Genomic DNA, 144,179 nt, shown 5'->3' with positions numbered 1-144,179 from the left:
TGTGAGAAAGAAGAGGCGCGATAGGTCAGTGATATAATAGAGCAGTGGTCTCGAAACTGGGAGGTCCCGGGTTTAAAATCAACTAAATGTGCTCGTGCTCTTAACGAAGTCCCTCGGAGAGGACTTAAAGCCGGCACTCCTCTGGTTCTTTCCTTAAAAGCATATACATGCTTCCGTAGCAGTCAAGTTAAACAGTCATCATCAAACAAATAACATAAACGTTTTTGTACATGTTCCTTCTCCCTTCTCGTTATTCTCGTAAGTCTTGTAGTTGTTTTTTCTTCTTTCTATCTGTTTTCCATCTCCCTGTGTCTTTCCTTTTCTCCTTTCGTTTTCCTTTTTTCTTTTACTCTACTCGTGATAAAAACAGATGTATTCATCGAATTTCATTTTAGGATTTGAATACATTATAACTTACAATTACTAAATATTAGTAATTATGAACCAAATATTGCATGAGCTTCGTTAAAATTATCTTTATTTCAGTTTGTTAATTTGTTTTATTTATCATGAATAAAAAAAACTTAACAAAATGAAATATAGAAAAATCTAAATTTAAATTTAAGCAACCTGCTTACAATGATAGTCCTTCTTCCACAAATAAATTTAGTTTTTGTGACAGTTTATAATTTCGTTTTTGAAAATAACAATTGTTATATATTATTATTATTATTATATAAATATATATATATATATATATATATATATATATATATATGCTCATTTATGGTTCATTGTTAGGAAAATACTTATTGTACTTTATATCATTATTGTTATCAAAATACTGTGTACTTACATGAATGCAGAAGAAAAAAAAAGGGAAAACAAATCAAATCAGTGGTTTTCGAAGATTCATGATAATCATGAGGTACATGATTTTTCATAACATGATTTGTTTTAAAGAGATATATTCAGATTATATTTACATGATCTTCCATATCAACATCTATTGAAAATTTGATGTTCGTAGAAATATTTGCCCTAGCCAGAGGAACCAGGGAGCCTTAGGGAGGGGGTGGGGGTGGGGGGTTCGAGGAAAGAAACATCCATAAATTATTGGAATATGTTAGTAAAACCAGTTTATCGTGTCCGACCAAGTTTTTGCCAATTTTATTCCTAATTTGAGTCTTGTTTTGTCAAAAGATTACTCTCTCTCTCTCTCTCTCTCTCTCTCTCTCTCTCTCTCTCTCTCTCTCTCTCTCTCTCTCTCTCTCTTCCTCTCTCTTCCCTCTCTCTTTCTCTCTTTCTTGCTCTCTCTCTTCATCCCGTCCCCTTTCTTTTCTCTATTAAAGTCCTTTATAATTCTTTGCAAATCTTTTTACAATCCCCTTTCGATCTTTCCCCTTGTTTGCATCTTGCTCGTTCTCTTTTTGTTTTTTTCGCCTCATTCTGTTTCTTTGTTATTCGTTCCCTTTTAACTTCACCTCGTGTTTTTATCGATCGGGCATTCTAGTTTTGTACAAATTTAATCTGCTCCTTTTAAAGTATTGCACGCATCTTATCTCATAATATACCGGTAATTCTAATATAATAGTATATCTGTAAAGCGCTTAGAGACATCATAGATGTATTAAGCGCTATATAAAAGCGGAATTATTATTAATATTATTATAAAAATCTAGCTTTAGGTCGGGATTTCTTTGACAATTTGATTGATTTGCTGTCAGCGATGAGATTCTGCTGGCGTGGTTACAATGTAAAAAGATATTTTTGCGACCTTTTACATTTATTTCATATTCATTTCATTGTTTATCATCGGATGATGAAGGTGAAATAAAACGGGCCGTTAAGAAAAATCAGAATTAAGATAAAGAAGTTTTAATTTTCTTGAACTTATAAAGCAACTACAAGTATGAACCAATATTTCTTAGTCATTACATGAGTAATTGAGAAAAACCTTAACGCCCACAAAAATGATACGATTGACAATTTTGAAAGAAACAAATACCTAACAATGCAAAACGTAAAATCGAGTAGAGCCTAGATTTAGAAATGTCACATTTTTAACATTAGCAATTTAGCAATAAAAAAAATAATTGTAACATTTTGTCCACACTATTTTGTTTTGTTTCCTTAAATTTCTATTGGAAACGTCATGATTCCGGATGAGGGTTAAATACCAATACCTTGGAATCAATGATCGATCGTGAGGCTCACAATTTGCCATTACTATAGGTCAATGAGGCAAATAACCATTTTGTCTTCTTCAATATTCGCAGATCTGTACACATTCTGTCATAAGTTTTACATAATAATGAACGGAAATATCGCAATCCTCCATATCTTCTTTTTCTTTCTTTTTCTTCTTTTTTCTTCTTTTTCTTCTTCTTCTTCTCCTTCTTATTTGACTTTTTCTCTGCTTCTTCTTCTTTGTCTTCTCCTTCTTCCTCTCTTTCTCCTCGTTTTTGCTAACCAGTTTTATAGTCTGAGTTTATCCCGTTGAACTATCTTCCTTTATTTTTTTCTTTCAAAGCAAGCACAGCAAAGACTTTACACTTTTCCTTTACTCTCGAATGATTATCATTTTCATCGTGTTTTACCGAATATTCGATTCTAATGGAAGGAATAGGAGGGGGAAATGTTTAGATGACTAGAAATAAAGAAGAAATTTACCACGTCACACAAACGATGCCGATGATTTCGCACATGACCGGTTTGTCATCGAAGAAGTGGACGTTGACCAGGCTAAAGGTTCCGAAACCGTTGATGACAACGGACACGATGAGGTCAGCCACCGCCAAGTTCACCAAGAAGATACTGCTGAGAAGGTGGAGCTTCTCATGGCAGAACACGGCTCCGATGACCAGGACATTACCGATCAACCCCGTCAATGTTAAGACTATCATGACGAGAAGGAACGGGATGTTGGCTGAAGTTCCGATGACATCGTCCAATTCGTCTTCGCTTCCATCGCTGGTCAATGATGTCGTGTTTCCAAAATTCATCTTATTTTGCGTTCCACGCGACTCCTTATCAAAGCGATTCCTCTTTATTCTAATCAAATAAAACCTGTAGATATCAAGTGTCAAACTCTTCGGTTTTGAGGGTCCATTTCACTCTCTTCTTCTTTAAAGAGCAATATCTTTTCACTTTGTCTCTTGTATCAACTCTTATTAAAATCACAACCAACAAAATGCTCAGTCTTGCGATATCATCGAAATACAAAACTAAGAAAACATCCACTGGCTGTGTCTATTCATCTGCTTGCCTGTGGATGTGACTAAACTGATACCAAAATGTATTTCATAGTTACCAAGGTATATGATCGAGTTTCAACTTGAACGACATTTACCAACATGCTAAGCCGTGCTCAAATACAAATTGTGCTTCAATGTTTGCCATTTCTATCATTCAGTGACAGGAGAGTACCATTACCATGGCAACAAAGTAGTCAAATGATCAGCGATGAATCGTGAGTGATGGGACGGAGTATGGGTAATAAGAATTTTCAATGATGGGAATGTAATATTTGCACTATAACAATATCGAAATAATCAACCCATATGAGATGGTTGCTGATAATATAGTTGGTTAACTGATACAGGCAACGACAAAAATCACTAAACAACGGTAGATGGCCATGCAATTGTTCTGAAAATATCAAATATGAATTTAATTAACCTAGTTTCACATCCCCAGTGATCAATGATGAATTAAAATAAAAAATGATAGACCGCGAGTCGTCAAATATTTGCCTAAACTGTTTATAATTCATAAACACTAATTAATTCATATCCTAGCTATATGTAACAAACCTATATTACATTTTTGACTAAATTAAAAAGAATTTGGCTTGGGCAAGCTTTTGATGGTTTATATCCCGCTTTCCATTCTGTGCAATTTTCATTTCCTTTTTATAATTATCGTTATCGTCAATTTTTGAGAGGAAGTTTGTCTGATTCGCATGGAAATATCATCAATAAATTTTTTGCCCCTGAAGAAAAATCTCTATTTGCTTGTATAAATATTTTCACTGGCGCATACCGTGTATCACAGTTAAATATCACATAATTCATTATGATAACAAAAATATTTCCACCTTAGAATATTTCATATTAAAAAGCAGCTCAATGATTCAATGAATGTCCAAGGATTGAAAATAACGTAATCATACTCGCTCTTTAGACATTCTTTAAAGGTAACACAAAGTTTTGTGAAATTTTGAAAATTGGGTGGATAGTGATTCTTTACAACTTTGATATATTTGAATGCCCCTGTGGAATAAGCACTAGAAAATTTAGCCCCTAAAACACTTCTGCTTTCGAGAAAAATAGAATATAAAAATGTACCGGTGTTCCAATTTCAAATAGCATCTACGGCCGTACAATAGTAGCTGCGACCATGAAAATCTCAGAATATGTAGTTGTATTATTATAATTTCCAAACGGAAATAGCTAAATGGTCGATTTTAGTCAAGAAACATTGTTTTATAGCTCAAATAATATATTTACAGTTTCAAAACTTTAGACTCGATTTCAACCGTGACAACTATTACTGAATATTATAGAATCGCATATGCTTCCAATAATTATGTTCATAGCAACCATATTCATGACCCCATACCAAAACTTTGTATTACCTTTAACAAACACGCTGTCATAAATCAACCAAGGAAATGGTTGGGGCATCCGTTTTGTAAGATTTAAAATACAGGCTACGTAATACTGACAATTTTAAATACACTCATTCCTTCACTCTTTCTTTATCACATGTCCTTCTCACGTCTTTCATCTTGATAAAGCTACTCGAACAGTGAGGAAACCAATATGTTTAATAAGCTAATCAAGATTTTGCGATACAGAGTAGATTTGTTAATTGCGTACGGTAAACCAAATGAGGCCAATGCAAATACAGGAACCATTACTCCAAGAAGAGCCTACCCGAACAAACAAAAAAATTGGGAATAGACAAACACTTTAACAAAAAGCTTTTATGCATCGCATAGGCGTGTGATTTCCTCTGATTTATATCTCATTTGCATAGATGTAAGATGTGGGTGATGATGATGGCAAGTTCAAATCGAGGAGATGGAGATCTCTGTACCGATGACACCGGCGCCAATTACCGAAAATGCATGGCGTTTGACTGGTGCAAATCATACACACTGTATTGTTAATGAGTGTTTACTTTGAGATATGCATAAATTACTGTATGGGCCCGGGCAATCGTTTTGACCAAATTCCAAGTATCTCATCGCATTATATGAATACAGACGTCATTGATGTGAAATGCTAATCGATTATAATATATATATATATATATATATATATATATATATATATATATATATATATATATCAATTAGGCGTCACTAAAATATGTGGCCTATTTCCCTTGAAAATTACATCAATGAAAACACAATAAAAGGTAGAAAAGCATTACTTACTTTATTGACACTGTCTTAAAATAATCGATTACATAATACAAACTGAATCAAGGCAGAATAATAGTTTTGTAAGAAATATAATCACCCACAATATGCATGAAACCCTTTCAAATTAAAAGGAGTATTTTGCGAAAGTTCCATACATAAAGAATATTCAAGGTAAAATTGCCTGCTGAACATGAAACCGAAACGATGATAGATACAGCCCACGCTATGGTAAAGAATAGCATCACATCAAAGAGATACTACATTTTGATTACATTCATGAGCGCATTCATCAGTGTATTACCAAAGAGTACCTCTTTGGTATTACCCACTGATAGGCAGTCGTAAACAACGAAGAAGAAATAGAGTGAGAAAAACTGAGAGAAAAGGGATTTAATAACACTGAAAGTGGATCACCGCGATAAAAAGGCGATAGATTCATTGCCATTTGGTATAATGCTACTTAGCCTGTTATTAAGCCTATCTCGTCTCACATGAGCCATTCAATAACCGGTTTATCCACTAACCTTTATGTCAATGCATATTTGCATACTTGTTGCTAAGCATTTTCACGTAATTTTTTATTTAAATTCGGCCATTCATACTCATGATTTGTAAAACAAATACATGAATGTACCACGTTAATTAAGTTTCACAATGAATACAATAGAAATACAATCGATACTTCGTCCAATCACCAATTTCCTTCGGATAACCGTGGAGCCAGAAGTAATTTGTTTTACTGGTCGTATGGGCATTGGACGAAGTGGCGATTTACTGCGTGCTACCCTTCATGATCAATTAATGTGTAACCCTACCGTGGTAGATTCAAATTACGAAAGATCGGGAAATCGAAGTCTTGACGTGCTTTTATCGTAGAGAGCGCTTGACCTAATTGGCGTTTTTGTCTAAAACCTCGATTCAGTTACAGGAGTCGAATATCGAGCTTTAGGTCCAAAGAAAGGTGTCGGCTGGAGCATAATGATTGGACAAACGTGAGAGAGATAAATATATAGGAGAGAGGGGGGATGGAGGGAGACAGAGAGAGGGAGAGAGAGAGAGAGAGAGAGAGAGAGAGAGGGGGGGGGGCAGACAAACGAACAGTAAGTTACAGACATGTAGACGTACATCACCGTTATTCATTAGAGACTGTGCCTAGTTATCAACCGAGGGATGGGAAAGAGAAAGGTTTTATTTGTACCTATCGGGTTAATCATTAAGAAGCTGCTATAATTTGATTATAAAGTCAGAACAATATTTTGCTTCAGCTCCATTGCTGACATAGAGTGAGAGAGAGAGAGAGAGAGAGAGAGAGAGGGAGAGAGCGAGAGAAGGAAGGAGGATGGGAGGGTGGGATGGAGGGAGAGAGGGAGGGAGACAGGGGGTGGGGTAAGAGTGAAACTTGGCGACTTAAGAGCAAGTGAGTGCGCGTGCGCATTAGCAAAAGAAAATAAATCTCATGCACTTATCCTACTTATGAAAGTCTCTCTCTCTCTCTCTCTCTCTCTCTCTCTCTCTCACTATTGGTTTCAGGGAGATGGTTCTCCCTGGTTTCATGCCCATACAGACGAAAAGGACAAGACACCAGAAAGAAAAAAAAAATCGAAAGTAATGGAACCTAACCAAGATGGGTGGTGTTCTATCAAGTGTTTGGCTCTATATGTTAAGGTCTTGTGACATTTCATCTCTGAGTGTCTCATTACAACCACACTGCCCTACCAGCTTTTGCAAAGGTCAGTACCCAACTACAATAATTATACGTGAAAAGCCAAGAAAACAGAAAGTGGACAAGAACTTGGCACTCTAGATATTCCGCTTCTTGTTCTTGTAACTGTATTTTGTTTCCCCCTAACGACGCTGATTCGATATGAAGTATGGGTCGTGAACCCGTTCAAAGTTTGATCTCAGAAGGCAGCTAACTTTCTACTGTGCTCGCACCTTTCATGATGCTGTTCGATAACAGATTGAAAAAAAGAGTCCTAAAGATGGATTGAAAATCATGAAGAAATTATAAATTATATCTGAATTGTAACTTCTCAATATATTTCTTTGAAATCAATCCACTGGTTATTTCGCCTACAATAAATTTTGAACTTTCTCGTACTGCAATACAAAAAGAAAGACAAAATTTTCAACAAAAGTCAGCAATGCCCCCGATTTTTTATACTAAATGTTGAGTGTCTTTTGAATACTAAGAGAGATTAATGCTCTACATATTATCACAACTGCTTGTAGTATGCAAAGTGATTACATTTTTTTTTTAATACTTTAAACTTGTGTCACGACAAATTGAGCTATGGGTTATATAGCGAAAGTTGGCATATCCCGATAACTTTTAATGCCATCAACGATTATTTTTCTTTAAAAATCCAATTTATAGGAAAATTTGACATTTCCCCTCAAGAACGTTTACGTATCGACAAACCGCAGTTGTTTAATCTTTAACTTGTTCAGAAACTCAGCTTTACTCTTGGAAAGAGGGGGAGGGGGAGACGGAAAGGAGTGATTGTGATCCGAGGTATGGGGGAGGGGAGGGGGTAGGAGGTGGAAGGATGGAGGTTTTATCATACTTTTCCTTTCATCAATTATATACAGCCATCGCTTTACCCTCCCTTATCATGCTTAATGTCTGTCAAATATTACATGCATGTGCGTTTAGATTCTCAAGAATTTTTTTATCTGTGATTTGTTATGATCTTTGTTATCTATCCAGAGGAAGGCTCTTTTGGAATAAAGGAATAAAATATTCCTACACAATAATGAAAAAAAGAACGAAAACAAAAAGAGACTAACAAACATAACGGTTTACTCAGAGAACACCTTTTCACTAAGTTTTTAGGAAACATTTTTTTTAAAGTGTAAAAGGAAGACAAATAAAAATTGCTCCATTACTATGATATGATGGAAAGTAGAAGCAACAGACGTACTCGCTCACGAGGCTAACAGCACATATAGGTTACATGCTTAATGCACCATGTTCAAGCTCTGAGGAAACTTGAACTTCCATTAAGGGGGCTATCTTGTCAAGTTAGCTCCGGGTCGAGGATGTTATCCGAATTAAACTTCGACGGAAGGAGAGGCAAGAAAAGGACAGTCATGAAAATGTGACGATAGCTGTGTACCATTATCATGATACATACAGTGAAGAGAAGGTTGAGGTATTGTAAGGGTGTGAACTAAATTGCGAGCTTTCTTGTTCGCTTTAAGTAGATCATCACGAAAGAAATGTCCCCCTGAAAAGGAGTGCTCTTCGAATGGCCTCATATTCGATTCGTGACGAGAACTTAGCTATAAAAAGTTGGGACCATATACCCATGTCGGTATGTAGGGAATTATGTGATATTTTTGAGCCGCTATTCTCTAGTACTACATAATAATTCGTTCACTTTCTCAAATATATGTATTTACATTTTACTTATATTTATCTCTAAAAAAACACGCACATTGTTTGCCATGTTGGTATGTTCTCCTTTGCATTTCAAGATGATCTATTTTTTTCTTCACATGATCACAAGCTTTCGCTTTGGACAGCTTTCCATCTCTCAGATGGTTCGACCAGGTGTGTAGAATTCAATAAAACTACATGTATAATAATTGTTTTGATAATTAGTTACTACATGCATCGTTTTATATGAGCGCCCTTTAGAAAGTACGTATCCAACATCTATTTTGATCGACGCACAAGAAAGGTGAATGTTAAACCATGGAGTAGGTCCATGGTTAAACATCATTAACGAATGTGAAGGACGAAAGTTGAGAGTTTGACCTTATACAAAATGTAAGCCTGCTGACCACACCCACTTACTTGAAACTGTCAGCTCCTTTAAGAAGTGCTCTTCCCCCACTCTGCCCTGAATTTCTGCAAAGTTCATTTTGGATGAAATTCGAAAATCCCCGATCAGTACCAATACGCTTGAAGGAAAACGAGATTCATTTTTGAAATTACTCCCCACTTATTATTCTCTATATCGTGTATGGGGGGGGGGGGGGTCCATATTTTTGAAAGGGGGTTTGCATAATTCTTAAAATCTCTAGCAAGCAAAATAAATAATAAAGATAATTTATCACAACCTTCTTGTGTCTTTTGGGGTATGAAGGGGGCACAAAAATACAAATTAACGGGCACATATTACTATGTATACTGAAAGTATGCATGATTAGGTTTTAAGAGGCAGTAGGGGGGGGGGTAATATTACATCCGTCAGTATTATATTAATTTATATTTCATAGATCAAATTTCTACCTTTTCCTGAAGTAAACTTTTAAAGAACTTAATTTCAGATTTATTTCTTAACAAAAAGTAATTTCACTAACTGAATTTCAAATTAAATCTAAAAAGAATATGTACGCTACAAAATTGACATGTACAATCAAGTTACAATGATTTATATTCCTTTCACTCATTTGATGATGAATGGCAGCTCACTTGGAACAATCAATAGTTAGTATTGTGGTGATTGCATGCTCTCCTGAGAGAATCAAATTGATCAGGAGGATAGCACGCGTAAAGATTCTATAAAAGAGAAATTAACCAACGTAAACTAGTCACAAAGAAAGGAATGAAAAAGGGAGAAAGGAAAAAAAAAATATCTTAGATCATCACCTGATCCTCAACACCCAAACAATTATTATGAAGGCACATTTTCTTTAGAATATTTAGTACCTGATTATGGCTCCTGATCTTATCATTATCTCTCCCAATGGCATATTTATTACTGAGATCGAAATCATTACAAGTACACATACATTACCCATGGCATCGAACGGCCCTCGTATAATTACATTGGATGGATGAGGGCTTTACACTTGATCTTGGTTTGATGTTTTCGTGGCCTTAAACTTGAAGCACATCCTCCTATCATAACAGTGTTGACAACATACAGATGGCAGTCATTACAGTGAGAGGAGAGAGAGGAGGCGGAGATCGATGGATAGAAAAAGACGGAGGGGCAGAGAGAAAAGGGAGAGAAAGAGAGAGAGGGAGGGAGATAGAGAGATAGAGAGAGAGAGAAATAGGGAAAGATTTAGAAGAGGGAGAGAGAGAGAGAGAGAGAGAGAGAGAGAGAGAGAGAGAGGGGGGGGGGGGGGCGAAGAGAAAATAGAGTGGAGATGAGGTGAAGAGAATAAGATGAATCAAGGTCTATGAGTCCAAAACAAGACGTTTAATATAATTACCATCATTTTTTTAAAAATTATGATATATAGTATTACTTAAAAAAAATAGTTGAATGGCCTCATATTTTGACGTGTCAAGTCCTATTAAAGATATTCCTTTTATCGCCCTTGTTCCCACCGTGAACTCTATGCAAAAAAAGGACATCCACAGAAGCGTAGATTTTATTACATGCAATCTTTATTGGAATGATGCAAAACATTTTGAACGTGATTTGCAAGGGGTTTCCGTTTGCTCTGCCTCTTGTCAGAGAAGTTCCCGATTATGCATGTCCCATTGTAACTTTTAAGTCTACTCAAATGACATTAATTATTGTTTCGATATCTTACTACCTTTATATTATCAAGCATATTGGCCCAAATTCACAAAGGAGGTTTGTCGACAAACCGAGGTTTATGTGCGTCATACGACGCGTTTCGACGCGTTTTTACAAACCTTGGTTTGTAAAAAACAAAAGAAGGTTGTCGAAACAAAAGGAGGTTTGTCGACAAACCGAAGTTTGTTGACAAACCTCCTTTGTAAATTCGGGCCATTATGTTCACTTTGTTCGTGACCAACATTTCTCTCCTAGATTGGGAAATATAAATTTGGATTCGAATTCAATCCAAAGCGTTGGCAAGATATGTCCGATCAAGATCTGCTATTATTATTATCATAATATGATCATTGTTGTTGCATTTAAGTTTTAAAATTAATACTTATACCATGTACAATATAATGAGCTGCCTAATTTTCATTCGAATTCGATCCAAAGCGTTATTTGCATAATGCAGCTGAATTATTAATGTTGTTTTTCATCATTTGGAACATTTTAAATCATCAATGTGCAATTATCAGTGGGATCAAGCGTTCAGCCAACCTCTGAGGGGACACCGGTCGGGGCGGCGCCGGAATTTCTTGTTAGATGAATCGGCAGAGAAGGAGGCCATCGAATAATGGCATGATATGGGATTGAGTAGTATCATCTTCCTTCATTAATGTTCATGTTGCCTTTCCCCTCTCACTTTATATCTCTTTCTGTCATCCCTGCCCCAAGGCCCTTTATAGCTGTTCATTTATATCATTTAATGGGATCTCGAGTTCTTGCAATTACTTGCAAATATTTCTATTCGGACCAGTTGAGAAAAACATAATACAGAAAACTCTCTGAAAGCATACACGCTAAAAACAATAAAGTACACTCACACAAAAAAGAAGCTTGTCCGACCACATCGATTCGATTACCTTATCTAAAACAATTTTTTTTTTCAATCTGTTTGATGATACTCATTACATGATTATATGCTGTTTTCGATCTGAAGTCTGTTGGAATTTACGAGAGCTGTTTTATGGTACTTCCCGGACTCACGACGACTCAACAAGAGTTGGCACATCGCGGAACTCAAAAGACTTTGGAAAAGTTTGCATCCCGGTTCCTCTAGCGACAAGAGACTTACTATTTTGATCTGTAATTCAAATTGATGCAACTATTCAGTAACCATGACAACCAAGAGTGTTTCACTACGCATTGTTAAAATCAATTTATTCATTTATTGTTCCTTAAAGGTATATAGGGTAGATCGAGGCGCTCCTACTTTGATCCGATGATGTGTTAATCCTGGAAAGTATCCACCATGGTATTCTTTGCAGCTATTACCAGTCCTGGCTAAGTGCGGATGGAATCTACATTGGACATTATATAGGGGAGGGAAGGAGAGAGAGTGAAAGGGGAGGGAGGGAGGGAGGGAGAGGGGGGGGGGGAGGGAGGTAATGGAGAGATCTTTGTGTGCGTGTGTGTTGTGTGTGGGTATGTTTGTCCGCGGATAAAGAGAGAGAGAGTGAGCGAGAGAGAGAGAGAGAGAGAGAGAGAGAGAGAGAGAGAGAGAGAGAGAGAGAGGGAGAGGGGGGGGGGGGGGAGGGGGTATATCGAGCTGTAGCAAGGGGCAGATGGATAGTTAATGGGTGGGGGGACACAATTATAGATGAAGAAGGCTTCATGTCGAGCTGTAGCAAGGGGCGGCATCTGAGGTTGAGGGATGGCTAGTCAATGGATGGGGGGGGGGGGCATACATGAAATATGCTTCATGTTTACCCCTCCCCCTTCATCATGTTTCTTCATCATGTTTATGTCTGTACCTCTCGGACACTGATCTCCTGTATGTGAAAGAGTTTCACTCGTGCATGTGGAGAGACGCATGGATCCTGGAAAGCTGCCAGAAAGAATTCCTCTTCAATAACACTCTTGCGAAAGAGAGGGGAAGTTCTTAAAAGATCAAACATCATACTGGATGCTGCTCAGATAGAGGCGTTAGCTCAAACAGTGAAGAAGACAAAGTGAGGACCATCCAGAAAGTTTTTTTACTTGGAAAATTACAGAATTAGAAAGCTACCTTCAGAGCACTTTCTCCCAATACTTTCACCACTTGCATCCATTTATATACTCCCAACATGAAGGAGGAAGAAAGAAGGGAGAGGGGTCTCCATGGTAACGGGAATCAGCATATTTTTTTGCTCATCCTGACGTTGGTGGTAGTTTTTTTCGCTGCCGTTACTTCCGCCCAAGAAGGTACGTAAAACGAACATGCTCATACCTCTGTAGGGTTAATGAAATTACTTTTGTGTGATCCAAAATTGTAATTTGGAACTTTATTCGCAAAGGTCCCATGATCAGATGATTATTAATGAGTACTGCTAGAATTACTAGTAAGATTTTTCTATATAGCTTCATAAATTCATCAATGGCCGTTGATAGAAGGCTGGCTCTATTACATGTGATGCGGGAGCGTGCGTGAGGATAACCGATATATCAGCCATGATATAGTGACTCTCGATTGTTTTTTTTTTTTATTTTTTATAAAAGTCCAGTTACATGTAAGACTAGAGACAAGAAATATTAACAACTACAAAATAACATGTTGTAGATTTTAGAATTCTGTATAGACCATCATCCAGATATTGGAACTATTTTTTGCTTCAATTTCTAAAGTCCCCAAACCTTGCCAAGCGCAGATTTGATAAGTTTTAGAAAAACAGCCACACCTCAGACATGTATGATCATACTCCGTAAGTTGCCTTTTATTTTTCCTGCTTATCATACCATCTTTATTAGTCTTGAAAATTGACTTGATTATTGAAATTTTAGTGCCCGTTAAAGCCGGTTTTTTTCATTTGGGTAAAATGTGAATGTGGCCTTGTTGGCAATAGATTTAGAAAAATGAATACAACAAAAATATGGTAGTGAACCAAACATACAATGATAGTCCATCATAATTCCAAGCTATTCAATATAGTTACACTGAAATGCATTAGATTTTGCATCTTAATTTTGCATCACAGGCATTGATATTAGAATATACAACTTTCATGGAGAGAGGAAGAGAGGGACCAAGTAATATTGATGTAATGGGAGAGACATAGCCAAGGGGAGCGGGAGACTAAACGATATACAGATGAAGTGCGGGAGAAAGAATAATAATGTATATAAATGCGATGGAGAGAGAAAGAGAGAGAGAGAGAGAGAGAGAAGGAGAGAGAGAGAGAGAGAGAGAGAGAGAGAGAAAGAGAAAGAGAAAGAGATAGGCTTAAATATATATATATATATATATTATATTATACCTATAAACATGCTAAAGAGGAAGCCCACCCTGATAATTAATTTGGGTTAAATAGAAGCAGAAAAATTATAGAAAGTTTGAGCAAAAACCGATTAAAAATATCAAAGTAATGAACTTTTGAAGGTGCGATCAATTAAATAGAAATTGGCATCTCTGACGTATTTTGCAAGCTTCACTTTCCTTCACCCTGTACTATAAAACTTCCTAATTGTATATTTCCCTTAAGAAAATTATTAATCATACATTCGCCCTAAATATGGTTTTATACATCCTCTGTGCGAAACAAATATATTCCGTCATCAATAACTAAGAAATTAAAGATCATGACATATTTTGTAACGAGGAAATTGGAGAGAGCTGCTCGCAAGAAACGTCACCGTGTTTCCAATTGGTGTTCCACGAATGCCAACTCCAAAAATTCACAATTTCTTATTTTTGATAGGATATTGCTCAATTTCGCCAATTTGTTTCTCTAATTTTATTTGCTTTTATTAAAACCAATTAATAATCAGGTTGGACCTGCCCTTTAATACTTAAATAGGTTTACTAATCATACTGAATGCAAACCGAGTATATTCGATAACCACATTTCTGATTATAGTTGATTCTGATGTGCCAAGGCCGTATAGGAAGTGGGTAATATATCGTAATAGGATTATTTTTTTATTACGCACTCGTTAGTAAATTTGTAAAACGAATATGATTCAGACAAACTTGTTACGTGAAAATAACTTTTTCTGAGGTGCATTAAGACGAGCTTTATTCTTGATACCGTATTAATACTTTTTAAGATTATCAAATCGTAAATTATTTTATTTTACGACATGTGTTGTAGTAATGAGTTATGGTTTATATGTATGTGATTTATTACGACTTAGTTATCCTCCGCCTTTGAAAGAATATCCATGGAAAATATAATATTCTCATGCATGTAGTAGTTAAATTATCAAAGCGAAATGGTTTTTATGTCTTCTCATTTCTCAAAATGACTTTAGAAAAAAAGAATGCAAGATTATCAAAACGATATCTAAAGTAAATAAAAATGAAAATCTCTCTAGAGGACTATAGCGAACGTATTTTTATCACACCGAGACAGGATTTAATGAAAGAGAGTGATGGTAGCCCCCAGTACCTCGTTACCATGGGAATCGAAATCGAACTATTTTTGTCCATCGAAAATAATTTTGAAATTGGTCTAATTCAAGAGATGACCGCGTTTCATGTCAAGATTACACACTCTTCACGGTTTTGAAGACGGAAATGTAATGACGTCGCAAAATACCTAGTGAGCTATAATACAGTGTACCAAATCATTTTGGTATTTCTATTCCCTGGTATGTTTTCTTGTATACAATGTGGACAGTCTAGCTCTGACATCGCATAAAATTGATACAGATAGAGGAAACATTCCCATTGATTAATTTACCACCATTTTGGAAGGAAAATAAAAATTACCTATAGGCCTCAAACGATAAGGAAATTATGGAGTGTAAGATTATGATTGATAATAATTATATAAGAATTGTTTCAAAATTCATGGTGTGAGTGATGAAATATATTCCCCCCATATTTTATTGTTCGTGATGTTAAGTAGCTTTAACTTATAATATCATGTATATTATACTGTACATTTATTACTGCTTAACTTGAAATCTGTTATGCGTCGGATATGCATTCGGTATCAACATCTGGTTCACATTAAAGTGACAATGTTTCAATTTGACCGTTTCCTGCAACTGAAATATAATGATGTCATTAATCTTTCAATTACACTTCAGTCAGTCCACTTTCTTGCTCCTCAGTCTTTAAGCATCTATTAACTATTAAGACGCATAAAGTATGATACATACTCCATGGAGTGGCGATAATTTCGTCTCAGATATGATTTTTTTTTCTGATGATAAATCAGGTTTCAATTACATGTCCTCATAACCTATACAGCCGGTAAGAATTTTTTGGAAAATTCCCAATGGACACAGTTATCAAATTTGTGAATCAATAAATTATTTCATCACATCCTTCCCGTAGCCAACTAGAGAAAGTGAGCAAAATGTGAAAGTTGTTTTCTTTATAATCATGATATGAGATCAAAGTCATAGCATTTTAAATACGTCTAGACCTAGACATCTTCAAAGAATCTTATTCAAAAGCGTTTGATGATAACTTTTTTAATTCAAAGATTCTTGGGTATTGATTTTTTATCTTGGGGATATTTGTACTTAGCCTGCAATAGTCAAGAAAATGATCTATTGTATTTTAACTATCGCGTGAATAGAACATATACCATCAGCATCGAAGCCCTCTTAGCAATCATTGCTTTCATTCTAACTCCTTCATGGATTTTGAATAATTTTGAATTCAAATTAGAATTCAATAATGCAAAAGGCAATCCAACAAGAAGACCTTTCCTATTCACCAACTCTATCGCATTGGTCTTTTCATCTTTAGACTAATCAAATTCTCCTTTAGTGGTGGTTATTTTACCTGACTGCTAAGAAAACATAAATGCTTGTTAAAGGGACTTGGTAACATTGTTCAGATGAGAGAAAGTGGTTAGGTAGTGACTTCAATGATAGATGTATCAGTAAAGATAATCTGAAAGTTTGAGTGAAAACAGACCATTATTAATGATAAAAATTGGGGGGAAATGATCTGATCGATGCCTTAAATCTCTCAGCTATATTATTACAATTTAATTAAATTTTAGGTGAGTGTAAATCGTCACAAAGCAATAAGTTTGCTCTATATACCAATCCAGACATTTGAGTGCTGAAATACTTTTAAAAGCCTGTCTGATTGTCATGGAAAAACGGTTGGGAATATTCGAAAATGGTTGGGAAAATTTACTGTTAGAGGGTGTCGCACAGTGACGCCTTCAAAGAAAACCATAAATATCTTTGTGGTTTGAGATTGTTTTCAGGATTTTGTGCATGTTAGAGGGTTAGTATACAGTAGGAAGAATTTAATAAGTAACATTTCATACAAAAATTACGCATTTTTTCATCGAACTTCAACAATGTTGCCGAGTCACTTTAATACGCAACCATAGGACCGACGGCTTCACTTAAATATATTTTGTCCAGGCTACTGATTTGTATGTGTGATTTTAATCTTTCTTTGCACAATGTACATCATAATTACGCCATCTTTAACTTTAACTCTACATCTAACGATGCTATATTCGTATTTTTTTAGCAATATTGTTACCATGGTTACGTTCTCTATTCATCATCTTATGCTCCTAAAATCTTCATCAAAATTAATATTATTAATTTCATGCGTAGAGTATGATCATTTTCGCAATTGTATACTGGCATTGCTCGTGAATGAAATTAATCTTCATGTAACACTGCAACAAAATAATGATATTTTTTAACTTTTCATTTTGTCCTTTGTGCATTCCATCTGCGTCATACCATCTCTCCATCGCCCGTCCCCCTCTCTCTCTCTCCCTCTCTCACTCACTCCTCTCCCTCTGCTCATCTCTCTCTACCTCTCTCTCTCTCTCTCTCTCTCTCCTTCTCTCTCCCTCCCTCTCTCTCCCCTTCTCCCTCCCTCCCTCTCTCTCTCCTTCTCCTTTCCTCCCTGCCTTTCCACTCTCGTCATAACTTGAATGTTCTCTGTCATTCCTGTATCTTTATTTATTTCATTATAATCTCTCGTCTTCTCTTCTCGCACTTCTAACAACATTTCCTACAATATATCTTCATTTTCTCTTTCATCCCCCATCTCATCTTTCTATTATTCGAATTCTTCTTATCTTGTCTTCTTTTTATCTTCCTCCTTCTTCTCTTCTCCTCTATCAACATCAACACCGATTTCTCGTTCTTTATTTTCGGCTTCCTCTCCCCTTTTCTCCATTCTTCCTTTTCTTCTTCTTTGTCTTCTTCTTCTTCATCTCCTCATTTTCCTCCTTCTCCTCCTATTCTTTCTACTCCCTCTCCTTCTTCTTCTCCCTCTCCTTTCTCCTTTTCCTCTCCTTCTTGTTGTTGTCGTTCTTGATGTTGTTGTTTTTCGTTTTACTTTTTTCTACTTCTTCGCCTTCCACTACCTCTTCTCCTTCTTCTATCTCTTCTTTTTTTCTTCTTCTTCCTTTTTTTTTCTTCTTTTTTTCTTTTTCTTCTTCTTCTTCTTCTTCTTCTTCTTCTTCTTCTTCTTCTTCTTTTCTTCTTCTTCTTCTTCTTCTTCTTCTTCTTCTTCTTCTTCTTCTTCTTCTTCTTCTTCTTCTTCTTCTTCCTCTATATTCCCCTTTTCCCCTTGTCACTTTCTCTCTTTTACCTTTTTGCTTCTCTCGCCACTGTCCTTATACCGTTCATCTCATCCGCTTATATATCCAGACGAATATTCCAGTGTAAGTTTCATCAGCTCGGATAACATGTACCTCCTACCCTGCGTCTACCGGGGAATCCCCTACTCTCACGGAGAGAGTTGGGTGGTGAACGAATGTAGCACCTGTACCTGTGCCAACGCTACTATAGAATGTGTGATCCTGGGCTGCCCACCCACCACCTGTGACAATGAGATACACCCTCCGGGCGAATGCTGCCCGATGTGTCCCTACAGTAAGTTTCATGATTATGACAACAACACAAATAACAACAATAATAATAATGATAGGCCTAATATTGATAAGAAGAATATTAATAATGATAATAATAATAATAATAATAATAATATCAATACAAATATTGGTAGATAAATTGATTGGGTAGCAACTATTCCGTACTTAGAGAGCTCAGGAAGGGAGGGAGGAATAGAGATATATATATATATATATATATATATATAGAGAGAGAGAGAGAGAGAGAGAGAGAGAGAGAGAGAGAGAGATAGGAGAGGAGGTGGGGAAATAAAAAGGGAAGGTGAAGCAGAAAAAATACAGAGATAGCGATGGCAGAGAGAAAGTGAGAGTGAGGAATAGAAAGAGGTGAGGAGAGAACGAGTGCGTATGAGTGAGGGAGGGAGAGACAGGGATAGAGAGAGGGTGAGAGAGAGAAAGAGAAAGAGAGTAAGAGAGAGAGAGAGTGAGAAAGAGAGAGTGAGAGAGAGAGTGAGAAAGAGAGTGAGAAAGAAAGAGAGAGAGAGAGAGAGAGTGAGAAGGGGTGAGGGATAGAGGGCAGTGTGTGTGTGTGTGTGTGTGTGTGCCATATCTAGGCTCTCACCCCTTTAAAAAAAAAATTGCCTGCATAATCATGTTAATGGGGGGGGGGGATATCCCAGTACTATTCTTTACAAAGACACATTGAGAACCGGAAATGTTCACGTTTAATATAGTCACCTATGGAACTCCAGTCCGGACACCTCTTTATCACCCCCCCCCCCCCCATCTCCCCATCCTATCCCACCCGAACCTCTCTAATATACATGTTCATCTTTTGTATGACTAACAAGGCTAGCATGGTTAACAAAATACAGAAAATCCGACATCGCACGCAACGAGGCTCTCCAACGCGGTGGCCACCCCTTCAAGCGTTGTTCCAAGGAAACGATTTTGACCTATAAAAACGGAATATGATCTTATCATTCATATAGAGTTAGACCGTCTCAAAGACCGTGGTTAAGTCGGGAAAATTCGATTAAGTTCATCAGGATTTACCTTGATAAAACAATAAAATTAAACAAATATCTAATGATTTCAAAACACATTTTTAATATGTTCTCCCCGGGACAATCACTCATTTCATTAATTCTGCTAATATTAATATGTACATGTTAAAACGAGGATGAGCATGCCAATTCTCTATCATGCATGTCTTTAATAAAGTTTTAATTATTTTATTTTTCGTTCTTGATGGACAACATCTTGTATCCTGCGCTTGGTCAGCCCCCAAGTTATCATTATTCTTAAATTAAGAGTGTCTCTAAATGCGCGGGAAACGCCTGTTTTTGATGGGTTGATAACGCCCTTGATCTTCATATGACATACAGATGGTCGCTTTACTTCCTTTTATGTTCTCTGATATGTACAGGGGTAATCTTTTTTGTCAGATTTTTGGATACCACGATTCGATTTCTTTGCCTTTCCAACAAAATGACAGATCTTTCCTCTTCTCTCTTAAAGATGAAGTAGAGTTCTGGCCAAGCGATTTCACCGTGTAACAGTGTAGAAACAACTGGAATTCAGTAGGCTGATCACGTAGTACATAACAATTGGTGTTAACTAAAAGATTTAGGGATCATCAAAATTCTAATAGATTAATTCAGTCTTGATGTAAGTCACATACATTATGCACAGAGATGTGTATATGAGACTACGTAGACATGCGGCATTAAAGTTTGGTCCAAAACCCAAACATTGCAGCTTTTTCTTGTCAGATTTTAAATGTAAGGGAATTTGAAGAGCTGCCCTATTTAGAGGAAAATTCATTCATGATATTCTTCCACACTTACATACAAACAGTGAAAAACTGGAGTTTTTCTCCCCCTCTTTCCCAGAACAGGATCCACTTTCTCTTTAACATGCAGACAAGTTTGGTGTCACGGATGGCTAGAACCTCCAACCATCTTGACATGCAAACGGAAACGTCCAACCTGAGATAAGCATCAGCTATTTTGCTGACATTTTGGCAGCAACGAAAAATTGCCAAAATGCCAAGAAAACCAGCAATGAACATAACAAAGTTTTGGCAAAAGAAAAAAAAAAAAATCGTTAAACTTTTAGCTAAAAGATGATTCATATTTCCCTTCGAGTTTCCTGACTGTCTCGGGATCTCAAAGAAAGTCAGCTGGAATCCGAAAATGATGTGACATTTATCTCATAGATTACAAATATAATCAAACAAATATAATTCTTCAAGGTAAATTTGAGGATTTCCCGCTGACGCACTTTTTGTTGCTGCATTGACAGAAAATGTTGTTTTGGAGTAATATACATGAAAGAAATAGTTGAAATTTAGAAGATTGTTATTGATACTAGGAAATTTATGTCGACCGTGTAGTTCCCCTGTTTCAAATACGTTGCCTGGATATCTTTATTAATGTCAAAATGTACATCGTGTCTTTCGGTCAGTTTACGTTGTATCTTCTGGTATTTCTGAAACTTCACTCTATAAATAGAGTTGGGTAAAGTTTAATCCACATTTGGTAAAAAGTAACCTGTATGTTTGCTGAGTAAACTTTAACCCTTTGACTACTGAATTATCTAATTCACACAGACTTAACACAGGGACCACCACGTTCCATTCAGTAATGGGTTAACTTAGCATTGAGTAAACTTTTACCCACGCCACATGCATGTTCTAGTTTAACCTTTCAGTAAAACATTTTGCTAAAGTGTGTCGTCAGACTGTTAGACTATACTTTTATTTGAGTTACTAAATACTACACATTTCTTTTGAACACTGCATTAATATATCGTAGAATGAAATGTAAATACAAATGATAAAAATATATATCAAAGGCTTAAAGTTACAATTTTGCGTAGGGTTAATATTTTGGCTAAAACATGTATCAGCCACATTGTCTGCAAATCTGAGGATGCACACACTACCTTGAAATTAAAATAGCATAACTTTGCGTTCGACTCTCCCAGGTAATCCTACATTTCCTTCTACGCTATAATTCGCATTGCATTTTCCTAAAGACTTTCATTAATGACTTAATACATGTCACTTATCTAGCTGACAACGACAATTAAGAACAGACGTTATTTCAATCACAATATTCGAATAATTTGGGCGTAAAGCATGATGTTATTGTAAGCATGGCTAAAGTATAACCCAACAGGGGTTATTATATTGTCCTGAGTCATGACTCGTGTATGTCTTCGTCCCTGGATCCTTCAATGAAAAAAAATTGAGAAAGAAATAACATTTAATAATATTATTTTATATATTAGATCATCATAGCACTTTCTTCGACCTATGGGCCGTGTTATGCTATTTACTTTTAACAAGGGAAGGTCTTTTGAGCATGTATTAATGTCAGCACGCATTCAGAAGTGAGGATTTTACAATGTTAAACTATTGTGAAATTCAACCTCAGGTAAACATTCCGTTTCATTAATAACAATTTTGATGAAATTTCTTTTGGATAAAAGGTATTTTTTTTAAATACTTTTTTTCTTTTTTTTTTCCATCGACTTTTGACCACCCCCCCCCCCCGCATGATAAAAACAGTATATATTAATTTTTAGAGCATTGTAATTATATCGGGCATCTTCTTTATTATACTTCAGTTGCTGTCATACAAAGTCTTGTCAAGATAATAGAATCCTCGCATAATTTTCAACTGGAAGAATAAAAACTATACCTCCTGCTTCTTTGCAACAAATTACTCATAACCATTAAGGAGATCGAAAACAGTGCGCTCATAATTTTTTCCCTAGAAGACTTTACTTTCGTAGAACTATTCAATTAATTTACCCATGTAAATTCTTATCAACAAAATATTTGTAGGATCTTGATCTTTGCGAAATATAGGCATAGGTATTTTAAGCGACTAGATATACCCTTAAGAAATTATTACTGAATCCGTTCTATATAGCGATCAAGGGTTTGAGGAAATGAGGACTTTGGCGTAATCTAATTTAAAAAAGGGGAAATCTTACAATAAAAGGTATTGTGCGAATGGTTTTTCCAAACAGTGAAAGTCATTACAGAAATCTTCGGAAACAAACCAACAACAAATAAGAAGAAAATAAACCTAATTCTAACTCTCCTTCGAAAGTTAGGCCTAGTTTAAAATATAAGTCACGTGATGTGCACGTAACAGTGGATTCCTTACGTCACACTTCGCCGGCCCTGGGGCATACCTCTTGTTGAAATGGAAGGCGTGGTTGCAATACAATCATCCTGCTTTTTTAGATGTGTTGAGAGTTGGTGACTTTATAATTTAGAATGTGCAGCCCTGTATACGCCATCAATATGACATTTTGAGCCATTTTTATAGTGCAGGTTAGCTGAAATGAGCTCAAGCCTCCTCAATATATAAGTCAATAAAAAGAAATAAAAGCATCAAGAACTTTTCTAAAACTTGATTCTATCCCGAGATTCTATCATGTCAAGCCAAAGTAATAATTTCTTTAGTGCGCTGCGGATAATCAATATTAATTGCAGTGCGATCGGGGGAAAAGTGAGGGGATATGGAATTCATAGAAATTGATATGAAAAATATGTTAAAGGACATACAATATTTATGATACACTATTTAAGATAGACTACAGAAATCGTGGTAATTCAGAATTCATGGGAATAAGAAAAATATAATACTGGTAAGAAGGACAGCTATAGCGGTGCTTTCACGTTGCCCATTATTACCACCGCCTCTTAGTCTCTCTCTCTCTCTCTCTCTCTCTCTCGCTCTGTCCCTTGCGTTCAAAAATAAACCTGATTACTTTCCTTTGATGTGATTTATGAGTCGAAATGACGAAGGCAAAAAAAAAAAAATAAGAATCAAAGAAAAGAATCTAAATAGGAGAAATCCCTTCTTCTCGTCTTTATACGTGTCTATAGATTTTAAGTAGCAAAGATTTTAAGGAAAATATTTTTTAAAGCAAAAGTGGATGGGCCTTTTCATGTCGTTGACTATACCATTTTTTCTCTACCCCCCACCACTTTCTTTCTTTATTTCTCTCTATCTTCTTTCCTTCTTTCTCCTTCTTTCGCTTGTCTCTTGCCCTTCTACATTTCTTCCTCACTCTTTGCAGTCGTGAATGTCGGCGAGGTCCTTCCCGTTGCCAGGGTGACATCGACTCCCAAGCTCATGTCCGGTAAGAAAAACCGCATGCTGCTCAATGTCACCGTCAACTTCCACGAGACTGACTTAACAACGGGTGTCCAGGGCGAGGACCTCTGGAACATGACCATCTGGACAAGCCGGAACCCCAACGGGGAAGGGTTCGCCTACAGCGTCGCCAAGAACGTCCTCACCGCTGAACAGAGGTCGCAGAGACACCGCAAGGGCAAGAAGTTCCCCAAGCTGAGGAATATCCCGTACAACCTGGACGCGCGCAGGATGTCATGCAACGAGATGAGATTCATCTGTGTCCGCTTCGAGCAGGCTACCAACCCTGGGCACTCCAACAGAGCTTACGTGCCCTTCTACTTCACTGGATATCCAGATGACAATGTCCTCACGGGATGCACACCAGCACCTAGATGCAAACGTAAGCATTTGAATCAGATGAAGGAAATGCAATCCATTATTTTGCAGAGAATTGAAGTTTAATCTATTTCAAATGAGCACGGAGGAATATAATTGCATAGCCAATTCCATAAATTGAAAACGGCAAAAAAATTATGTGTGATTTTCTCATTATCTTAATCATGAGGATGTCGTATTACATGTTTAACAGGTCTATTTCTATTCCCAAATCTAATTACGCTGTACAAGGAAGATGTGGGAGGGGTTTGGGGAAGTCAGATGAATATGACATTTCCTCGAGGGAGGGGGCGGTGGGGTGGGGAGAGGGGGGGGGGGGGGGGGGTAATAGACGCAGGATGACGTTTATGGCAAGCTGTCACTGCACCGGAGGCTGACATGCATGTTTGGCGATATACTTATCTTCCGCTCAGTTCAAGGTTAGTTATCAAAATGAGACAGCTTTATCATTTTTTCAAGGGTGACTTAGCTAGGATTGCTATATTACACAATATCGCAGGGGCAAAGTGTAATTGCGTGTTTACAATAATTGCTTGTTATCATATGACAATTAAGGTTGTAAATCAGCTTTTTATAATTTGTATTTATATCATTGAAACATATAGAAACCCCTCCTCCTCCTATCCCTAGTATGTCTTTATGACGTCATACTGGACTGTGATTGTGTATTCAGTGATTTAGCTTTATGATACATTGTTAAGGGAGAGTAGAGAATGGCCACAGAAAGTGAAAATGTCGTATACTTATATTGGTCACTGAATATTTTTTGTTGTTAGAGATCTAGGCCTTTACACAAATGAATTCCGGAAGATGTATTTTTTTGTTTTTTTTTGTTTACAGAGACAACAAATAATGAGATGTCTATAACATAGCATTCAGTCAACAATATGAAAGAGACACAGACTAAAGGAAGTCATAGCATACATGATTTCAATGTCTACATGATAATGTTGTTAAGTTAGTTTCATTTTTTTAAATTAGGTTATCTATTTTGTGTGTGATATGGTTGCGACTGTATACCTGCTTACCTGGCACTTACTTGACTGTGTTGTTATGGGTATAGAGACACGTTTCCATCTTTAAACGTCTTCTTTTGTTAGGCTTAATTTTTTGGGATGTTCTTCTAACCTTTGGAGTTTGGCATTCAATTCCTACCTTGGCTCAAGGCACACCCACATCAAGAGAGTTTAAAATCATTCTTTTCTAACTTAAACGACCGGACTCCTGGTTATGGTTAGGAGGTCAGACAGCTGCACCTGTTTATCGCTGCTTCCTGTTCAATGCCCCCGACGAAACATAGAAAAGGGCAAAGCAACGCAAAAGACGAGTGACGCAGCGAACTAATTTAACTTCAAACTCCCGAAAATTGAATATTCCCTTGTCCTTCACTTACTTTCGATATTTAGGCACTTCCGTCTTGGAATAAGCGACATGTTACTTCTTTGTTCTATATTCGATTTTAAATGATTTATTGTGAAATATCACATGTTCACAGCAATTGGAACCGTTTGTCGGCATGCCGATATATTGTCTGATATATGAGTAGTCGGGCAAGCAACTCAATGTCTAGAATCAAAGGACCTCCAGAGCGGTAGTTTTTAATTTCCTCTACACCTACAGCGTCGGCGTACTACTTTAGCTAAGATCTAGCAGGGTAAGGGTTTATATCGATTGCCGAGAATAATTTATTCCTTCTATTACAAACACTTCCTTTCAGCAGGAAACAACTTGATATAAGTCTCAAAGAAAAACAGATAACATGTTAATACATTGATATAAATCAGATTTACAAGTTTGATAGAGAAACGAAGCACAGCCATTCTATTTAATAATTGAGAAGAGAGAATGATAAATCATTTTCTCCCTTCCCCCATGGGTTTTTTAGATTTTTTTTCTTTGCCTTTCTACATGTCAAGGTTGAGTGGAACATTAAACGTTTCTTAAAAAACTTAAAGCAGAAAGGGTATCTTATCTTAATTTTTTTGGAAATATTAGTAATTAAAGAATTTTTTATTATTAAGTGTCAGCGTTTTATTGATGGTATTAATAATCAGATCTGCATTAATATCATATTCTCTTTATATCGGTTCTTTCTCCATGTAATCTCTCTTCCCGTAATTTCGACCTCCATTATAATGTGTATTTTGAATGTGTGTCTCTTGATTATTTACAATCGTGATGATGGGATATGTTTCTTTGGTTTATTTCTTGATAGTTACGAAACCGAAGCCGGTGCCAACGACGGCTATGCCCACCACCACCCGCCGAATGACAGCAGCTCCGACGACGATCCAAACGACCTGGCCTCCGCCTACTCAACCACCTACCCGTCCTCCTACCCGTCCTCGTACCTTCCCACCTACCTTCCCACCAACTCTGCCACCAAGGACAACTCGAAGACCCAAGTTAAAAAAGACGAAAGAGCCGAAGCGCATCCCCGTGACTCTTCCGCCAACGCTTGCGCCATTGACTACGTCGATGTTGAATGAGGCGTTCGTGGTTGGTTCGACGAGATACGCTACGATGCCACCGACAATGCCACCGACAATGCCTCCGACAATGCGTCCGACTATGCGTCCGACTATGCGTCCGACTATGAGGCTTCCTACTATACAGAGATTTGTGCAAGATGATTCGGAATCGAACGAAGCTGATGAAGACGCACCGAGGTATCCTTTAGGTAAGATAATATTCCCCTTGTCTTTTTATATCATACAATTCGTTATATAATCACCGATATTCACTATCTTCACCACCACCACCACCACCACCACCCCACTACCACCCCAAAGACCATCACTACAACAGCATTACAACAACCACCATCCCCACCTCCACTACCACCATCATCAATACTGAAACAAAAACCACAGCTGCAATCACAACTTAATAATAAAACATCCTCTAATTACTAATGTTTATTAAAAAATTATGAAATAAGATACCCTTTCTGCTTTTACGTTTTTAAGGAACGTTTAATGACTTCGTCGTCATCACTGATCAAAATGCATATCATTCTAGTAGCATTTATTAATCATTTTAATGAGCACTTAAAGTTAGACTATGGATGTTTTGATAATTTGAGTTTTAAAGCACAAAACAATGAACAAAAGTGAGTACAAAAACTACCATTGTAAATTGGATATATAGCAACACAAGGTGCATGACTTAATTTTAGTTTTCGCCTTTAAATAATGCTAGTAAAGGACATTTTTAGTTTGAATCAAATCCATAAAAAACTGCAAAGCCGGCTAATGTAATGACTCACTATCGCTACATTTGGTGTATCTAACGTTTGCGCTTAATTATTTATCTTGTTGGAGGTCGTCTAAGAAATTCCAATATACCAAGGAATAGGGGAAAAAGATAGTGTTAAAAACTCTGTGTATGTGTTATAATTGATTCATGCAATAAATTATCCATTTTCTTTTGAAGCTCCTCAAAGAAATTCTAATAAACGAAGAAATCGAAACAGACGTCCCGGTTGGCGAGCGGATCGATTAAGAAATGTAGCTGAGGCCGCTGGGCTGTCTTCAAACGAGGTGACACAAGTAAAACAAATGAAAAAGTTTCGACGTCGACAACAGGCTAATCAACGTCAACAACAACCATTACCATTCTCAGAACAACAACAGGAGTATAGACAACAGCAGCAACGTCAACAGCAGCAACAAGTATATCAGCAACAACAGCAGCAGCAATATGAGCAGCAGCAACAGCACTATCGACAGCAGCAGCAGCAACAACAACAACAATACTATCAGCAACATCAGCAGCAAAATCGCCCTTACGCCAAAGTGCAAGAAGGGCAAATGAACCCTTTGTTTCAACGGGAACAAAATAAAGCAATTGCTGAAGGAACATTACTAAAACCACACCAAGGTAATCTAGAAAGAAGTCATGTTTATGAAGACTAGTGAATAGGGAAAGATCAAGGGCATATTTTGTTTACACATTTCAATGGGTAATGGAGAAAACTTCTAAAATTGCATTGGGTTGATTTGTCTTCTTATAACGATCAAATTTACAGATGAGCGATGTTTTTCATTACATGAAAATAAATAATTCATGCACGTATTTCTGCTGATGATTTACTTAGCTACATGTGAGTTGGGGGGGGGGGGGGTAGTGGGCACTAATTTTTGTTTTGCTCAACGGGGGGGGGGGGGCAATGGAGCAGCACTTTTTTTAAATCAACACCCCTCTATTACAGATATACTACTATAACCCCTCCTTCTCTCATACTACCAGTAGTCCTACTAAAATTGTAGAACTTTTGAATGTTTGTTTTCTTTAATTTCTTTTAGAACTACCTTAACTTTTCAATGGATAAATAATTATATAGAAATGTACTAATCACATTCCGTTATAGGCACATAGAAATACTCGAGTCTATAGCTTTTTCCCGGAAATTACCCCCCCCCCCCAAAAAAAAAAAGAAGAAGGTTTTCTATATTACATTTTCGACATGTATTAAACGCACATTTCTCTGAAAGGCCCCGAATTGTATCTAACATATCAGTCAGGGGGGAATAGACCTTGACCGAGGCATTTAAGAATGATTTTTCTTGGCATCGGGGGAAAATATAATTTTGTTGACAAATCTATCGATTTCCTGTTATCTAAATCGAGTTTATGTGTCTGCGGCTGAAACGATCATTTCCTAATATAGGTTTTAGGTTATGTGTAGTTTGTCAAGATGTAAAAAAACAGGGTTTGAGTGAATGAATGGTTTCTAATCGTTGATCGTCAAAGCTAGCGCTAAAATCGAGGTGCGTCAGCTGAGGCAAATTAGAGATTAAAAAGACTTAATAATCACCGGTTTTTCTCATTTTTATGCGAATGCTTGTTTAGCGAGGCCTTAACTTACTTTGTTTTTGTTTTGCTTGTTACTTAATTTTGCCCCCCCCCGAGAATATAAATACATATATATATATATATATATATATATATATATATATATATATATATATATATATATATGTATCTCCCCTCTCTCTCTCTCTCTCTCTCTCTCTCCCTTTCTCTCTCTCTCTCTCTCTCTCTCTTCCTCTCTCTCTTCCTCTCTACGTTCTATTTCCACAATCATATCGCCCTTTTAACATGGGAATTTGTTCTTTTCTATTGAACAGCTTGGCCGGCTGCCTACAACGAGGGATACACATGGCAACAGTATATGAACAATCAACCTGACAGCAATCCAGCTTATAACTCACAAGGAGGTTGAATCTGGAAGACAAAACTACCAAGAAAGGAAGTTGCAAGATAAAATAAGATAATGATCGTATTTGGCATAATGATTAAGAGATACTTTGGCCATTATCTGTTAAAAGATGGACTGCATAAAAAGTAAATGTCCTCCGATCACAAAGATACCGTGATGGAAAAGTAAAATGATGTAAAACTGAGACTTCTCATAAAGACATGTTGTGAAGGAGAGTAACAGAATCCCTTTGCATATACCACCTATATCTACAATGTTGCCAATAAAGTTTGAATATATTATTGTTCTTGCCTCTTTTCATAAAGTGATCGTGAATTTTAAAAATAAATCTTGATGACCCTTTACTGCCTACATCTATTTGGTCCAGAACCAACTAGATGCACTTAGAAAAACAATTTTTAACCTGTTCCATTATCTTTACCAACAATGTATTGCGTGCTTTATAACTTAAATCAGGTATTTAAAAAAAAACAAATACATTTCAGAAAACCAGAAGATTGACCAAACCGAAAAAGGGAGCGGGAGACAAAAAAGATCCACACCACAAATCAGACAATCTGTTGAATCAAGGCGCGTACGCAGGATTTTTCAAGGGGAGGGGGGGGGGGGGGGGGGGGTTTAACATTTATAAATCGGGCCGAAAATTTCGCAACGGCTCAGTCAGCCGCTGAATAAGCGGGGGGGGGGGGGGGGGGGGGGTAAGAGGACACTTTTTTTTTTTGGTCTCGAAATTTGAAAATTTGACATTTTGCTCCGTTGGGGGGGGGGGGGGGGTAAGGTCAGCTTTTTTAGGTCTGCCATGGGAATTTTTTTATTTTCTTTTTTTAATAAAAAAAAAAAAAAAAAAAAAACCAAAAGGGGGGGGGGGGTTCGGGGGGTTATGGGGGGGGGGGGGGGGTTAACACACAGAAAAATACCAAAGGGGGAAGTTTAACCCCCAAACCCCCCCCCCCCCCCTGTGTACGCGCCTGGTTGGATCAAAACTACGATGAAGGGTCGTCAAATTGTGTTTTGTCTCAATGGCATAATGGGTTTAAATTGAAAAAGTTTTGAAACAATATGCCTCATGAGATTCATGTATTAAATAAAAAATAGTCAACTCGTTTGGATAAACATAATTTTCATGTAAATAAAAACATATATCATCATCCATGTTGTGATCATGGTGACGGTGTTTTGAATGGTGGGCTTTACTAAACCTGCAGTTATATCCCCCAAATCAACTTATATATGTGAAAGATAAATGAAGATCTTTTTGTTGCTTTGGGCACACATACCATGTTCTTACTGTCATACTTGAAACTACATATACAAATTCGTCTGTCCTCATATTCGTCTCAATTTGGAATTATTATTAGAGAGTCGCACACTGACTTGTCATCGAGATGAAATACTATGTATATATTATGTATATAAAACATAAAGTGAAATTACTAATGTTGTGATTTACGGAAAATACACGAGATGAAAATGAATTGGTGTGTATTTTGTTTTGTTTTGTATTGTCTGTAACAGAGTGGAAGAAATTGTCTGAACTGCTTCCATACATATTTAACATCGCACAATATCCACCAAAGGCAAAATGTGAAATGGCAAAGTAATGTCCTCATGAATAAATGCAACAGTTTTACTAAAGCCAAATGTATGCATTATAGGCAATACTGCTTGTAAGATAATGCACCACATAATCTGATACAAAATAAGGACGTTTCCAATGATGGAATTGAAACAAGTTTAGTCATAAAAACGCCCTCCTATAGCAAACTGATTCATCAATAATATGACAAATGATGTATATTTTTCTTAAAATACTGGCGTCTTTAGACAATTTAAAAAACAACTACAAACAAACATACAAGTGGATACACATTATAATAAACTATATGAGCTACAACTATAATGCGAATTATGTTCATTGACTTTGAACTTTGACCTTTCGGGCCCAAAATTTAGCAGGTAGGTCTTCCTGTGATGCAAACTTGAGCTGTATTTTGAAGTTAACCCTCTCAAAGTTTATTATGAATGGAATACCAAGATTATTATTAATATTTATAACAACAACAATAATATAAATAATAATAATACAAATAACTGATATTCTATAGCACTCATTTCCACCATGAGATGTATTCAAGGTACTCTAATAGACAATATTGAATAGAAGAAAGAAAGAAACAAAAAATTATTGTCAGTATTCTTAATGTATTTCACCAGAAAAAAGAATCATTCTACAATGGATAGGAATATCCATGAAATTACATTCATACGCATAGAGGCTACACATATCTCAATCGAAGATAACATAAGATCTATTTGTTCATCGACACAAATGATATCATAGACAAGATTCTGACATGATTATTTGCTGCAGTTTCACAAAGATTAGAAAAAGAGTACATTTATTGTTTAAAAGCAACATGGTAAATGGCCAAATTCCAAATTTCTTAGCCCCTAAATTGTATGAAAACAGTACATTTATTGTTTAAAAGCAACATGGTAAATAGCGAAATTCCAAATTTCTTAGCCCCTAAATTGTATGAAAACTGCTATTGGAAATCAGCTTACCAAGTTTCCCAAGCAGTATCTCCAATTTCTCCATGTAACTTAAATGTATATCTTCTGTCCAGAGCCAGAATGGTCTTAAGTCTGTGTTAAAGTATGTGAGATAATGCCCTTCTGGCTCCAAACAGTAATTTGCAGTGAGTAGATAGTGAAATGATCTACTATTCATCTAATACATTTTTGTCTACATCATTTTCTCCTATAACGCAAGCATGCAATGTGAAAGGCTGTATGATCTTTAATTGCAAATATGTTATCAATACAGATTTTGTGAAGTGAAAGATGTAGAATGGGCAAGTGTGTTTCTCTAAACTAAACGATGGAATGCCCAGGTGCAAAGTGATAATTTGTCATGACTGTGAATGTTGCTGCACTTATAGGCCTATAATTATCTCAGAAATCTACCTCAATTTAGTCCATCTCTGGGATATGATCATAGGATTGTTTTTATATTCAATATAGCAGAAGCATAATAAAGAGATGTAACAAATTACTACTCAATAATAGGTTGCACATACCTTTTTATCAACTTGTTATAGAGTTATAATTCTATAAATTAATCACATCATCTAAGACAGCTTTAATACAAAAATCAGTGTATTTCCTGGCAATTGGTTGACATATAAAGAACAGCCAGAAATTTGTTTCCAAACATTAAACTTCACTAATAATCAAACAAACACACACATTTCAAAAAGATATACAAGAGTTTTTGTTTTCCTTTTGTAATTAAATGATTCATCAGAAATTTAACAAAAGAAGAACAAATCTCTCCTATTATTTCCTGTTACAAGACATGACCTCATACAGGCCTGTTCTTAATACATTCATATGTAAAATGAAACACAGATATCATAAATTTTATAATAAATACAACGTTACAGACACTCTATCAAAATTCTTCTATAAATTCTCAAACAGGTATCCAAATACCAAAATTGTTTGCAAGGAACTCTGTAACATAATTAAACAAAATGCTTGGCATACATTTCTAAAATGCTACCATAATTTAAAAAATGGAATGATCAAATAATGTATGAACAGGTTGTTCAACAATGCTTTCATAGATAAACTACATTATTTTGTGTTTACGAAATATTAATTATTTGTTAGCATATGACCCAAGAAACTTATCCTAATATAAGCTTCTTTATAATTACAATAGTCCTATGTATGGAGGATGGTTCTATCAAATATACTTAAATAAAATGTCTTGTATTCTTCTCAATCAATCAAAAAGCATTTCACAGTGTAAATTGCAATGAATTTTCTGGAGACTGGCTCTAAATCCTGTGGCAGACCTTACAAAATTTGGAAGGAGACATTAGAAGGAGACATTAGAAGAAGATGTAAGAGTATCTGGCCTCACACAGATGGATGCTGAGACCGGATGGCTTGGAGAAGGGCCAAGAAGGAAATGAAACTTCCAACCTCACAGTGTGGGAAAGACAGATGCTCAACGATGGTGATAGTGATCATGATGATGAACATGATGACAAATTGAATGGTGGTGGTGGTGACTGAATTCCTAGAGTCTTTGAATGACATCTGAGAGCAATGGACCGAATGCTCCACCAGACTCTAACAGTAATCTACATTATAATCAATAAGCTGCAAACTTATGGAGTATTTTTATTAACATGTCTTGAAAAGATGGATCTTAATCATTGTTTTCCCCATGAAACTTCCAACACTGTCCATTCAAAAGGAACAAATATGATGATATAAACATTGTGACACAAATATAAGTATGAACTTCTAATGCAACTTTCAGGACAGTGGATCGTCCAAATGTCTCTCTTATCTATATTGCATAATGATGATAATAATAATAATAACAAGCATAATCTTATACAAATGGCTTAACATATAGATGTTGGATTTCTAATAAGCTTTATATCTATCTACAGAACATCCAATGAAAAATTGTGTAAAGCAGGGAACTAGAACAGAGGGAACTAAAGAGGGCAGTATAGGTGCTAAAAGGCTATTTCATGGATGGTGATGATGTTCATGTTCATATTCTGCAAGTGAGCAATTAATCATAATTTCTTAAATTGCAATAGGCACACATAGGCTTAAAACAGATATCTGCAATCATTTGTCTTTTCAATTTCAATATTTAAAAAACCAAAGTACTTTATATCGAGCAAGTGGTGTAAATGACCTATAATATTATTTTAGAACTTTCACTTTATTTGCTATAAAAATGCTAGATATACATGTACCTAATATATGTTTCAATATATTCTTATATCCAACACTAGCCATTATTTATATAGATTAAACACTATCACATAAACAACAACACATTACAAGTTATGTCATTTTTGTAAATCACATCGAAATGCACACTCAAACTTTCTTACAATTTTTTTTTTTAAATGTGTAATTTTTTTTCTTGTTGTTTTCCGAATTTTTTCAGTTTGTCTTTTTATATCAAATAAGAAATCAGTTCTGTGCACAGCTGTATAGTCGAGAAGACTAATTCATTCTCAGAAATCCATCATATATAAATTACCGAACACCTCATTGGCAAGCGGAAGAAAATATTGTACTCTGTATGTTTTTTAATTAGACCTCAGTAGAAAAAATAATCAAGTATGTCAGATATACTTCACTATACAATACATTGATACATAGTACTATCCTATAATAACATTTGTTTGGTATTGATTTGTAAAAATAGTAACAATTAATTGAATTTCTAACACAACATGGATTAACAAATTCTGAAGTTGAAAGAACATTAGAAAGGCTACACAGAGACGTACATTAAATATTCATCTATTTATAAACTTACTATGAAAACACACTGTTGTTGTTTTTCGGAAGGGGGGGGGGGGGGAGGTGAGTAAGAGTTTACATTTTGGTGGTTCATTCATTCATTCATTTGTGTTGCAAATATATCAAAAGAGCTTATCAGCATTAGAGAACAAAATTATTAGATACCGGTTGCTTCTTTTGATACGTATATTGCTATTGCAATGATATGTGCTAAAACGCAGAAAAGTTACCAGAACTTATACGCTTGAAACTATACATTGACATACAAAGTTAACGTGGCGGCTGTTGTCCATAAGGGTTGTATTGGGGCTGTTGTGGATACCCTTGAGGCTGTGTTGGATAGCCTTGCTGGGGTGGAGCCTGTCCGGGGTAACCCTGTGCTGGGGGCTGCTGGTAACCATAAGGGGGCTGCTGCCCGTACCCCTGCTGCGGGTAACCTTGCTGGGGGTAGGTGTTCTGATTATAGGCCGCCATTGGGGCGGGCATGGACATGGGGGCACCACCATAGCCGGGTGCGTAGGATGGCATGGGTTGGTACTGGGGTGCTGAGCCGGGCTGCACAGGGTAACCACCGGGTACCGCCTGGGGTGGTAGTGCTGCTGCTGCTGCTGGTGGTGGTGGTTGCTGAGGTGCTGATGCTGCCTGCTGGGGTGGGGCCTGGGGTGGGGGTGCTGTAGATTGAGGTGCACGGCTGACATTAGGAGGGGGTGGTCTCGCAGGAGGTACTCTTTGACCTGTGGAGGCGGGTGATTGAGACAAAAACAAAAGGATGTTTAACGCACAATGAAGGACAAACATAATCAATATAGTGGAGTGTTACAGTAAACTGGATACACATCTTTGTTGATATGGGCACCAAATTAAAAAAAATATCTGCAGTCACAAAAAAAATATCGAAAACTGGTATATATATATATATATATATACATATATATATTTGACCAACAAATTACCCTGTTCAAAGGAGTGTACAGCTTATAGGGAAATAAATAGTGATATGCACTATAGAAGTATGTTATATTATTATTATTAATCCATTGCCTGCTGGAACCTGGTGGCCCCTGTATTAAACCTATGAGAATAAGAGAATTCAGTCGTAAACGGGTTAATAGTACTTGAAAGACTACCAAAAACTCTGATGCAATTCTGGTATCGGTATTCTTTGATGTTGGAATTTCACTTGAAATAACAGTTTGAAATTAATTGGAAGGTCAATAGCAGTCAAAGCCATAAATAATTTACAACTAGAAAAAAATGCAATTCCTTAAAATATAAAATTGTGGATATGTAACCCAGATATATGTTCAGATTTTTGTTATCTTCCTAGGTTTATTTAGCTTGATAACAAGGCATGTCCAGTGGGAGTCATCTTCCTAAGCTAAAATTGTTTGTGTAAGTATACTCTTAGTGCTTTCACAAAGTTAAAAGTAAAGGAAATATTAAATGTAAATTCAGGTAGGTGTGCTGTTCAATGTGACATACTTCCTTAATATTATTCTATAAAGTATGCTACATCTAGAATAGATGTTTGAAATGAAGAACAAACAAATAAACACCATGCATGCAAACAAACATCTGACTGCATTATATATTTTTACAGATATACATGGAAAATATAACAAGAGCATAAGATTGTTATGTATACATCAAACATGTATTGCGAAATGGAGTTGCACATTCTGATATTAATAGATATCTCTGTGATGAGGAGACTTATAAATGTAATGTCCAATCTCATTCAAGTAGTACCGGGTAGTTGTAATCCCCCAAAATAATAATATTAATAATAATGTATTTGCATAGAGCATTTTCCATATACATGTTTATGTTAAAATGCGCTTTACAAATAAGGTACTATGTCCCTTTTGCAGCCAACCTCAAATTCTGTAGAACTTTGCAGGAATTATGAATATGTCATGTATGTCCTATCTGTGAAATTTAAACGTTAGCAGTGTCCTCATAATCAAATTATGCAAGGAAACCCGTTTTCTTGCTAAACTTCACTGTCAGACACTATTGAGTGACTGACTGGCTTTTTTTTCTTCATTGGTAATAACATACTGGTACATGAAAAGAGTTGTAAAGGGTTCATGAGCATTTGTCTACATCAATAACCCACTTCTTGTGATGGCCAAGATTAAACTGATTGAATCTTTGCGCAGCATAAAACGTATGACCATTCGGTACAATTGTCTGAAAATCAAGACTATTACTTTTGGGCTCTATAGCCCTAAAGTCGATTTGACAACTAATAGTCGTTATTTTTCCACCTGAAGACATTTTCAAGCCCCACCTTCTTTAGGGAAGTTCTAAATTAGTATTATCTTTCAAATGCAGTTGGAATTGAACTTTTTCATTTTTTTGGCCTGCAAATGGGACATAGTACCTTTAACAGAAGAAGTGAGTTTTGAGGGGAGGTGATCACGAACAAATGGGCACTTATGGGGTCTATCATAATCACCGTAATTCAACTTCAATGTTCCATGTACACAGGGTGACAAAAAGAATCCTGCTCATACTTGGACTATGTAGGAAGTTTTTGACAGGTTATAATATATATGACTCCCTCCACCAGTGAAAAAAAAAACTTCTTAGTGACACCAGTGATTTATCCCATTAGCCAGGGCTCGAAACTTACAGGTGCCTTAAATCTATGACGGACCCCCCCCCCCCTCCCCCAATTTAAAAAAAAAAAAAAAATCAAGATTTTTACATACTGTAGGGTTCATGCACACAGACTTTACACAATTTAATCCAAACCCCCTTCCAAAAAGTTAGTGTGAAGCCAGGTGTAACGTCATAAAAAGTGCAACCATAAAAGAAGTTTGAAATGGTAGAAATTCGACCCCCCCCCCTCAAAAAAATAAATTAATTGCTCTTAAAGTAGCCCTTCACCCAACTTCACCCATACCATTAGCATCATCTAATCCCAGATAATACATGCATCACACCCTAAAAACATGTTTGGATTTGTTGGTTTGTTTCACCTGACTGCTAAGAAAGCATGTGTATGCTTGTAGGTAAGCAATCAGGGGATCAATGGCTTAAAGTCCTCTCCGAGGGACTTGATAATGAGGATTAATGCATTATGAAAGGGCACTAGTGCATTGACTTGGTTTCGAACCTAGGACCTCCCGGTTACGAGATCACTGCTCTACCACTGAGGTGATCATGAAGGTGACTGAGCTGCGCAATTCATGCAGTATTTCAGTTCTCTTTCTATTTAAAAAAAAAAACACTTTGCTAAGGTTGTATATATGTATGTATATCATTGAAGAATAAACCCCTCATGATTAATATTATACATGTATTTCAAAGATAATGATAAACTGAAATTTACTGAAATGAAATAATCTAAGGTAACTAAATTAGTCTAGTGGCATTATACATGTACAACCTAAAGCAGATACCGGTAGTGATATGAAATATATGTGTTAGTGCTCTCTAGAATACATGAAGCATTAAAAAAGTTTCTTTTCTCTCTGCTGGAAACTGTTCAAACTGACCTCTCTGTTTCTTATCCAATGGATTTGCATGTACATGATTGTATGGAGATACATTTAGGACCCAAACATAACCAACTTGATCTGGATAAATGCTACAGTGCACAACTTTAAAAACTGCTGAGAGGGTATATTAAATTGTATATTATGTGGGTGAGCAAAACAAAAAAGAAATCCCCATGCTAGAAATTTGAAGTAAAAGAAAGAGATTCCAAAATCAATAAAATTATCTGAACAATATTTATCTTTAGAGTGGTGATAAAAGATTCATGGAATAGACATCTGTTGTCCTCAAGATTACCTAAAGGCCTATCTGACCACTTGAAGAGCATTTACAGAGAAGCAAAAGAAAAGATTTCAGCAGTTAGAATGAACCATATGTACAGCCCACCGCACATTATACAATCCTACTGTGATCCAATTACAAATAAATTACAATCATATTTGATATGGAATTCTAAACAAACATTATGTTCTTGGTTTATATTTTACATAATAATACTAATAACCCCAATTTTAGTGCATTTTTAGTGCAATTTTATTGCACTTCAACTGGTCTGACACAACAATTCTGAGCTGGTTTCAATGCCCTGAAAATTAGACTTAATTAATATTTTGACTATTTAGTTAATTGCTCATTACAATTTTACATATCAAATACTATTGCAAATTTTTCGAAAATGGATCATAGTTAGGTCGTGTAATGTACAGTGGACTTAAAAGAGAGAGAAGTCCACAGAGGAATAACTCTACCTTATCTTATTACTACTTCATTTCATTGCAAGCCATAGACACCTAAATGGAGAATGATATGAGAGTGTATGTGTCAAGAAAAATATGTTAAAGAATCTTCAGTTATGAAAGGTATTAAAATCAAGAGTTAAAGTGTACCGATCACTTAAATAATCTGTGTTAAGCTAGAATGTATCAAATCAACGTCAAAATGTCTATGTGTTATTAAACTTTTAAGGAGTATGAAAGAAAATAAAGAATAACATAAAAACATGTGCATGTAACCCAAGTCGGACTTCGGTTGAATGCGGGCCCTATTCTACGCAAGTACTTACGGGTGCGTCGTTTAGTCTACTCACCAAGATATTTTTATGTTAATTGAGAGTGTATTTAAAGTTACAAAATAAACCTTTATAGAAGCAAGATTACCTGAGCTGTGGTGTGTAGGAGCTGATGGTGCAGCTGCAGGAGGTTGGTGGGCCAGGGATTGGGTAAGATCCTTTAACAGCTCCTCTTTCTCAGTCTTGCGAGCAAAGCACAGGTCAACCACCTTGCTTTGGAATTTGACAAGGATCTGGGTCAGGTCGTTGTAGAACTAAGGAAATGAAGGAAATGAGAAAATATGCCAGATCATATACAGTGACACCTATTATAAAGACTGCTTTTAGGGAGAAAAAAGAAGCAGGGGTCTTTATGTATCAGAACAGATTTCAATGAGAATTGATTTTAAAGGGGGAAAATATGGTCTTTACGGACAGATGGTCTTTCTATGCAGGTGGTCGCCTGGTTGCGTACTTACAAGCATAACATGCTTTCTTAGCAGTCAGGTAAAATCGACAAACGAACCAAATTCTGGTTAAACCATCATCAATGTGACATCAGTTAATGCTCACCTTGGTGCCTTCCTGTAGGTTTGATGTAAGCTCCATGTAGCTGTCATAAGCAGTGGCTAGATTCCTCAGCATCTCTTCTCTTTGTTGACCACCTGCATTGGTCTGCTTGGCTGAACAGAACCTTGTGTTGGCATCCTAATACATAGAATAGAAGAAACAAATGAAGTAAGAGACAGCGTTTGTTCAGATGCTCTTTGCTTTTCTACAAAAATCCACAATCTGAAATAAGTGAACAAAAAAAAATATAAAAAAATCAACAAAAAATAAAAAAATAAGAGATTTGTAGCAATGATGTACTAGCTTGGAATAGCTTGGAAAGATAGAAAAGCTTCCTGTTTATACACTCTCTTTTCTACCTTCACACTGCAATTATGTTTACTTTTTGATTTCAATTCCTAAGTTCAATAAGTGTATACAACACAAAGATGAGTACAAGTCCTTTAAAAGTTATACAATGCTAGTAATGTCAGTAACAGGTGAGATAAATAACATTGTGGTAGACAATAACCTTTGAGAAGAGAACAAGATAGTAATGTTTTTTTATTTGTTTTTCTTCTCCAAAATCCATTAATAGCAAGGACTTACTACATCAAATATACATATATATATATCTTTTTCATTTTCTTCTTCTATTTTTTTTCAGGGGGGGGGGGGGGAGGAGGGGGTTTTATACCTGAACATTGTTGAGGACTGTCTCCTGTTTGCGAACACTCTCCTGAACCTGCTGAATGAGGGAGCTATACATGTCGTCAATGCTGTCGTTGGAAATGGTGTCTTCGTTGATTGCACCATCTGCTGTTAGGGCCCGCATGAACTTTGATTCTGGAAGGACAGATAGGAAAATTTATAGGTTTTGTTTTCCCATTTACCACTGAGAAATGGATTGCCATATTACATGGACAATGAAGTATAGATTTAGAAACACATATTTCATAAATATCAATTAAAAATACTTGGAAGTCTTTCTAGTCCCTGATTCAGGTTCATCTAAACAGTTACTATATACTATGCTCTGTTTGAGTATTATACTCAAACTGAACCTCATTACAACATACTACATGGGACTATAAGGACATTACCTTGTTATATCCCAACCATATGATATCGGGGATAGAATATGGTTACCTTGCTGTAATCAGATTTTCTTTAAGTGTACTATCACCTGAAAATTAATTTGAAACTTTGATTCAATTTGATTTTGATGAAGCTTTTAATGTTTTGTTCGTTTAGAGCAAGTTTCCACTGATGCTATTCCAGAAGTTTAAGCTTGTCTTTCATACCAAAATCGCATTGACAAACCATATATGTAAGAGAGTGAAGACTCCAAACAGAACTTACTTATATCTACAGTGGCACTCTTAATCTCATTCTCCAGGACTTCTCTGACCGTCTTGATTTCATCAACGTCCTTCATGAGTTGTCTTAACTCCTGGACTACAGGGGACCCCTGTAACGCTGAAGCTCCACTGGCCGATGGTAGTGAAGCTGCTATCTCCACCTGATGAATTTAAAATACAATCATATTAATCATGTACATCCAGTAAGGTTAGTCATGGTCAACCACTTGACCATGACACTCCCTCAGGCTAACCTTAACCTTAAAGGCATCGTTTAACGATGTTAAATCTGAGATGCATGGTCTTACGTGTTATCAGTAACTTTGAGTCATATTATCCATGTTTCCAGTCTTCCTGGATTAAGATTAGCAACATTATTAGTATTGCACATACAGTGTATATGATAATTAGGCTAATTATACTACATCTACATGGAATATCTTCTCATGAATTAATGTGTAGTCTTTTAAAGGGTGATTTACAATGTTGCATTGCACCATTTTTAGGCTTTATAGATACACAATGACAATGAAGTCCATACATTGTACATATGCTTATTATTATTAAGACAATTGCATTACTTGGAATAAAAAACTTGTGTCATAAATTAATTCCTTGTCATAGAAAACCCTTGGAAAGTCGTATTATCCATGTTTTCAGGCTTCCTGGATTGAGATTAGCAACATTATTACATATTGCACATATGCTAATATGGCTATTAAAAAAGTTGCTCAAGGTTGCCAAGCTGGCAACCAAGCTGAATTTACTTCAATACCCATCTAGAACACAAATCAACAAAAAAACCTTGTACTTATCAACTTTTCCAGGTCATGTACATGGTATATGGTACCATCTACTGGACTAATACTCATTTTACCTAATAGACTGTAGTGTTATGAAAATCGTTAGGAAAACAAAAAAAATGAAAAATTATCTCGATAATAAGACTTGTAAAAGTCATGGAATTCCTGACTGACCTAAATTTTTATAATTATGATTGCAGCATGAGCTAAATCCATAATTTTGTATCAGAATCTGAGACAAAGAGACAATGAGACCGAGTCACTTAAATATATCTTTGACAAAATAAAGGTTGGACCAAATGCTACATGAAGAAATGTTGTACCACCATTCCCTTGCCTGGTCTTTTGATAGAATCATGATGAATGGTCTGCTCTGCTTGTACTTGTCCTTAACAGTGTGGTCAGCCTGCACAGCATTGTTTAGAATGGTCCTATACTTGCTAGATTCTGCCCTCAGTGCTGTGGTCAGCTGGTCAGAGGGAACACGGGTCCATTTCTCCTTGAACTTCTCCTTCATCTGGACATCAGTTTCTCTCTCTTCATCAAGTTGACGGACGGCCTACAATTATAATCAGTCAAAAACGTAAATGCATGTATCAGGCAGCAGTGTAAATTCAGTTAACATAACATTTTTGGTAATAATCTGTGTTTGGTCAAAGTGGTATGTAGAAAATAATTTTTTGCATTGTTCCTGTGCATAAGCTTTTAGGTTGGAGGGTTTTATGCATGGCATGTAAAATGTTAGGATATTATACCCATCCTAATTTACTTCTTTAATAGTAACACATAATCCCAAGCATTAATATATCTATTGAAAAGTACTGAGCATGTTGTCATTATGATTTCAAATATCTTCTTTCGTGTTTCGTTACTGCCGTCACGAATTAGAGACACGTAATAATAGCTTTCAGACAAAGCGTATACAGACATGCACTAATAAATGCCACATTGGCCATAGCAAGAGTATGTGATGGCAATTAATACATTCATGCATTAAATACTGTAAAGGGATAGAACTCTGACTGCTTAGCAAATTTGCTGACAAGTCACTGCAAGATTGCTTGCAATGCTAATGAATGAACTACACATACATTTTAAAGACCCTATCCAATGAAAATTCAACTTTATATCAATAGAAAGCTGAATGAACGTAGAATACAAATATAAAGGAATTCAAAATATTTTCCCTTTCAGTATTGCACAAAACCGAATTAAAACCTTATTTTCCGCACCTCTCTTAATTACAGGTCAACAGGGGTCAAATTTTCTGCAGTTACAGTGACGACATAATGTGTACGTACATCTGAACGGCTCGCCTATATTGCTGAGACAATGAGCCAAGCTTAATTAATGTAAAGTCATTGTGAATATGCATACTCCACATACGATGATGTCATCAATTCAATAGCTAGTTTTTAGGTCAACAACTCCCACTTTTCAAAGTTTTAGAGTTTGATTCAGAGAGCGGTTTCTCGTCTGACAGGCAGTAAAGTAGCATATAATTGGTATTATTGTAATCTATGGCTTGTAAGCTTTCCTTTGATATATCATTCACCTATTTCATTTTTCACCTCCGACAGGGTCTTTAAATGGCAAAACTCATTTGTGCCCAGGGTTATTACCTCTTCTAAAATCTCTCTATTTCTCTGGAGGAGTTCTGGTAGTTCATGGAACAACTTGTCGATGTGCTCTAGTCCTCCTTTCTGTTTAATTCCTTGGGACTTCTCTAAGACCGACTGAGGAACGCTGTCTCCTTTCAGGTCCTCTATAGATGCAGGCAAGTTGAGAGATGCTAGGACACTGGGAAAGGAAGAATAGTATATTGTATACAAGTTAGGGTAATTACCATAACACTCATGAGTTATACGTGACAGTAGAAACCAGAATATTTAAGTCAACCAGCTTTCTTTATATACTGTACCTCACTTTAGAGATCTAGCCATCTGATAGGTCAAAATTGGAGTCGTGTTTTTAACCATGCCCCGCCTACCAGTCAATAGTCTTTTGAAAGCACTTTTCAAAAGACTATTGACTGGTAGGCGGTATGAGTACTGCGAATCCCCTTTGGTTTACGTGTTAATTAACTTAGTTTGTGCGGAGTGCGACTACCATATATTTTGTGTGCGATTAATTTGGTTGCTACAAACACAGCGCAGATGACCGTTGGTCTCGATTGTAGCTAGGCCTAGATCTACATGTAATAACAAGATGATGCCCCTTTGGAAATATGGAGATAAACCTGTTCTTTCATATGACATCTCATTTTTTGAGTACCACCTTCAAGTTCAGGATCACAAGCAATAAAGGTTTACATCTCGATTTGGAAATAATTTTGTTAATGCACGTAGATCTAGATTGCATAGGGATAGATGCGTGCAATCTCAATGGGAAGGATTTTAGCACACAAACTTGAGTGGTGCACATGTATTCTATGACCCTTTTCGGTATATAAAAGTTATGACTGCTTTAATATTCGAGGCATAGTTGTTTTCATACGCTCTTTGGGAGGTTACATCGTGCTATCACCCTTCGGCACGCCTAGGGGCGATAGCACGATGTAACCTCACCTTGAGCATATAAAAATAACTATGTCTCTCATAGCAGTCATTATCACTATTATTTGCATGTACTGAAGAGCACACAAAAAATTACAAATTTTACTGGATAATGTATGTCCAGTTGCATTGTTTGTAACTTGTCAGCATTTCATAACCGAGATGATTGAGAATATTCATAAACAAATACTGTATAATACATGTTGTTTAATTCATGTGAGCTTCAATATTCATATCACATGTAACAGAAATCATAGATTGCATTGGCTTCCATACCTATTCATGAATTGAGTTCCCTCTCGTAGCTTTCCAACTTCTCTGTTGACAACCTCCGCCTTACGGTTGTCATAGGCAACAGTTGCATTGTGAACACTTAGGGGAACCAGAGATGCAAACAGATCTGAAGAAAGTAACAAATAAGGGAACATATTTATAAAACCAATGCAACTGACTATGCAATATGTTATGTAACTGCATGTCAAGACTAGGCCGAAGTAACAAAGAATTTCTCTCCTCCTCAAATGAGAATTTATTCCATATTGAGATTGATAGATTGAATGCACAACCTGCATATGAATGACAAAACATGGCAGAAAGAGAAACTTGTAATACAGCAAATTATAAGGATGGAAGAGTAATCTCATTTGTCCTACATGCAAAAATAATAGAGGACTTATAATACTACGCTATGAATAATACTTTATGAAAAAACTGAAATTAATGACCTTTTTGTACATGATGAAAGGGATGTCTACAATTCACTGACCAAAATGCCAATTTGAGTTTCGCATGCTGGATTTAGTGATCTCATATTCAACTTTCACCAATCTTTTTCTTATTTTTCTGCTTTCATACAAATGACCTTGTCAAAGAAGGTTGGATTGCCCTTTGAAGTCTACCAATCTTCTGAAAAAATCATTATCATCAATCAAGTAGCATAGAAATCAAAAAATAAAAAAGGAAAGAAAAAACCAAACATGAGCATCTTGACATGCTTGTGTACTTCTATCCTAATCTACTATCTTACCATTTGATTCAGTAGATAACGGTGTTGAGAAATCCACAAGTTTGGCAATCTGGGCGGTGCCAGGCCTGCTGAGTTGATCTACCGAGGGCACAATATCATGATAGATGAAGTCATTGTCCTTCTTCACAGCTTTGAGCTCTTGACTAACTCTAGCAGCGAAGTCCTTGGTGTCGATGTACTGGCCCCCTTTTCGTTCGACTTCACTCAAGAGATCACTTGCATGCTAAAAACAAGAAGAGAATAACTGCCTACTACAATCTGTGATCCCATCATCAAATTAAAGTAGAAGCAAGTTTTTCTGACTAAACACACACCTTGCTGCATCTATGTAACTTGTACTGTACTGTACCTCAGCCTAGAGACAAATTTGCATTTGCCCAACAGTTTGTAAGAGTATGGAACTTGTAGTAGATGTTAAAATGCAGGTTTACTAACATGCTCATAATTTGTACATACTTTTTTAAACAAAGGTTGTTCCTGATACCCTGAAAGCTTACATGGCGCTTGCCCGACATAGCAATAGGTAATGAATGCAGACTGGGTTCCAAGTATTGTATTTCATTCATTAATAACAGGTTAATGGAATAAAAAAATTGTCACTAGGACCCCGTTTACAGTGAGCAAAAAGGCCGGCCTAGCACTGTAAACGCGCAAAAGGCCAAATGCGAGGCCAAACTGGCCGCGCATTTGGCCCTGCTCTGGAGGTAGTCTCGGCCGCGGCCCGGGCTTTTCTCACTGTAAATGCACGCAGGGCCAAATGCGCGGCCAACTGTTACCCCGGAAGTGAAAGTTCGCAGTGTATAGGAAATTGGGGAAAAGATTCACTCCAAATCGTGCGAGACCGGATCTGCACTGTGACCCCCGGCGCGCCCCCCAAATAATCGTTTGTTTAAATGCAGAGCACCACTACGATAAAATATTGAAAGGTTACAATTTAGGCCGCGGCCGAGCCTGCCACTCTAAACGCACCAAATTTGCGGAGCCGAGTAGGCCTGGCTCGGCCCGGCCCTGGCCCTTTTCTCACTGTAAACGGGGTCTAGGTCCCCAGGAAAGACACCTCCATAACTTTGCATATATAAGTAAACTGGTCTATTGGGTAGAAAAACTGTAGGTGGCACCACGTACACATCTCAGGTTTTCAAAGATAAAAGCGAAGCAACATCTGGTTACAACTCATTTTAAACTCACCTTTAGCCTTCCAACTTCTGGACCATAGGACTTGCTAGCTCGGCACACCAGGGCCTGGTGGTATTCTGATATGGCATGCATGTAGTATTGCTTCCCAAGCACTGTAGGAATCCAATCCTTGGGAATAATATCCTTGACCTGTGGCTGGCTGAGAGCTTTGGCTGCTTCTTGATAGAGCTCACTAGCAGACAGTGCTACCTTAGATATAATCCCATCCTTCATCTTGTCTACGGATCAAGAGTGGAGAGAAAACACTATGATAATAACATTCTGGGTGTACTGTATTTAACACTTAATACTTCAATAACATCTTTAAGCACTTTACAGCTATATTATTACACCAGTCATCAAATTCAGGATTGTCCGCACATGATGTATGCACATTTTTGACTCCCTGGGGAGCATTCATGCCCGGTGCCATTTTCAGATGCTTACAATACTGAGCAACTGCAATGAATTTAGTATGCTACCAGATGGAAAGCGTAAATGTGGATATATTTCTTGCCAAAGGATTTTAATGTCATTCTGGGAAACGAACTCTCAACCCTAACTTTTACCCATACCCTAAACCTTACTTATCCCCTTGCACCTTTTACTCTTACACTTAAAAATCTCTGAGAAAGAAAAGCCTGGAAAACATGCCAAGAACTTATACAAGGTCACTGTAAATCTGACTTTATACTACCAAGACTTCACAGGCCTTAAATTTCAATATTTTTAGGGCAAGGCCACTTTTCTGTAGGGCACATTCCTATATTACAGCACAAATAGGAAGAATTGGAAAGGGCACAAAAAATCTCCAAGGCCAATGAGAGGGGCATTGAGGCCAATCAAAAGGGCATCCACGGCCATGGCCTTGGTGGCCTTGGATTAATTTAAGCCCTGCTTAATTGCTCTGTGGGAATTACATCTCTATCTTCAACTCTGGAAAAAAAATATACCTTACCTTTGCCCTTACCATAAATCTTACTAATCCCCTTGCAACTTTAACCCTTACACTAAAAAATCTCTCAGAAAAAAGAGCCTGGAGAAAATATGTCAAGAACTTATACAAGGTCACTGTAAATCTGACTTTATACTACCAAGACTTCATAAGCATGTTTGCTTCAACACTTATGTTGATATTCTTTTCTAAATGAGGTTCTTACCTTTCCTGGCCTTCCTTAGAAAGCTCTCCTGAGCTTGAGCCAGCATGAGTGAGCTGAGGGCAGTGAGGCATTCTAGCTGCATGTCACATGTCCGCACCGTTTGAACAGCCGAGTACACGCTACCCTTGATGTGGTTGAAAAAACCAGCTGCAGTCTGGCGATGAAATGATAATTTATAGATTACAATGGTGGGTCTAATATCAAAATATTCAAAAACTCAAATATCAGACCCTAGCAAGAAACCCCCTGTTTTATAAAGATGTAGGGGTAGGCAGATATTGTCTATAATATCAAATACTCTACTATGAAAAGCTTGTTATATGTCTGTGATGGAATCACTTCCTCTGACAACTGAAGATAACGCTCGCTATCGTTACAAACGTGCGACGCTGCCAAATCACCATGAAAATCACGCTCAGTCCAGTGCACACAAATCGTTCATGAAAGAGTTGCTGAATAAATCTTCACTGTAAGCCTTATTAGCATACGCACTGCAGTATATCTCGCTTCCATTTCGGTGGGCGAGACACAAATCAAGTAAAAACATACATACCACAAATTGTTTTGCAGCACTTTTAAGACCATCATCATCATCCATGCTCTGCAGAGCAGCGACCTGGCTGTTCATTGCAGCAATATTGAAAAGGACACAAACCTTCTCAAAGGCAGCAGTAGGTGCAGCTACAATGGCAAGAAATGAAGGAAAGTGTATATTTTTCGTATATTTAAACACCAGAAAAATAGTTGTCATTAAATCAAATCAACTCATTTTTAAATAAACCCATCTCTAAAAGGTCCATGCTCCTTAGTAAATACACTAAAAATAGGAAAAGTATACAAGAACATGGACACAAGGATAAAAACTTAACCAAACGTGAAAATTACATTAACCTTTATATAGGGAGAAATGCGGTCAAAACTGATGATAAAAAAAAGTGGTATTAGATTCACGGTATTAGATGAAATGATGGCCCCATGCAAAAAATTACACAATTTTATTTTTGAGACATCTAATTGACACTAGAAACACTACAGTGTATATTTCCATGCACTTCAGAGGTTCCCAGTCAATTCCAATGTTATATCTTTAGGAAAAGATTACTAACTTTAATAAAGAAAGAATGAATCACCGCTTTCAAAAAAGAAAAAGAAGAGAAACGACAAAGAAATCTTACATTGTTTCCTCGCTCCACCCAAGAAAGATCCTTTGTCAAAAGCATCTTGCCATCCAAAGTTTACAGCAATCTAAATCAATGAAGAAAGAATTAAGACACTTTCACGTTTAATACATCAAGAAAATAAAACTGCTTCAAACTATTACTGCTTACACTATCTTCCTCTACAGGAACAAATAGTATATACATGTATCTTATTTGTGCTGATAAGAACACATTGTTTGGGATGAACAGGATATTGTGAATAGCTTTCAGGATATACAGGGTCCACAACTACATGTATTAATTTACACCCCCCCCCCCACCAACAAAAAAGAAGAAAAGAATGATAATGAAATACTTCAGAACTACTGTAAGAATTAATCTTTTCAAATTGTATGCCGGAAAAACAAATTCCAGTTTCCATCAACATAATTGTACCTGGAATGGATTTAAAAGATTAAATGAAATCTAAGCATGTTTTTTAAGTACACTGTTTACAAGATACCGAATTAGAAACGCTGATATCTCTTTTTAAAATATACACTTTACCTGTCCTTCCATGATAGGGAGTTTGCCATCGATTGCTTCAAGCTGGTCATAATATCTGAAAAGAAAAGGTCAATATATTGGAATTAGTATAAATTTGGGTATATCTTAGGAACAAAGCTCACACAATGAACAGGAAGCAGTACTTCACTAGGATGGACAATAGATTTCTAATTTCAATTTTTTTTCTCCAACTTGATGATTTGAATCATTCTTCATTTAATTTATTTTCATATTTCTCATGTTACATATACATTTCAAAATATAGTATTTTTTGGGGGGTGAAAAAATAACAATCAATGATACATAATAAATAACATTAAGATAAGTGGTCAATTATAGAGTACTGAGAAAACTATGATGGGACCTACATTGATTGTATGTCGCTGCTTTTTAGGTGTCATCAATTGTCTGGTGTCTGAGAGTTTTTGAGAATCGATATTAGAGGGTGTCTTACATTTTGTTATTACACAGCAATGCTGTTTTGAGAAAAATCTTACTAGAGTACCTGAGCCATGAATCATTTTATAACTCTATATGACAAATGAAAAATAATTCAACATTTATTTGCAACTGCATGTATCAATTATTACTATATCATCAATTAAAATACATGTACAACACAGTACATGTAAATTTATAACAGTATAAATACATTAAAGATTATCTGTATTAGTTCATACACCTGTAGGAAGGATTAGACCACCCTGCAAGGTCACTGGACAGGTGGTTATCTCATCAACTCAGCTCCCAATTAACAATTAGAAAAAGAGGACCATGGGGGACCACTGGCCACTGATTAGGCATTGTTATCTATATCGAGGGATCAAGTAGCTACAAGTAGGACAGTGTGGCTTTAAAACTGAATATTTTGTGGTGAAAAATCGCTATTTTGCAACACCTACATGTACCACATTACTTTTAGAATTGATGTTGGGGCGTGAAACCAATCAGCCAGCAGAGCTAGTTTTTCCCCTTCCCCCATCCGTCCCTGACCGCTCGCTTGATGAATATTCAGCAAAGCTCGTAGAAAGTATTCATAACACACATAACGCTGCGAGAGCTACCCTCAGGTTGACGCAGCGACGGATGAAGCGGGATTATGACGTAAAGGTATATGTACGTCAGTTTAAGGAGGGTGATAGGGTGTACCTTTTGGATTTGGCGACCCCCAAGGGAAAATGCAGGAAACTGCAACCTCCCTGGAGAGGTCCAGCTTTCATCGTACAGAGAAACACACCCTATATATACCGAGTTGTTTACCGTAACAAGGCCCTGACCTTAAACCATGATCAGTTGAAGAAGTGCTCTGATCTTAGTGAACTTCCCAATCCAAACTGGAGAAAGGAAAAATACTGCTATTGCAGGACGCCTGATGACGGTTCCCTTATGATTCAGTGCGATGGGTGCGATGAATGGTGAGTGTGTTGGTGTTACCCCTGCAGAGAGAATGAGCATTGATAAGTACTTCTGTCCTTTCTGCAAGTGTAGGTAACCCATTTCCTTTCTTCTTTGCAGGTATGGACCCTGATGTAATGGAAGTCCATGCCGGCGAGGCCTTCGAAGGCGAGGAAGGAGACCCTTTAAGGGTAAGAATGGGGCCACCCCCACCCCCAGGGTCCGCCTTAGACGTCTGAGGGGCAAGGGATTCACCTCAGTCGGCTTCAGCCGCTGGAGGAGTTCCCCTTGCCCCAGCCGGAGCCCGGAGTACGCATACTCGAACTAAGAGGGGAGGGGGCGTGGGGCTCTTATGAATTGCCCACCCACTCCAGTAGGTAGGGGGAGGGGGCTTGGTGCTCTTCTTTTGAGGAGCCCACCTCCTCCAGGGGGTATGGGGAGGGGGCTTGGTGCTCTTCCTTTGAGGAGCCCACCTCCTCCAGGGGGTATGGGGAGGGGGCTTGGTGCTCTTCCTTTGAGGAGCCCACCTCCTCCAGGGGCTATGGGAGGATTTGAAGCTCTAGAGAGCCCACCCATGCCGGGGGGTAGGGAGAGAGGAATGCTCAATTATATGAGCAGAGTTATGGCTTCCAGCGTCTACCCTTCGAATGCCATCCCACTATCCGGGTTTGATACCCATTTTCACCCGGATAGGTGTGGAGCAGGCATCAACAAGCCAACATCTTGCCTGAGCACCCTATCATGTTGGTTGGGGGGGGGGGGGTCATGAATTTTTGTGACCCCACCTTTTACAGGGACCCCAAATTCCTTAGTCGGGTGCTGGCCTTGAGGTCATCAATTGGGGGTAGTGGCTGGAAGCTGGCCATCGGGATTCATCCCAAACATGCCACGGCATACTCAGATGAAGATTGGGGACGGTTTGTCGCCCTGTTGCAGAACCCACTCGTGGTTGGGATGAGTGAGGTCGGTTTCGACTTTTCGGTCCCTTCCCAGCGGTGGACAGACCAAGAGGTGTTGTTCCTTTGCCTCCTAGGTCAGGGCACCCAGGGGAGGGTAATCATCTTACCTACGAGGGGGGGGGGGGCACACGCAGATACTAGCTATGCGATGCACAGGTTGAGCCGGAGGCTTCTCATACGACACTGCTCCCCACTTCAGGGGATCCATCTTCACTGTTTCAATTCTGATGAAGTTCAGGTGAAAGCCTGGGCCATAGCCTTCCCCCATTGCTATTTTGGCTTTTCGGGGTTGGCCCGGCATTTCACCTCATCACAGGTCAGGGGATTACGGGCGGTGGCCGCAGATCGCGTGGTCCTGGAGATCGATTCTCCCCATCTCCCCCCTCATCCAGGAATGGATGATAATTCACCAGACTTCCTGGGTGATGTGGGGGCGATAGTCGCAGATCTGCGGGGACTGCCCCTAGCCGACCTGATGAGACAGACAGTGAGAAATGGCCAAGCGCTTTATAAGATGTTTGGTTAGGTATTTAAGCTCATTTATTTCCCTTTTTTCCAAAGTTTTACCCTTCCCACTAGGGGGGATTAGGTTTGAGTCTCTCGGATCCCTCTCTAGATTTGGGATTGGGATATCTGCCGATAAATGATTCGGGGTATAAATGAATAATATAAGTTAGTTAAGTTAGCAAGTCAGTCAGTCCTGAAAAGAGCTATATAAGAACTAGCTATTATTGCTTTATTATTGATTAATATATTAAGTTAGTTAAGTTAAGTAAGTAAGTAAGTCAGTAAGTTCTGACGCACTATATAAGAATTAGCTATTATTAAATAGTGTGTGTTATTATTTAATTAATATATTAATACATTATACATAGGTACATAATACAATAGTATTCATTAATATTGATACATTAGACATTATACATATAGATAATGACAAAGGTATAATACAAATTAGTGTAGTATTAATTAGTTTATGGATCTGAGATGCATGGCCCTACGTGCTATCAAGATCTGGGATATATACCGGTACTCCTTTTTCCTAATAGACTGTAGTGTTACAAAATAAGTTAGGATAACGAAAAGTGAAATTTTGATTTCCAATTATAAATGTCTGGATCATTAAATGCAGACAGGCGATCTGTTTATAAAGGTTATGGGATTTTTGAGGGCCGTAAGGTTTATAATTACGTTTATGGCATGAGTTAAATCCAGGATTTTTGCTTCAGGATCGGAGGTAAATGTTACTGGGACACTTTAATCTAGATCATGATAAATATATAGTATAATTTAGTCTATTTAGTTGGGAGGAATATGGGAAATTAGCAATACGGACCACACGCATGTGCGTGCGTCGGATGGCTTTCCAAGCTCGATCGCACGTACATGTACATGCGTGCGCCCTATATAAGCAGGTTTTATCCCGCTGCCCATCAGAACAGAACAGAACCCGAACACAGAAGTAAACCATCTACAGCGAAGATTCCGAAGCATCGGAGCATCACAGCAACACAGCAAGGACGACAACGGACATCTTGGATCTATCGGTGAGTTCTCTGTTAGAGGTCTACTTTAGCTGAGACCATGATCTGTACAGTGTGCAAAAAACAGTCCACATAATCGCAACGATATACAAATGCGATAAACAATTGAAGAAATGTCATAAAATTAGAAAATGGCAAAATATAACTGAAGACGGTTGGCCTAGTCGGTAAAAGTGGCTCAGATATCTGGAAAACCAAGGAAATTTTCACCAATGTCAATGAAACTTGCAAGTTCCATTCGTTACTTATTTTGTCATCAACATTGATTCATTAAATTGTTTATCAAAATTCATATCATACATTTATAGATCTATCTAGATCTAGATCTAGTCTAGGTCTACAGCAGGTTTTCGACAAAATATTGAGTGAATGTACTGCAGTACAGTGTTGCCCTTCTTAATCATGTAAATACACAGCCATGATAGTAATGCTACTAAAACTAAAAGTGCTATGTCAGTGACACTCACTGACTCAGCACTGCATGCAGCTCAGAAAAGAGACATCCGGTTACCTACACAAAATGCAACATATGGGACAACATTATAGAATTGCTTACTTTGCCAGCATATCCAGAGAATTGGCATGTTTATCCAGTTTCCTGCACACAGCGTTGGTCCTTTGTTTCGAAAATTCCTTGACTTGTTGGGAAAAGTCATCTCCTTCTCCAGAATCAGAGTAAGTATTCTTGATAAAGTTTTGTAAAGGTCTTTGAAGCTCCACTTCGGAGCTACTTTTAGGTGGTACTGCAAGAAAATTCGCCATTTTGGTATTCTAGCTTTTCAGAACCTTTAACAAAATATCTGGAAAAGCTGTGCCAACGAATGTGCACAGCGTTGGTAGAATTGGCTCTGTTCGTCATAAATAAAGTCTTCGAACTAGACTACATACACTTCATATTTTGTTTCATATGCTCAAGTTAGGTATGACGTTATGCTAGCTTGTTATCACGAGAGCTTTACTCAGATGTTTTCACACATACTAGGATGGAATAAACAAACAAAATATGATTTTTACTAGTAGTCCATTGGATTATTAGCAGTGGTGTATTATCATATGCATACCAGCTATGTGCTCATGATAAAGAGATTCTACAGGCGGTGTATATATATATATATATATATATATATATATATATATATATATATATATATACATATTGGACATTTCTGCAGGGGGAGGGGGGGGGGGGGGTTTGCCCCATAATATGCTGGGATCCTCTAGCTTAAAAGAACGATAGCAATGTTGAATTGCACATCTAACATTAATCACACCTAAAGAGATGTTCTAGATTTTTGAATAATATATATTTTGAATTTTGAAAACAATTGGACTGGCTATATGATAAGAACAACGGCCCAATTAACTGGCTAACCCCATTCTATTTTACTTTAAACAGATCTGTAAGATTAAGTAGATAATCATTTTGAAATGTTGAAATAAATGTATTTTAATTTGACCTGCTGGTACGTACAGAAACAGATCTAATTGTAGAACCACCACTTCCCATTTCTAGCTATTAATAAATCAATCATCAAATCCATCAATTAATCACCTATCGTATAGGAATTCAAAAACATAAGCACATGCATGACCCAAAAATAAAAATTGTATATTTTATTTCTAAAAATTTGTTGTTATAATCAATACAAATGTTATAACTCTTCATGTTTATCATTTCATCATATTTTATATCAAGCTTGATGTTCTCAAATAGGCAGCATCTGATGAAAAGAGTAAAAATGGGATAATATTGCTTCTTTTCTCAATTTCTCAATTTCTTATTCATTTTCCGAAGGAGCATAAAAAATAGGCCTACTCAACATAATATATTCAATTGGTTTTCGACATTTGGACGTTATGTCCTTTCATCCGCGTCTTTACGTAAATTTTGAAAATGTTTTTTAGTGCCTTCAAAATGTGATCTTCACACCATACAAAGAATGATGTCTAAACTTTCCAAAAATATAAAGATTGATGAGGTTCCTACTCGTTTTATACGTTTTTTATGCATTCACTTTCATCATAAACTCGATGAAAATTCTGAAAAGGTAAGCTTGTACTTGACAGGAAATATTTCATAAGGTAATGGAGTCCAGTTTATTTCTAATTCAGATTAATGAAAGAGCAGTTTCTTGTCTTCAATTTGACATATCGTTCATGCTAAATCATTAGCAAGATACCATTTTGTGTAGGTGGAAACAAGTCGATGTTTTTAAGCTCGTGTGCTCATTACGTATTCATATTGACCGCTGGGCTTGCACACGACTACGATAAATACGGGCGGTTTTCGTGCAGCGGCGTACTGACTGCATGCAGGGGCGTCGCTAGACCTTTTTCAGTGGGGGGGGGGGGGGGGGGGGGGTAGACAGTGGCGGATCCAGGGGGGGGGCCCGGGCCCCCCATGAGAAAAAAATCATGTAAAATCACGTGATTTTTACCTTTTTTGGGGGTTGGGCCCCCCCCTGGCGCTCAAGGGGGGGGGGGGGGGGGGGTGCAAATTGAATTTTTTTTGAGGATCAAAAAAAAAAAAAGTGCTCACTACCCCGCCCCCCCCCCCCCCCCCCCCCCCCCCCCCCCCCCCCCCCCCCCCCCCCCCCCCCCCCCCCCCCCCCCACTGAGCGAATTTTTGGCCGGCGCGTTTTTCAAATTTTCGGGAGCAAAAAAAAAAAAAAAAAAAAAAAAAAAAAAATTGTGCTCTGTACCTTCCCCCCCCCCCCCCCCCCCCCCCCACTGAGCGACTTTTCGGCCGGCGCGATTTTCAAATTTTCTGGAGCAAAAAAAAAAAAAAGTTGGGCCCCCTCCCCTAAGAAATCCTGGACCCGCGCCTGGGTGTAGAGGCCAACGATTACCGACAAAACTAGCCACCAATTACCGACAAAATTAAATGTCCAATATCTACAAATTCAACCCTATAAACCTGGGGCCGAAGGTTAAATTGTTTTGCTATGGACTATCTATAGTACTTGCATATGCGCAAAATGGTCATTTTCCTCGACGACATAAATATACGAATTATTTCTTCAATTTAGTCAGCATCATACAGGGGCGTATACGCAGGATTTTTTCAAGGGGGGGGGGGGGTTTTAAAATATTTTGCTCCCGAAAATTTGAAAATCGCGCCGGCCGAAAAGTTGCTCAGTGGGGGGGGGGGGGGGGGGGGGGGGGGGGGGAGGGGGGTAAGCGGACACTTTTTTTTTTTTTTTTTGGTCTCGAAATGTCAAAATTTGACATTTTTCTTCGTTGGGGGGGGGGGGGGGGGTAAGGTCACCAAAAAAAAAAAAAAAACCAAAGGGGGGGGGGGGGTTAAACCCCCAACCCCCCCCCCCCTGCGTACGCCTCTGGCATCATAGCTATGTATTTTAATGCAGGCGCGGAGCTAGGATCTTATTTTAGGGAGGGGCGGTAGTGAGCAAGAGAATCACTTAAAAGCGCGCTCATTAGAGGGGGGGGGGGTGGTGGGTGATGGGCCTCTTGCGCGAAGCGCGGAAGCTTAGAGGTTTCCTTAAATTATTAGGAAAAAAAGACGATTAATTGTACCGTTTTCGACTGGTAATCCTTGGCTGAATGAAGTTCCTCCCCCCCTCCCGCGCGAAGCGCGAAAGCTTTGACGTTTCATTAAATTATTATAAAAAAAGAAGACGATTTCCTGTATCGTTCTCGACTGTTTATCCTTGTCTGAATTCAGTTTTTCCCCCTCCCGCGCAAAGCGCAGAAGCTTTGACGTTTCATTAAATTATGAGAAAAAGCAGACGACTCGGTGTACTGTTCTCTGCTCTTTATCCTTGTCTGAATTCAGTTTTTCCCCCTCCCGCGCGAAGCGCGGAAGCTTTGACGTTTCATTAAATTATGACAAAAAGCAGACGATTCGGTGTACTGTTCTCGACTCTTAATCCTTATCTGAATGAAGCTACCCCCTCCTACGTGAAGTGCGGAAGTTTTGACGTTTCATTAAATTATTAGAGAAAGAAGACGATTCGTCGTACCGTTTTCGACTCTTAATAAGCCCTATTCATCTGAATTCAGTTCCCCCCTCTCGCGCGAAGCGCGAAAGCTTTGACGTTTCCTCAAATTATTAGAGAAAAACACTATTCGTTGTACCGTTTTCGACTCTAAATAAGCCCTATTAATTTTGTTTGAATTCATGCAGTTTCCCCCTATCGCGCGAAGCGCGGAAGCTTTGACCTTTTTCTTAAATTATTAGAGAAAGAAGACGATTCGTCGTACTGTTCTCGACTCGTCTAAATGAAGTTTTCCCCTTCCGCGCGAAGCGCGGAATTTTGGCGTTTCATCACAATATAGAGAAAGGAAGACGATTTCTCGTACCGTTTTCGAATCTTATTAAGCCCTATTCATCTGAATTCAGTTCCCCCCTCTCGCGCGAAAGCTTTGACGTTTCCTCAAATTATTAGAGAAAGAACACGATTCGTTGTACCGTTTTCAACTTTTAATAAGCTCTATTTGTCTGAATCAGTTCTCCACTCTCGCGCGAAGCGCGGAAGCTTTGACGTTTCCTTAAATTATTAGAGAAAGAAGACGATTCGTTGTACCGTTCTCGACTCGTCTAAATGAAGTTTCCCCTTCCGCGCGAAGCGCGGAATTTTTGGCGTTTCATCACAATATATAGAAAGGAAGACGATTTCTCGTACCGTTTTCGAATCTTATTAAGCCCTATTCATCTGAATTCAGTTTCCCCTCTCGCGCGAAGCGCGAAAGCTTTGACGTTTCCTCAAATTATTAGAGAAAGAACACGATTCGTTGTACCGTTTTCGACTTTCAATAAGCCCTATTCATCTGAATTCAGTTTTCCACTCTCGCGCGAAGCGCGGAAGCTTTGACGTTTCCTTAAATTATTAGAGAAAGAAGACGATTCGTTGTACCGTTCTCGACTCGTCTAAATGAAGTTTCCCCTTCCGCGCGAAGCTCGGAATTTTTGGCGTTTCATCACAATAGAAAGACGGTTCGTCGTACCGTTGTTGACTCTTAAAGGGATCGTTTAACAATGTTAAATCTGAGATGCACGGCCCTATACGTGTTATCAGTGTCTGTGAAATGGTGTAATAATAAAGCTCTAAAAAAATTGCACTTAAAAATGATCAAGAAGTGCCTCAAAAAAGTAAAAATCTTTGAGTGACCGGTTTTACTATACTCGTTTTCCCCAATAGACTGTAGTGTTATGAAAACCGTCAGGCGAACGTTTTTCAAAATGTTTAATTCCAATCATAAATATCTTGATAATCAGACAGGCGATCGGCTTGTAAAAGTCATGGGGTTCGTGACTGACCTAAAGGTTTATAATTATCATTGCATCATGAGCTAAATCCAGAATTTTGTTTCAGAATCTGAGACAAAGTTACCGGATCCCTTTAAACCTTGTTTGAATTTAGTTTCCCCGAAAATTTTTCTTTAGCTGATATTATAGGAAAGTGAAACTTCGAGAAAATACAAGTATTGTAGTTGTAGTCACTCTTAAACTCGTCACAGTGGATAAGAAGTCACAGTTCGTAGGGAAAAAAACTTGTCGGCCGACCGACAATATACATCTCACCGACTTCAAACTTCTGCATTGATATAGTACACGAGGATCGAGCAAGAATACCGACACAGCTGACCCGACACAGCAACATATTTACCCGTGTCTTTCTTGCTACCTCGACGAGACGACTCCACCCAACAACCCCCTTCTCTCTTTTACTCCCACTCCTCCTCTCTCAGACTCTTACCTCCCATCTCTCTCCTCTCTTTCATCTCCCGTTTCTTTTGTTTCCCTTTCACTCTTATTTCTTCTTTTTTGTCTTCTTTTTTTCCCCCTTTCTTTCCTCTCCTCCATCTTTTTCTCTTTCTTTCTTCTCTTTTCTTTCCTTTCTTTCCTTTCTTTTCCTTTCTTTCTTTTCTTTTCCTTTTCCTTTTCTTTTTTCTTTTCTTTCCCTTTCCCTCTTTCCCCCCCCTCTCTTTTTTCCCTCCCCCTTTTCTCTTTTCCCCGACGGCAGCGCAATTTTACCGACAATGTCCTGACAGGTGGGGCGGGGGGGGGGGGGGGGGGGGTGTCGCACCCCCACACCCCCCCCCCTTTGGCGACGTCCCTGACTGCATGGTGGCGATGAAACCGCAGTGGGTTTCGTTCAACCGAGAGAGGGCGTTAGACCGTTATCACATTCAAACAAGACGGTTTTCTCGCGAAAAGGGTATCAGACGAGGGTTGTTTTAACACCGAAATTCTTCAAAATGTGTCAAGAGAATAAAAAACTATTGATTACATTTGATATTTTAGTATCCATCACACATTTTATGACCATAAATTATCAGTTTTGTTGTTAATACGTTTTTACTACCAGTACTAAAGTTATTATTAAATCATTCATTTGTTGCAACCATGAGTTGGATTCATACAGTAAAAAAGGTAGGCATATAAATGGTTCACAATATAGTTATATGTATATATACTTTGTACAATAAAACCGTATAAATTGACACTTTAAATACATAGATATGAAAAGAAGAAAAAAAAAACACTCAAGAGCAATCGCATTTAAACATAATTATAAGGTACATAGAACTTCACAGGACCAATAATCATATATCAACTGACATCAACGTATTGTTCAACAATTAAAATTGAGAAAGATAATGAAAGAAAGAGAGAGACAGTAAACCCAAATTGAGTGATGGTAATAATGCATTATTCCTAAAAATATATCCTTTAAAAAAGTTTATTTTTAAGTTACTTAGATCTACTATTACTATATGAAGTTATACTCATTTCATAGATCAGTTATTTTAAATATAAATAAATACTCTACACACATCTAGTAGAAGAGAGAGCAAGATGCCCTTTCACACCAAGCCTGGCGGAAATCATCGAAATCGATGGATAGCACCAACAAACAATTAAGGAACTAAACCCAAGGCCCAACAACAAGAGAAGAGGGTCTACTAACAATAACATATCAATAAGAGCTACGTTCATGATGACTAGCTCAAGCTCAAGAAGTCACATACTTTGTCTAAGATGAGCAAATAAGCTATTATTTCATGTTCAAGAAATACTAATTATTTGTAAGCGTATGACCAAGAAACTTATCCTAATATAAGCTTCCTTATAATTACAATAGTCCTATGTATGGAGGATGGTTCTACCAAATCAACTCAAATAAAATATCTTGTATTCTTCTCAATCGATCAAAAAGCATTTCAGTCTAAATTGCGATGAATTTTCAGGAGACTGGCTCTAAATCCTGTGGCAGACCTTACAAAATTTGGAAGGAGACATTAGAAGGAGACATTAGAAGGAGATATGCGAGTATCTGGCCTGACCAGGCGCGTACGCAGGATTTTGTCACGGGGGGTTTTAACATTTTTTTAAATCGGGCCGAAAATTTCGCAACGACTCAGCCAGCCGCTGAATGAGCTGGGGGGGGGGGGGGGGGGGGGGGTAAGAGGTAAGAGGACATTTTTTTTTTTTTTTAAAGTCCCCCAAAAATCGCAACGACTCAACCGGCCGCTGAAAAAGCGGGGGGGGGGGGGGGGGGTAAAAGGATACTTTTTTTTTTTTTTTTGGTCTCGAAATTTGAAAATTTGACATTTTGCTCCGTTGGGGGGGGGGGGGAGGGGGGGGGGTAAGGTCTACTTTTTTAGGTCAGCCATGGGTATAATTTTTTTTTTTTTTTACAATTAAAAAAAAAAAAAAAAAAAAAAAAAGGGGGGGGTTTTAGTTTTGTTTTAGGGGGGTTTACACACATAAAAATACCAAAGGGGGGGGGGGGGGGTTCAACCCCCCCCCCCTGCGTACGCGCCTGGGCCTGACACAGATGGACCAAGAAGGAAATGAAACGTCCAACCTCACAGCGTCCTATTCCTAACGTCTCTCTTATCTATATTGCATAATGATAATAATAATAATAACATACATAATATTCTACAAAAAAATGCTAGCATTTAGATGTTTGATTTCTTATAAGTTTTATATCTATCTACAGAACATCCAATGATAATTGTGTAAAGCAGGGAACTACAACAGAGGGAACTAAAGAGGGCAGTATAGGTGCTAAAGGCTATTTCATGGAGGTACCTAAACCGTTCATGGTGATGATGTTCATTTTCTGTGAGTGAGCAATTAATCATAATTTGTTAAATTGCAATAGGCACACATAGGCTTACAACAGATATCTGCAATCATTGTCTTTTCAATTTCAATATTTAAAAAAAAGTATTTTATATCGAGCATGACCTATAATGTTTTTGTAGAATTTTCACTTACTTTGCTATAAAAATGCTAGATATACATGTACACCTGTACCTAATATATGTTTCAATATATTTCTTATAGTTAAGATTAGCCATTATGTATATAGATTAAACACTATCAAATAAGCAACAACACATTGCATGTAATGTCATATTTGTAAATCACATCGAAATGCACACTCAAACTTCCAATTTTTTTCTTGTTGTTTTTCGAAAAACACCTCATTGGCAAGCGGAAGAAAATATTGGACTATATGTATGTGTTTTAAACAGACCTCAGTAGAAAAAATAAACAAGTATGTCAGATATACTTTACTATACAATACATTGGTACATAGTACTATCCTATAATAACATTTGTTTGGTATTGATTTGTAAAAATAGTAACAATTAATTGAATTTCTAACATAACATGGATTAACAATTTATGAAGTTGACAGAACATTAGAAAGGCTACACAGAGATGTACATTTAATATTCATCTATTTGTAAACTTACTATTTTTTTTGTTTTTTGTTTTTTATATTTTATTTATTTATTCGTACGGGGTAGCCCATTCAACATCAGTTGGTCTCCCATGGGGCCCCAAAAAACATACATACAGGAATGCACCACAATATGTTAAAATAAAATCATTAAAAATACATACACAATAATGTCAAGTAAATAGTTTAAAAAGAGAATGTAAAAACATTGAAATATATCAAGGTGAATGTTTGCAATATAGAATAATCAAATATTTAAAGTACAATACCGAGTAACAGAAAATAATGATATTTAAACAAATATGAAACAGACTATTGGTGAGTAACTAGGTGCCATAGAATCCCTTATATGTCCAATGACTTGAGATACTGTTTAAGATTAAATTTGAAGGATACCAAAGAGGGCAACTCCCGTATAATAACTGGCAAATTATTCCACAAATTTGGACATAGGTAATATAAAGTAGGTAGTTTCATTTGATACGTAAATTGCTATTGCAATGATATGTGCTAAAACGCAAAAAAGTTACCAGAACTTATACGCTTGACACTATACAATGACATACAAAGTTAACGTGGTGGCTGTTGTCCATAAGGGTTGTATTGGGGCTGTTGTGGATACCCTTGTGGCGGTGTTGGATAGCCTTGCTGGGGTGGAGCCTGTCCGGGGTAACCCTGTGCTGGGGGCTGCTGGTAACCGTAAGGGGGCTGCTGCCCGTACCCCTGCTGTGGGTAACCTTGCTGGGGGTAGGTGTTCTGATTATAGGCCGGCATCGGGGCGGGCATGGCCATGGGGGCACCACCATAGCCGGGTGCGTAGGATGGCATGGGTTGGTACTGGGGTGCTGAGCCTGGCTGTACGGGGTAACCACCGGGTACCGCCTGGGGTGGTAGTGCTGCTGCTGTTGGTGGTGGTGGTTGCTGAGGTGCCGATGCTGCCTGCTGGGGTGGGGCCTGGGGTGGGGGTGGTCTTGCTGGAGGAACTCTTTGACCTGTGGAGGCGGCTGGTTGAGACAAAAACAAAAGGATGTTTAACGTACAATGAAGGACAAACATAATCAAAATAGTGGAGTGTTACAGTAAACTGGATACACATCTTTGTTGATATGGGCACCAAATAAACACAAATATCTGCAGTCACAAAAAAAATTTGAAAACTGGTATATATATACATATTTGACCAACAAATTACCCTGTTCAAAGGAGTGTACAGCTTATAGGGAAATAAATAGTGATATGCACTATAGAAGTATGGTATACTATTATTATTTATAGTACTTGAAAGACTACCAAAAACTCTGATGCAATTCTGGTATCGGTATTCTTTGATGTTGGAATTTCACTTGAAATAACAGTTTGAAAGTAATTGGAAGGTCAATAGCAGTCAATGCCATAAAAAATTTACAACTAGAAAAAATGCAATTCCTTAAAATATAAAATTGTGGATATGTAACCCAGATATATGTTCAGATGTTTGTTATCTTCCTAGGTTTATTTAGCTTGATAACAAGGCATGTCCAGTGGGAGTCATCTTCCTATTAAAGCTAAAATTGTTTGTGTAAGTATACTATTAGTGCTTTCACAAAGTTAAAAGTAAAGGAAATATTAAATGTAAATTCAGGTAGGTGTGCTGTTCAATATGACATACTTCCTAAATATTATTCTATAAAGTATGCTACATCTAGAATAGATGTTTGAAATGAAGAACAAACAAATAAACACCATGCATGCAAACAGAAACATCTGACTGCATTATATATTTGTACAGATATACATGGAAAATATAACCAGAGCGTAAGATTGTTACATGTATACAACTAACAAGTATTGCGAAATGGAGTTGCACATTCTGATATTAATAGATATCTCTGTGATGAGGAGACTTATAAATGTAATGTCCAATCTCATTCAAGTAGTACTGGGTAGTCGTAATCCCCCCAAATAATAATAATAATAATAATGTATTTACATAGAGCATTTTCCATATTACATGTTTATGTTCAAATGCGCGTTACAAATATGTTATTAACAGAAGAAGTGAGTCTTGAGGGGAGGTGATCACGGACAAATGGGCACTTATGGGGTCTATCATAATCACCATGATTCAACTTCAATGTTCCATGTACACATGGTGACAAGAAAACTATTTGTCTGCGGTACGATTGTATAGCAGACAAATGTTGTTTGTATCGTTAATGAATGCATACTTATGTTGGGTCCGGGGCTGTGCCCCAATGGAATGTAATTTGCATAGGCAGCTCGTACAGGTGTGCGAGCTAATTCTGCCACGGAGACCAGGGCGTGGCATGAATTAGTGTGGCATGAATTAGTGTGTAATTGAATCATTCTAACTTGAACTTTCAACGAGACAACTTTTCTTTACAATAAAAGTGCGTTGTGTCATGTAGTGTTACGACATGACTGTGTTTGAATAAGGTTTTCCAGAGTTTTTATGCTCGTTGAGTTTTACCTCTGGTCTTTTATCCTGGACCATGATCGGTCCGGTTTCCAGTGAAGGAAACAAAAAGAAATGTTTGTTAAACATTCATACTGAATAAACGGCCGGCTCTCAGTAGTCGTTGTCAGGCTATTCCACAATAATTGAAGTGTATTATTGTGTTATTTGTGTGTATTGGGAGTCAAGAGGGATGACAGACAAAATAATATGTGAGATTATAGGACAGACAAATCCTGCTCATACTTGGACTCTTCCCAAGAGCATGATCAAGATTGAAAAGTTTCATGTAGGAACTTTTTGACAGGTTGTGTGACTCCCTCCAACAGTGAAAAAAAGAAGAATTATATACTGGATTTTGCATGTACATACTTGTATGGAGATGTACTAATGAGCTTGGCTCCCAATCCACATAATTCACATGGTTGCAGTAGCAAAAAGTGGAATTCTTTTTCAAACGTGTTACCGGTAGTCAGTTATTATGATTTTTCAAAGTGAATGTTTGAAACATTCAGATGTTAAAAAGAGAAAGAAATACCCATGCAAAGAATCAACAGTAAAAGACAGAGATTCTAAAATCAATAAGCAGATTATCTGAAAAATATGAAGCATTAGAGTGGTGATAAAAGATTCATGGAATAGACATCTGCTGTCCTCGAGATTACCTTAAGACCTAGGTATCTGACCACTTTAAGACCATTTACAGAGCAAAAGAAAGATTTCAGCCGTTAGAATGACCCATATGTACATCCCACCGCACATTATACGATCCTACTGTGATAACTCTTCAAAGAAATTACAATCGTAGTTGATATGGAATTCTAAACAAACATTATATTCCTGATTTATGTTCTATATAACGATGATACTTAATAACCCAAGTTTTAGTGCATTTCTCCTAGTCAGAATAAAGGTCAAATCAGCTTCTACTGGTCTGACATCACAATGATACTGAGCTGATTTCAACGTCTTGAAATTTAGACTTAATTAATCACTTGACTATTCAGTCAATCTGTCATTACGATTTTACATATCAAATGCTATTGCAAATTCTTTCAAAATTCGATCAAAGTTAGGCCGTATAGTGCGCGGTGGACTTAGAAGAAAGAGAAGTGCACAGAGGAATAACTCTACCTTACAAGCGCGTAGCCAGGATTTCATTTTAGGGGGGGCGGTAGTGAGCACGCAAAGCGTGCGAATCACTTAAAGAGCGCGCTCCCTAGGGGGGTGGGTGCAGGGAGGAGGGAGTTTCCCCCCTCCCCCGCGAAGCGCGGAAGCTTTGAAAGAAGACGATTCGTTGTACGTTTCTCGACTCATAATCTTTGTCTGAATTCAGTCTGCCCCTCCTGCGCATAGCGAGGAAGCTTTGATGTATTATTAGACAAAGAAGACGATTCGTTGTACCTTTCTCGACCCTTAATCCTTATCTGTATTCAGTCCCCCTCCGCGCGGAAGTTTTGACGTTTCATTAATTTATTAGAGAAAGAAGACGGTTCGATTACCGTTCTCGACTCTTAATCCTTATCTGAATTCAGTTTCCTCCCCTCCCGCGGGAAGCGCGGAAACTTTGAAGTTTCATTAAATTATTAGAGAAAGAAGACGACTCGAAGTACTGTTCTCGACTCTTAATCCTTGTCTGAATTCAGTCCCCCACCCTCCTCCTGCGTGAAGCGCGGAAGCTTTGACGTATTATGAGACAAAGAAGACGATTCGTTGTACCTTTCCCGAGCCTTAATCCCTATCTGTATTCAGTCCCCCTCTTTCGAAGCGCGGAAGCTTTGACGTTTCATTAAATTATTAGAGAAAGAAGACGACTCTTAATCCTTAAATTGAACTCAATTTCCCCTTTCCGCGCAAAGCGCTGAAGTTTTGAGGTTTCATTAAATTATTAGAGAAAAAAGACGATTCGTTGTACTGTTCTCGACTCCTTTTCCCTTTTTCTTCCTACGTCCTCTTACTTTTTTTTTCACTTTCTCTCTCTTTTTTGGGGGGAGGCCGGCGTTTTTTGGGGGGCGACTGCCCCCACCGCCCCCCCCCCCCTGGCTATGCTCCTGCTACCTTATCTTATTAGGGACTTTTAGAGAACACGACGAACGCCGACTGATCATGCGTGTCAACGTACTCAACTGCCCATGTTGACTACAATTAGAAATCTTTTAGATTTCACTCAACGATATACATGCATGCAGGAAGTAACACTATGAACATGACGGACAAAGAAAGAGGACAAAATATACAGTTCCTCATTCTACCCTCAACAATTGCTTTGGTAGACAAAAGAACATCCCTTCACTGCTATTATGTAAAAATGTGTAGAACAGGTGAATATGCATGTGACACCTGTTCTATACATTTTTACATAACAGCAGGGAAGGGATGGTCCTCTGTCTACCTGAGGAACTGTATATTTTTTGCGCACGCGGCATACTAGTACCGTACTAGATTTAGGAAAATCACACATTCTCGATCGCCGACTGAGACGACGTGACGCATGCGCAGTGCCTTAAAATGACGTCACACGTTGCAGTCAAAGCTGTCGATGTGCATATCTAAAAGTCCCTTATAATACTTCATTTTCATTGCCCGCCATAGACACCTAAATGAAGAATGATATGAGAGTGTATGTGTCAAGAAAAATATGTTAAAGAGTCTTCAGTTTATATGAAAGGTATTAAAATCAAGAGTTAAAGTGTACCAATCACTAAAATAATCGGTGTTAAGCTAGAATGTATAGAATCAACGTCAAAAATTTACCCGGAATTCTATGTGTTAACGTTTAAGGAGAATGAAGGAAAATAATGAATACCGGTAACATAAAAACATGTGCATGTAACCTAAGTTCGACTTGGGTTCCATGCAGGCCCTTATCTATGCGAGTATATACGGGTGCATCGTCTAGTCCACTTTATATTAATCGAGAGTGTATTTAAACTTACAAAATAACCTTTATAGAAGCAATATTACCTGTGTCGTGATGTGTTGGAGCCGAAGGCGCACCTGCAGGGGGTTGGTGGGCCAGGGATTGGGTAATATCCTTTAACATATCCTCCTTCTCAGTATTGCGAGCAAAGCACAGGTCAACCACCTTGCTTTGGAATTTGACAAGGATCTGGGTCAGGTCGTTGTAGAACTGAGGAAAAGAAGGAAATGAGAAAATATGCCAGATCATATACAGTGACACCTGTAGATAAAGACTGCTTTTAGGGAGAAACTAGATAGAACTTCAACAGCGCGCAGTCGAAAATGATGCCTCCGCCATAGAGCGATTTCACAAACCAAAACAGAGGCAAATTTTCAAATTCAAGTTTAATTGTAATCAATTAACAGGTTCTCAGAATATGGTGATTGGAAGCTATTTATCATTTTACATGTATGACCCTTTGAACTTTGACCTCATGACCCTAAAATCTACTCGGTTCATTGGCTCTGCAAGATACATAATGTCCAGAGTTTGATAGTAATCCATCCGTCAGTATTGACAATGCGATCACGAGCTATTTTTGCATACATAATGAGCCATGTGATCTTTGAACTTTGACCTGAGGACCCCAAAATCTAATCAATTCATCAGCTCTGCAAGATACATACATGACCTAAGATTGACGGTAATCCATCAATTGGTTCTTGAGATAACGTGATCACAAGCTATTTTGCATACATAATGAGCTCTGTGACCTTTGACCTCGTGACCCAAACATCTAATCAATTCATCAGCTCTGCAAGATACATACATGACTTAAGTTTGGCGGTATAAATACATCAATCGGTTCTTGAGATAACGTGATCACGAGAACGGGACGTACGGACGGAAGGACTGACAAACAGAAAACATAATGCCTCCGGCTACTTTGTAGCGGAGGCATAAAAAGAAGCAGGGGTCTTTATGTATCAGAACAGATTTCGATGAGAATTGATTTTAAAGGGAGAAATGATTTTAAAGGGGGAAAATGTGGTCTTTACAGACAGATGATCTTTCTATGCAGGTGGTCGCCTTGTTGCGTAATTACAATCATAACATGCTTTCTTAGCAGTCGGGTAAAATTAACAACAAACAAACCAAATTCCGGTTAAACCATCATCAATGTGACATAGTCAATCCTCACCTTGGTGCCTTCGTGTAGGTTTGATGTGAGCTCCATGTAAATGTCAAAAGCAGTGGCTAGATTTTTCAGCATCTCTGCTCTATGTTCACCACCTGCATTGGTCTGCTTGGCTAAACAGAACCTCGAGTCGGCATCCTAATAAATAGAATAGAAGAAAGAATAAAATAAAATAAGAGACATTTGTTCAGATGCACTTTGCTTATCTACAAAAAACTCACAAACTGACATAAGTCAATTTTAATAAAAAATCTGAAAAAAAAAAAAAAAAAAAAAAAAAAAAATCACATTTGTGCTGGACATTTTTTGAAACAATGTACTAGATAAGCTTGAAAAAAATAGAAAATATATGTAACAGTTCATAAGCATGTAAGCAGCTTCCTGTTCATACACTCTGTTATCAACCTTCACACTGCAATTATGTTTACTTTTCGATTTCAATTCCTAAGTTCAATAAGTATATTCAACACCAAGATGAGTACATCTTTATACTAGCAATGTCAGTGAAGTAGGTGAGATTAATACCGTTGTGGTAGACAGTAACCTTTGAGAAGAGAACATGATAGCAATGTTCTTTGAAAAAAAGTTCCAAAATACATTCTTAGCAAGGACATATTACATCAAATATATATCTCTTTATTTTGTCTTCTTTTTTTGCGGGGGGGGGGGGGGGGGGGGGGGGGGGGGGAGGGGAGGTGGGGGTTTTATACCTGAATTTTTGCGAGGACTGTCTCCTGTTTGCGAACATTCTCCTGAACCTGCTGAATGAGGGACCTATACATGTCGTCAATGTTGGAGTTGGAAATGACGTCTTCGTCAGTGATTGCACCATCTGCTGCTAGGGCCTCCAGGAACTTCATTTCTGGAGGAACAGATGGGAGAATTTATTGCCTTTTTTTTCTCCCCCAATTTACCACTGAGAAATTGATTGCCACATTATAGTGCGGTAAGGGTCCCAATTGGCCAAAAATGATGGGGTTCAAATTTTCAGACCCCTCATTCATTTCCTGGGGGGTCCAAATTGGGCACCAAAATGGCTTATATAAAGCGCAATAGGGAAATTTGGTGTCTTCGGGAAAATTTGAACCCCATCAATTTCTGATAGCTTGGACCCCAATGAATCCAAAAATGCAACAAAAAAAAAAAATCAACTTTGGCACAAAAGTCCTACGGGAGCTGTTTCAGTGACATACCGTTCCACACTATTACAAGGACAATGGAGTATTTATTAAGAAACACATATTTCATAAATATCAATTCAAAATACATGAAGTCTTTCTAGTCCTTGATTCAGGTTCATCTAAACAATTATATTGTATACTTTGCTCTGTTTGAGTGGTATGCTCCAAAGGAACCTCATTAAAAAATACATGGGACTACAAGGACATTTCCTTGTTATATCCCAACCATATGAAATCAGGGATAGAATATGGCTACTAGGTTTCCTTTAGTGTACCATCACCTGAAAATTTAATTTGAAACTTTAATTCGATTTGATTTTGATGAAAATTGTAACCTTTTGTTTGTTTAGAGCAAGTTTCCACTGATGCTATTCCAAAAGTTAAAGCTTGTCTTTCATACCAAAATCGCAAGAAGTTTACGACACACCATGTTTTGTAAGAGAGTGAAGACGCCAAACAGAACTTACTTATATCTACAGTGGCACTCTTAATCTCATTCTCCAGGACTTCTCTGACCGTCTTGATTTCATCAACGTCTCTCATGAGTTGTCTTAACTCCTGGACTACAGGTGACCCCTGTAATGCTGAAGCTCCACTGGCCGATGGAAGCGAAGCTGCTATCTCCACCTGATGAATTTAAGATACAATCATATCAATAATGTACATCCAGTAAGATTACTTTGAACATTACTTAGCACCATTAGTTGTCATATAAACAACTCAAAATCTATCAATCTTTACATAACTTGAACTCCTGATTAACTTTTTCTATGAGGGGGGGGGGGGGGGGGGTTCTAAGCCCCCCCCCCCCCTATGATCTCGGCCGTGAAACGACCTATCGCTGCAAAAATTTGCATGCATGTCAAGTGAAGTGTATAGAATACTATGGTAATTTCAATTTTTTTGACAAATTCACTCATTTGCATATTTATGGTAATTTATGCAAATATGGTAATAACATTCATATTTTTATCAATAAATCATATATTCTTCATATTTAAACATTAATTTTCACTACATATATTATTTAGACCATTTGGGGTAATAATACAGCCAAAAACATTGGATGAGCCAGGTTATTCCTTATGTTATCTATTGTTTTGATAATTTCTTATGTATTTCGTTGTTTTTTAACTTATGTATTTTATTGTTTTTGTTGTTTTATTTCATTTCCAACTATAATTCAACTATTTTGACCCCAAAATAAACACCTAAACTATAAACAAGACCAAATAACCAATGTTTTATCTCTTTATTTGAAAAATGAGATTTCCATATGTTTTGTACACAAATCACAAAAATGAGCGATTTTCGGGCTGACATGCAAAGACAAAAGGACAAGTGACTTTGTAATGGTAGGTCAGATTTTCGAAAAATTTCTTGCAAATGATGCGCAAGACTTGAAAGAAAAAAGTCACAAAATTTCAGTGCAAGATTTTCTTGCGTTAAAAAATTACCGCGAAAAATGTCGAGGGGGGGGGCTTCTAAAGCCCCCCCCCCCCCCCCCCCCCCCCCCCCCCCCCCCGGGCTAGATAGGGTTAAGACAACCCACTAGAACACCAACAGCGACACCACTTTCTTATAAAGCACTTTACCATTAACTGACCAAAGTGCTTGCAGTATTTAAATCCAGTCAATGGATCTAATTACTATTCTGCACATTACACATTCTCTACTCCCTGGGCAGCATTCAAGCTAGTCGCCTTTTTACAGGCACGCACATGCTAATCCTACCAGGTACCCATTTCACACCTGGGTGGAGAGGAGCAATCTAGATATCATGTCTTGCTCAAGGGACTTAAGTGTTGAGACGCAGCTTGAACTCGAGACCTTTGTATTTCCAGTGAAGTGATCCCGGTGGGGTCACTCAATGTGACTTCCGGACCGCATGACCGTTACCAAAATCGCGGAAAAAGGGGTCAATTTCAAGCAATGTCCGCGGACAAAATATTCCTCGAAATAAAGAAAATAGGGGTACACAGGTGTCCCCGAAATTGATAAATAGGGGTCAGGAAAAGGGAAAAGAGAAAACCGGGAAGGAAAAAGAGAAAACCGGGAAGAAAAATTCTCGGAGCCGAGTCTTGTCCTTGAAATATAGTAAAATAGGGGTAAATTTGCGAAAGTGTCCTTACAATCTTATAAATAGGGGTATTCCAAAGTACGATTTTGTCCTTGTTTTGATGTAAAAAAGGGGGTTAAATTTCACAAAATGTCCTTGAAATTGACCGCAAAAGGGGGTTATATGCATTGGTGGTAACGGTCATACGTGTCACTCTTTGCAGGGGAGTGACCCCACCACCGGGGAAGTGATTAAACCACTTGACTATGACACACCCTAAGACTAACCTCAACCTTATATCTTGGACAAAATATAACCTGGACCAAATGCTACATGAAGCAATGTTGTACCTCTATTCCCTTACCTCGTCTTTCGATAAAATTTCCATAGATCGTCTGTTCTCGTTGTACTTGTCCTTAACAACGTGGTCAGCCCGCACAGCATTGTCTACAATGGACTTATACTTGTTAGCTTCTTCCCTCAGTGCATTGGTCAGCTTGTTAGAGGGAGTGCGGGTCCATTTCTCCTTAAACTTCTCCTTCATCTGGTCATCAGTTCTTCCCTCTTCATCAAGTTGACGGATGGCCTACAATTACAATCATTCAAAAACGTAAATGCATGTATCAGGCAGCAGTGTAAATTCAGTTAACATAACATTTTGGTAGAACTGATTTTTTGGCATTTTCCTGTGCATAAGTTTTTAGTTTGCATTTACAAGAGGGTTTTATGCATGGCATGTAAAATGTTAGGATATTATACACATCCTAATTTACTTCTTTATTAGTAACACATAATCCCAATCATTAATATATCTATTGAAAAGTACTGAGCATGTAGTCATTAGGATTTCAAGTATCTTCTTTGGTGTTTCGTTGCTGCCGTCACGAATTAGAGAAACATAATAATAGCTTTCAGACAAAGTGTATATAAATAAAATGCAAACCACTGCGTAGCTCACTGGAAGTATGTAAGTCACCAAAGTGGCATGAAATTTTGTCAAAAATGCAACCGGCCATTATTGCCACATTGGCGATAGCAAGAGTATGTGATGGCAATTAATACATTCCTGCATTAAATACTGTATGAGGATAGAACTCTGACTGCTTAGCAAATTTGGTGACGAGTCACTGCAGGATTGCTTGCATTACTAATAAATGAACTACACATATACTTTAAAGAACCAATAGAAAGCTGAATGAACGCAGAATACAAATGTAAAGGAAATCAAAATAGTTTCCCTTTCAGTATTGCACAAAAGCAAATTAAAACCTTATTTTCCGCACATCTAAAATTACAGGTCAACAGGGGTCAAATTTGCCACAGTTACAGTGACATAATATGTGCACAAGATCGGCTGGCCTATATAGCTGAGACGATGAGCCGTGCTCAATTCATGCGAACTCATTGTGAATACCGGTATGCGTACTCCACATACAATAATGTCATCATATTCAATAGCTAGTTTTTAGGTCAACAGCTCATGATTTTCAAAGCTTTAGATTTTGAAATTTTCAGAGAGCTGTTACTCGTCCGACAGGCATAAAGTAGCATATAATTGGTAATATTGTAATCTATGGCTTGTAAGCTGTCCTTTGATATGTAATTCATCTATTTCATTCTTCACCTCTGACAGGGTCTTTAAAGGCCGTCTGTACTAGTGTGGACAGGAGGGATTAGACCACCCAGCAAGGTCACTGAGAGGTGGCTATCTCATCAACTCGGCTCTCAATTAACATAAGAAAAAGAGGATCATGGGGGACTAACAGGCACCAATTAGGCATTGTTTTCTATATAGAGGGAGCAGGTAGCTACAAGTGGTACAGTGGGGCTTTAAATGGCAACACTCATTTGTGCTCAGGGTTATCACCTCAACTAGAATATCTCTATTTCTCTGGAGGAGTTCTGGTAGTTCTTGGAGCAACTTGTCGATGACCTCTACTCCTCCTTTCTGTTTGATTTTCTGGGACTTCTCTAAGACCGACTGAGGAACGCCATCTCCTTTCAGGTCCTCAATAGATGCAGGCAAGTTGAGAGATACTAGGGCCCTGGCAAAAGGAAGAATAGTATATTGTATACAAGTTAGGGTAATTACCATAACACTCATGAGTTATACTTGACAGTAGAAACCAGAATATTTAAGTCAAATGGCTTTCTGTATTACTAACATTTGCATGTACTGAAGAGCACACAAAAATACCAAATTTTGATGGATAATTTATGTCCAGTTGCATTGCATGTCAGCATTTCATAACCTACACTGTAAATGATTGAGAATATCCATGTACTTTAAATCATGTGAACTCCAATGATTAATTTCATATTATCACATGTAATGGAAATCGGAGATTGCTTTGTTATGCTTACCCGTTCATTACTTGAGTTGCCTCTCGTAGCTTTCCAACTTCTCTGTTGACAATCTCCGCCTTACGGTTGTCATAGGCAACAGTTGCATTGTGAACACTTAGGGGAACCAGTAATGTAAACAGATCTTAAGAAAGTAACAAATAAGGGAACATATTTAAAAACAATGCCACTGATTATGCAATATTTTATTTAATTCCATGTAAAAACTAGGCCTAAGTAACAAAGAATTTCTCTCCTCCTCAAATGACAATTCATTTCACACTGAGATTGATAGATTGATTGCACAACCTACATATGAATGAAAAAACATGGCAGAAAGAGAAACTTGTAATACAGCAAATTATAAGGATGGAAGAGTGATCTCATTTGTCTTACCTGCAAAAACAATAGAGGACTTATAATACTACGCTATGCATAATACATTTTGAGTAGTGCCCAGACGGAGAAAAACTCAAATTATGATATTCTTGTACATCACAAATGGAATGTCCATGACTACGTCACAATTCATTGACCAAAATGCCAATTTGAGTTTCGCATGGATTTAGGGATTTCATATTCAAACTTTCACCAATCTGTTTTTCTTTTTTTCCTGCTTTCATACAAATGAACTTATCATAGAAGGTTGGATTGCCCTTTGAAGTGTACTAATCTTCTACAAAAAAGTAGCATAGAAAAAAAGAAGAAAAACCCAATATGAGCATCTTAATTATGCTTTTGTAGTTCTATTCTAATCTACTATCTTACCAGTTGATTCAGTAGATAACGGTGTTGAGATACCACGAAATTTGGCAAGCTGGGCGGTGCCTGGCCTGCTGAGTTGATCTACGGAGGGCACAATATCATGATAGATGAAGTCATTGTCCTTCTTCACAGCTTTGAGCTCTTGACTAACTCTAGCAGCGAAGTCCTTGGTGTCGATGTACTGGCCCCCTTTTCGTTCGACTTCACTCAAGAGATCACTTGCATGCTAAAAACAAGAAGAGAATAACTGCCTACTACAATTTGTGATCCCATCATCAAATTAAAGTAGAAGCAAGTTTTTCTGTCTAAACACACACCTTGCTGCATCTATGTAACTTGTACTGTACTGTACCTCAGCCGAGAGACAAATTTGTATTTTCACAAAGGTCCATCCCTGAATGGAACGGCTACTAGCAGTTAGTGCATGCTGTTAATCCAAAGAACTTCCAAGGGCTACCGTATTTGCCGGCGTAAAGGCCGCTGTATTTTTGGAAGAGAAAATATCCAAAAGTTGGGGTGCGGCCTATGCGGCGAAAGAGTAAAAAAAAGATTTTTTTTTTTCTAGTTTTGATTTATGGTGCTATGCCTGGCAATGACTCCCAGCTCAGTAATCAGTGTGTTGACTCACCACTCGGAAACTACAACAACACTAAAATTTGTCTGTCATCTTGGTTTGAAAGTAATCTTTCTAATAGATCTCAATATGTAGTTTATAATAATAATTCCTCATTTTTTGTTATATAACAAATGGTGTACCACAAGGTTCTATCCTAGGACCTGGTACTCTATTGTTTTTAATTCACATTAATGATCTTACACATTCTTCTAAAAACGACATTGTTACTATTATTTGTGACAAGTTTACAAGCACAAATCAGCGCCTTTAACTGCACCTCGATGTTAAATGAAGGTCCCTCCCCGCGTGGGTTTTCGGCAACAAAACAACAATTTTATTATTTTTTTTTATTTTTATTAATGTCAAAATCGGGGGTGCGGCCTATACGGCGCTGCGGCCTTATCGCCGGCAAATACGGTATTCCTGATGTTTCTCATGGTTCCTATCCCATTAAATCTCATCAATCTTCCTCATACACTTGCAATCTTCTGTTCATTTTTGTGTTAGGGTGCTTAGCCATTTGAAGATTACTAGAAGAAGAAGATGTTTGAATGCCATTATTGGGCTAGTCAAAGGTATTTGGTAATTTGCTTTTCCATGCATTAGCAAGAATAGAGAAAACTTACCAAAAATGAACACCGCATACCGTTATGTCATTTTCATTGTTAATTGTTCTGATGCAAGCTATGGCAGGTCTATCAACATTATAGAATCATCTGGTATACTTAATATTGTAATGATGTTGGTAATGCAAGGAGCGCCATGCATGTATCCTAGATTTACCACATTACACAAAGTCATGTACTGTACATACAGGTGATTAAAGGGGAAGTCCACCCTGAAATTAAGTTAGTTTTAATAGGAGTAGAAAAATGAGAGAAACAAGTCAGTGAAAGTTTGAGCAAATTCCGATTAAAAATAAGGAACTTAGGATTTTTGAAGTTGTGATCAATCAAACACAAATTGGCAACTCTATGACGTATCATGCGAGCTCAACTTCCATTTGCTCAGTACTAAAAAAAATCAAAAATTTTCATTTTCCCTCAAGAAAAATTTCAACCATACATGCACCCTAAATATAATAATTGCAAATATGTTTCTACACTCCCCCTGCAAGGAACAAATATATATTCCGCCATCAATAACGAAGAAAACATGATTTTATGGAATATTATGCACAAAGCAAATGAAGGAGAGCTCGTATAATAAGTCACAGAGTTGCCAATTTGTATTTGATTGATCACAACTTCAATAATTCATAACTTTCTTATTTTCATTCAGAATTTGCTCAAACTTTCACTCACCTGATTTTCTTATTATTCTGCCTCTATCGAAACAAACTTATTTTGGGGGTGGACTTTCCCTTTAAAGGGTTTTCAAGTCACCAATGACCATGAATGGGTAATCATGCAAAGCTTTAGTAATGCACAGTACAATTCTTTTGTTTACCTTGGTACTGGTGCCTGGTGTTTGTGTCGATCAGCACACTTGTCAAGCCTGCGATACTGCCTTTTGACATCCCAAAGCAAATGAAAGTTTGATTTTTTTGGAGTATGGAACTTGTAGTAGATGTGTAATAGGCAGGTTTACTAACATGATCATAACTTATACATACTTTTTAAACAAAGATTGTTCCTGACACCCTGAAAGCTTGCATGAGGCTTTCCCAACATAGCGATACGTAATGAATGCAGACTGGATTCCAAGTATTGTATTTCATTCATTCATTAATAACAGGTTAATGGAATATCAAATTCCTTACTAGGTCCCCAGGAAAGACACCTCCATAACTTTGCATATATTAGTAAACTGGTCTATTGGGTAGAAAAACTGTAGGTGGCACCATGTACACATCTCAGGTTTGTGAAGATAAAATCGAAGCAATATCTGGTTAAAACTCGTTTTTAAACTCACCCTTAGCCTTCCAACTTCTGGACCATAGGACGCGCTAGCTCGGCACACCAAGGCCTGGTGGTATTCTGAGATGGCATGCATGTAGTATTGCTTCCCAAGCACTGTAGGAATCCAATCCTTGGGAAGCATACTCTTGACGCTTGACGGGGAGAGAGCTTCGGCTGCTTCTTGATAGAGCTCACTAGCAGACAGTGCTACCTTAGATATAATCCCATCCTTCATCTTGTCTAAGAATCAATAGTGGAGATAAAACACTATGATAATAATGTTCTGGGTTTATTTAACATTTAATACATCAATGACATCTTTAAGCACTTTACGGCTATAAATTATTACACTGGTCATCAAATTCAGGCTTGTCTGCACATGATGTATGCACATTCTCCATTCTCTGGGGAGTATTATAATGACACTCCCTAAGACTAACCTTAACCTTCATATATCTTTGACAAAATATAGCCTGGACCAAATGCTACATGAAGAAATGGGGTTGCGTACAATGCTGAGCAACTGCTATGAATTTTGTATGCTACCGGATGGAAAGTGTAAATGTAGATTTATTTCTTGATTTTAGTGACATTCTGGAAAACGAAATCTCAACCCATGGATTGAGAGTCAAGTGAATGAACCACTATACAATCATGATACCTCTCGGACAAGTTAGACCTCGACATGTTATTAGAAAATAGAAGAAAGAAAAAAAAAGAGAGAAAAGAGTCCTGGGGTTTCCAAATTTCTGATCCTGTACATAATTTTAGTCAGATAAATGATATATAAAATAATTAACAAAGTAAAACTGGTTCTATCAACCAGGGTATGGTGACAATTGCTATGTGGGAATTACATCTCTATCTTCAACTCTGGAAAAAAAATATACCTTACCTTTGCCCTTACCATAAATCTTACTATTCCCCTTGCAACTTTAACCCTTACACTAAAAAATCTCTCAGAAAAAAGAGCCTGGAGAAAATATGTCAAGAACTTATACAAGGTCACTGTAAATCTGACTTTATACTACCAAGACTTCATACGCATGTTTGCTTCAACACTTATGTTGATATTCTTTTCTAAATGAAGTTCTTACCTTTCCTGGTCTTCCTTAGACAGCTCTCCTGAGCTTGAGCCAGCATGAGTGAGCTGAAGGCAGCGAGGCATTCTAGATGCATGTCAGGTGTCCCCTCAGCAGCAGAGTACACGCTAACCTTGATGTGGTTGAAAATACCAGCTGCAGTCTGGCGATGAAATGATAGTTGATAGAATACAATGGGGGGTCCAATATATAAATAATAACAAATTCAAATATCAGACCCTAGCAAGAAAAGATGAAGGGGTAGTAGGCAGATATTGTCTATAATATCAAATACTCTACTACGAAAAGCTTGTTATATTTCTATGATGGAATCCTTGTTATTACTTCCTCCGATTTCAAAGAATTGTCCGACATTGCGTTCTGCTATGATAACTAAAGATAACGCTCGCTATCGTTACGAACGTGCGACGCTGCCAAATCACCATGAAAATCACGCTCAGCACAGTCCATTGCTCACAAATCATTTTAGTTAATAAAAGAGTTGCTGAATAAATCTTCACTGAAAGCCTTATTAGCATACACACTGCGGTATAACTGTTTAGTCACCCCTCCATCTTTGGTGGGCTAGACACAAATCAAGTAAAATGCATACATACCTGAAAATGTTTTGTAGCAGTTTTAATACCATCATCATCATCCATGCTCTGCAGAGCAGCGACCTGGCTGTTCATTGCAGCAAAATTGAAAAGGACACAGGCCTTCTCAAAGGCAGCACTACATGCAGCTACAATGGCAAGAAATGAAGGAAAGTGTATATTTTTCTTATTCGTATACACCAGAAAAATAGTTGTGTCATTAAATCATATCAACTCATTTTGAATTAAACCAATCTTGACAAACACCATGCTCCTTAGTACCTACACTAACAATTGGAAAGATATACAAGAATATGGACACAAGGATAAAAACTTTATCAAACATGAAAATTACATTAACCTGTATATAAAGAAAAATTCAGCCACAACTGATGATAAAAAAGTGGAATTCACGGTATTAGATGAAATAACACCCCCAAGCAAAAAATTACACAATTCTATTTTTGGAGACATCTAATTGATACTGGATTCACTACAGTGTATATTTCCATGCACTTCAGAGTTCCAAAGTCAACTCCGATGTTATATCTTTAGGAAAATATTACTAACTTTAATAAAGAAAGAATGTATCACCGCTTTCTTTTTTCTTCAGTCAGGTGAAGAAACAAACAGAAGAGAAAAGACAAAGAAATCTTACTATGTTTCTTTGCACCAAAGATACATGTAGATCCTTTGTCAAAAGCATCCCACCATTCGAAGCTTATACGAATCTAAATCAATGAAGCAAGAATTAAGACACTTTCACGTTTAATACATCAAGAAAATAAAACTGCTTCAATATATTACTGCTTACACTATTTTCCTCTACAGGAACACATAGTACATGTATCTTATTTGTGCTGATAAGAACACATTGTCTGGGATGAACAATATCACTGTATTTTGATAGCTTTCAGGATATGAAGGGTCCTCAACTACATATATTAATTTACAACCCCCCCCCCCCCAAAAAAAAAAAAAAAAAAAAAATTCGAACTACTGTAAGAATTAATCTTCTCAAATTGGGTGCTGGAAAAACTAATTCCAGTTTCCATCAACATAGTTGTACATAGAATGGATTTAAAAGATTAAGCAAAATGTAAGCATTTTTTTCATGCACATAAGATACAGAATTAGAAATGCAGATATCTCTTTTCTTAAATATACACTTTACCTTGTCTTCACTGATAGGGAGTTTGCCATCGATAAATACAAGCTGGTCATAATATCTGAAAAGAAAAGGTAAATATATTGGAATCAGTATAAATTTGGGTATATTTTAGGAACAAAGCACACAATGAACAGGAGGCAGTAGATTTCTAATTTCAAGTTTTCAAGTATTTTTCTCCAACATCATTCTTCATTTAATTTACTTTCATATTTCTCATGTTACATATTAGTGGGGGCTATTAGGGATATTTTGGTGCAGATTCTTCTAAAAGCACCAAATTTGGCCCAGAGGTAGATTATACCATACGATTACGATTTCTGCCGGATGCCAAGAAGTGCGCTCTCTGGGACTGCCATATTGGGCGAATCCAAAATGGCCGCCATCTGAGTTAAAGGAAAAGTGTAATTATGAAAGGAAATGGGCTAGTATGATAAAAAGTTTATATATTTATAGGGTTTTCTGGGTCAGAGAATATGATTATGATGTTCTTTCATTGATTTGAGGTCTCCTTGGGGCTGTCATACTGGTCATATTGGTCAAATCCAAAATGGCCGCCATCTGAGTTACAGGTCGAGTGTAGTTATGAAAGGAAATGGGCTAGTATGATACAAGTTTATATATTTATGGGGTTTTCTGGGTCAGAGAATCTGATTATGATGTTCTTTCATCGATTTGAGGTCTCCTTGGGGCTGCCATACTGGTCATAATTGGTCAAATCCAAAATGGCCGCCATCTGATAGTTACAGGTCATGTGTATTTTCGAAAGGAAATGGGCTAATATGATAAAAAGTTATATATTTATGGGGGTTTTCGGGGTCAGAGAAACTAATTATGATGTTCTTTCATTGATTTGAGGTCTCCTTGGGGCTGCCATACTGGTCATATTGGTCAAATCCAAAATGGCCGCCATCTGATGTTATACAGGTCTTGTGTAGTTTCTAAAGGAAATGGGCTAGAATGATAACAGTTTATGGTTTTCGGGGTCAGAAATTCTGATTATCAGGTTCTTTTACCAATTTGAGGTCTACTTGGGGCTGTCATGCTGGTCATATTGTCAAATCCAAAATGGTTGCCACCTCTGAGTAAAAGGTTAAGTGTATAGTTCATATGGAAACGTTGTATCATCCGCTCAATCTGACTTGCGTGCATAAAACAAAAAAGCATTTTTCCATGAAAAAGTGAAGTTTTCTAAAATGTGCGTTTCTTTCCAGCATTGGGGCGCCCGGAAGTCACTCGGGTAACATTTCATAAAGTATAATATAAAAAGACCATATGCAAATTTTCTGTACTTTTGTCACAAAAAATACATTTATCCAGCACAATGTCGTCTCTTTTTGCATTGGAGAAGAGCAAATAGCGAGTTTCAATCACACTTTGGCCGCTCTCCCAAGCTCTCACTCGTTTCACTGTGGTCAAGCGACTTTGGGGCAAGCGGTTAATGAAAATACTAATCGTTAGCTTTCTTCTGGTATTAAACTTGTTTTGATTGATTGTATAATTTTGTCGGAATAAAGGAAACAAAAAGGCTTGACCAATAACTTATCAGCGTCTGAATTGACCTTTTGACCTTGAATTCCCTGATGCAAGCGCACATAAACAGGTTCTAATGACGTCATCTTTGCTAAATCGGTGTCTTTTATCGTAAAATTATCCAATTGTTAGAGTACAAAATGCATTTTGGTTTTATAGTTTCATGCAATAAGTAAGTCAATTAAAAAAAAGAGTATGTTCTGCACAACAAAAACAATGTTTGTCCCTATAGTACATTGTAATGTGTTCCTTTATTTTGTAATAGTTAATTTACCCATTCACATAATGGAACTACCTGCCCGATGAAGCCAGTGGCCCGTGACCCCTGAGCACTCAACACCGTGTGGGAGTCAGTTTGTGGTCAGCTTCTTTTATGAGACAAATACAAGCAAACGTTTCCATATGCCGAAAGGAAAAGGGCTAGTATGATAAAAGTTTATATATTAAGGGGGTTTTCAGGGTCAGAGAATCTGATTATGATGTGCTTGTATCAATTACAGGTCTCCTTGGGGCTGTCATGCTGGTCATATTGGCCAAATAAAAAATGGCTGCCATCCGAGTTAAAGGTCAAGCGTAGTTTCAATGATAAAAGTTGATGAATTCATGGGGTTTCCGGGGTTGGATAATCTGATTATGATGTTCTTTTATCAATAAGCAAGTTCGTAATTGCACACTGCGCATGCGCCAAAATCGGGAACGAACTTTTACAAAGGTCACATGAACATAAAGAGAGCTGAGAGAGAACTATAATTTGTTAGTGTGCTGACCTTTCCTTTGTGAATGATCACATCTGACACATCAGTCACCGAAAATCATTTCTGAATGTCGGTATTGGTTCTTTCTAGTAAACTTTACTTGGAATCTGGTCATCGTTAAAGTATTATCGGCATTATCGTGATCCAAGTCCACAGGGACTCCAATCCACGGACACTTTTTACCCTGAAAAAAACATTTCCTAACTTCCAAAATTGTATCCACCAAATCGCGCGCTTGATGGATTATTACTTTATTTAGTCAAGCCAATTTATCTAGTAGGCCTATTAAAGTCATTCACTATTTAAAATAAAGCAAACTATAATTTAAATTTATTTAGTCAAGCATTGATTAGGCTGAATAAATGAATATTATAGTGCTGCAGTCAGCAGTGGTTATAGGCCTACTGCGCCGTTAGTAACGGTACGTGTTCACGCTGCCGCCCCATATCTGCTGGAGCTGGAGGCGATCGCGCAAGGGCAGAAACATGGTCATGGAGAAGTTTTTCGTCGTGAAAAGCGTATACCCGCTGAAATCTGGTGATTTCAAATGACCAGCAAATAGTGCACCTCGACCAGTAAACCAAAATTAGGGACTTTTAGATTTGCACGACGAGAACGTGGACTGCAACGTGTGACCTCCTTTTAAGGCACTGCCAGTGCTTAAAAGGACGTCACATGATTGTGACTGCCAGTGCCTTAAAAGGACGTAACACGTCCACGCAAATCTAAAAGTCCCTATTGGGAAGAAGAGGAAGACCAAGATGTTGTTGAATGATATTGTAACATGGGCAGATCTACAGGGGGGGGGGGGGGGGTTTAGGGGGTTTAACATTTTTGAGCAGACTCAGGCGACCGGTGAATATTAAAGCGGTGGGGGGGATGCTGGAGAGGAGGACCACTAATTTTTTTTTTTTTTTTAAACTCTCACTTTCACCTATCCCAGATAACCCTAAGTTTTGTGTTGCTGCTTTATATGTAGATGATAATGCATGATTACAATAAATAGAGAGAGAGAGAGAGAGAGAGAGAGAGAGAACCACCATCATTATGCAATGGTTCAGGGTTTGTGTAATGTACGTTTGAAACCATTTCTTAGCATCTCAACCCTAAAAAAATAGCGAAACTATTTTTGAGGAAAAGCATTATACTGAACTGAATAAAGAATAATAACTTTAATAAAGAATAATAACTACTAATACTGATACGGGCTAAATACAATGTGGTATCGGCACAGTAAGATCGGGTATTTGTATAGAGGTATTCCAAAATGACATTCTGATAATCAACATTTTGTTCTGTTATCATATGTATATACGCATAATACAACTGATCTTTGTGATTTCTTAACGTGACATAGTTTCTTCTCCCCCTGCAAACAAAAAAGAAAACAAGGTTATTTAATAAAAGGATCATGGGACAAAACGATCATTGTGATTCAAATTGATGCAAGGATTTTTTTTTTAATATTAAGCAATGCTTTTCACCAGAATCTTCTTTGTAAAAACGACTTTTAAAAATCTCAGCCATGCAATTCTGCCACTGTGTTGTAAGATCACTTTCACATTATAGGAGAAGTGTATTTCTTCAATGAGTATTTTAAATTGAATGGAACGTCTCAACTCAGTAAGCATGGCTGAGATTTGTAAAAGTTGTTTTTACAAAGAAGATTCTGGTGAATAGCAGTGCTTATTCAAACAAATATTTGAATCACAATTATTTGTCGCTTAATCCCTTTTAATGATCTGTTTTCTTGCTCGTTCCAGTTCAGTTCAGTTCATTTTATTCAAAACCACACAAAGCATGATATAATCTGTTACATAATAAAGAGACTGGTAATAGTACATCAATCAACATATTCTAACTTGATTACATAATAAACTGAATGGTCAACAAAGTACATACATTTACAGTAAAAAGAATGTTACGTATGATTATACAATGGATGAAAATACTAAGCTACAGAATATAGAACATACAAATACTCTCTCACACACACACGCACACACCCACACACACACACACATACTGACAAGTAGGTCCTTAGTGGTCAAAAAACATTTCAGAATAAGAAAATACTAAGATGCAAATAAAAACTATGTCAGTCTTTCAAGTAGGTACGTTTTAGATAACCTTCTAAACCTAGAAAGAGTTGTACTATTTTTTATATCATCAGGCAGACTGTTCCATTCTTTAATGCAAGGGGAGAAGAAAATATGTCATAGTGTGGTACGGTATGTCACTGAAACAGCCCCCGTACGACTTTTGTGCCAAAATTGATTATCAAAGTGGGGGGGGGGGGGGGGGGGCTAAAGTATTTACGATCAGGTAGAGGGTAGCGAGCGTAAATTGGTGTGGGGGGCTCAGGGGGTGGAGCCCCGGAAGCTCAGGGGTTTTAGGCATTTAATTACGGTCAGAGAAGCACAAATATTTTGATGCCGCATTTACGTCACTGGCAGGTCAGGGGGAGGGGGTTGTTAAGTTAAATTTACGTTATTATCCTACTTTTTTACCGGTTTGGGAGGCTAGGGGGGCGGGCCGTTAGAATCGGCCCGTGGATCCGCGCCTGTACAAAAAAGCACCAAAAACAGAATCGCTCAGTAAAGAAAGAATGTAAAGGTTGCTCAGAATAATGAGGAGGAAGTAATGTGCAGAACGAGAAGAAAGTCAGTAACAGCTATGTACATGTAGCTTGTAAATTTGTAAGAGGCAAAATGCTGATTATAATGAAATAGCAAAGAATTATGGAGTATCATAGGTACCAATTCAATGGAAATTTGTATAAAAAAGAGCCCCCGTCAGTACTAAAAGAGCCCCCGTGAGAAGGCTCACGGGGGCTCTTTTTGGGGGGAAGAGCCCCCGTGGACAAAAAATTAATTTGAGCCCTGCCCATTAGTCTGCCTTATTCAATATTTATATACTGGTATATTATGCTTTTGTAAAAGCAAATGGTACTAGTACACTGAGCAAACTTCTGGGGAAAAAGATTTCTAAAATCGAGAAGTTTGGCCATGTTTTATAGGCTGAGTTGTCGCTCCATGGTGTAATTATTAAATAAAAATAAAAGTCAGTACAGCCCCCGAAATAGGATAAGATATTTATGAACCCCCCCCCCCCCCCCCCCGCCCCCCACTTCTCCTTCACTTTTGAAGATTGTTGGACATTTTAACTGCGTGGCAATGACTACTATTATATGTAATTTCCAATAAATGCATATTTCCGACAATTCTACTTTCTTGTGGGCTTGGTATTTTGATACTCTGAAACAAAGCAGAAAGCCATGTTATCAATGCTAACCCATCACATTCCCGAAGTGCGCGCGTTCCAATAAAATATTGTCGATTACTATTGCGGTATAAAATAGTCTGGGAGAAAATCAATAAGCAGCTTTGTTACTCCGATAAAAAGCAGAAAGCCGACCATGTTACATCAATTAAAGAGAAGGTTGAGTTCTGGGGAAAGGTGAACAATAATTTGTGAGCGTTTGTTATCATTCTTGTTATGCAAGTGTGGAAGAACATCAAAGAAAAAAGTTATTCCCTGAAAATCTATTTCAAATGACTTCATATCCCAGGTATGACAAGTAACGGCTTTAAAATGAGGCCTGATTTGATTTGCCATATGTTTGTGTAGTCCCATATCAATATCTTTCTGTGTACAGTGCTTGTGACTTTACCAAGACTGGGCCAAAGTTTTTATCATTTTGATAAAAATTTTCGTGTTTTCGTGATTCCTCGTGATTATATGTAATTATTTGTACTAAATGCACTACTCACTTTAACACTTGACTTTTGTCGAGAACTTTCATTTCTTCGTTTGGACTTTGTTCGTCTCTGGGACGTTACACGGGCTAGGTTGTAGGCTGCCACCGGCCAAACCGGTCCGTTTCACAAACATTAACACATCAACCAATTCAAAATATCAAAAAATGTTAGACATTCATACATAATATAATTATATGCAAGCCTGATCACAAAAAAATAAATTTCAAAATCTATTTTCCACATTGTATTATCCTCAGGACATGTACGAAATACAACAAACAGCCATTTATACAATTTACATTATTGAAGAAAGGAATATAATAGACAAGCCCATGCAGTAGCTCTACGTCTCGACATTCTGTGTGATAAAAGTGCTGAGATATTAAAACGGCACTCATTTTTTTTTGCTTGTACATTTTTACCTCTGATATTTTTACCTCTGACATTTTTACCTCTGACATTTTTACCTCTGACATTTTTACCTCTGACATTTTTACCTTTGACATTTTTACCTCTAACATTTTTTCCTCTGACATTTTTACCTCTGACATTTTTACCTCTGACATTTTTACCTCTAACATTTTTTCCTCTGACATTTTTACCTCTGACATTTTTTCCTCTGACATTTTTACCTCTGACATTTTTACCTCTAACATTTTTACCTCTGACATTTTTTCCTCTGACATTTTTACCTCTGACATTTTTACCTGGCACCGATATTACTTATTTATTTAGTCAAGCCAATTTATCTAGTAGACCTATTAAGAGAAACACTATAAAATTGTCTATATATTGTTCGTGGTGCTAGTCCCCCTTGCCTGTTAAGATCATCACATTTCAAATAGGAGGGGACTTACACAGTGGCGGATCCAGCCGGCGGCAAGAGGGGGGGGGGGGGGCCTAATTCGTGAGAAAATATTTAGCGGCGACTCAGCCAGCCGGTGAATAAGCAACAAAACAAAAAACACAAAAAATTATTATCATTATTATTATTATTATTATTGCCAGTGGGGGAGGGGGCGGGCCCGTCGAACACTCTTGTACACGTCATATCAATGTAAGAGAGATTTTTTTTAAGGATAATACAGTTTAAGCTGTCCGGGTTTTTGAAGATAAAGCTTCAAAACAAATCGACCAAGCTGTTTATTTCTATATTTATGGTCTGTTTCTACTGTTGATCTATTTTCATTGCCAACCCTCAAAAACGAATTTATTATGCATTTCACAGAGGAAAGTTTGCATAGGAGAACTATATATATATATCTATATATATATATATATGTATGTATACATATATATATATATATATACAAATTATTTATTGGGTTATTTTGCTTTCCAATAGATCCGTACAATACGGCACAGCTTTAGGGGCCTGGAAGAGCCCCTACCGGGGGTTTCGGGGCGGAGCCCCAGGATGCTCTCGAGTTTATTTGACTCTCAAGAGAAAGTGTCTCTAAGATATAAAGAGAGGTTATTTCTTAAAGGAAATGAAAGGTCTCTTGAAAGTAAAACAGCCCTTTCATTTCAATTTTTGGAAACATACTCTAACCCATCCCTTGATATTTAAATTGCACGGCTCCTACTGTGTGCTTTTTTTCACACTCTCCCTGATCTATAAAGGGTGCTTTCTTTATTTGATCATCAACAGAAACAAATTGCTAGGCCACAAACTTTTTGAAGCATGACCAGATTCAAAGTATGCTTAAATGGGGGCATTGATGTATGTAGAAAAAACAGGATTAAGATCCCATGCAACGCTTCGAAATATAAAAGAAGAATAAGAAAAATAAAGTTGAGATTCGACCTTTATGTCTAGACGTTGCATAACGCAATTCGTATTGGTATTTTATTCCATCTCAGAGTGATTATACACGTTATTTTTAAGGATAATACAGTGTAAGCTGTCCGGGTTTTTGAAGATGATGCTTCAAAACAAATCGATCAAGCTATTTATTTCTTTATCCATGGTCTGTTTCTACTGTTTATCTATTTTCATTGCCAACACTCGAAAACGAATTTATTATGCATTTCACAAAGGGAAGTTTGCATAGGAGAACTATATACAAATTAGTTATTGGGCTTATTTTGCTTTCTAATGGATCCGTAGAATATGGCACAGCTTTAGGGGCCTGGAAGAGCCCCTACCGGGGGTTCCGAGGCAGAGCCCCAGGATGCTCTCGAGTTTATTTGACTTTCAAGAGAAAGTGTCTCTAAGATATAAAGAGAGGTTATTTCTTAAATGAAGTGAAAGGTCTCTTGAAAATAAAATAGCTGTTTCATTTCATTTTAGAAATAAATTCTAATCCATCCCTTTGTATTTAAATTGCACTGCTCCTACTGTGTGCTTTTTCACACTCTCCCTGATCTACATGTATAAAGGGTGCTTTCTTTATTTGATCATCAACAGAAGCAAAATGCTAGGCCACGAACTTTTCGAAGCGTGACCAGATTCAAAGTATGCTTAAATGGGGGCATTGATGTAGAAAAAACAGGATTAAGATCCCATGCAACGCTTTGAAATATAAAAGAAGAATGAGACAAATAAAGTTGAGATTCGACCTTTATGTCTAGACGTTGCTCAATGCATTTCGTATTGGTATTATTTTCCATCTGAGAGTGATTATAGACGTTATTTATATGGATAATAAAGATAAAGCTGTCCGGGTCTTTGAATATATTATGCTTCAAAACAAATCGAACAAGCTGTTTATTTCTTTATAATCCATGGTCTGTTTCTACTGTTTATCTATTTTCCTTGCCAACCCTCGAAAACGAATTTATAATGCATTTCACAGAGGAAAGTTTGCATATTGATGAAACATATGGGCGCAGGCCAAGATTTATACCCACTCAAATGTGAATTTGGCGCATCTTCCCTCATCTTCTTCAACCAGAAGCCGTCATAACTACAAGATCAACGACATCTCGACACTGTCATGCAACTTGTCAGCTAAGTGTTTCACGAAGCCGTCTTTGCCAAGATGAGCAACAACTTCCGCGACAATGAGTTGTCACTGCTCCGAACCCGTCATATCTTTTTAATTGCTGTAAAGCGCCATCACAAGTCAGTTTGTTGCTATTCCATGGGCTGCGAAAAGTACGATTAGTTTCACTATCATTTTGAGAAAAATATAGACGAGTTCGGTATGTAATTCTCTGGGATGCGAAATGCAAATGTAAAGAAGTGATAATACAAATTATACAGAAATTTTAAAAAGCTGAATATAAACATTAAATCATTAAACTATAACATATAAATAAAAGAGATAAGAATGTTACACACCGTTGTCCATAGTCGATCCATAGTCTTTTCTTAGGATACCATCATACCTTTGGGGCCTATGTGCATTATTATTCCTTCTCTAATTACTTCTTCCAAATTATATTTTCAATATCAAATCAATTATATAACAAGTATTTATGAGACTCTAGAATAAAAACTGGCTGAGAAAAGGTATTTTGCCTAAAATTCCTCGTCACAATAAACAAAAAAAGTATGTATTGATAAACTATCACATTACGGGATCCTTCAACTACCTTTTGATTGGATTGTCTAGAAAAAAACACTCACCGGTTTTTCTTCAATTTAAGAATCTTTACAGAAATATGCAAATCGTTTGATGATCTACATTTGATAATGACACTATTTGTTATTTATTTTAGGAGAGTTTATATGTATATGTTTCTTTTTGAACAATTTTAGCCCCAAAACTTGTTTTGGGTTATTCGTGATAAATCAAATGGATCGTGACAAAGACTATGTTCTTGGGCTGCTAGTACCGCGATATATCGATATAATGTCTGTCATGGCTTTGTGAAACGGTTTATCCACTTCATGACATCTCCGTAGGTCGCCGACAAAGATATGACTGTCATGGAGTTGGTTTCATGAAACGGCCCCCTACGTAGGGTGTCTGATCGTGCACCACGTTTTGTGTGCTAAAACCCATCCCATAGACATTGTACACATCCCTATAGAGTCTATGTACATTGCAAAATTGGTCCAGTTTTTAAAACCAAATTTAGATTCAAACCTTAATCTGTTGTGATCCTGAAGGTGATACTCAATATCACGTAGGATTTAATTTTGAAAATACCCTTCCCCCACTTCTTGCATATAGCCTAATGCATTAGAATGCAGCTGTTGAGCAAAAAATGATAACTCGGCGTGAACCACTTTTTTGTCCATTCTGACCAAAATGCTATGAATATTGCAGAGTTTTTGAGGGGCTATATCTTTTGATAGAAACATTGGTGAGTCTTGAAATTTGAAATGTATTATTCTGATTACATTTTTTATTCAAATATCCAACAAAAATTGTGAAAAACAATCCCAAATTGAAAAATCGCTCAGACACCCTACGGCAGGCCCTAGTTATTAATTATTAAATTAAGACTCTTAAATATTGTAAAATGTAAGACAAATATAACATAACCTAGTCTATGTTATGTTGTATTTGTCGAGTATTTTACATATATTTAAAAGTCAAAATAATTCATTCTGTGCCTACCACAATAACATGCAGTGCTAGAGTAGAGGTCCATGTACGCATTAGCATGGACTCTCTATGCTTTGCTGGAGTGATTCAGCTCAGCACTGCAGCTCAGCACACTGTGGAAGACGAGCACCTTACCAGAACTAGCCGACCTATGCACGATGACCTGAATAAAGCCTTCCCTAGCAAGCCCAACTTCAGGAGTTCTGCCGAAGTTATGACAAGCAACATTTCTAACTGTGACCTTCAACAGAATGTCTCAGGAGCAGAAGTCGGCAAACGGCCAAGGCCAAGTTCGTTTTTTCAGTCTGCTGATGTCACGAGCAACAAACCTCCAAACTGGGACCTGCAACAGAATGCCACTTTAACAGAAGTCAACAATCAGCCAAAGCCAAGAACGCTCTTTCGGCCAGCCGAAGTCATGTCGAATAACACTCCTAACGGTGACCAACAGCAGAAGGTCACAGGTCAGGTCATCAACAATCAGCCTGAACAGAGCTCGCTTTTTCGGCATGGCCGTGCATCGACGGCCACCTACTTCTGGCAGATGGAAACAGTCTACTACCTCACAGCGTCTCTACTAAACCTTCTGACAATACACTCCACGCATCCGAACAGCATGGTCGAAGATTCGATCAGGGAGCAGCACCTACGAATCATGCAATTAACAGAATCAAGCCTTCGGCCACTACCTCCTCAGAGGAGGTAAGCTCTACTTAATGTACATCTGTTCTCTCAATACCCGTGGGTTTAAGTCGAATGAAGCCTTCATCCATCAACTGTTAAAGCGAGCACATAGTTTTCTTGTTCAGGAGCATTGGGTCCATGAAGGGGAGCTTGGATACTTCAGTAATGTACACCAGGGATTCCATACATTTTCCAAAGCCCATGACCCAATACAGTCACTTCCAGTCAGGAGAGGTAGAGGAGGTGTGGCCACATTCATCAGCAAGTCATTCCCGTGCTCATCCAAGCCCATCCCTACACTTTCCCAAAGGCTACTTTGCGTCCAACTGCTTTTTGCAAAACAAGAGGTCCTGGTCTTCAACTGTTACATGCCGTGTGACGTTACCTCAGAAGCTCTGGCTGAATATCAGGCCATCTTAGAGGAAATCTTGTGCATCATCCAACAGAATAATTCTGACACCTTTGTTATAGGTGGTGATTTTAACGTTGATCTACACAATAAGGAGCGAAAGAAAAGAGCTAGGAACATCCTTGATGCTTTTATCACCGACAATGAGTTTTCCTGTCTATCTAAGATCTTGGGAGTTCAGGATGATTACACCTTTCAAAGTGACGATGGCACTAAGCAGTCCAACATAGACACATTCTTGACCCATGTCCTGATGGCTGATGACTTCTCCAACCTTGAGATCCTCTACAATGAGCCACTGAATCAATCAGATCACTTTCCCATCATGGTCACCTGGAATCTCCCACCTCCCTGTGCTGCCCAGGAAAGGACCAACCACACAATGCTGAGCCAACCACTGTGTCGTCCAAGAGTCAAGTGGAAGGAGGTGTCCAAGCAGGTGATCATAGAGCGCTACACTGAACCTCTTGAGAAAGCCTCCGAACCAATCCTGGCCAGCCTTGCTAGTGTAATGCCTGATGAGAATCTCTTAGACTCAGTCACAACCAGCTTACAGTTAATTCTCGTTGAAACTTCGATGAGCCTACCATACTCAAAAGGAAAAAGCAGAGGCAAGGGTAAGGCTGAGTGGAATCCAGAGGTGGATGAGTGCTATCAGAGGTACCTTAACGTGTGGAAGAACTGGAGAGAGACAGGAGAAGACAAGAGCAGTCAAATAGGGATGTTAGCTGCCAAGCTAAAGAAAGCTTTCTGTGCCAAGCTGCGGTAGTCAAAAGCCGCCTGCAGAAACGGATTGAGGAGGTCCATGAACACAGTGACAGGCTGTTCTACACGCTAGTGAAAGGCAGAGGACCAAAAACAGATGTGCAGCAGCTTAACCTTGGAGGTTGTTGCTTTTCAGGATTGGATATCATCCAAGGCTGGACTCAACATTTCCAAGATCTTTCCACACCCACTGACTACAGCGCAGCACAAGCTCCCAATCCAACACACCCTGAAAGTTAACTCTCCCATGGGTTAGAACACCTCTTTACATCAAAGGAGCTGTGCACTGCCATCTCTTCCTTAAAACCCGGCAAAGCAAGTGGACCTGACAACATCTCTCCTGAACACCTATTGTACGCTGGTCGCAATACATCCTTGTCTTGATGAATTTGATGGTTCATTTGAAGCATATTCCTCCTAGCCTTAAGGATGGTCTTGTGATCCCTCTTCACAAAGGCGGGGACAAGGATCCATCTGTCCCAGGTAACTATAGAAGCATCACACTCACCCCTGTCCTGAGCAAGCTGCTGGAGCTGCTGATCAAACCTAAACTCACCCAGCACCTACAAGAGCACCAAATACCAGACCCACTCCAATTTGGTTTCCAGCAGGGAAGATCCTGTACTCTAACAGGAAAAGCCTTGGACCTTGTCATTGAAATCTACAAGCTCTCTAACCAACCGCTATACCTTGCCATGCTGGATGCTCAAAAAGCATTTGACAGGGTTTGGCAGGAAGGTCTCCTGGCAAAGATAGCAGCAACACACCCGTCCCCAGCTCTGCTGCATACCATTGCAGAATTCTACAACAGCTGCTCAAGTAAGGTGTTTTGGGACCATTCTGTAGGACCCTCTTTTCGTGTGCTGCAAGGAGTGAGGCAATGAGGTGTTTTATCTCCCACGCTCTACACACTCGACATTGATGACCTCATCAAGCTCCTGAGAGAATGCCATCTAGGTTGCACAATCAGGAACCTCTACGTAGGTGTCATAGCATTTGCTGATGATATTGCTCTCCTTAGTAACGACCCAACAGAGCTCCAACAAATGCTTGACATCATATTCCAGTACACCCAAGAATGGAGGTACAAGATCAGCCCCACTAAGAGTGCTGTCATCGTGCTGAACCAACATCATACAATCAGCGGACATTCCTGGCATATCGATGGCTAGACCGAATTTTCCGTCTCTTTCGTTCGTTAGCCTCTTATTGGGGTAGGGTCGGCCGGCTCTCTCTTTAGAGACGGAAACCGTCTATACACATTCCCTTGATAACGCCACGGCCATTTCAGGTCGTATTGTTATGCCCCCAAAATCCCCCAAAATGTCATTTTACCTCGTGTATATCCAATTGTAAATTAGGCCTAGGCTATAATACATCGGTTCCACTTACTAACTTGATTGAAATAATCCGTTTAATGGTCCCTTTTAACTCTTTATGCGCCACTTAAAAAACCCCCCTGTGCCACATTCTTTTAGGGTCACACATTTCGAGGGAATCTTTATTGACTCTGCTGAATCAAGAGGCTATAACTCTTCACTGGATGATCATGATGAAAAATATTGTGCAGCAAAGTTGTAGACCGGAAAACGTGCTTTTCGATGAACCGTCATTTGTTATATTTTGAATTATCATTTTTATAATAATCATAATTATATAATGTTTAATTTTTCTTATTTACGGCAGTTTTTTATCCCTCTAGAATTTCTTATTTAGCAATGATAAGACATCTTCAAATCGAATCTATTAGAAAGGTGGACTTCTTACCTTTCTTTACATACCTTGCTCAAGTATTCTAACAATTCAGAAGGTTAGTATTTAGGTTGTTGAAGAAAAGAAGTTCAATAGGGAGAGACTTGAAAGTACCCCGCTCAGCCACCCTTGACAATGGGCTAATCTGCCCATTGAAATCCCTATTACCCCAGGTTATTGTCAATGTCCGGTTTAGCGGGGCATGAAAAGGGACGTCGTGGGGATGTTTTTCTTTGTTGTGCCATGATAAGTCAATAAGAAATAAGAGAATGTTATTGATTTTGCCCACTGGTATGAGCATGTAAAAATGGTATAGGCATAATATATTATATGTGATATACATGACATAATCAGCATCTTATTGAAATGTCTCATTATGAATGTTCACCGCATCTGTTCTCTCACCTTCTTTACCCCTCAATAAAATTGATTTCAAGTACATTTATCACAGCCATAGATATACAAAGAAAGAATGAATCAATCTTAAAATATAAACTATATTGCATTGTTTTCCATTTACTTTATTGTGAGAGAGCTTATTATCAGAAATGATTGACGAGTGGAGTATGCAATGAATAAAATATGGAGAACGGACGTGAGAGACATTATGAGAGAGAAATAGTGATATGAAATGAAAGGACTTTACTGTGAATAAAGATTATAAGAGAAAGAGATAAAGATGACGGCAAGACAGGATACATATTGATACGAAAATAACAATAATAATGAGATAGAGATGACGGAAAGAAAGAGAGTAAACACTGATAGCATAAGAATGAATAAAGATAATAAGAGAAAGATATAGAGATGACGGCAAGACATAGGGTACATATAGATAGGAAAATGATAATAATAATAAGATAGAGATGACGGAAAGAAAGAGAGTAAACACTGATAGCATAAGAATGAATAAAGATAATAAGAGAAAGATATAGAGATGACGGCAAGACATAGGGTACATATAGATAGGAAAATGATAATAATAAAAAGATAGAGATGACGGAAAGAAAGAGAGTAAACACTGATAGCACAAGAATGAATAAAGATAATAAGAGAAATATATAGAGATGACGGCAAGACATAGGATACATATTGATAGGAAAATAATAATAATAATAAGATAGAGATGACGGCAAGAAAGAGAGTAAACACTGATAGCATAAGAATGAATAAAGATAATAAGAGAAAGATATACAGATGACGGCAAGACATAGGGTACATATAGATAGGAAAATGATAATAATAATAAGATAGAGATGACGGCAAGAAAGAGAGTAAACACTGATAGCATAAGAATGAATAAAGATAATAAGAGAAAGATATAGAGATGACGGCAAGACATAGGGTACATAATTATAGATAGGAAAATGATAATAATAATAAGATAGAGATGACGGAAAGAAAGAGAGTAAACACTGATAGCATAAGAATGAATAAAGATAATAAGAGAAAGATATAGAGATGACGGCAAGACATAGGGTACATATAGATAGGAAAATGATAATAATAATGAGATAGAGATGACGGCAAGAAAGAGAGTATTACACTCATAGCATAATAATGAATAAAGATAATAAGAAAAAGATATACAGATGACGGCAAGACATAGGGTACATATAGATAGGAAAATGATAATAATAATAAGATAGAGATGACGGAAAGAAAGAGAGTAAACACTGATAGCATAAGAATGAATAAAGATAATAAAAGAAAGATATAAAGATGACGGCAAGACAGGATACATCTTTCTTTCATTAGTTTTATTCATTCTTATTCTATCACTGTCTACTCTCTTTCTTGCTGTCATCTCTAGCTCTTTCATTAATTTTTATTCATTCTTATTCTATCAGTCTACTCTCTTTCTTGCTGTCATCTCTATCTCTTTCTTTCATTATTTTTATTCATTCTTATTCTATCACTGTCTACTCTCTTTCTTGCTGTCATCTCTATCTCCTTCTTTCATTTTTTTTATTCATTCTTATTCTATCAGTCTACTCTCTTTCTTGCTGTCATCTCTAGCTCTTTCATTAATTTTTATTCATTCTTATTCTATCAGTCTACTCTCAGGGAACACTTTTATCACTAGAGTCTTCGTCACTGCTCGATTCGTCGGAATCAGAGTCCATGCTCCATGCTTCCATAGTAACAAGATCTCGAGCCTCCTCTACACTAAACACACGTTGACGTTTTCCAGCAGGTGCCATCGTAACATCAGTAAAAAAAATCCAAAGAAAACCGCTAAATACACGGTAATTTCGAATGTAACACTATGAAGAAAAACAGTTTACCGGAAAGTGTGCGATGTATACAATGTAAACAATAGTAAACGCAACGCGTGGCTACACACTGCGAGCGGTATTATGAATGTCTAATTGACTCGTATACATCTGTGCAAAAATGCGAAGTTGGCACGCCTACGTCCGTGCAAATCGGCGAACAAAGCAAACAAAGAGTTAAGGAAATTATGGGTCAAAATCGACATCCATGTTGAAAATCTTGCAAGCCGTGTTAAACTCTCGCTGCCGGAGTCATCTAAATCAATCTCATCCCTTCTAGTCTACGCCGAAGGCAAAATGATTATGAAGGAAAAACTGTGATAACGCCATTACGAACGTGTAGATGGCGCACAGTGAAAAGACTTCTTTATCCCTGTGGACCAGAAGACCTAAACCTAAGGCCAAGGATCTGTATCTTGGGCATATCGCCAACCCAAGCTTGAGGTCAGCTATCACCATTCGAGCCCAGATCTCCTGCAAAGTCTACCTGACCCAAGTCAGGCTTGTCAGGATTGGGAAGGCAACTGATGACTGCTGCCGTCTGTGTCGGGCAGAGCGAGAGGATGTTGAGCACCTTGTTGCAACTTGCCCAGCCCTATCATCTGTGCATCGAGACCTTATTAATCGTATTAAGGATAACCAGAGCTACCAAGTGTCACGCATTAGGCGTAACGTCACGCATTTGGAGGGTCTGAAAACGGCTCTCACGCACGGCGCGCGCGCTAGATTTTAAAAAAAACGCCATACTTATACGTGTGTTATACCCTCGCACGCGCCGAAAAATGAAAATGTCACGCATTGCTGATCTTTTACCTTGGCGTCTCTGGATAACCTCAACACAAAGCAGTTTGCTCAATACTTCGAGTCTGCGCCTGCGCTGTTCTTGGAGTCAGTGCTCTTTCTCCCTGCTGGACACATCAGCAGTAGTGCCAAAACACAGCTGCATACACTTATCCTGGCTTTATTTTATACGCAACCTTCACACAACCCGTCAAAATCTACTTAACGACCTATAGAAAGCCATTTAGATCTATGTAACTTCGGCAGACTCACAGTGCCGACGATCTCCGACCTGAGCGGAGGAAGGATACAAGAGAGAGGTTACTTACAAAAAATGCAGCATATGGGACAACGTTATAGAATTGCTTACTTTGCCAGCATATCCAGAGAATTGGTATGTTTATCCAGTTTCCTGCACACAGCATTGGTCCTTTGTTTCGAAAATTCCTTGACTTGTTGGGAAAAGTCATCTCCTTCTCCAGAATCAGGGAAAGTATTCTTGATAAAGTTTTGAAAAGGTTTTTGAAAGTTTTGAAACTCCACTTCGGAGCTACTTTTTAGTGGTACTACAAGAAAATTCGCCATTTTCAGAACCTTTAACAAAAGATCTTTAAAGAGCACAAAAAAGCCCTCAGATTAGGCAGCAAGTAGCAGAAAACGCCCTTAATACTGGACTCAACATTCAATGGAATGACGCCCACATCATTGAGTTTGAAACGCACTTCTGGTCAAGAATGGTAGAAGAATCATCTGCATAAAAAGGATAGGGATTATGCTATACATTGTTACCTTCTTCGCTCCAGTGATCTCAAGGCAGCAGACAGCAAGAAATTGTGTAAATAATTAAAGGTCCAAAGGAGTGGTTGTTAGAAGCTTTAACTCACACTCTCTCCAATTTTTGACAACAAAAGATTGTCTTGGGAACCACATCAATCTATATTTACGGATGGGGTGCAGGGGGAGAGCCTTTGCCGGCAGTCTTGGGGCGCGCGGAGCCCCAGGAAGTTTTTGAATTTAAAAAACAAAAATGGAAATTCAAATTAGTCGTCACAAGCGATAGAAATTGTTAGTTCCTCCTTGAAAGTCACAAAGCCCCTTTCATTTCATTTTAGAAATAACCTCTCTTTCTCTCTTAAAGACAATTTTATAGAACTTCTGTTTTCGTATTGTTGTACTTTCGTCCGCAGACTTCTTAGGCACATGTCGAGCCAACTCATCGGAAATGTAATCTGTAAGTGTAAATTTAAGTTTCATGTTCTTCCTTTTTTTGTGTCTTTCTTTTTTTTCCCTCTCTCTCTCCCTCTCTCTGTCTCTCTATTTTCCCTCCATCCTCTATATTCTTCTCTTTTTAAATTATTCTCTCTTTCTCTTTCTCCGACCGCTGAATAAGCGCCGGGGGGGGGGGGGGGGGGGGGGGGGGGGGGAAGAGGACACTTTTTTTTGGGGGGGGGGTCTCGAAATTTGAAAAAATTGACATTTGTTGGGGGGGGAGTAAGGTCACCTTTTTTAGGTCAGCCATGGGAGTAATTTTTTTTAATTAAAAAAAAAAAAAAAAAAAAAAAAAATCCAAGGGGGGGGGGGGGGGGGGTTTTAGGTTTTTTTTAGGGGGTTTACACATATAAAATACCAAAGGGGGGGGGTTTAACCCCCCCCCCCCCCCCTGCGTACGCGCCTGATCATCTTGAATATATGGTTTTCAATACAATGGCTATGGTGATGAGATGTCTAGGTAAAATGTTGATGTGTTTGTTAAAATTTATTACCATGATGCACCTTCTTGGTTAAAAAAAAAGTATATTTGTTCATGCCTTTACATACCACAGTAGAAATCAATATTTTATATTTGATGCAGAATAACATTAATATTTAAAGATTATAAACACAAACAGGTTCCATAACCATTCAAGTGTTCCAAGAAAAAGTTAAGCAAACTTTGTGTCCTCGGTTTAAATTCACACTAGCACTAGCGAGCTCTCCGATCCAGTCTAGACTCTTCGCTTTGTGGATCGGGGGGGGGGGGGGCAAAAGGCCCTTGCCTCTCTCCGGCCCCCGCCTCCCCCGGCCCCCGCCCCCGCCAAAAAAAAAGAGAAAGAATGGAAAGAGGAGAGCTAAAAGGGAACAAAAAAAAGAAGAAAACAAAAGGGTGAAAAGAGGGGGAGATCCGAGTTGCGATTAATCCCGCCAACAACATGTCGATCGATCGGGGGGGGGGGGGCGAAAGGCCCTTGCCTCACCCCCTAGCAAACCTAAAAGAGAGAGAAGGAAGGGAAGGGTAAGGGAAGGGGGAGGGAAAGGTAAGGAAAGAAAGAGAGAAAGAAGATAGGTAGGGGAGTTTAGTTGCGATTTTTCCCGCCAACAAGATATAGATCGGGGGGGGGGGAGCAATGGCGTACTGATGGGGGAGGGAGTGGGCTTGGGGGGACAGATGCTCCCCAAATAAAATTCAAACGTGGTTTATTTCTAATTCGATACCGGTGATTTACAAATGTTGATGAAATGACATAATTTTCCGAGATCTTTCCTCAATCTTTAGTAATACATTTTTTATGCGTTTGTTGGGAAATGGCAAATTCCTGAATAAAGAAAGAAAGAATAGTGACCTGCCTTTGTCACAATTAAATTCAAACGTGGTTCATTTCTAATTCGATGCCGGTGATTTACAAATGTTGCTGAAATGACATAATTTTCCGAGATTTTTCCTCACTTTTTAGTAAATTATACTTTTTTTTATGCGTTTGTTGGAAAAATTCCTAAATTAACAGTCAGGCAAGAAATATGCTTATTTAGAGGCCTACATGGCAGGGCCCGCAGAACGACGGGCTCCGGGGCCTCGAGCTTCGCCCCCACTTTTTTGGAAAAAGTGTACTAGCTAAAGAGAAATAGAAAGAAAGAGAGAAAGAAAGAAAGAATAGTGACCTGCCAGTGTCACAAAACAGTAATGAGGTATCAAAATATGCTCATCTGACCGTGATTAAATGCCTAAATCCCCTGAGCTTCCGGTGGCTCTGTCCCCTAGATTCCACCTAGGGCCCTACGGCGGGCCCCTGGATGCTAATCTAACGACAATTTAATGCCTAAAAACCCCGAACTTCTTGGGGCTCCTCAACTGGACCCCACGCCAATTAGTGTCCTGCCAGTGTCACAAATAAGGTATAAAAAAAAAATTCCTCATCTGACCGTAATAAAACGCCTAAAACCCCTGAGCTTCCAGGGGGCTCTGCCCTTGGACCTAACCAATGGCCCCAAGTCAGGCCCCTGGATATTCATCTGACAGTAATTTATTGCCTAAAACCCCTGAGCTTTTGGGGATCCGCCCCCTGGACCCCACTCCAATTAAGGACCTGCCAGTGTCACAAACAGGGTATCAAAATATGTTCATCTGATCGTAATTCAATGCCAAAAACCCCTGAGCTTCCGGGGGCTCCGCCCCCTCGACCTAACCAGGGGGCCTAAGACGGGCCCCTGAATGCTCAATGACCGTTATAAAATGCCTCAAATCCCTGAGTTTCAGGGGGCTCAGCCCCCTGGACCCCACACCAATTAGTGACCTGCCAGTATCATGAATAAGGTATTAAAATATGCTCATCTGACCGTTATAAAATGCCCCCCCAAAAACCCTGAGCTTCTGGGGGCTCGGCCCTGGACCCTCACGCCAATTAGTGTCCTGCCAGTGTCACAAATAAGGTATCAAAATATGCTCATATGGGTAATTAAATGCCTAAAACCCCTGAACTTCCGGGGGATCCGCCCCCTCGACGCCACCAGGGGGCCTAAGGCGGGCCCCTGAATGCTCAATGACCGTTATATAATGTCTCAAATCCCTGAGTTTCAGGGGGCTCAGCCCTCAAGACCCCACGCCAATTTACACTACGATCTACCTGATCGTAAATACTTTAGCCTCCCCCCACCCACTTTGAAAAACGTTCAGCGGGGCCTGCATGTAAGAGTGGGGTGATGCAGATTTTTTGTCTGCCAGCCCCCCCCCCAATCTTTTTTGCTTATTACTCCACTGTATATATATATATATATATATATATATATATAAAAACCCTCTGAAAAATTTCTGCAGGGTGACTTACGTGGGGGGGGGGGGATGTGCCCCATATGCTGGGATCCCCCTAGCTTAAAAAACGATAGCAATATGTTGAATTGCACATCTAACATTAATCGAACCTAAAGAGATGTTCTAAGATAGTTGAATAATATATTTTTTTAAATTTTGAAAACAATGGACTAGCTATAAGAGAGCAATTAATGTCCCAATTAACTCGCTATAGCCACATTCTATTCTACTTTAAAGAGATCTGTAAGATTAAGTAGATAATTATTTTTGAAATGTTGAAATAATTGTCTTTTAATTGACCTGCTGGCACAGGAACAGATGTAATTGTGAAACCACTACTTCCCTTTTCTATTAATAATAATTATCAAATCCATAAATTAATCCCCTGTCATATATAAAGGAATTAAAAAAAATGAGCACATGACAAAAAATAATTGTTATCAAATCGGTATCAAATTTTATTTCTGAAATTTGTTTTTGTTAATTAATACAAATATCATTTTATCATATTTTATATCAAGCTTGATGTTCTAAAACAGGCAGCATCTGATGAAAAGAGTAGAATTGAGATAATATTTGAGAAGCCTCAAGTAGACTTTAAAAAATAGGTATTACATGTATAACCTCTCATCTTTAAATATACTTTTATGTTAAACCTACAAGCATATGTATTAATGCATCACCTAACATTTGGGATCCTTCAATGAATATTTGTATGGTTTAACAATTTCATGAATTAACATTTTCCCCCAGTGTAAACTTTAGAGAAATATGCATTAAAGATATTATGTTCCTTTTGCAGCCAACATCAAATTCTGTAGAACTTTGCAGGAATTATGAATATATATGTCATGTATGTCCTATCTGCGAATTTAAACGTTAGCAGTGTCCTAATATTCAATTATGCAAGGAAACCTGTTTACTTGCTAGACTTCACTGTCAGACACTATTGAGTGACTGACTGGCTTTTTTCTTCTTTGGTAATAACATACATAAAATGAGCTGTAAAGGGTACATGAGCATTTGTCTACATCAATAACCCACTTCTTGTAATGGCCCAAATTAAACTGACTGAATCTGTGCGAAGCATAAAACGTACAACCATTCGGTACAATTGTCTGAAAATCAGACTATTACTTACTGGCTCTATAGCTCTTAAGTCGATTTGACAACTAACAGTCGTCATTTTCCAACTTAAAAACATTTTCAAGCCCCCCCCCCTTTTTTTTAAGGGAAGTTCTAAATTAGTATTATCTTTGAAATGTTGTTGGAATTGAACCTTTTCATTTTTTGGCCTGCAAATGGGACATAGTACCTTTAAATGAATTAGAGAACTCTTGACATCACATCACGAATACTTTTAATTACTTTTACTTTATCAATTCATTACAATACACTCATAACAAAATTAATGAAAATCTAACATCAAAGGACAATGAAAATCTAACATTAAAGGACAAGTCCACTCGAAAAATAACTTACTTTCAATAAAAGCAGAAAAATCAGACAAACCAATCAAAAAAAGTTTGAGCAAAATCGGATAACTAATAAGAAAGTTATGAATTTTTGAAAAAGTATGTAAAACTATGGAACAATGAGAATCACGACACAAATTGCCAAGATGGCTATCAGTTTGTGACGTCATGTCCTCACAACTTATCAATTGCTTTATATAGTTTAATCCCATTAATTTCCCTTTTTATCCCCCAAAACTTGATTTCCCCATGCCTTTGCCCAGGTTATATGATTTGTATCATATTGCGTGCATGACATTTCCCAAAAACTTTTATGAATTTTGAAGAATTGATACTATTTTCCGAATATCGTATTTCATAATTATTGATTTTTATATAAATAGTTTATCAAAATTCAATTTTTCATGATTTAACTGGACAAAAATTACTTTTTATTTGTGCATCCACACAAAAACATATTACTAACAATCTAACTTGGATGCTGGTGTGAAGAAATAAGATTCTTAGGGTGAAAATAGGAAATTTATATTATCAATATAAAGAAAATAATTAGTGGATAGTGAGGACCATACGTCACAGACTCATGAGTGAGTTGCCAATTTGTGTAATGATTTTAAAAAAATTCATGTCATTAAAAATTCATAACTTTCTTATTAGTCATCCGATTTTGCTCAAACTTTTTTTGATTGTTTTTTCTGATTTTTCTGGTTCTATTGAAAGTAAGTTATTTTTGGAGTGGACTTGGGCTTTAACTTAAGCAATCCTTTCATCTGTTCATGTTTGTCAAGTCTATTCTTTTTTACCAGAGTCAAATAATTTCTATTCATTATCCATGTCCTATCTTTCAGAATAAGCAAATTGCACAATAAAAGGAATCACACACACAAAAATCAAATCTTCATTTCCATTTTAAGTGTATAATATTTACTTAACAAAGAAGCTCAACACTTCATGAGAGACGCATGCCTTTTATTTTGGCCTCAAAATGATTATAAAAGTGACCATAATTTATGCAGATACATGAATATGTACATTACACTTCTTTGAATTGAAGTAATTGCACTTTCTTCTTCTTTCTTTTCATAAACATAAACATTATATAAAATGTCATGTCACAGTTATTAAAAAATAATGCAAGTATACGGTACTAGTATTTCAGCATTGGTATATTCAACAGACTATTACAGGTATCATATTTTGTCTAGACAATAACAATGATTTACTCCTGAGCTAGTATTCAATTCAATACTTTAATAGCATAAGTAAGAAATTTACCAAGTAAATGGCTAAGTTAAGTAATCGACTTATCTCGTATTCAAATCGCATTTTAGACTTATACTTCCGCAAGACAAAATGTAAGTAAAATACTTACTGATAAGTATTGTGACGTCACACGGTCAATCAAAAGTAATGCGCAATTGATGTATCGTAATTAATGCGCGATGATATAATTGTGCGCATGTTATATTACTGCGTAAGAAAACCATATGCCTGCCAATCAAGGCCTCCAAATAATTGGCTTAAGTCTGGTATGGAGTTGGCTTAGATTTAGGGTAAAATACTTAGACAAAAGTGTGATTTGAATACCATAATTGGCTTAGTATATTATATAAGCCAAATACTAAGTAAAAAGCTTAAATTTTGTACTTCAGTATTGAATTGAATACAGGCCCAGGTCCCTAATCTCTTCCTGGAGGTAAAAAGGTTGGGACAATTTTCCCCCTTAGAGTGTACCACTCACCCACAAAATATTTTGTTCTGTATGTTAGGGGTACAATATGGCTATACTATACTCAAAATATGAGCTTCCAAATATTACTTCTAAAAATATACTGCAAGATCCTCTCCCATTTGCTCTGTACTAACAGAATTAAAAAAAAAAAAAATGCAATCATACATGCACCCTTGACTAATCATTGCAAACATGTTTTTACACAACATCTGTATGTTTCTCTCATTTTCCTGCTCATATAAAAACCAACAACTATTAAATGTCAGAGAGGACTTCCCCTGTACCTACCTCAAACAAAAAATGCAACCTTAAAGGCGAATTACTCAGGGCAGGGTGGGGGAAGCAGACTGGTGAAAGTTCCGAGCGAAATCAGAAGAAAATGCAAGAAAGTTCTGCAAATTGGCTGATTCGACAGTGTCACTGTGATGCCAGACAACTTTCCCATTTGTTCCAAAAAACAAAATTAATATTTTTTTCTCAAAAATGCATGACTAGATTTATTTAGAGGACTTATAATAATATGCTATTCACAATTATTATTTTGAGTAGTATCTCAAAGGAAAAGGCACTTAGCAGAGAAACAGAAATTATGGGTATTTTTGTACACGACAAACAAGAGAGTTGTCCATAAATATGTCACAATCCACTGACAAACAATCTGCCAATTTGAGATTCACATAGCTTTGGTGATCTCATATTCAAAACATTCATAAGTCTCTTATTATTGGTCCATTTGATTTCAAACTTTTGCCATTCTTTTTCCCTGCTTTCACACAAATGTACTTATTACAAAGCTTGGGTTGACGTTTAATCATGATGTAGGTGTACAGTGTTAATTGTCTTAGCAAGAAAAAGGAAAAGTTTACAGGAATCAGGGTTATAGTCCTACAACACATACATCAATTTATAAACATACTCAAAACAGGACAAAAGGTACTGAAGGATAAGTAAACATGTTATAAAAGGGTCAATATTTATAATTTGTAGGTTAATTGAACAATGTCCAGCAACATCAGATAACTGTATTATTCAATAATTTGTTCTCCCCTCTTTTCTCTTTAGCAACACATGATATGTGGCTTAATCATTCAACATATCTTGCAATATTACAGTACCAAGTGCTAATGGATGGACCTATGTGACCAACCGTAAAATCATTGATGCTTCTCAAATCATCTCCAATAAAATGGCGTAAAAGGCAGTGAAGAAGACAATTCCTATTATTGCACGAATATCATTACATGTATTGCCATCTCATCCCCTATTTGCACATTGTTGAAATGCTTCCACTATACCTTCAGCTGATTTTGATAATCCAGTATCAAGCAGATTCACGTACAATGCTACCACAACTCCCTTGGGAATATGAGAACTATAATTTGGTGATATACTTTCACTTTGCTTAATATCAGAAACGTCTCTCTTTTCGCTCTCTGTACTATTGTCAGTTCTATCACAGCAGACATGGGTTGGGGCTACCATCAGCATGCTAGAGAAGCCCATAGCTCCACCACTATGAGTGACAAAATGGCGGGTGGGTGCGCAGCATGCATGCTTCTGCTCTTTCTCTAAGACGCTCCAGCCCATGGCGTAGCAGTACTCGTTGCTGGGTCTTGATTTTGCTATGGGAACAGGCTCCCAGATCGTTTTAACTGTGTCCTTCTTTAAGAAACCAGGGAGGCAAGTTTGATCTGAAATGACAGAATTTATCGGAATGTTTTCTGTAAGTCTTAAATATAAGACTGAATCACAAATAAAGTATGAGAAATTTCAGTATTATGAATGCATAGGAATTTGTTTGTATAAGATCATTTTCATAAAATATTTAGGTTCATTTTCCTTTCACAAAAGAAAAAAATATACAGACTTATCAATGATAAAAATAAGAGAACATATTTATAGAATGTTAGCAACAAAACTTATTTTCTTCAGCAGTATCATTTATCAGAAATTTGAACCTTTAATATACACAACCCAAAGAATAAAAATGAAAATATGAACAGCATCACTTTTACACAATTTTTTCGTCACTGATATAGTAAAAACATAGCTATCATAATTAATTCCATGGCCATCATTTTTATAGGCATGAGTTAATTATATCAAATTTCAGGTTCGGAATGACTGCTACCAGATTATTATAACTGCAATCCTGGTTCTCGTCTGTCCATTATTCCATTAACTTATACTCTAATTAAAAAAGGGGCATTTTCTTCTGTGTGCCTCTGAGAAGCAGTAAAGCCATTCATTCTAGATGTATAAAAGCATTTCTGTAATTCTTTCCCACCTGTGTTGTTGGCTGGTTGTTGGTAGCTGTAGAGCATTATGTTGCCAAACTTAACCAGGTCTTCCACAGTAGAAAGATATCCCCCTCCAGCCCACTTGTAGGACAGATCAACATAGGGGCAGTTCTCCAGCTTGCCATTCTTGTTGTAGCGATAGCCTCTAAAATAAACAAATAACAATGCAAAGTCTCAATAATAATAATAATAATATTGATAATTTAGTAGTGCACGGAAGGAAGGACGGACGGCAACGTTACTATATCCCCTCCGACTTCGTCGGTGAGGGGATAAAAACAGAATGTGAAAAGTTAACATATAACTCATAACAACAAGTAGATCATATATTACTGAGGGAAGAAGTATATGTTTTGGGGGATCATTTGGAAGTGGCAAGACAGGTTAATTCTCTAATGGAAAGGGGAATATTGTCTATTAAAATGAACTGTACATGTAAATACATTTAAAGAATATCCAATATGAAAGGGTATAGGTCAATGTGAATTGCCCACTTTTACTGATGAAAGACCTGGGCAGCGTTTCTCGAAACCGTCATAACTACAAGTTCACCGACATCTCATTGAAACGCGTGTTAAACTTAATACACGCGTGTCAATGGGATGTCGGTGAACTTGTACTTATGACGGTTTCGTGAGACGCTGCCCAGAGGAACATTCAATAATAAATTGTATTCAACCACTAGTTAATGGCTTGAAATCTGCTCAGTTAATGTATAAACAATCATGAATACCCATGAATGATATACACATCATATTCCATATGTATTGTAATTTGTAGGTTTATTCACATTTTATTTTTGTTTAAGATGTAATTGTATATCAGTCTATTTTGTGTGTTATAGCGCTTAGAGACTTAGGTGATCAGCGCTTTTTAAGTAACGTTTTTATTATTGTTATTATCTTTTTTTGTTTCTCAGACTGTGTAAAGCAACTTAACAGTTATTTGACATTTGTAAATTTCAAGATGGATTCTTAAATTATCTTCTTGCATTGTCCCCCAAAACAAACTGAAAAAACAAAGCAAACTCCTGTGGACTAACTCGTGCACATTTTTTGTTGTTGTTACATCTTTTACTTTTTAGCACAACACTCACAATATCCAACTTACCTTGCCCTGTTATATACGATGGGTATGTGTTTGTCAGGAACGGTCTCAGTTAGACCCATTTCACGTAGCATTGTCCTCATGTAGGTCACAAAGTCTTTGCCAGACGCTCCTTCCACCACAGCACTAACCAATGTGAAGCCATGGGTGGTGTACACATACTTTGATCCTGTAATGTTAAAAAATGTTTCAATATGAGCAGTCGAGGAATTGGTTCTCCTACAAATAGCTTCACTGCACTATTCTGCTAAAGAAAATATGTGATAAATTGGAACTTCAATCCCTTTGTTCTTAATTACTAGACACTCAGTTAAAAAATCTAATCTCTTTGCTTTAAAAACAAAAATAAATGATTCCTATAATTACATTAACACAGTGAGTTACATGATAAAAACTATTGATGTCACTTACATGATCATTTAACGTACATCAAATGTGTTGCTTTTTTAGCATCCACTGAAGAAAGCATGGTTCATAACACTGGGAAATCAAGTTTCCCTGTCTGGCAAGCATATTGGCCAGTTTTAGATTATGTGTTAACATATAATAAAAAAAAGTATAAAATCTAGTACTCGACTTTCAATAAGTAATTGCATGCATGGATACTTCACAAATGCCTAGAAAAGATCTGTCCACAACGTAATTACTCAACATTATTATTGAGCTTTGCAGTATAGCTGAGTTTCCACGCGAGATGAACATTGACTTTGAACATTTGACTGATGTCATGGGTACATACATGCAAAGTGAAGATCCTTACCTGGTTTGTGCATGAGGGGGTCATCTTTAAACAAATCCAGAGCACTAGTTACAGTCTTGAATTCCTTCTTTGACTTAATTTCATCATCCTTGGCCTCTGATTTCACAGTAATGTTATCTTCATTCTTCTCCTTATCTTTTGTCATATTAGTGTCATTCACACATTGTCTCAACTTCACTCCCTTTTCAGTATGCTTGTTACTGTTGTCCTTTTGATTGTCCTCATCAGCCTCCTTCTCGTCTGTTTTCTTCTTCTTCTTCATGTACGACTTATCATAGTGACGGATACCTCCCATGTGAGACACAAGATGTCTTGTGGTCAGAGAAACCTGATAGAACAAGGTTGATACCATGACCATCTTGTTAAAAATGGTGGTTCTACTCATAATTTTGCTGTTAAATCATTATATCATTTATATTTGTCGCATGCACTGCCAAAAACTGATATCATTCCAAACAATTTTCTACTAAACCTACGATTGGTTAATCAGTTAAGTTAATACTACATGTATCTCTCTAGATACATTGTCGTGTGTCTGGAAAAGGATATCAGCAGTGGGAATATATACCTGATATGAAATATTTTGTAGGAACTACACTGCTGGCATCCTTATTCCATTTTCTGGCATTCAGAAAATATTAATATTCTTTCTACTGTAGGCCTACCTCAATTCTATTGGCCCAGGCTGCCATTGAATACAAAAAAAAAAAAAAGCCTGTGCATTGTATTTCCTCCTAAGCTGTTTAAAAGTTATGTTTAGTAACATGTAGCACAGTTTGTTCTACTGTCTTAACATCAAAAATATGCATTCCACATTGAGTAGTATTTGATTTAATAGAAAATGTGCAAGACCAATACCGGTACACTAAACATTATCAAATGTATTTCACAGAAACAGAAAATATGACGATAAAGAAAAACGAATGAAGTTCGTACCTTTTCTCCTTCCCATTCCTTTTCTGGAAATGACGGCACATATTCTTGGACCGGCTTGTCTAGATCCAGCTTTCCTTCTTCCATGAGTCTAGCAACTGCTGTCATTGCCAACGACTTACTGATACTTGCTATGCGGAATGCACTATTCGGCCTGCACGCAGTCCTGTTCTCTACATCAGCGTATCCAATACCTGCACAGGTGAAACAAATTATAATAATAATAAAGAATAATTATTTTGTTTTCCTAGGGATCTCTCGCCACCTTAAATAATTTGTTTTTAAAAAAAAACAATGAAGTTATATTAATGGATAACAAACAAAAAAAAATACATATACCATAATCAAGACAAGCATGTAAAGTTGTTATCGGTTGAATGTTATATGCAAGAAATGAATCAATATAGTGCATTTCAGATGACAGTTTGGTTATAGTGAATATAGAAAAGTTGCTTAATAACTGCAAAAGTACATTCAGAGTGCAAACATAGATTGAGCAATCTGAATTTATATTGCCTGTTTCATAATCTCTTGTCTTTTAATATGCTTATACTTTTAAAGAAAATGATCAAACGAAATAATGATACATATTTCATACCAGGAGTGTGATTTCCTAATCATATTCAAAAGAAAATGTAAGCCATGTTTTTCATGGAGAGACAGAACTCACAGCATAACAGTCAAACTTGCTTTAAACACGGTTTTGGATGCTGTGGTTTATAGTTCTTTGGTTTTTATACATACATGTACAGTAAAAAAAAAAGATAATTGAATCATTAGTGTTTCCAGTAGGTTATGTATGTTATATCTTATACTTAGAAAGCTTTTCAAATAAATGTTTTTATAGTGGATATAAGTTAGATCCCCTAATTATATCTTAAGGTGGGGGATATTGTCAGGAAAGAAATTTATTTGTTTCGCTCTCTGGTCTGGAGTGTTCTTTGTTAAGGTCAGGTGAAGATGTTAAGGTCAGATGTTTTCTTTTCAGGCCAAGATGTATTGTTCCCTATGAATAGGCCTGGGGGAAGTCATTAATTCAGTGTACATGTTTTATCTGTTGTTTAGCACACATTTAGGAAGCCTCTTTTCAATACAAGTATTTTCCTTTGTAAGTTCATTTCCTCTCCAAATATTTGTAGTCATGTTTTTAGAATTTACTTAGTAACCGTAGGGTATATTAAGAGGTGGATTTTCTGAAATCGAGGAGAACCACCTAAGCTATAATAGACTAAACGTCATGTTAGTCGGCAGTTAAAGTCAATATCTGAGGGTAATTCCACGTCGGGACGAGAGGCTAGCTCAACTGCCACCCGGTTCTCCATATCTTTCGTCGGGGGCTAGCTCTTGTCTGGGATCGGGACACACACCATCGTATCTCAGTCTGCGGAGGCCAAGAATCCGGAGCGACTACCGGGGCCAAGTGGAGCAAAGACACCGTCTGCGGAGGCCAGGGCCAAGTGGACGACACGAGCTGTGACCGGCGTCGATGTCAGACGGGAAACTACCCATCCAGAATTATTTTGTTAAAGATAAGTTTATTACATACTGTATTATTATTGAAGCCAAAACAAAGTCTGTGAAACAGGAGAAATGATTGGAAATTAAACATTACAATTTAACTTTAATTAACAAGCTCTATTTCCCTTTATTTTGTGTGTCCGTAGCAATAATAAAAAATAAAAAAAAGTCTCTCACGTGACACACTGTTCTTCCGGAGGGCCCTGCAAATAATTATTATTACCCAAGTGATTGTCAGGTACCATTTACAACTGGATGGAGAGTGGAAAATGTGGATTAATGTCTTGCCTAAGGATGCCAGTGCCAGACTAAGAGAATGGAACCCCCAACCCTTGGATTGAGAGTCAAGTGAATAAACCACTACACCCCATCATCTCCACATTAGATTCATTAAACAAGACCTTAATTAAATTAAAATTCTCTGAAATAAAAAGCGACACTTAGCAATCATTATCAGAAAATGTCTGCATGTTGGACTATATGTCGCATATGTATGATGCATTGGGATCTTTATGATGAATTCATATTAGGGATGGTTCATGAAAAAACCTTTGTGTACACAGACATCAGAAGTTTTTTCATTGAAATATATTGTTTTTGTCACAATGCTAGATGGCTTTATACCTCTGCTCAATATTATTAATATACATGTAACTACAAGTCACTCATGAGAATTCACAAGTTTGTTGTACTCTATAAAATAAGGATGCATCATAGTGACCTTTTTAATATCCTTATTGACCAAGTAGCTTAGAAAAGATATACATATTGTAGAGACATCAGCAACTTCTCTAGACAAATAATAAATCACTGACTTTGCAGCGGATATGTTTTTTCAAATATATCACATTAAGAAGCAATTACATTGCTGAGCTCAAGTCAATTCAAGTTTTATTTTTTTCTCTCTTTTTATATAAAATACATACCTTCACTCCATACCAGTTTGCCATCAACAGTGACTGCGGCTACAATTCCTGGTGCACCAACTTCATCCTTCATTCAAATGGATAAGGATTAGAAAAGAATACTATGATAAAATGATATTATCAAATTTTTGCTAAAACAACATAAATATACATGTACATGTACATTCATCTTCATTGGAGTCTCGTTAAATATGTTGTACATGTATGTAGGGGGGGGGGGGGGGGGTACTTCATCCTTGGCTGTTGAGTGCAAAGGTCTCATTTCTACATGTAACTACTAGTGTACTGGTCTTGTGATACAATCTCCAGGATCTCATTAGGATTAAAAGCCTTCTATTAATTTGTTCTTTCAAAGAGTGATAAATTTTGTAAAAGCAGGAAGTGGGTCGAGAAGCTGAATGGTTTCGTCTCTCGTTTGGCAGCACAAAGATTGAATCCAGGTGCACTTCTTTGTTCCACACTTCATTGTTTGAGAACATATTTTTATTTTCTGTTTATGGTAGAATCAAAGGCTCTTCTTCTTCTTTTTCTCCTCCCTCTCCTTCTTTTCTTTTCTGGTGACTTAAAGGCGGTTATGAGCCAGTACATGTACATGTAGGTCACAAATATCATCATCAATAATGTGCATATAATAACATTTCATAGAACAGGGATACCTTAGCTCTTTGCAGAAGATCCCTGGATCTCTTGATGGCTGTTTCAAACTTTCTGGAAGACTCTAAAGCACTGTCATCCTTTTCAACTTTTCCATCTCCTTCTTGGCATGATGCTACAAGGCCTTTAATTCCTGAAGGCTCTGTGACTACCTCGCCTCTCCTAGCTCTGTTTGAGGTGATGTAGCGGTAAGCTGTGAAGGTTCCACCTGCAATTAGCCCTAAGGAGAGGGCAAGTCGGTAACCCCTTACGGTGTTGCCAGATGTATACCTCGACCCTGAGGAGTGTTGCGAGAGCCATCTTGGCATCTGTAATGAGGAATACTTCTGGAGCTTTGCAGATGGTTTGCTTCCAGCCCAAAGGCAGGCTTCTCCATGGTGCGAAGGTGACAAGGAGGGTGTGGCTCGGGTTGATAAAGACAACATCATGGTTTCCAAATGGAGATTTCAAGACAGCAAATGGAACTGAAGAAAAGGAAATATATGTATATATAAATTGTTTTTTTAAAGAAATCCAACATCCACCTTAAATATAGACTCCAGATCTCACTATGAACATGACGACAAAGAAAGCGGACAAAATATACAGTTCCTCAGGTAGACAAAGGAACATCCCTTCACTGCTATTATGTAAAAAGGTGAATATGCATGTGACACCTGTTCTACACATTTTTACATAATAGCAGTGAAGGGATGTTCCTTTGTCTACCTGAGGAACTGTATATTTTGTCCGCTTTCTTTGTCAGTCATGTTCATAGTGTCTAGTGGGCAACTACATTTTAATGTACATGTACTGTAATGTATTGTAAAACTGGGGTGACTTAATGTTGAGACTAAAAATCAACTCCAGATAGAGAGATATCCTGTGGTCCAAGAAACATAGATCTAGCATTATTGGAAATGCACATTTATCTTTTGCTGTTTGAATTTTGAATAGATTTCAAGTTTGAGTTTGTGGTTTTTGGAAAGAGAGAGAGAGTGAGATAACCATGTAATGTATATTGTACATTAATTGGAAGAGAGAGAGAGAGAGAGGGGGGGGGGGGGGGGGGGGGGGAGAAGGTCAGACATACCAACCTTATGAGCTAGGTGATTATGATATTAATATCAATATCATTAATCTCAGAATCACATTTCATAAATCATCATCCTGTATTAAAGTGTAAAAGGCTATATCAGACAAAAAGCTAATCAGTGCAATGTCAATATGACAATTAAGTCACAGTTCACTCTCACAATTTTTTCACAAGTTTTAAGTTTAGGACTTTAGCATCACTAAATTGAATTGAAAGACTACAAGTACAACGAGTTTTTTTTTAAAGACCTCTGGCGCTGGCTCCAATGATATTGATATCAAAATCATCCACATATAGTTTTAAGTCGCAAACTGTCAATTGACCTATATCTTGAAAGACGACCAGGAGATCTACATGTACCTCAATCCTGTACATCGATGACGATGACAACGATTTAGACCATAGATAGGAGGTGCGATATAGCTCAGCTCAGTGGTCATGGTGGTACAGCAGTGCGTAACCGGGAGGATGCACTAGTGCCACGTACTACTACTACTAGCTAGCTTTGGGCTTTTTGGCATTTATTCCTCATTACCAAGACAGTCCTTCATAGAGGCAGAATTAAAGCCATCACCACCGTCCCCTGGTTGCTTAATTACATGCAAATATCTCCAAGCAAGCAATAGATCTAGTATTAGTAATGAAGTTATACTTACACACATCTAGAATTAGAAGAGAGAGCAAGACGCCCTCTCAAACGCCAACAAACTAAGGAACTAAAGTAAACCCAAGCAATCCGCGCCTAGCAAAAACAAGTGAAGATCCAGCTCAGCGTCTTGCTACATTCAATATTCATGATAAGAAGAGCAGTCTCAAGAACTTACTTTGTCTTCGATGAGCAAATAAGCTTGTTGAAATTGACCGGACTGCCCTAAGCTTGGCCCAGGCCCAGGCCTAGCCAGATATCCTTTTGTGATGGTGGTCCTCTCGATTTCCAGCTCTCTCGACCGCCGAGCTCGAGCTCCTCCTTCTTCTGCACGCACTTGCACAACAAGCTTTTTCTCTCTAGCTCGACTCCGAAACGCCGGGTCCGTATCGTATGACTCGACCAAATAAAACTTCACCTATGAAAAACTCGGTCCCCTATTCTTCTTCTTCTTCAAAATAATCTGCCTCCTTCACTGCTGAAGATTCTTGCAGATGTGTATTCACAAGATTTCACGATTAATTACTTCCAAACTATAGTGAGCACATTTTTTTTTTTTTTTGGTCCTCGAAAATTTAAGAATTTGCACCCCCCTGGATACGCCACTGCCCCCGCCCCCTAAGAAATCCTGGATCCGCGCCTGATCTACATTACCTTTGGACTGTGGAGATAAACGTGCAAACAAACAATGGAGAACTCGTTGACCATCTCTCTCTCTCTCTCTCAAAAGAAAGAGAGAGAGGATAATACTGATTCCTTAAACACTTTCCTTTTAATTCAATTGACCTTTCGTGCCAATAACGAACTATCCTTCAGCACCGATTTCCTAGGATCTAATATATGTTCTTCTTCATAGACTGATATGATCACTGATAATGTGGCCAATCCTAGATTGACTCGCATAATTCGTCAAAATTGCCTTTATTATTTTATATATCTGTCGTGAAATTTTCTCCAGGTTAGGAGGTTAATTATTGCATTATTTTCAACACTTCTCTTTTCTTTGCAGTTCTAAAGCAAGTCTAGCAGTGATTTTTCTCTCCGTGGCCCTATATAAAGAGTGGCGAAAGGTCTGATATTGATAGCATTTCCTCAAATCATTCGTAAATATGTAATCTCCTATCACAGTTGTAAATCTTGTAGTACAACGATTGTTTGCTTTCTAAATAGTTTATATCTCTTTTTAAATAATTCTCTTAATTATGCCAATGCAAGAATATGTAAACATTAATAAACTAACATCAGCTGCTTTTCATGTACGTGTATAAAACTTTTTAATGATATAAGTACATGATCATGGGGTAAATAAACTCTTATTGATATGATTTGATATATATTTTATTTGAATACTAATATTAAGACTGATCCCAGGTTTTTATGTTTTATTTCTCCCAGTTGGTTCTTGGCTTCCTTCTCGATCCAGTTAGCCTACCTTCTATCTTTCTTTCCATCATATATTTTAAGAGACTCTAATGTCTTTCGATATGACCGAATTTTCTTGCTTTTTTTCTTCAATAAGTATCATATCAGGATAGTTTGTTGAAATCTGTTTTGCAATTAGCACCATTCGATAGATGAGCTCAACCGGTATAATCATCTTCTTTTGTAAGAGACGCTGCTTTAAAGCCCCATTGCACTACTTATACCTAATTGCGCCCTCTATATAGCAAACAATGCCTATATCGGTGACCATTGGTCCCCATGGTTCCCTTTTATTATGTTAATTGAGAGCTGATTTGATGAGATAACCACCTGTCAGTGACCATGCAGGAAGGTCTAATCCCTCCTGGCCAAAGTGCAGAGGCGCTTTAATTTAGACGCTGTTGCCGTGATAGTTGCTGTTGTTATTCCTAATCCAAAGTTCCGGCTTTTTTGTTTCGCAGTGTATCATAAATACCCAGTTTGAGAAGAACAGATTAAAGCCTCGGTGTGTTAAATCCCATTTATTGATTGATAGATTGATAGGAGGTGAAATGAATGAACTTATCTTGTCATAAAGTTACCTTATACGGACAACGAACAGGATGGAGTCTGCCGTTTCAATCCAAGTATAGTTTTACTTTAGGCTATACTATCGTTCAGTGATATTTCATCATGTAGATATCTACAAGAACAATAAAACACCTGTATGTATATCGCGTGAATGACACCGTATTAAGGCGCTGTTTTGCTGCTGCCACACACACACTTCTGCTCCCTAAATGTCATTTGTTTTGGGCTACTTTCTCTTTGTTTTTCACTTCAAAATTTGGATCATGTTGAGTTTATGTTTCAGAGCATCTCCTGATCAAGGTTGGAGTGATTTTATTGTAATCTTCTTGGTGGATTTTTGATGTGTTTTTCTTGTACCTGGATGTGACTTTCCTACATGCAACTTGTGCTTCCATTATACACATTAGCCTTTTCACTTTGTTGGCTATTGGAATGCAAATGAGTGCTTTGTGCACCACCAACAGGATATGGTCAACAATAGATATGGATCGGTTCAGTGCCTACAGCCATTGAAATACAGCAGGTCCCAGCTGCTTGCACTAAGAAGTAAAGCTATCAAACAAATACCTTTTGATGCTTATTGTGCTTTGAAGGACAATGGCTTGCTACATGTAAGGGGCAGACGTGGAGGTGCCCACATGCATAAATCAAAGCATGTACATGCACATAATAATGTGGAAAGTAAATTGTCATCTGATAATCAAGTTACAACAACATACAGGAATGAACTTGATGTTAGGCACTGGAACGTCCACTCTGCACGCAACAAAACTTGCTATGTGGCTGACTATGCTATTGAACATAATGTAGATGTTTTATTCTTGACTGAAACCTGGCTACGTGAGGATGATAATGTTATAATAGGTGAACTTAAACCACCGGGTTACTCGTTCTTAAATGTCCCCGATCATCCGACGAGGATCATCATGGGGGGATAGGGATTCTTTCTAAGAGTGAACTCAATCTGCAACTTGTTCCTGGTATTCTTCCTGATACAGTAACCTTTGAACACGCGTTGATATCCAACACTACGAGAGACATTCACTTTGTCGTTATCTACAGACCCCCTCCTTCAGCTAAAAATGGCTTACGTACTTCCTCATTCTTATCAGAGTTCGACAATTTTATTGATGCTGCAAGTCTGCTGCCAGGTATGCTTGTTCTGATGGGTGATATGAATATTCATTTTGATATTCCAGGGAAATCAGACGTGGCTCATGTTCTATCTTCACTCTCTGCAAATGGTCTTGTACAGAACATTTCGGAGCCAACGCACAGGTTGGGACATACACTTGACCCTATCATCACTCGTGTTGATGGTGATAGTTTGATGAACTACAAAGTTCACGTCAATCATATCTCTGATCACCACGTGGTATGTGCTTCTCTAAGAGTGTATCATCCTGAGTTGATATCAACAAAAATATCATACAGGAACTTCAAAGACATGGATCACTCCAATTTTGCCTCTGAGCTCGCGGCTAAACTTGATGCTCCTAAGGCTGATAATGGGACTGCTGATGAATGTCGTATCAATAAGATCGTATCGGAATTCGACTCTGCCGTCCAGGAGACTCTTGACTCTACCGCTCCCATGAAGACAGTCACCATCAAGGCTCGTCGCAGGCCCAGGTGGTATAACTCGACAATAGGGGATTCACGCCGTGAACGCCGCCGATGTGAAAGGCGGTGGGGGAAACACAAGACTGATGTAAATTTGAGTGCTTTCCAAGCTGCAAAACTTCATGTCAAAAAGTGCATCACCATGGCCAAGTGTGAATACTTTACCTGTGCTCTTGAGGAGTGTACTCCAAAGACTGCCTTCCAAGTACTGAATAGGTTACTGAACGCAATGAAAAGGTTCTTCCTGTACATGACTTGCCAGCTGAATTAGCAGACAGATTCGCCAACTTCTTCACTGATAAAGTCCTGAAGATTCGGAATGAACTTGATGGCAATGATCCCGATCCATTGTTCACATCCTGCTGTAATCAGGGGATAGGTCTTCAGTTCCGAGAGTTCGCCGAAGTATCTGAGAGTGAAGTGGAGAATATCATCAAACGTTCATCATCAAAGAGTTGCTCCCTTGACCCTCTACCAACATGGCTGTTGAAGAAACATCTCAGAGTTGTACTACCTGAACTTGTTCACCTTACGAACCAGGTTCTGTCTAGTGGTGTCTTTCCTACAGATCTCAAAGAGGCACTAGTGTTACCAGTCATCAAGAAAGCGTCAATGGATAGAAATGATCTACGGAGCTATCGCCCTGTATCAAATATACCATTTCGGTCTAAGATTATCGAGCGAATAATGCTTAGACAACTTACTGAGCACATCCAGGATAATGGACTTGCTGAGCCCATGCAATCGGCATACAAAGAACACCATAGCACTGAAACAGCACTACTTAAGATTCAGACGGATTTACTTCAAGCCATTGACAGTCAGAAAGGAGTAATGATGGTGCTGCTTGACTTGTCTGCTGCGTTTGACACAGTGGACCATAACATTCTGCTGAATCGTCTTGAAGACCATTTTGGTATTACAGGTCTCGCTCTCAAGCTTATCCATTCATACCTTGAAGACCGCAACAGCCATGTTCTAATCTCTGGTCAGCTTTCGAAAGCTTGTAGATTGCCACATGGAATTCCACAAGGTTCTGTCATCGGACCCTTGTTTTTCACCCTTTACATTCGTCCCATTGGTGATATTCTTCGGGCTCATGGAGTATTCTTTCATATGTATGCAGATGACATTCAGATCTACGTGATGTTTGACCCAACTGATCCAGTGGCAATTGATGCTGCGCTTGGCAGACTCAGTAGTTGTATCACTGAAATTCAGCGTTGGATGAATGCGAACAAGCTCAAACTCAACGATGGCAAGACAGAATTCTTTGTCTCTGCTTCACCGCATCATCGGTCATCCCATCTAATGAATGATGTCAAACTGATGATTGGTGAGAAATCCTTCCCACCATGTAAGTCCATCCGCAATCTGGGAGTAACACTTGAACCATCTGTGAACTTAAGTCTGCATGTTAACCTTCTCAGCAGAAGCATCAAGTACCACCTACGTAACCTGTGGAGGGTGAGGCGGTTTATTGATCAATCAACATGCCACGCTGCGGCGAGGGCTCTCGTCCTTTCCAGACTAGACTACTGCAACAGTCTCTTCAGTGTTCTCAGCCAGAGGGACCTTGATCGTCTTCAGAGACTCCAAAACTCAGCGGCAAGGCTTGTCTTTTCTGCTCCTCTTCGGACTCACATAACACCACTTCGACTTGAACTCCATTGGCTGCCTGTACGACAGAGAATAGCTTTCAAGATCCTACTACTGGTCTACAAGTCTCTCAACCACCGATGTCCCCCGTACATAGCTGACTGCTTGGTTCGTCGTACTCGAGTCCGAAATACCCGCTCATCATCATCCATCTGGCTCACTCAGTGTCTCTCTAAGAAACGTGCTGGTGAATTGTCTTTTCCATCGGTTGCTGCAAAACTGTGGAACCAACTACCTACTGCTGTGCAGACTGCCTCATCTGTTGACCAGTTCAAGAAACTACTCAAGTCACATCTTTTCTGCTAGAAATTACTTTATTACCAGCCTACATATACTTTGCTGAACTCTAAGAAGTGTCTAACTTTTGTTTTTAAGTGGCCCAAACATTGTCGAGCATGTGTGCAGCGCTTTGTAACTGCAAGGAAAAGGCGCTATATCAAATATCTTTTGGATTGGATTGGATGGAAAATGAAAGATGATTTGCATGAACCACTTCATTGCTCGCACAATCTAATCAGCAACGTATTGTAATAAAATCCACAATTTTTTATTTTTTTATCAAAACACATGTAATTACATCAGAAGACTAACAAACAATTTACAAACGAACGGGTGAAATGTAACGTCATATCATAATTGCAAAAGAATGACATGGGAAGGTTCTGCAGTATTATTTATAAAAAAAAGGTAAGATCACTGTAGATGTAAACCTGCTGCTTACTCTTTTATTACAAATGAACTACCGATTTTAACCGTATTTTTCATTGTATCATCTTGCATAATACTGAAAGATATGACACAGATCTATATCATAATCATTATTTTACCCCTTTTAACTATGATAGTGCGAATATATCTTTACATGATGATTACCAATTATGTATATTAAGCAGTGGGGGTGGTTAAAAAGAAAATAAGACCATAATAATATATCAGGGTGGTGATATATATATATTACCACCCTGATCGTTGGTGTAAAGGATAAAACAGAAAGAGAGAAGAGGCGATAAAGGAAAGAGACGGGAATGCAAAGTGAAAATAGGGGCAAAGCCAAAGGTACAGTCCCCTTGTGAAAAGAATCGGATCAAGACCGCCCCACCCTCTATGGCATCAGTCCCCTCTATAACTGCAGTGGACCACTGATCAATGGCCTATCCCTTCCGCCTAGCTCGCATGCCCTTAATTGAAATGAAATACAACGTTCTTTCTTGTACAGATAGTGGCTCTTAAAAGAGCCGTTTTCCTCCATCGGAAGATTAATAGTTGGAGAATCAATCTAGAATGACTCAGAAGTATTCTTGTGATGAGCTGACATCGCTTGACTGTTAGACTGAACACCTCCTTGAGGAGAGGATGAAGGCTTGACGATGGGAGCACTGCTCATCCCCGTCATCGGTGGGCTGGGTGGCTTCACTCCTTCGTTTCTTCGAGGCAGCAAAATGCGACGAGCCATATCGATTGGCAATGTTTATTGATAGAGTGCAGAGAGATCAACTTCGGACGATGCTAAAGAGTTGAATTTAATCTGTCGGGGTATGTTCGGCTATTTAAGGGCTGCTCGGTCACAGTATAGTGCCTATAGCTTTGTTGATTGGTTAATTGACTTGGTCTAGTGTTTTGCAAACTGTTGACTGTGAAGCCATTAACTTAGGGGAACGAAGTTATGTTCAGCGAACTATGAAGCAAAGTTCCTTTGATTCGTCAACTGATCCTTTGTGTGATGATGCAAAACTGTTACGGAGCTGCATAATAGCGTTCCCGGATCTGGCAACTTTCTTTCAAACGAACACGAAATTTGGAACAACGTCAATGTTTTCTAATGAACATTGATGTCTGATGATGAATTGGCTTCTTATAATCTCTAAGCTAAAAACGTAAGTCAATTGGTTAAAAGATGGGTATTTTCTTTTTATCCAACACTGGGTAAATCATGCAAATTCTTTATTACTCAATAGCATTTTTTTAGCCCAACATTTTTCAGAGTGTGATCGCTTCGAAAAACGTGGAACAATATTACACTTTCCATTAGATGATTAACCAGTCTTGCCAATTTCAAAACATCACATAAATCAGCTAGCCACTATCAAGGGACCATTATTAGAATTATTTGTTTACACATCATTCGTTAGACAAATACAATTTTACATAAAATATGTTTTAAGGGTATAATTCGGTTTTAATCTAAGTTATGACACGTTATCGGGTATCGGTTTTCAATTTTAGAGAAGAGATTAGTAACTGTTGAATTAACGTCGAGTTGAAATATCTACGGCATATTTGATAGAGCAAATCTCCTACCTTTTCTATATACAAGATCTGACATTCTCAACTCGATAAAAACATGCCATAAATATAGTGACGTATCATAGGGGGCAGAGGGGGAACATGCCCCGAGTGGCACTGGTGAGGGGGGGGGGACGCTTAAAAAAGGGCGGGGTTATAATAAAAAAGGTAAACTGATCGAGCGAAAGAAAAAGGGGAGAGAATTTCGCATTTGCGCCCCCAATACCTGGCAAAGGGTGAGTCATGTTAGAAATAGTGTTTTTGAGTGTTCGATCCACTCCAAAATTGTCTAAAGTTCGATGGTTGCTCGACCGGACGTACTCCTTGGACTCAATTTTGCCTACTGAATAGGCCTACTGAATAACCTGGCAATGCCGGGTAGTTTCTTTTCTTTTTTAAATATCATACCGTCTGTCTCTCCATTCCTCCCCATATGGAAACGTTTGCTTGGATTTGTCTTACAAAGAAGTTAACCAGAGAATTACGGTCGAAGTGCAATTGACATTCGCTATTTTGTTCCGATATTCCCTGTACACAAAAAGAGACGCTATACATTGTTTTTTTCGACATAATTATAGGCAGAGAAAGTGCCATATTTGTTTGTATTTATAATTTTCTGAAACGGGTTACCCAAGTGACTCCCGGGCGCCCCAATGCTGGAAAGAAACGCACTTTTGAGAAAACAAGTTAAAAAAAAAATGCTTATTTGTTCTATGCACGGAAGTCAGACCCCCCCCCCCCCCCCCCACTCAGAAGTCGGAATGACCGCATGCGTGTTGCCAAAATGTCCGGTAAAGGAGTACTTTTCGTGCGACAAAGTCCGGCCCGAGAATAATTGTAAAAAAAAGGGGTGTATTTGAATTTTCACCCGGAGATTTCTTTAAAAAGGGGGTGTCTTTTCTTTTTTTCTCTCATCTCTTCTGTCTTTGGACTCCTGAGAAATTATTCCGAATTTAGGGGGGTACATTGAGCAATTTTCCTGATTTAGGGGGGTCTCCAAGGCAGGAAAAGCCCGCGAAATGCCCGCGAAAGGGGGTTTCGAAATATTGGCAGTCCTCAGATAGGGGGTGCTTACAAAAAGAGGGAACGAGCATATGCGTACCCTAAATAACATTGAGTGGGGGGGGGGGGGGGCGGGGTCAGATTGCTTCTCCGCTCCTATCTGCAATCTATTGTCATAAAACTCTCCCTAACTGACTGTCTCTCTCTCTCTTTTTAATTTACCCTCTCTTCTCTTTAACTCCTTGCTCCATTATTGATGAAAAAAAATAGCCTACTACATCCCCTAGCCAAAATATGAGTTCTATTATTTTTATCAATAATTTAGCGAACTTTTTTTCTTCAAATAAGCCCGTAAATGTCTCACATCGTGACAAAATAATTTATCCCATTTCCAAAGATATTTTTGAGTCCTATTATGACTAAATTATTTTCACTAAATCATCATATGAGAAATTACGCCTAAATAATCAAGAGTCCTGGACAGGGTCGAGCTATCTAGGATATGTGGTCGGATCATGTATGGTCAAATTGTCTGTTAGACGCGTTGTCTGTGTACCCCATGATTGAGCAAGTTGCGTAATCCTCCTAAAAGATGTTAGAATCCAATGGACCAATCCCACACAATTTCTGCTGGCACCGGTGTATTTAGGGGCAGCTCAACCTAGTAAACCGAGGCCAGATTTGCCGTTCGAAGTCGAAACCTATAACTTAAGATTGAGTAGGTCGTTTCAAATTCTCATGTGGACACGCAGTGCAGCAACACAGTCAACAAAACAAACAAAGTCACACAATTTTGTCTAATCAAGGCAGCCATTGCATTGCCGCATTAGGACGTGTGGTGTGGTAACTGGTACCGGTACCGTACCGTCAATCCGTGCATGTTGCTGCTAAGAACATCTTACCGGTGCGTAACAACAATGGCCGAACATTTACCATACTTCACGCAAGGTCGTGTCATCAAAGGGTTTGGAAGAGGAAGCAAAGAACTGGGAATTCCTACAGGTAACTAGTATTGAACGTCATATATGTGTTCAACATTTCATCTTCTACTAGGCCTAGACTAATTTGACATTAAAATTTATAGAGAAGGTTGACTGAGTTCTCGGAAGAGGTGAAAAATAATTTGTGAGCGTTATCATTCTAATAATATGCAAGTGTGTAAGAACATCAGATAAGACATGTTCCCTGGAAAGCATAGCTCTTCAAATGCCTTCATATTCTGAATACGTCATGTACATCCTAAAACTCCGGGGGTAGGGTTTTTACGTCACGTGTTCGTGTAATCCCATTTCTGTGTATGAAGGGGTGACCAAAGTTCGCGGACATTTTAGAATATATTACAAAATGTGATATTCGAAGTTTCGAACTACAATTTCCCATATTCTACACAAATTTATTGATTTCAATTATAACCAAAGGGACGGCGAAGTTTTTAACTACAGATTAGTTCAACTAGAAAATGTTATCGTCGAAGGATTTCGGAGATATCGCGATCTAAAAATTCGATGTCCGATCGTTCGTGTGCGCTGCATCTAAAAAAGTCATAAAAACAACGAGACCTAACTTCACGCACGGGGGTTTACAGTTGATTTATCAAAAAGTGTGATCCATCAAAAATAAGGTAATATCATAATTTGCAAGGCAAGATATCATACAATCAGTTAGTACCACTGTTTACTTACAATTTTGAGGAAATCTACTCTCAAATTGAAGATTTTCAGACCCTTATCGGTAAATTGATCATTTTTCGGAATGGATGCAAAATATTGCAAAATTTGCCGATCTTTTGTCAATATTTTTACAATTTCGTACCCAATTCCAAAGAAAATTTCACTTCTGGGTAATTTTATGTTCCTCTTTCCATTGGTGATATCAGATTTTCGTAATATTACTGATTTTTTGAGATAGCGAACTTAGGTCTCGCGCGAACTTTGGTCACACCACCATACAGTGTTAACTTTACCAAGACTTGGCCAATTTCTTATCATTTTGATGATTTCAGAACCTTGCAATACACACAAATTCTTATATGCTAGATGATCAACCTTTTCTGGTCGATTCCACACCGTTTCTTTCACAATGCAATCGAATGACCAGAACTCAACTTCATCTTTAAACTTGAAGTTGAAACTTCAGTTTTCTTGAGACATTCGATTTGATTTTGAATTTTGATTTGGTTATAAATTTGTTAATTTGTAATTAATATATTCATACTAAAATCATAGTTTAATCATAATTTTTTATCTTCTCATTTTGTCAGTTTGGAGACAGAATTTGAGTTAACTCTTTGGTGCTTACTCATTAAACAGAGTTAATGTCGTTCTGGCTTCAAACGGATGATTTTTACATTAAAGTTTAACCTTCTTGAGACATTTAATTTTTGAATTTTTTCAAGCTCATCTTCTCTTTTCACATTTGTTTCATGTAATTTCACTCTTACTTAGTTTTGGCTTGGTCTGGGACTCTGCCTGTGCTGTGGGAGCAACTTGGAACTAGTCTAAGTCGTGGAAGTTAGATAAAAGATGTTGATATTAAATGCTCAAGAATCATGGGGACAATCCAACAATGTCTACAGACAGTTCTATTAAATGTATTTTTTTGTTTTGTTGTTGTTACTGTCTGCTTGTCAGAAAGCCTGTCTTTTTCTCTCAACAAAACACTTGTGGAAAACATGAATGAGAAACCTGAGTAGATTATTGTATATTGTATAATGTTATTGCTTATGTTTGTTTCTACTACCATCAGCTAACTTTCCAGAGGATGTTGTGGAGAATCTGCCTGCTGCTTTTAGCACTGGAGTTTACTATGGCTGGGCTTGCGTAGATGATGGGGAAGTACACAAGATGGTGATGAGTATTGGCTGGAATCCGTACTACAAAAATGAAAAGAAATCTATGGTGAGTGCTGAAGATAATGGTAATGTCAGCTCCCTGCAAGAAGGTCGTTACTGCTATTGACAATGCATACATTTGCATCATTTTGCTCTTTTGGCCTTCTTGCAGGCAGCCAATAAGCCTAGAAATTGAGAGTTTATATCTCAAAGGTTTTCACAAAAACCAAGAAATGTTAAAGGATTTAAATTCATACAGAAGGGAAGGATATTGCAATAACATTTTTATATACTTCTAAGAACATTGTTTACACCAAGATTTTTATATGTTATTTCATTTTCATTGTATAGATTGTGGACCCCAGTTTGTTTCTTACAGACTACCGGTATTTCATTAAATATTTTCTTATCAGTACATATAAGTATGATATAATTTTAGTTCTGAATAAGTTCGTGACCCTTTCTTTCAATTTACAATTCATTCCATGGCCATGTACATGTATCAAGGCATACTCGTTATATTTAAGCGATTATCATGTGCTGCCTGTGCTCCAATGATTTGATCATGGAAACAAAATCTTAGTCGTTTATTAATTATTTACTGGCTTTTTTTTTCTGGGGGGGGGGGGGGTGGGGGCTTTTTTTTTGCCGATACAATTTTTATGTATCATATGTACTGAAGCCTACAACATAATGACAGGTAGACTCATTAATTTATTTTCGAGAAGTGAAGTAATTGCAAATGTGCCTTCATGTAGAATCACTCAAAACATATTCTAGTCAATGCATTGGGAGTACCCAGTTCAATATGTGAGGTGGTCAAGATTTTTTATACATGTATCAGAAAGTGATTCATTACATTAAGTCTGTAATACTATGTATTAATGTCATAGATTATATACCGGTTCTCTTATTTTCTGTAGTCGGTACTTATCGCCAATCACAAAAAAGAGCAAATTCAATATATACAAATTTACAAAACGAATTATCCCTTACCATGTACATGTAACTTTGTTATGTAGCTGATAAGAAGCCATGATAAAAACTGGTATGTAAAGGTATTAGCATATTCCTGCTCTTGCATACACACATCCTGTACATGTGCCCTGCTCTCTTTCAAGATTTTTGCAGGTACATGTATCATGTACCGATATGTCCTTATGGATGCATTTGATTTTAAGATTGATATCTTTATCCATCCAAGTTGGAAGATCATATTTCTTTATCAATGATTGATAAGGACCAATCAGAGATATGATTGGACTAATGATAAGAATATGCCTTGCCTAATATTTTCCAGAATTCCAGGCCAAGCTTGATCTATTGTAGAAAATTGTAGGTACATGTAACTCATGAACATGCAATTATTGTATGATTTTATTTTGAATGAATATTATTTTTCATGTTTCAAATTTGTACTGATTCACTTTTTGTGAATTGTTCTTCAATGTTGTTGTTTTTTTTTTTTTGGGGGGGGGAGGGGGTAGTCAGAATTGGCTGTATATCCACTTAAAATGAACACAGAAACAAAGATCTACATTTAATGACAAAGTTTTTCAACATATCGGTAATGCTAAACAAAATTAGACAAGACTGCATTGCACAAGTCATTTATAATTGAATTGAGGAACCACATATTTCACAGAACATTTTCATGACTGATGGTGTACTGTACAGTGTCTACATGTACAATACATGTATGTTGTTATCTTTCCCATGGATATGACATGACATGTACATGCATATTGCATACTTTGGCTCCTGTCTCACCTTTAGGCCTCTCATATACAATTATACATGTACCAGTATTAGGCAATAAGCAAGTTTAGGCTTGAATGTAATTTAGATATTTACTCTATGCTTTCCCCTCCCCCTTGAAAAAAGGTCAATTTGGTTTTGAACATGTCATCTTACAAGTAATTTATATCTTGCATTTCTAGTCAGTAACTATGCTGTACAAGTATGTACAATTTTAACAAGCATAAGGCCCAAAAAACAAAAATAATGTGTTTCTCGTCCAGACTTTTAAAAAAAAGGATGAGGCAGGGCAATGAGAGCATTACTATTTTGCATTTTTTTGCTATTTTTTTCCAAGATGGTTGCCATGCTAATTATAGCTAGCCAAGTCTATTTGTTCACATATATTTTGGTATGTGAGTATTGGTAACTGATGCAATGTATGACAAAACAAATGATTTGTATCACTTAAAGGTACTATGTCCCATTTGCAGACCAAAAAAAAATGAAAAAGTTAAATTCCAACTACATTTGAAAGATAATACTAATTTAGAACTTCCCTAAAAAAGGTGGGCTTGAAAATGTCTTCAAGTGGGAAAATAACGACTATAAGTTGTCAAATCGACTTTAGGGCTATAGAGCCCAAAAGTAATAGTCTTAATTTTCAGATAATTGTACCGAATGGTCATACGTTTTATGCTGCGCAAAGATTCAATCAGTTTAATCTTGGCCATCACAAGAAGTGGGTTATTGATGTAGACAAATGCTCATGTACCCTTTACAACTCTTTTCATGTATGTTATTACCAAAGAAGAAAAAAGCCAGTCAGTCACTCAATAGTGTCTGACAGTGAAGTCTAGCAAGTAAACGGGTTTCCTTGCATAATTTGAATATGAGGACACTGCTAAAGTTTAAATTTCACAGATAGGACATACATGACATATTCATAATTCCTGCAAAGTTCTACAGTATTTGAGGTTGGCTGCAAAAGGGACATAGTACCTTTAAGAAGCTATTTAAACAAAATGTATATCACTGTTTTTTGGGGTGTTTTTCTTCTTCTGAGTAGTAAATAGTAAAAAGAATAGAAACACTTCATTTTTGTTATTTTTACCTAATGTGAAAACACTTGGGACTACCCTCTCCTACATGTCATAATCATGGAAAACTTAATTTTGTTTGATAACTTTTGAATTGCTACATATTGCACTAAATGTACTGTACAACCTGTACATGTATATCCTGTTTTTAGCAAAGTTTGGGCTTTATTATATCATTTGGACCTTTTTTACGTGTGAGAACTTTAATAATAGAACATGTGAATGTCATCCAGTATGAGCAATTTGATACTAATTTTCCTCCCATATTTGTTTCATGTTGGTGATGATTATACCACAATAATGAGACCTCCCTGTCTTTAAACGATCAGCGTACATGTACATATAGATAGATCTGCTTCAATATGTGAAAATGCTACCGGTAATCTTTTAACCAGTCTTTACTCAATGCCAAGGCTTTTTCTTTCTTCCTGAGTTCTTTACTGACAATACTTCTCACTGGGTCAGGGCTGTAGGGAAGTGCCAACGAGGTGATCAAAATGTCAAGGGGGGTATCATTTCCAGACACCAATGTATTTGTTTGCTTTCTTTATTTCTTTTGACAGGAAACACATGTGATGCACATCTTTAAAGACGACTTTTACGACTCCATCCTGAAGGTTTGCATCCTGGGTTTTAGGAGACCTGAAAAGAATTATCCATCACTAGGTGAGTAGGTGACTACAGTCCTCAATATCAGGGTTACTTTTTGGAGTTTAATTTCAACTTTGAATGTGGTCAAGGTTTCAGTGTGCCAGACCATGGAAATCATTAGCTGATGTGGCCAATACTTACAATTTCAGCTTTTACAGCCTCAATTAGCCTATTTGCTACTTTTGAGTGAATTTTTTAATGGATGTGGTTTATCTAATTTGATTTTGACAAAATTTGTTTTAATATACTTTTTTTTAAATCAAGTGGAAATTATTGGGATGTTTTTGTAATACGTACTAAGCAAGTTTGCTAAATATATTACTCATTGCAGATATAGTATCAAAAATAATGTCGTTAGTGACATTCGTTTGTGTCGCAATGTATGGTCAACAAGGGTTCTGAAAGATCACAACGTTTTGTGTGCCGATGCAACACTTTGTCAGATGATAAAATATAATTTAAGGAAGTGTGTTTTAATGTAAACAAGCTTGTTTACATTATACTTTATCACCTGACAAAGTGTTCAGCGGCGCACGAAACGTCATGATCTGTTAGATCCCTTGTTGACCATACTTTGCGAGACAAACGAATATCACTAGCGATATTATTTTTGATACTAACCAAGTTGTTTGCTATATTTCTCCTTTTGCATTGTATTTCTGTAGATTCCTTGATAGCAGCCATCAAAGAAGACATCGCAGATGCTGATATGAAGCTCTCACAGCCTGATGCACTCAAGTACATAGATGATAACTTCTTCAGGGATCTGTCCTCACAGTTATGACAGTAAACTTAAACATAGATATATTTTAGTACCATGTCAAGAGATTAATTTTTATAGTACACATTGATAATTCTACTGCTAATATTTGTGCAACATACCGGTACATGGTGTTACAAATTTACGTTTCATTTTTTAGTGTTTTATCTGATGAGGGCTGTTAATCTGGCCGAAGAATATCAATATTGTCTTACATGTTTAGAAGGTAAAATAGGTCTTTGTTGTGTATGGAAGTAGAAACAGATACATTATGAACATGACGGACAAAGAAAGAGGACAAAATAAACAGTTCCTCATTCTACCCTCAACAATTGCTATTATGTAAAAATGTGTAGAACAGGTGAATATGCATGTGACACCTGTTCTACACGTTTTTACATAAGAGCAGTGAAGGGATGTTCCTTTGTCTACCACAGCAATTGTTGAGGGTAGAATGAGGAACTGTATATTTTGTCCTCTTTCTTTGTCCATCATATTCATAAGTGATACATACAATGTATATTTGAAGGTACTAAAATTGAAGTGTAACAATGAAATATTGATTTTAAGACCCCTCTTTTCATTCTTGAAAGTTGATTGATGGAAGGGGATCAGGATAATTATAGAGTAAATGCAAAGCACAACAACAACAAAAGCATTGTGTATACAAATGACAATATAAGGGGCAGAACCATGTTTTCTAACTCATTTAGATCTTCTGGTCCAAATTTGATATGTTTACATCATCAAACTGTCTCATAGAAAGGTTAAAAAAATTCACTGTCACCAACATATATTTCACAACATGTACATTGTGAACAGTTGAGAAGAAACAGAAAAAAGTGCTGAATTTCTCTTTTTTAAAATTCTAATGTGCTTTGATTGATTGTACAGTAGTTTCTAGAAGAGACTTTTTCACAGTGTACATGTACATGTACTACATGTACATGGGAAGCCCGACTTGATCAAGAAATTCACCATGCGTACCACAAACTTGATTTTATATTAACAATATATCTCTGTCAATACACAGAGTTTGTGAACTACAAACTACAAACTGACTCCAAATTCACCTATTCTCGGCCATTCAAGCCAAGCCTGCTATTGTATTTTTTGGTTAAGACTAGGATATTATTCATACCTCAACATAACACATTTCATGCATATATGTACATTGATATGCTCTCTCTTTCTCTTTTATATTTTTCCTCAGTCAGTCAAAGCAAATCATTTATTGTACTTCATATTGCACAAATACATGTAGGCCAAACTAAATGCTCTCCAGGTAAAGTTTAAGTTGACTAATACATGTATGTTAATTGACCCGTGTAATCTGTCTGTCCTTGAATGTGCATACAGTTTACTAATTCTCCATTTACCATAGGCTTAACACAAGGACTAACCTGTTCCATATAGCATAGATGATGGGTTAAATGTTCCTGTTTGGTACATGAACATGAGATTGTGGGTGTAAGCATGTATAGTTGTTAATCATAGCATACATGACCCCATTGCCTACATGAACCACAGGGGTTCCTTTATTAAGCCTATGGGAAAGAGAGATTTCAGCATTCAACGGGTTGCCGGTACATGTTGGTGCTATTCCAATGTGTATTACATTCAGTGGAGCAAATTGAAAGAACCATAGTAAAAGTAGAATGCACTTGTATTTACATATAACTAGCAAATTATGTTCTCTGAAATAATAATGTATTCTATTTAGAATGAGCTTGTTCATGATTGTGTACTCTGCAAAACATACCAAGACAAATGTTGGATCAGTATATGGATTCATGACAGTTTTGTAATAATTGAATTTGTGCACCAATGGTATTTTCTAGTATATTCAGGTGGCAGTATTATTTTCAGAAGAGTACACATCTACCTGTGAAGCACCTTGATCAATGAGGAGGGGTTTAGCTTAAGGCAGGCACATGATATAGAGTCTGTCAATGTTTAAACAGATCTTGTGATATCTAGAGTTATTTGTGCCATGTGCTTGTAAACTTCTATCTCTTCTGTTTGAGAATTCTGCTTGGAACTCTGATACAGTTATACTCGTTAAATGTGTAACTTTGGCAAATGAAAATTGTTCTTTTTACCATATTGTAAACTCCCAGGGGTGGTGGGATGGGGGATGGGATGAAAGGAAGGGGGGGGGGGGGGGGAGATGGGCAGATGTAAACTCATGTTAACAGATAACGGACACATCACTGCCTATGATGTTATATTTACGGGGTACAGTGTGTTGCAGAATTGTGTGTTGTTAATTCTGGTACAATGCTGCAATGTATAGGTGATATTTTATTATTTTGTTTATTGGTTTTAAAGATATATTTTAATTTTTTAGTTTTATGATAAACTTAACTTGTGAGTGTGTATTTGTTAGTATAAAAAAAGATACTTATGAACTCAATAAACTTGACACACAAATACATTTATGCCTGTATATTAGTGCTGTCAAGGTACACAAGCCTATGCATATATATAAAGTTTCTGTGATGAGGCACTAAAAGTAATGTTTATTACTTGCCTTTTGTTACATATACCTACATTTCTCCACCTAGAAAGTAGACGCTCTAAAGTGTTCATTGGTGCAGTGACTGCAGTCAGCTATTGTTACCAAAATATTCAATGAAAATATGTATGATTTTATGTACCCAAGTACAAAAAGATGTTTGTGTATATTTTGTAATTCATTTGATGTTTCTAAGGTTATTAGATTTCCATGATATTTTACAAGTGGTTTTATAAAGAATTTTATATAGTCAAATGAGAGAGCTTTCAGTGTAAAGTGTTTAACTACATGTACACATAATTATAGACACACATCTACATGTATTTACCTGTCTTCTCATAATTTTCCTGTACCTGTACCTCAATATCAACATCTTAAAGAACTGTCTGGCAGAATAAGTAATTTCCTATTGATATTGTAAATTATTGTATACCATGATTCAGAAGTTTTGTTAAGAGACTTATTAAAAAGCAAGATATGCAAGGAGAAGTACTTTGTTAATTATCCCACAACATAGGAAGTTCAGGTCTTGATTTATAACAGGGGAGTTCATCATTGGATGTTCAAAGTTTTTTTCTTTATTTTGTTGTTGTTGTCTGCATCAGTCAATGAATCATACATTGTCATTGCAATATGGTGTCTAAAAAGTGCCTGTCGGTTTAGCCATGTTCTATTCACTTTTAATGTCTGTGTTGTTATAATAGGATGCCAATGCCTATAAATGCTTTTAGTCAGAAATAATTTTGCGACTTATGAATGCTGTGCATGAGCAGGATGTTTTGGCAGTCCAGCTTGGAAGCCTACATGTATACATGTATGTACATCAAGGCTCGCAGTGTACTGGAACCAAACTTAACCTCTTTTAGACTACCAGAATTCATTTTATTGCACAGAATAATATATGAAATTATAGCTATAGGAGAAGTTATAACCAGCATATGAAGAAACTTATAACAAAACGTTGTCGAGTGAGAGGCATGTTTGAGCACCGTTTGGAATGAAAACTCGGTCAGGGTCCCATTCTTGCCCGAACGCAATATAAAAAAATAAAATTGTGATTGGGTGGGACTGATGACTGGCCAGCTGTCATGTCAATTAAACTTTTCAATTTGTTTCTTTATGATGTTGTAATTATCAAGTCTTTACGCCCATTCATTGTATAATGATTCTTTTATGACTTTCCTTTATATAAGTTTGCTGTAATCTGAAAAGGCTATTACACTGTGTATGTCTTTGAAGAAACTGGTAATGTCTTAAACACATTGTAAGAACATAGTAATGGACTTTATGCATTCTTGTGATGATGGTGAAGCAGCCATTCTCTATCAAGGAGCAAATGAATACATTCCTTTAGTGCTTTCACACTTGTATGAATGTATACCCCTGGAGATGTACATGTAATGTGATAAGATCGCAAGAATGTACCGTAGGATAAATTTAATGTTATGTTGCATTGCCTTTAGAAACTTTGTTTGGATATTGCGAGGTCATTGTTAAGTTTGCACATTTCGGTATTCGGCTGTTACATGCATCTTGCCTATGAAAATGGTGTTTGGATATAATTATTGTAGGTCATAGTATTCAATTGTGGGCATATGTCAAGAGTAGATGCTTTTTGGTAATTTGTATATTGCAACTGATTATATTATGAAACTATTTGCCACTGTGCTCTAAAGCCTCATTATAAGAACTTACCTCAGAATGAAAAATGGTAGTAGGTGTGGTGTATGTTAGTTTTCGTGAAGCCAACACACAGCTGTGATGAAATGGCCAGTCTTGTTTATACATGTATATCTCATAACAAGGACCTCCTTAACCCTTTCCCTTTCATTTAGGCACTAAGCACAAACGTTTATTGTCCCAATTGTTATCTTCCTCTTACATTATCAGGATGATGGTTACAAATTTGATTGTCTCTATATAACTTGTAATGAGGAGGGTGTGGTTTAATAGGTCCAGCTCTAATACCTCACTCACTCCCCCACCGGTCTTGTGTAGGTCTTGTTGGTGTGACCAAGGTATAAGAACATACAATAAGAATTTGAGAAATTCAGCATGATATGTGTATGTGACATGAGCAGAATTTCCTTTTCATTAGACTGATAGCTCTTACAATGACAAAGATAAGCAAGTCTCTGGCTAAAACCTCAATTTGTAGGAACAACCTTATCGATCTGGCATTGTGTGGTGCTCAAAAGAAGACGGGATATTGTTAAATCTTGAAAGATGTGATGTATATTTCTGCTGCTGATTCAATGAGGTTATGAATGGAAATAGTAATGAAAATGGAATAAATTATCAAATTAAGATGAATTGTTTCATGGTCTGCTTATTTGCTCTGTGAATTAAGTGATTTTTTTCAAGGGGGGGGGGGGGGTATACATTTAATATACAATGTACATTGTGCAACTGCGAACAATTGCCACTTTGGATATCAAAATATAATTGTTGACAGCTGGTCATACCGGCAGTCTCTGTAAGGAGTCCTAAATAGGCAAATCAAAATTGCAGCGCAGATGATGTGTTTTACTTGTCTACTAAAAGAGGAAAGGTACACTTATATCTCAAAAAGGTGACATTGTATGACAAAAAAACAACTACGTACATTTTTACGTTGTAAATCTAAAAGCAAGCATGAACCTACAAAAAGAAAATTAAAATGAAAAGAATGAAGAATAAATCTGAAACGGTGCCAGGTGTTACTGCACTGTTCTCTAGTGTCTTTCTAACAATAACAAATTGATGATTTCCATAAGGGTATACTATCACAGTAATTGTTTGTGTTTGTGCAAAATTTTGTCCAAAAAGGTAGGTCACATCCGTTTCCCAACTTGTTGGGCAGACTCATCTCTTACTCTCCCTTAATCTCTCACCCTCTATTTGTCTATCTGCCCGTTTGCCTCTTTCTCTCTCTTTCTCTCACACCTTTATACCTCCCTCCCTCCCTCCTGCCTTCTCTCTCTCTCTCTCTCTCTCTACCTCTAACACCTTTATACCTCCCTCCCTCCCTCCTGCCTTCTCTCTCTCTCTCTCTCTCCTCTCACACCTTTATACCTCCCTCCCTCCCTCCTGCCTTCTCTCTCTCTCTCTCTCTCTTCCTCTAACACCTTTATACCTCCCTCCCTCCCTCCTGCCTTCTCTCTCTCTCTCTCTCTCTCTCTCTCTCTCTCTCTCTTCCTCTCACACCTTTATACCTCCCTCCCTCCCTCCTGCCTTCTCTCTCTCTCTCTCTCTTCCTCTAACACCTTTATACCTCCCTCCCTCCCTCCTGCCTTCTCTCTCTCTCTCTCTCTCTCTCTCTCTTCCTCTCACACCTTTATACCTCCCTCCCTCCCTCCTGCCTTCTCTCTCTCTCTCTCTCTCTCTCTCTCTTTCTCTCACACCTTTATACCTCCCTCCCTCCCTCCTGCCTTCTCTCTCTCTCTCTCTTTCTCTCACACCTTTCTACCTCCCTCCCTCCCTCCTGCCTTCTCTCTCTCTCTCTCTCTTCCTCTCGCACCTTTATACCTCCCTCCCTCCCTCCTCCTGCTCTTCTCTCTCTCTCTCTCTCTCTCTCTTCCTCTCACACCTTTATACCTCCCTCCCTCCCTCCCTCTCTCTCTCTCTCTCTCTTCCTCTCACACCTTTATACCTCCCTCCCTCCCTCCTGCCTTCTCTCTCTCTCTCTCTCTCTCTCTCTCTTCCTCTCACACCTTTATACCTCCCTCCCTCCCTCCTGCCTTCTCTCTCTCTCTCTTCCTCTCACACCTTTATACCTCCCTCCCTCCCTCCTGCCTTCTCTCTCTCTCTCTCTCTTCCTCTCACACCTTTATACCTCCCTCCCTCCTGCCTTCTCTCTCTCTCTCTCTCTCTTCCTCTCACACCTTTATACCTCCCTCCCTCCCTCCTGCCTTCTCTCTCTCTCTCTCTTTCTCTCACACCTTTATACCTCCCTCCCTCCTGCTTCTCTCTCTCTCTCTCTCCCTCTCTCTCTTCCTCTCACACCTTTATACCTCCCTCCCTCCCTCCTGCCTCTCTCTCTCTCTCTCTCTCTCTCTCTCTCTCTTTCTCTCACACCTTTATACCTCCCTCCCTCCCTCCTGCCTTCTCTCTCTCTCTCTCTTTCTCTCACACCTTTCTACCTCCCTCCCTCCCTCCTGCCTTCTCTCTCTCTCTCTCTCTTCCTCTCGCACCTTTATACCTCCCTCCCTCCTCCTGCCTTCTCTCTCTCTCTCTCTCTCTCTCTCTTCCTCTCACACCTTTATACCTCCCTCCCTCCCTGCCTTCTCTCTCTCTCTCTCTCTCTCTCTTCCTCTCACACCTTTATACCTCCCTCCCTCCCTCCTGCCTTCTCTCTCTCTCTCTCTCTTCCTCTCACACCTTTATACCTCCCTCCCTCCCTCCTGCCTTCTCTCTCTCTCTCTCTCTCTCTCTTCCTCTCACACCTTTATACCTCCCTCCCTCCCTCCTGCCTTCTCTCTCTCTCTCTCTCTTCCTCTCACACCTTTATACCTCCCTCCCTCCCTCCCTCCTGCCTTCTCTCTCTCTTCCTCTCACACCTTTATACCTCCCTCCCTCCCTCCTGCCTTCTCTCTCTCTCTTTCTCTCACACCTTTATACCTCCCTCCCTCCCTCCTGCCTTCTCTCTCTCTCTCTCTCTCTCTCTCTTTCTCTCACACCTTTATACCTCCCTCCCTCCCTCCTGCCTTCTCTCTCTCTCTCTTTCTCTCACACCGTTATACCTCCCTCCCTCCTGCCTTCCCTCTCTCTCTCTCTCTCTCTCTCTCTCTCTCTCTCTTCCTCTAACACCTTTATACCTCCCTCCCTCCCTCCTGCCTTCTCTCTCTCTCTCCCCCTCCCTCTGTCTCCCTCTCCATCACTATCTTCCTAGTTTATCTACACTTGGGAAAAACAACAAACGAAAATGGGGAATGCTTTATTGTTAATTTTTTTGGGGTAAAAGACGTCAAAAGAATATAATAAAATATACACTGTATAATGAAATTAAAGGAAAAATAATAGTCTGCCAACATCAATCAAAAATCGAGTTTGAAATAGGGTAAGTAACCATTCAAATGGCAATGAACATGTGCATCTGTATTAAAGACAGTCTTGTTCAACAATCAAAACAAAGAAGGAGAATAGTGGGGATAATTGAGCTCTGGATGCCAACTGTAACTGTATTGGTAGTTTTCTTGATAATTTATTTTTGTTCAAACTTATTAACTATCATGGTTCCTGTATGAAGATTATAAAAAGGAATGAGAGAATTCTATTTTCAAAAGTGCAGATTGTTAAATCCATTACTTGTCACTTTCCAGTACCAGAACTTTGAATCCTATGATTCATATCATTATGAACTTATACAGTGTGTAATACATCTACCCTGTCTCCAAAATAAGAATCTGACTAAATCACAAATGCATCAGATAAATACATATTAATTAATAATCTCAAAAATTGCAATGGCATAATTTAGGAATCAGAGGACAGTTTTTAAAATAAATTTTACACCAGTTGGCCACCCAATTGTGGGGGTACAACTATTCGGCCCTCTTTTGGGTTTGTAACTGCATACAATCTGGAAGAGTAGAAGGAGAGTTAATAGATGAACAATGTGTAGCAATTATACAGGCATAAGATTTGGATAAAAAATGGATCACAACCAACAGGTTTTCACCTTCACATCCGATCAGGGTGGTGTTCCAACCCATCTCATTTATAAACATACAAAGACTGGTCATAGTTTGCCAACTTTGCCAAGTGATGACTAAGTGACAAGCACAGATCCGTTGTTCATAATGCATACATAAGGGTCTGAACTGTATGACTTGTTAGACTATACTCTCTAGCCCTTATACTTAGCTGCTCCTGATACAGCTAGAGAATGACCAACTTAGCCAAGGCTTCAGGCTTCATGGAATAATAGAGTCTGAGTCTTTATACTAGGTAATGACACTCATCTCACTGATGAATCTCTATAAAACTTGAGGACAGAGAGGTGTTCTGGACCAGCTCTTCTTGCCAGGACCACAGTGGATTTAAAGCCCAGTGAGGATATCCAGGACATCAACTCCTCTGTGAGAAAAGCACATATTTGGAAATTAAAATCTTCATTGTGCCATCCAGTTTACAAGCATATTATTACAAATGACTTTTTTGAGACACATTTATAACAACACAGCTTTCTTTCATCATTGGCTTCTAGTATACTAACTCTACAATCTATAAACCTTCCCCGCTGAAACTAAAGTTAAGGAAATGAACAGAAATTTTTAATTTAAACATTTTTTTGATCGATGTGAAAAAATGAATAAATCAACTCAGAATACTACAAAATAACTATTCTCAATTCTTTCTTTATCTACTAGTTTAAGAACATGATGAATAAACCAAAACAAATCAATCTGATCTAATTTGGATATCTAGGAACTGACTTATATACAGTTGTGACTAATTCATATCAATCATAATTTATATTAAGATAGCGAGTTGACTGATTGGCGTACTTGCAACAAATCCGGATCAATCATAACTCTTTACAAATCAGGGCCCTAATCTAATTTGCAATAAATATTAACAGTGCAAACTTACTTGGCTTGTTCTCTCTGATGGCTATAAGATACATGACTCCCTGAGGTGAGAGTAGTTTAGGTATAAGAGGAAGCAGTCTATCTGTTACCTCACGTCCATCTGCCCCTCCAGCCCAGGAGGCTTCAATGCCATTGCTCTTGATCTACATAACAGCGCAAAATGTTTGAAATAAAATTCACATGGTTCCTTGTGCAGCACACATTTAGAGACTGATTGTACTCAAACCATCAATCAAAGAAGAGAGCACAATTTGCCTAAAAATAATTGCAAATTACACAAGCATTACTGAACTACACAATTACAGAATATTGTAACTAAATGTTATCTTTGTGTTTGGATGATATACATGTTATTGATTCATGATTCCTGAAACATCTATTTCATTACTGTAGTTATGTTGGAAAATCTAACAAAAACACCTTAATAATCCGTACAAACAATATTATACATTTTATATAGTGGAACTAACACAGTATGCACATCCATATGATGAAATGACACATGAACTCTCATAGGTGAAGTAGGTTCCATGTCTTTCTATGTCTTTCACTCAGGCTGCATCACCTTGATACAGGATTCTTTTGACACGTGTACTACTGATTTGATTAGTTTTTAACTGATCACATGAAGCTAAAAAATAAGATGCTCACTGTTTACTCAGCAAAGAAAATCTAATTTACTTCATTGTAAATCTTGTGCTACATCTAGGTTGAAGCCCTTAATTTCATATGAATTTCAAAGTATGAATAAGTCAAATCTTATAACTATCACTTTACAGACAGTGATGACAAATTGACATTAAGACTATTTAACAAGAAAGAAATAAAAAAGAAAGTAGGGAATAAAAGGAATACAAACCTCTTCTGATGGGGTCACAACATAAGGAGGATTGAATATAAGAATATCCACTGATCCTTGGAGCCTTCTTTCCAATGGGGTCAAGAGGTCACAGTTCATCACCTCAACATGACATGAATTTTGTTTTGCAGTCCTCTGAGTACAAAGTGCAGCATAGGGATTCCTGTCTGTTGCACTGTGTGGTGTGGGTTTAAAATGAAAAGAACAGAAGAACGTTATCAGATTTTCCAGTTGTCTTTTTAGATCTTAAATATGAAAGGGGCAGGGGCATAAGAACACAAGAAGGGGGCACATTTGTTTGTGTCTGTTTAAGGTACACCACATTGAATTTTAAAAGGGGGCACATGACGATTGTGAGTATATTATGCTGTTATCTATGTCCTCACAATGGGAAATGATACAAGCACAAATAATACAATACATTATAAGGATTATACTGTTATAAAATCAAAAGAACCATAGGTATGTCACTTACATGCATAACGCTGACTGGTTTAAAAGCTTTGAGAGAGCAGTTATCACAACCCCTGATCCACATCCAACTTCAACACAGACAGATGGCCTAAACAAGGACAAACTCTGATTAATACAGATCAAAAAGGCATCTAAAAACAAATAAATATCATTATTCAAGACAAATAACATTTATCAATATGTAAGTTGTGTATAATTTATAAATGTCTTCCCAAATTAAACTGCTTTGATAAGCTATATGAATGATAAAAACATGTTCTAAAAACTAATGTTTGCTAAAACTTAGCAGTCTTCTTATCATGCTCAACTTAAAAGGCCAGCATAAACACTCTTAAAAAGTTATACATTTGTGTAATCCATGTTGAAGTTCAGTTCAAACATGCGAGGCCTACAAGAGAAGGCTAGTATATATATATATATTTAAATGACATAGATTTTTAGCATGGTAATCATACTGACCTTTCCTCGCTATGTCAAACATACATTGCAAACTTAACATCAGTGACTCACTTCATATGTTGAATGAAAGATGCTTCTTCTTGGAGACTGTCTAAGAGAAGGAATGTGTCTTCAGCTGGCTCATAGACATGCTCAAAGTCAGCAGATGTGAGATGAGAGAAGTCTGGAGTCTTTACTTCATACTTGGAATCCATCTATCTCTTCTATCTGGTCCTACTGGTAATGTGATGTTTCCCCTAAAATACAAGCAGAAAGACATAAATGACAGAACATGTTCCTACTGAAATTTTGTCACAAAATAGTCAATTCTAATTGCCAATTAAAACCACACAACAACACCAACATTACATGATTACGAAATATACATGTACACCCTGTACATGGGATTAGCTGTTAAATGATACAAATTGCTGGGCTGGATGGTAAAATTCATGTGATTGCATAATCAAAATAAGGTCCAGTGACTCTCTCAAAATTAGACTCTGAACAAATGCTGCTTGATGAGCACTTTTTAACTTTTCGTTTATGTGGATCTATCTAGTTAGGTCCTGTGAGCCATCAATCTCTTGAAAGTAACATGAGAAATAAGAAAAAGCTTTTACAAGGCCTGTAACAATGAAAGTACTGATCTCATGAACCCTCAGGCTTTCAAAAGTTAAAAAAAAAAGATGGGCCCCCACTTCTGGCAATAAAAAAAAAGTTAAACAAAATATGGTAACCACAATTTTACCTTTTTTTTTGCTCAAGGGGGTTGGGGGCATCTTTTTTTGCTGGGGGGGGGGGGGGGGGGGGGGGGGGAGGGGTGGGGCCGGGCCCACATATTGCATATCCAAAGCAATTGATTTCTCTTTCTTACCATTTTTGTTCCTTTGTACTTCCCATTAATTGATCTATGTTCTAGTTCAAATTATCCAGCAACAGAATCTAGCACTAGCAGCCTTTATTGTAGACAGAAATAACCGTCTGATTTGGTCATTTCTTTTATAAAACTGACATTTGTTGACATTCCCAAATACAGACGGCAACCCAGGGATCTCGTACCGTGGGGGTGGCTAGAGCCACCGATGTACATCTTTTCGTTCAAAACATTTTCTCCCCGATTTTCTTTATTTAGATCTTATTTTCTGATTTCTAAATCAGATATAAATTAGGTCGGTATATATACCTCCTAATTACAGTTTTCAAAATTTGCTAACCTATTATAGAATGTGAAATTTACGGACTTACTTATTAATATGAGTTATCCAATTTTATCTCAGAACCGCGAAGCAGTAGGTTCATGCATTCAAACTATTACCCGGCGGCCGATATATTTCCGGTTCAACCTACCAAAACATAGCCAATGGCCAATCAGAGCACTCGTTTCGTGGGAGTTCGTTGGTCAAGCCGGGCTGACTCGTACGTAGCTACGGTAGCTATTGGACGTTCGAAAAGTAAAAATGAATATTCATCAACTAAAACCAAGACGGATAATGTTGATGACGAGACTTTCTCGGATTAATCATTAATTTAGGATCTAAATGAGCAAGCTATCGTAAGTCAAATAAGTTATATATATGTTATTTTTAATTTTTATCATAATTGCAGCAGTTATGAGGATGTAAAGAGTGAAAATCTCATTGCATATCTCATTCATCGCAGTCTGGTCGAACCGAACCATTTGTTCCGTACAGTCCCGATAGGGCATACTTCAGTCTCTATAATCGGAGGTCTAGTGGAGCCAGACGTAGTCTCAGTGGAACAACCGACGATTAGAGAGAATGAAGTTTTCGGTCTACCTTTATTGTCAAGCTTGAAACTGTTGTTTCCAATATAGACTCTTATTGAAGATATGTGTAATTGCGACAAAGTCAGAGCAGTAAAGACTAGACCTATGTGATTGCAATAGTATTGAATTTGCTCTCTTTTTCCTGGCATTTTCATTTTGAAATAGATGTAATTAGTTTTTGTTTTGTCTCATCAGATTCAGATCATCTTGGCATTTATTTGTTTTTGTCTTGTCCGATTTAAAACTCAAACGACAGTCAAAGACAAAATCGAAATCAGAAAATATTTCTGAGTTCTGTGACATAAATCATTGACACTGCAATTATTTAGTGATTCGTTAGTATTATTTTTTGTACTATAACAGTAAAGTAAGTAAGTAAATCATGACCTTCTGCGGAGTTCTGCCACACGTTCTCCACGTTCATCTTGAAGAGCGGGGTGCCCCAGGGCAGCGTACTCGGCCCAACACTGTTTGTTCTCTACATCAATGATCTCCCTGAGGTGTTGGACTCCACTGTAAGAATTTACGCAGATGACACCAAGGCTTTCTCATGCGTCTCTACTCCTGACCAACGCAAACTTCTCCAAGCTGACCTGTGCTCATTGACAGACTGGTCCTCAAAGTGGCAACTCCAGTTTAACGCAAGAAAATGCTGTGTTTTACATCTTGGATCTGGAGACTGTCAGGAGCGCTACACAATCGGGAGTTCAGCCCTGAGTACAGTTGAAGAGACAAAGGATCTGGGGGTACTTGTTGATGACAAACTGAAGTTCCACAGCCATGTGTCGTATGCCATCAACAAGGCCAACAGGGTCCTGATCAGCATCAGACGTGCCTTTCAGTGTCACGACACATCCACCATTCCCAAGCTGTTTAAAGGACTAGTGCGCCCC

The 144,179-nt window shown here is 37.7% G+C and overlaps 5 protein-coding genes and 1 long non-coding RNA gene across 11 annotated transcripts in view; 2 read left to right on the top strand and 4 right to left on the bottom strand.

Annotated features, from left to right (window-relative positions):
• Nucleotides 1–27,944: 27,944 nt before the first annotated feature.
• Nucleotides 27,945–30,069, top strand: LOC579781. Its single transcript, XR_971093.2, has 2 exons — nt 27,945–28,120; nt 29,371–30,069. It is a non-coding gene; the product is annotated as an uncharacterized LOC579781 (long non-coding RNA).
• Nucleotides 30,070–31,644: 1,575 nt separating this feature from the next.
• Nucleotides 31,645–54,388, bottom strand: LOC579715 (programmed cell death 6-interacting protein). 2 transcript variants are annotated; one of them, XM_011667198.2, is made up of 16 exons: nt 54,158–54,388; nt 49,704–49,758; nt 49,173–49,242; nt 48,551–48,678; nt 47,998–48,151; nt 46,850–47,076; nt 45,662–45,884; nt 44,911–45,034; nt 43,702–43,879; nt 42,417–42,638; nt 41,278–41,437; nt 40,613–40,761; nt 39,940–40,074; nt 39,476–39,641; nt 39,068–39,109; nt 35,445–35,545 (listed from the first exon to the last, which is right to left on the bottom strand). In XM_011667198.2, the coding sequence occupies exons 1-15, from the start codon at nt 54,361–54,363 to the stop codon at nt 39,090–39,092; spliced, it is 2,217 nt and encodes a 738-aa protein (XP_011665500.1). In that variant the 5' UTR covers nt 54,364–54,388; the 3' UTR covers nt 35,445–35,545; nt 39,068–39,089. The 2 variants fall into 2 exon arrangements, with proteins under 2 accessions (XP_030856114.1, XP_011665500.1); XM_031000254.1 differs by lacking the exon at nt 39,068–39,109 and having other exon boundaries at nt 31,645–35,545.
• Nucleotides 54,389–61,540: 7,152 nt separating this feature from the next.
• Nucleotides 61,541–98,558, bottom strand: LOC584543 (programmed cell death 6-interacting protein). Of its 2 annotated transcripts, XM_031000302.1 has the most exons (15): nt 98,181–98,558; nt 80,600–80,654; nt 80,084–80,156; nt 79,447–79,574; nt 78,845–78,992; nt 77,761–77,987; nt 75,234–75,456; nt 74,487–74,610; nt 73,990–74,167; nt 72,487–72,708; nt 70,531–70,690; nt 69,593–69,744; nt 68,886–69,020; nt 67,747–67,912; nt 61,541–63,331 (listed from the first exon to the last, which is right to left on the bottom strand). In XM_031000302.1, the coding sequence occupies exons 1-15, from the start codon at nt 98,393–98,395 to the stop codon at nt 62,898–62,900; spliced, it is 2,640 nt and encodes an 879-aa protein (XP_030856162.1). In that variant the 5' UTR covers nt 98,396–98,558; the 3' UTR covers nt 61,541–62,897. The 2 variants fall into 2 exon arrangements, with proteins under 2 accessions (XP_030856162.1, XP_030856163.1); XM_031000303.1 differs by lacking the exons at nt 80,084–80,156; nt 98,181–98,558 and having other exon boundaries at nt 80,600–80,638.
• A 5,687-nt stretch (nt 98,559–104,245) lies between these two features.
• On the bottom strand, nt 104,246–115,349 carry LOC584793 (serine beta-lactamase-like protein LACTB, mitochondrial). The gene is made up of 8 exons (XM_030972172.1): nt 115,178–115,349; nt 113,281–113,742; nt 112,625–112,691; nt 110,184–110,374; nt 109,248–109,575; nt 108,491–108,656; nt 107,368–107,525; nt 104,246–106,771 (listed from the first exon to the last, which is right to left on the bottom strand). The coding sequence occupies exons 2-8, from the start codon at nt 113,704–113,706 to the stop codon at nt 106,335–106,337; spliced, it is 1,773 nt and encodes a 590-aa protein (XP_030828032.1). The 5' UTR covers nt 113,707–113,742; nt 115,178–115,349; the 3' UTR covers nt 104,246–106,334.
• Nucleotides 115,350–124,143: 8,794 nt separating this feature from the next.
• On the top strand, nt 124,144–130,998 carry LOC584749 (riboflavin kinase). The gene is made up of 4 exons (XM_030973067.1): nt 124,144–124,560; nt 126,304–126,455; nt 129,789–129,891; nt 130,542–130,998. Exons 1-4 carry the CDS (start codon nt 124,437–124,439, stop codon nt 130,658–130,660), a joined length of 498 nt encoding a protein of 165 aa, XP_030828927.1. The 5' UTR covers nt 124,144–124,436; the 3' UTR covers nt 130,661–130,998.
• Nucleotides 130,999–138,639: 7,641 nt separating this feature from the next.
• Nucleotides 138,640–144,179, bottom strand: part of LOC588679 (methyltransferase N6AMT1) — a 6,866-nt gene continuing 1,326 nt past the window's right edge. For 2 of the 4 annotated variants that reach the window (XM_030972617.1, XM_788350.5), the window contains exons 2-6: nt 141,570–141,754; nt 141,061–141,147; nt 140,586–140,760; nt 139,728–139,869; nt 138,640–139,211 (exon numbers count right to left, since the gene is read on the bottom strand). In XM_030972617.1, coding sequence (XP_030828477.1) covers nt 139,093–139,211; nt 139,728–139,869; nt 140,586–140,760; nt 141,061–141,147; nt 141,570–141,712 — 666 coding nt within the window. In that variant the 5' untranslated portion in view covers nt 141,713–141,754 and the 3' untranslated portion in view covers nt 138,640–139,092. Of the gene's footprint in view, nt 139,212–139,727; nt 139,870–140,585; nt 140,761–141,060; nt 141,148–141,569; nt 141,755–142,745; nt 142,904–143,673; nt 143,715–144,179 lie in introns of those variants that run through there. The other 2 variants (XM_003728946.3, XM_030972618.1) reach the window with 2 other exon arrangements.

This window comes from Strongylocentrotus purpuratus, unplaced genomic scaffold (genome assembly GCF_000002235.5).
Source record: "Strongylocentrotus purpuratus isolate Spur 01 unplaced genomic scaffold, Spur_5.0 spur5_scaffold_6, whole genome shotgun sequence".
NCBI classification, from domain to species: domain Eukaryota; kingdom Metazoa; phylum Echinodermata; class Echinoidea; order Camarodonta; family Strongylocentrotidae; genus Strongylocentrotus; species Strongylocentrotus purpuratus.
Note: the sequence above shows the minus strand (reverse complement) of the source record. Positions and strands in the feature narration are given on the sequence as shown.

Excerpts from the sequence above, each read along its gene's own strand:
- LOC579715 (XM_031000254.1), bottom strand. The coding sequence starts at position 54,363 with ATGGCGAATTTTCTTGCAGTACCACCTAAAAGTAGCTCCGAAGTGGAG. Across the intron at positions 48,152-48,550 it reads GTGCTGCAAAACAATTTGTG|ACTGCAGCTGGTTTTTTCAA; the intron begins GTATGTATGTTT and ends TTTCATCGCCAG. Across the intron at positions 40,075-40,612 it reads CAGTCCTCAACAATGTTCAG|GATGCCAACACAAGGTTCTG; the intron begins GTATAAAACCCC and ends TCTATGTATTAG.
- LOC584543 (XM_031000302.1), bottom strand. The coding sequence starts at position 98,395 with ATGGCGAATTTTCTTGTAGTACCACTAAAAAGTAGCTCCGAAGTGGAG. Across the intron at positions 69,021-69,592 it reads CAGTCCTCGCAAAAATTCAG|GATGCCGACTCGAGGTTCTG; the intron begins GTATAAAACCCC and ends TCTATTTATTAG. Across the intron at positions 63,332-67,746 it reads TCCAACACATCACGACACAG|CCGCCTCCACAGGTCAAAGA; the intron begins GTAATATTGCTT and ends TGTCTCAACCAG.
- LOC584749 (XM_030973067.1), top strand. The coding sequence starts at position 124,437 with ATGTTGCTGCTAAGAACATCTTACCGGTGCGTAACAACAATGGCCGAA. Across the intron at positions 124,561-126,303 it reads AGAACTGGGAATTCCTACAG|CTAACTTTCCAGAGGATGTT; the intron begins GTAACTAGTATT and ends TACTACCATCAG. Across the intron at positions 129,892-130,541 it reads AAAGAATTATCCATCACTAG|ATTCCTTGATAGCAGCCATC; the intron begins GTGAGTAGGTGA and ends GTATTTCTGTAG.
- LOC584793 (XM_030972172.1), bottom strand. The coding sequence starts at position 113,706 with ATGATGTTGTCTTTATCAACCCGAGCCACACCCTCCTTGTCACCTTCG. Across the intron at positions 109,576-110,183 it reads AGGAATGGGAAGGAGAAAAG|GTTTCTCTGACCACAAGACA; the intron begins GTACGAACTTCA and ends TTGTTCTATCAG. Across the intron at positions 106,772-107,367 it reads ACAACCAGCCAACAACACAG|ATCAAACTTGCCTCCCTGGT; the intron begins GTGGGAAAGAAT and ends CTGTCATTTCAG.